The following is a 144179-nucleotide window of genomic DNA, read 5'->3' on the forward strand; positions in this document are numbered from 1 at the left end:
CTCGTGCGAATAGTTATGGACATAAGAAGTTTATGTACTTTTACTATTATTTGCACTTACTTATCCATGCGGCGGGAAACCTAGTTTCCCACCCACCTGAGCAGTTGGAAATAGTCACAGCCCACCTGTATGAATCAACCTATGACCTTTTGTTATAATGCGAAGACGAATTCCTGTGTCCAATGAACAATGAGATTGTAGGGACCATTGAATTGTATTGTGTGTGGGGCATAAATAGACAAGCCGATCATATCCAGCTCTCACTCTTCAACGGTTCTCATTGCTGATAATCGGGAGCTGGATATCCAGAGGCGCATGCGATTGTTTCCCTTGAGCGTAAGTTTTCTCCGCAATCATATTGTCTTTATCGGTATTGTGGGCCATATCTCTCTCTCTCTCTCTCTTCTCCTCTTTCTCTCATTTTCCCTTAAACGTACTTGTATTGTATTGTATTTCCTGTGTAGTTATCTGGTTAGTTAGTCTATGTTATATTGGTAGTGTATGACTTGTATGGTATTATTCTTTTGCAAGTATAACATTCATATAAGGCGTTAGACCCTAAGCCCGGTATTTGTGTATTTCTTATAGTGTTAAGTATTCTTAGAGCGTCGGAGACGCTCGAACAGCTTTAAGTTAATAAGGTTACATTGTGTTGCATCTACACCCCACCATTACACTAAGGTTTTTCTGTATAATACATTGTTCATGGTTTACATGTAAAGGTTTAACGTTGTGAGCGTCTGCGCTGCTGGTGATCTCCTCGTGGTCCCGAGCGTCCGCTACGCTATAGCGAACCATAACATTAGTCGGCAGCCAATAGCGGGCCTGCCTGTGATCTCTTGGCCGTGAGCGAACGTAATGCGTGAGCGTCTCGACTACGGCTAAGCGATTGTTACGCAATGTGCGTACCCTTACGGTACTCCAGACGTCAATAGCGTACAGTGTTCTTAGGCCTCTTAAAGGGTTTTAAGTAAGATAAATATTTAGCTTTATCAATTGGCGGCTCGTCCGTCCTTCACATATCTATACTAGGTAATTTCAGCAGACATTATCCATCAGCAAAGGGCGGGAGATCATATCATATTCCTCGTAGTGCTGTCTGGATAAGCGTCTGCTTCGCTTAGTAAAGGGTGCTGAGGGAATCCGGAACAGGAGGTAAGAACAAAACGCTAGTGTCTTTTAAAACTTTATTTTCTGTCTTGCGTACGTACACACGCATATCTGCATTTCTTTTTATTCGTGTATTTTCATATATCACTCTCCTGTTTGCCATTTTATAATTGATAAACGTGCTAAGAGAGATTTGTCGCTATTTCATAGTTAAAGTATAAAAGTAATACATTAAGGGATAAATTGCAAAGCACGCACGCAGCTCTACCTAAAGATACAAGGAGAGATTGGTGTGGTGTTCGGTAGATGATCGAGGATCATCTACATTGATAAACGTGTAAAATTGTGTTACGGTGGATATTTGCTTTGTGTACACGTGTCTCTAACAAAGGGTGAGACTCGCGTACGCAACTCAAAGGCCGACGCACGCAGCGTATATTACGCAACGGAGCGTCCGGGTACGCCCACGTAACTCAAATCACACGCTAGTGTTATTGTAACAGGCGAAAAGGTGGCAACGCGATAAATAGCGCAAATCTATTTTAGTGTCCGAAATTTAGACTAACAGATCCTTCTCCAAATTTACAACACATCTGGTCTAAAGGAAAGAAAATTTCTGCGCAGAAATAGAAATAGAAATAGAAACAAAAGTGTACATGTGGTGAGTGAGTGTTTGCATATATAAGTTTATACAATTTTTTGAGGTTGAACCACAAGAAGTCGAGTTCTCGCAGGGTACATACATGTAAGTGACGTGCATGGTGGCTAGGGAGGCATCCCTTGTTAAATATAAAATCTGAGCATTAGAGTATAGCAGACCAGGAGGTCATACTGTAGCACAGACCAGGAGGTCCAGAACAGACCAGGAGGTCCAGGTACAGCAGACAAGGAAGTCCGCTATAAATAGAGAAAAGAGCACAACCCAGGGGGTTGGTGCAGAACCCATATAGGCCAATAAAGCTCATGCTGAAGGAATTCGCAGCCGTAATTTTCGATTCCACTGGTCGCTCTGCACATAAGATTAGTTGCTTATGTGCAGACTGATTGTACCGCACGTAATTGTGTGCATTAGTTAATCTGACCAGTACCATTTGTGTACGAAACGGGTCATAAACACTATTTGTACATTCTGACATTCTCACATGTTCCAGTAAACAAAGGTTCATAGGGGCCCTGGGTCGAGTACGCCAGCACTAGGGCAGTGTGTAGGTCGTATTGGTCGGCGTGGGCGAGTGAGTGGGGTACTCGGTAAACCGCCACCGTCAGCCTATCTTGAACATTTTGGTTTTTGTAAGGGTTCGCTGAAGACCCTGATTGAAGGTCAGAGGTGGTGAAAGCAACACCTACAGGTATGGGGGCCAATTGTTCAGGTAGGGGGCGATCAACCTCGGTTCGGGTTGATTCAGTAAACCGACCAATCGGGTCGGCAAGGTACGTAATGTGTGAAAAATACGGTTCACACACAGAGGTTTTATGTGATGAATGGGAGAGAATGACGGTACATGACGGGGAGAAGTTCCCAAGAGTAGGCAGCTTTAGCCCAGAAGTGTTACAAAATCTGAGGAGGAGGATATGTCTCATTAAATCAACAAAGAGACGAATCAAACATTATGATTATTTGCAGTTATGGCAACAGGAGGGTGAAATACAGAGAGGATTGGCTCAGGCGGCGGGATCTAATCCTATCAGGAAACTGATAGCCACGGCCCCGCCGCCACCATACATATCAGGAGAGAAATTGGGTGCGGAGAATGACGCATTAGGGTGTAACAAACAAACACTTAGCAACTGTGTAAATGTTAATAAGTTAACCAATGCAAGTATTAACCCGTGCAAGTTGTACCCTGTTTTGAACTTTCCCCAGGAGTGTGATCAAGAGGACGAATCGGCAACAATATCGGCGCTCTCTCTAGCAGCCACCATATCAGAAACAACAGTAGGCACGGCCCAACCCTTAAGATTAGTAACAAAGGCCCCTAGCGGAGGGACAGGTGAGGTCGTATCTACGGGTAAGTACGGCACCATACACTATGCTGAAACCATTTCACCACAGGCTGTAGAATCTACACAGAATGATGTTGCTATACTAAATCCTGTTAGGGTAATAGCAGTGCCAAATGGGAAAACTGACACGTCAGGAGTCACTCCTGTTAGGAACATTGCCATGTACAGCCCATTTTCCCGAATGGAATTAAGAACCATAGTGTCTGAATTCCCTGACCCTAGGAAAGACTTAGTTGCTAGCCAGAAATACATCAGAGACCTAGGGAACACTTTAGAGCCCAATAACAAAGACTGGCAGGTCTTGCTGTGGGCTTGTTTACCCTCCAATGTCGACTCGGCTCAATTTTTAGCTGACTGTGGATTGGATCAGGATGTACCTCTTACAGATGTGTACAACAAAGACAATGTAAAAAGGATAAGTTTACAGTTAAAGGAGTATTTTCCAGCTGTAGTTAAATGGAACAAGATTTTCTCCATTAAACAAAAAGAGTCAGAAACTGCTGCAGAATATTTTCACAGGGCATTACTAGATATGGCAAAATACACAGGCATAGAGGACATTAAAACAAACATAAACCATCGAGAAGTAGCAGTATCTGTACTAATGGATGGTTTAAAAGAGGCATTAAAGACAAGGGTACAGACCTAGCAACCATGTTGGCGAGGTCTGTCGGTGGCTACTTTGAGAGAGGCAGCTGTGGATCACGATCGGAATATCACCAGACACAGGGAATTACAAGGTGATAAGTTAATGGCCGTAAGTATACAGGCCCTGACCACAAGGCAGCCTTTGTATAAATCACCAAACCCTGTGGGTAAGTCGAATGTGGTAACCTGTTATTCCTGTCATAGAGAGGGACACTTTGCACGAGACTGTAAATCGAGAAACATACAAAAGTCTTATCAACCCCCTAGACAACGACACGACACACGACATTGGGAGCAGGGTCCGCAGAAACGGAGTTATGAGCCACATGCAGGGGAAACAAAAAGATACCCCCCGAACAGAGACTGGCAAGCCTCTGGTAGTTCCCATTTTAGCCCTTCACAAGTAGTTGCTGCCAGCGGGATTCAGGGAGGTCACCATACCCAATAGGGGTGTGGCCATACCTGTAATCTGCAGCCAGTAAAATTGATTGCAAGTCTTGGAAGTGAACCCGAAATTGCAATTAATGTAGCTGGTAAATCATTAAACTTTCTTGTAGATACGGGGGCGGCCAAATCAGTGATAAATTCGACAGTGGGCATGAGAACCACTGGTAAGACAATTCCAGCCATGGGAGTAACGGGAGTAGTCCAGCACTACCCTGTTAGCAAACCAGCCGAGATTACAATAGGGCCTTTACATACCAAGCATTCCTTTTTGCTGGCTGCATCGGCACCGACAAATCTCCTGGGAAGAGACTTATTGTGTAAAATGGGGTGCGTCATTTATTGTACTCCTGAAGGTGTATTCTTGGACATACCTGAGAATCACGCTCAGGAAGTGCGAGACATGTTAGACTCCCCATCAAAATTAATGTCACATACCATTATGACAAATAGGACTCCATCCCAAGTAGAAGAAATGACATCCCAGATACCAGAGTCACTGTGGACTAAAGACGGACAAGACACTGGATTGATGGCAAACGTAGCTCCAGTAGTTGTGCAAGTAAAAGATGGTAGGATAGCTCCAAAAATCCCACAATACCCTCTGAAGCCAGAGGTGGAGTTAGGAGTATACCCAGTAATAGAGCGCTTGCTACAACAGGGCATTCTGGTAAGAACATCCAGCACAGCCAATAGTCCCATCTTCCCTGTTAAAAAGAGTGGGGGGAGGGGTTATAGGCTAGTGCAGGATCTAAGGGGGATTAACAAAATAGTTGAGAGTCAGTTCCCCGTAGTGCCAAATCCAGCTGTCATCCTTATGCAAATCCCTCCCACTGCTAAATTTTTCACTGTTATTGACCTCTGCTCCGCTTTCTTTTCGGTACCTCTGCACCCTGACAGCCAATATTTGTTTGCATTTACATACAGAGGAGTCCAATACACATGGACTCGATTACCACAAGGTTTCATAGACAGTCCAAGTATATTTTCCCAGGCTTTGCATGATTGTTTACAGTCTTTTCAACCAGAGAGTGGATCAGTATTGATACAGTATGTGGATGATTTACTACTGTGTTCAGATTCATTGGAAGCGTCCCTGAAAGATACGAAACAGCTCCTGTTTCATCTTTCAGACACAGGACACAAGGTTTCCAAAGACAAGTTGCAATTATGCCAAACTAAAGTAAAATATTTGGGACACTGTCTAACACAAGGACTGAGACACCTGACCGCTGATAGAATTCAAGCAATTAGAGACATGACTCTGCCACAAACCCAGCAACAGATCAGAACGTTTTTAGGAATGTGTGGGTATTGCCGTAACTGGATCCCAGGATTTTCCATTCTAGCATTACCTTTGCAGGAGATGGTTTCCTCAAACAAGCCTGATCGGATTTCGCACACAGACGAGTCCGAGATGGCATTTGAGAGACTTAAACAGTGCCTAACGCAGGCACCAGCATTAGGTATGCCAGACTATGGGAAACCCTTTGAGCTGTACGGAACAGAAAGTGCTGGTTGCGCAGCAGGCGTCCTAACCCAAAAGCACGGTGATGCCAGCAGGCCGGTAGCATACTACAGCGCTCAGCTAGATACGGTAGCGCGATCCCTCCCCACATGCTTGTGAAGCGTTGCTGCAATAGCATTGCTAGTAACGAAAAGCGAAGATGTAGTGCTAGGTCACAACCTCACAATTCATACACCACATGCAGTGTCAGCCTTGCTAAATTCTGCCCAAACCAGACACGTCTCATCAGCGCGGTTTACAAGATGGGAATTGGCACTAATGGCCCCCGTAAACATCACCATAAGGAGATGCAGTGCATTAAATCCTGCAACATATCTCCCAGGTGTGCCTGGACAGGCACAAAGGGTGGAGGATGAGAGTGGTGGGGAAGGAGAATTTAATACAAAGGAGGACACACATGATTGTATGGAATATTTGACCCAAAATTTTACCGCAAGGCCTGACATCAGTGACAACCCACTGGAAGATGTAGATCTTACCTTCTACACGGATGGTAGTTGTCACAGACAGTCGGACTCGGGAGACTTGTGTACTGGATACGCAGTCGTAGATGACCAAGGCACCATAGAAGCAGAACCGCTAGGCCCACCTCACTCAGCCCAGGTTGCTGAACTGGTCGCCCTAACCAGAGCATGTGAATTGGCTAAGGGCAAATCAGCCAATATCTACACCGACTCTAGATACGCATTCGGGGTAGTCCATGATTTCGGAGCCCTATGGCGCCTCAGAAATTTCATGACGGCAGCTGGTACACCGGTAGCGCATGCAGCTCACATAAAAAGGCTTCTAACAGCGATACAGGAACCCGACAGAGTGGCTGTTATCAAGTGTAAAGCACACACATATAGCCAGGACCCAGTATCACTTGGTAACAGCCGAGCAGACGAAGCTGCTAAGTTAGCAGCTGGTACCCCCAGACAGACAGACACCACACAACTGATGGTATTTAATACCATCAACACACAGAAGCTGTGTGAAATGCAAAATTTGTGTTCCACACAGGAAAAGGCAGTCTGGAAGGCAAAGGGATATGGCCAGGAGTCCTCAGGACTCTGGACGGATGGACAAAGTAAACCAGTGGCCCCCAGAGCATATCTTCCATGTTTAGCTGAGGCAGCACACGGGCTGACTCATCTGGGCAAGGAGGGAATGTGCAAGTTGGTAAGAGCATATTGGTGCTCCCCAGGATTTTCATCTCATGCAGGTAAGAGAGCAATGTCATGGCTTACCTGCTTGAGAAAGAATATCGGAAAGGCAATACCAACAGAACCATCTCATATCCCACCTACAGGCGGCCCTTTCCAGGTAATACAGATTGACTTTATACAATTACCCCCTTGTCGAAATTTGAAATATGTACTTGTTTGTATAGATGTATTCTCAAATTGGGTCGAAGCATTTCCGGCGGCCACAAATACCGCTATGTTCACTGCTAAGAAAATTGTGCAGGAATTTGTATGTAGATATGGTATCCCTAGAATTATCGAAAGTGATAGGGGTACCCATTTTACAGGTGATGTCTTTCAAGGAATGTGTAAGTTGATGGGAATTGATAGCAAGCTGCACACTCCATACCGTCCACAGGCGAGTGCGAAGGTGGAAAGAGTGAACAGCACTATTAAAAATAAACTGAGCAAAGTTATGGCAGAAACAGGATTGACATGGCCAGAAGCTTTACCCATTGTACTATACAGCATCAGAACCACTCCCAGGTCCCCTCTTAATCTGTCTCCCTTTGAAATCTTGTTTGGTCGACAACCGCATGTTATTATTAACCCTCAGGATGATTTGAAGTGTAACAATGAAGTGACTGTAAAGTACCTGATTAACATGAGTAAACAGCTAAGGAATCAAAATGATAATTTGAAGTTAGTGATTCCTGATTTACCAGATAGTAATTGTCATGACATTGAACCTGGGGATTATGTAATGATACGGAATTTTCTACGCTCAGGTTGCCTTATTGACAGATGGGAAGGACCATACCAAGTCTTATTGACTAGCACTACAGCATTGAAGGTTGCCGAGAGAGAGACTTGGGTTCATTCGTCCCATTGTAAGAAGGTTGCTGATCCAGAGAGGTCCCGTGATAAGGAACAGACGGTAGAGGAAGTTGTATCACTGGAGTGTCTGTTCCAGGAGGACTGAGGCGGCACCTGAGCATTGAAAATCACAAGATCAAAAGCAGTTGTCGATTCCCTGTTCCCTTTTATTGTTTTTCTCCACTTCCCATCCCCTCTCCCTCAAATTATTTTTTCCCCCTTCTCATTCTTCTTCGTTTCCTCCTATAAGATGGACTTGCCCCAAGAGACTGTGATCCGGATTTTCCTGTTGACCATGATGTTGACCAGAGCAGTCTGTTCCGTCGAGAGTACCATGGAGGTCGAGAAAGGTTCTGGAATGGGTTCTGATGACAAAGATGGAGGCGTAGTTTTCCAAGAACAACTTAACCAACAAGTAAAGGCGAGTATCAGAAAACGATCCGATAGCATTGACAATAGAAGGAATTGTGAAGGATTGTTAGCTGAAGAAAACTGTATCTGTAGGCTCTGTGACAATGTAGTTGAGGATGGGTGCATCAAGAAATGCCAATCCAGTTTTAATATCCACATGGACCGGCACCCCTTGAGTTACTATCACTCCTTAGTGGGTAGTGTGTTAAATCAAACAGATTGTTGGGTATGCTCTCAAGTACCTCAAGGTCATAGCAAATCAGGACTAGTACCATTTCCTTTAACGGTAGGGGAGGTACTTGAGCTAAAGGGTGGGAGACCGGTGGACAGGAGGTTTAATATCTCCAGTCCTCCTAGTTTGAAGCTCCACCAATATCATGTGGATAGATCCCTAATATGTTTTAACATTTCCAATCCCCGAAAGCCGGGAAATTGGGAAGTGTCATGGAGTAACCAAACCATGACCTTTTCATATAGAGCAGATAGAATGCCGACAGATACAGAGCTTATACGCCACATAGCCAGTAGAGAAAAATCTTTCCGATATAGGTATACCCTAGGAAGTAGGATTACGAGAGTTGGAGAGGTATCACCAGGATACTGTGCACATATCGTACAAACTGATACGTGTACCAGACAGATGGGAGAATTAGGGTTAGGAGATTTCACATGGAAGATGTGTAATATGGTTATGTCCTACTCCGTCCCATATGTTCTCCCCGATGATGCATATTTCATATGCGGGAGGAAGGCGTATAAGTGGCTTGCCCCAAACTCTGAAGGATTGTGTTATATTGGAAAAGTACTGCCTGAAGTAATGACTGTATCACATGCCAAAATGAAAGATATACACCGTGGTGCCCAAGCTCCTTATACTCACACCCACTACGAGCACGTAGTTAAAAGGCAACTGACAGAAAGGACAGATCATTTGGCCTCTGACATGATCCATGAATCCACCGGGATTCAGGTCCTACTTGCGTTAGATTTCACTCGCACCGCTAGAGGAGTGCTGAACTATAGATATATCTCTGCGCTTGCAAATTTGTTAGACAATATCACAGAAATGTATGATGACACGTTTAGGTATACTGGAAGAGAACTTCAAGCTTATTAAATAGAACTGGTTCAGCATAGAATGGTTCTTAATTATCTCACAGCAGTAACAGGTGGATATTGTGTCACACTGGCAACGCAGTACGGCGTGAAATGCTGCACATATATAACGAATAGTACCGAGGATCCGGTCGAGGTCATAGACCAAAAGATGGACGATATTCTCCAATTAAAGTGGGAATTTCGCAGGAGACACAATCTCACCCTTGCTGCTGTGGGTAATGAGCTGACTGGTTGGGTGTCATGGTTGAACCCGCGAAATTGGTTCTCTGGTTTAGGAGAATGGGCTCAAAGAGTCATAATGGATGTAGGGAAGTTTCTCCTATGTATCTTAGGTGTTGTCATAACGATTGGCTTGATATTTAGATGCGGTCAGGCTTTAATGAAGTGCAAACGTAGTACCAGGGTAATGAGTCTAAGGAGTGAGGAAATTGTAATTCCAATGGATTTGATTTATGACCCAACTGTAGAAACAATGATGTGATGAAAATGCGATTATACGGTCCGTTTCTTTCACCTGTTTTTCCGGTTTTTCCAAGGTAAAAAGACCCACTTTTGACGAGGAATTTGATGACCCTGTATACAGACAACTGATGGATTAAAGAAGAAGTTTTGACAACCTTATACACAGATATTTGATGAACTATGCCATAGACCCCCAGTTTCCCTAGAAATTTTAAAATTACGCTAGCCCAACACTTTTGTAAGTCTATGGACATTGACAAAGCTTTTTGCCCACACCTTTTGGCAAAAGCCCAAAGAAGACTGCATTCAACAGACACCGAACAAGACTTCAACCGACAAATGTTCATTAACCTGACATAGAATACCACTGCATTTACCATAATTGTGTCTTATCTTCATCTCTACAACCTTCAGGTAATTACACACATAGTCGATAGGGAATACCCGCACAGATATCAGCAATCACATATTCCCCCATTCATGTATCATCAACTAAAATGTGCTCCCCCATTTTGTTACAACCACAGCCGAAAAGAGCTCGGTAAAGTTTGACAGCCCATCCACAGACCCGTACCACGGGATAAGAAGGAATTCGAATGTATACTTCGCAATACCTCGAAGCTTGATTTAAAACACGTACGGCACGATGATACATGACCCCCCCCCCAAACATGGATTCATACACACATGCTTCTGCTATCTCAATAGGTCATACCCTTTTCCTACCTTCTCCTCTCCTCCCCTACCCAATCATAGAAATGTATTTACACTTGACATATATTTTTCTCTTTGAAATGTTTTAGGAAGTGGCAGTTATTGTTGACTGCCAAAGGGTGGACTGTCAAAGTCAGAAAAATATCACGCTACACACTGCCATATTTGCACCTCATGCGAGTGCCTGTTGCACGTTCATGAGCCCTGCCGTGCGTGCGCATACTCGCTGTTGTGTGCACCCGCGGGCGCACAGTGTGCGCATTTACGGTAAAGTTTATGTGCGTCTGGCGGGCGACTCGTTCGTAACATATTTTAACTATATAATGTATTTTGTAGATTATGGTCCCTTTGATAGAATCTGAAAGTTTAGTTAAGGTAGCATGTTCATAGACAGAGAGATCCCTCTTTGTTTGATACGAAGGGTCAGACAAGGGTTATACAGTGGTGTTTAGTATCCATCGGAAGAGTATTTAATTAGCAATATTCCGGTGTTGGTTTGAAGCAGATTAATCGCTCGTGCGAATAGTTATGGACATAAGAAGTTTATGTACTTTTACTATTATTTGCACTTACTTATCCATGCGGCGGGAAACCTAGTTTCCCACCCACCTAAGCAGTTGGAAATAGTCACAGCCCACCTGTATGAATCAACCTATGACCTTTTGTTATAATGCGAAGACGAATTCCTGTGTCCAATGAACAATGAGATTGTAGGGACCATTGAATTGTATTGTGTGTGGGGCATAAATAGACAAGCCGATCATATCCAGCTCTCACTCTTCAACGGTTCTCATTGCTGATAATCGGGAGCTGGATATCCAGAGGCGCATGCGATTGTTTCCCTTGAGCGTAAGTTTTCTCCGCAATCATATTGTCTTTATCGGTATTGTGGGCCATATCTCTCTCTCTCTCTCTTCTCTTTCTCTCATTTTCCCTTAAACGTACTTGTATTGTATTGTATTTCCTGTGTAGTTATCTGGTTAGTTAGTCTATGTTATATTGGTAGTGTATGACTTGTATGGTATTATTCTTTTGCAAGTATAACATTCATATAAGGCGTTAGACCCTAAGCCCGGTATTTGTGTATTTCTTATAGTGTTAAGTATTCTCAGAGCGTCGGAGACGCTCGAACAGCTTTAAGTTAATAAGGTTACATTGTGTTGCATCTACACCCCACCATTACACTAAGGTTTTTCTGTATAATACATTGTTCATGGTTTACATGTAAAGGTTTAACGTTGTGAGCGTCTGCGCCGCTGGTGATCTCCTCGTGGTCCCGAGCGTCCGCTACGCTATAGCGAACCATAACGTTAGTCGGCAGCCAATAGCGGGCCTGCCTGTGATCTCTTGGCCGTGAGCGAACGTAACGCGTGAGCGTCTCGACTACGGCTAAGCGATTGTTACGCAATGTGCGTACCCTTACGGTACTCCAGACGTCAATAGCGTACAGTGTTCTTAGGCCTCTTAAAGGGTTTTAAGTAAGATAAATATTTAGCTTTATCAGGGTTATGAGAGGGCATTCCCACCATATGTGCCTAAAGCTCCCTGGGGCGCCTTTACATCTCCAACAAAGGTTTGAGAGAGAGGGAAACATCTTATTAAGGACAAGGGGAGTCCTATACCACCTATAAATGAGTTTGTAAAGAGTCTCCATTGTCGATAGACATAAGGAGCTCGCCTGGGTGTTACGAAATATGGATTCCCAATTGGCCTGTGGAACTAGCCCTGGCAAATCTCTCTCCCAGGAAGACATAAAGGCAGGGGGTTGCGGAAACAGGTCTTCAATAATAAGCGCATACATTTGAGAGATAGTATGTGTAGGAGATTTAGGAGAGACACACAGTTTTTCGAAAGTGGTGAGATCTCTAGTTATATCAAAGAAGTTCCTAGAAGAAGTTATGAAATGATGAGCTTGAAGGAACTTCCAAAAATCAGAGCTGGATATATTCCAGAGAGATTGAATATCTGAAAATGATCGCACCCTGCCCGAACTCACCAGCTGACCGACCCTGAAAAACCCAGCCTGCGCACACTGAGCAAAGGATGTCCCATAGAGACCTGGAGCAAATTCAGGATTATGAAGAAAGGAAGTTAAGGGAGACCATTTAGAGGATATATGGCTCTTAGCCCTCAGCTTGGACCACAATTTAAGCGTGGGGGAGACCATGGGGTGAGTTACCTTTGGAAGGATAGGTAGCCATGGCACACTTTCAATATAATGTGGGAGACAACCCTCCTCCAGCAAAACCCCCTGTTTGCAATCTTTGGCCCGTGACCATTCCAAAATCCTATTCAAATGAACTGCATGGTAATAGCTAGAAATATGTGGGAGCTGTTGTCAACCTTGATGTTTTCTCCTAAATAGAATGTCATGTTTGAATCTAGGTGTGTTGCAACCCCAAACAAATGCACAGATAAGATTCTGGACATCTCGGAACCAAAGTAGAGGGATGTGTATAGGGAGGGTTTGGAGGAAGAATAATATCCTAGGGAGGGCATTCATTTTGACTACATTGATTCTGCCAAACCACGATAATCATAGTTTCTTCCACCTCTGGAAGTCCAGGCGGAGTCTCGTCAATAAGGGGATAAAGTTTAAGGAGAATAGTTTGGATAAATCATTGGAGAATAGTATCCCCAAATATTTTAATTTGTGGTCGTGCCAAGCAAAGGGGAAGGAGCTTTTCAAACCTTCTATCACAGCAGGAGAAGTAGTCAGGTTCATTGCAATAGATTTAGAGTAATTTATCTTAAAATTAGAGAGGGCTCCGAACCTATTGAATTCTGCCATCAGATTTGGTAGCGACCGGGTTTGAGATTAAAGTGAGTAAATCGTCGGCATATAGAGCCAATTTGTATTCAGTCCCCTTCAACACCAAACCCGAAATATTAGGATTAGCCCTGATGCCTTGGGCCAAAGCTTCCATGCATAAAACAAAGCGTAGTGGGGATAGTGGGCATCCCTGTCTTGTGCCGTTGGATATTAAAAAGGAATCAGAAAGGGAGCCATTAATTCTAATTTGGTGGATGGAGAAGTATAAAGAGATAAGATTCTATGGAGACAGGCATTGCCAAGCCCTAGATGTTTCAGAATGCCAGATAAGAAGCCCCAGTCCACCCTGTCGAACGCTTTTTCAGCATCGGTCGACAATATGATTGAGGGGGACGTAACCTGGCCAGCATAATGAATCATATTAAGCGCTTTAGTGGTGTTATCCCTGGCCTCTCGGCCTAAGACAAATCCGGCCTGGTCTCCATGAATCAAACCGGGCAATAATAGTTCAAGGCGATTCGCAATAAGTTTGGCAAAAAGTTTTATATCTATGTTTAATAGTGAGATTGGTCTATAGCTAGAGCAGAGACTGGGGTCTTTGCCCTCCTTAGGTATAACCGTAATGTGGGCTTCAAGGGACTGAGGGGAGAAATGTGAGTTTTCTGATATAGTGTTAAAGGCTCTCGTAAGAAGAGGGGTCAATTTCTCCTTAAAAGCTTTATAGTAGGCAATCGTGTATCCATCAGGGCCCGGACTTTTGCCATTGGGAGAGGAATCAATAACTTTCATAACCTCCTCAGTAGAGAAGGGGGCGTCCAGACCTTCCGCCTCTGTTGTGGACAGACTAGGGAAGTCTAGGGACTTTAAGTAATCTGATATAGCCGCGCGGTGGGATAGCTCATCTGCCCTTCCTGATGGACCAGAAAAGTTGTATAACGTGGAATAATATGTCTGAAAGGCCTTAGCAATTTGAAGTGTCTCGTGTTGGGGTTGATCATGACCATCTTTAATTGAATGGATAAAAGTGAGTGCACGTTGTTCTCTGAGAGCTTTGGCCAACAATTTCCCTGGTTTGTTGCCCCATTGATAATATCTGCTACGGCATTTCCGATATGAAAATTTAACTCTATCAGAGAGTAGTTTATTCAGATCAGCCCTAGCGATCTCAAGATCAGAATAATGTTGAGGGGTTTGGTATTTCTTATGTAAGAGTTCGAGGGTTTTTATCTTAGATAATAGATCATCTCTAATTTTCCCCCTGTTTTTTTAAGAAAAGAGCCTAATTGAATACATACCCCCTTATAACACATTTATGTGCTTCCCAGACCGAGACCTTAGAAATATCGTCTGAGTCATTAGTACAGATGTAAGCGTCTAAGGCGGAGTCAATTCGAGATCGGCACTCCGTGTCTTGTAATAAGGTGTCGTTAAAACACCAAGACCATTGGCGACGTGTACATGATGGCAGGCGTATTGTAAGGTTAACAGGAGCATGTTCTGACCATACAATTTGTCCTATAGATGTCTCGGCTAAAAGATGTAGGTGTTGGTGGCTCAGAAATAGATAATCAATCCTGGAGTATGTCTGACGTGGGTGCGAAAAAAAATTATCTAATGAAACATTTAATGACATTATTTATTGAATTTGAAGATTGCAGGTTCATTTCTGTGGGACATAGAGGAACTAAATGCATACCTGTACCTCCCAACATTTAGAAGTTCGAACTCAGGACTCCTTGCGTGCATGCCCAAAAAGGAGGCGTGACCTAGAGGAAAGGGGTGCAGCTTCATGGGATGGCGTCAACCGCGAGCCATGCCCACGTTTTTATCGCTGTGGGGGCATGCCCAGCGCTCTGTGAGCAGCCGGCCATGCCCCCAACCTCCCTGTCTCCCGTGAACAGATACAATGTGTATACATCTATTCATCGCAGAGCAGCAAATGACAGGGAGCCTCCCAACTGCCCCCCCACCACCATCATGGGACACTGCGGCCCTCGGATGGGACAGCGGAACAGTCCCAGAAAATGGGACTGTCCTGCTAAATGTACTGTATGTCCTGCTAATTGTACTGTATACCACTAATTTTTAAGGCTTTGATTGTGAAGCTCATTGCTTGCTAATTGCTATCTCTGTACACGTATAATGGGGGGGCATTCCGAGTTGATCAACTTTTTGCTGCTCGTGCGGTCATCTTGACGCCGCCTATGGGGGAGTGTATTTTAGCATAGCAGGGCTGCGATCGCTTGTGCAGACCTGCTATGCTAAAAAAGTTTCCTGCAGAACAAGACCAGGGTAAGAGTTACTTACCCTGTGTGATGGATCCAGTGACGAAGGTCCCGGGATTTACGTCAGACGCCTGGGTCCGCCTGCGTTCGACTCACCACGCCTTGGAAATGGTCAGTTGACTCCCTGGAACTCCTTCCGCCTGTCAGTCTTCATGCGTTCGCCGCTGCGATCACTTTCTGTGCTGGTGGCGTCGCTGCCCGGCTGTCCTGACCCGTTTGCACCGCAGCGAAGAGCCCCTGCGTGCGAACGGGTCGGAATGACCCCCAATGCCATTTCCTGCTTGTATTTGCACATTTGCAAACAAAATAAAGTTATTAAAAAGAATGAAACAAAAATTATTATTTTTTTGTCAAATGATTTATTTATATTATTCTCTCTAATGGCTACTTAGGTGTTGGGATATAAAGTTAGGTATTTTCTTTAGGCCTAGGGGTGCTGCGAAAAAACTGATGAGACACTAAGGGTTCCATGAAGTGAAAAGGTATGGGAACCACAGTATTACTATGTATTGTCTGGTTGATTAACCTCTGCTATATGTGTGAGAGAGGAGTGTACTCCAGCTCCATCTCCTACTCTTTACAGTGGAGCCAGGCAGCCATCTTTACCAAGATGACCACCGCAACCTTAGAGCGCACGGGCATCCCTGCGCCATCTGAGGATGATGTGTATCCATGTACGTCAACAGTGTACAGCACATGTTCCTCTGGGAAAGTCATACTACAGATATACATCTGCATTACTGCTAGTGCTGTGTCTGGTAACATAACCGCTTACTCTGTACTATACTGCTGTTACCACTGAGAATCTCCAAACCTGCTTAAGGATGAACTGTTTTGCCTCTACCTCATCTCCCATTCCGCTGATAGTGGTGTCGAGAGAGGGGAAAAGAGGGTACAGTTTACCTGGTGGAGGGGCCCAGTGAGGGTCCAGGCCCCCTCCCCCTTACCTGGCAGCAGCAGCTGCAGCTCTTCTCAGCCCAGCACACGCTGCAGTGTGGCCATGGAGGTGCTTAAAATACTATTTTATCAGTATTTTTTTCTAAGGGTACATGACCACACCTCCTGTGATTAGGCCACGCCCCTTGAAAAGTACCTGGGCCCAGCCCGGCTCTCGACTGTCCTGTCCTCTGGTGACTATTGTTCGACACCCATTGGACATATGAACAGTATGATGATGACATTGGTTATCTACCTACGCAAACAGGTGTCTTCCAGACCATGTGGCCTCCTACGTGACCAGTGAATATGATTGAGGACACTGCCCAGGAAGGAGCAAATTCTTCAGAGGTTGCCAGTTGCAGAGAAACCACCATATAGTTGTATTTTTATTTAGTACATATAAAAATCAGCAATTTTGTTATTTTTGTTGATAGTAGTTGTAAATAAAATTTGATTTTGTTTTATATGCAACAGACTTTCGTATAAATATTTTGAATCAAGATTTTTTTTAAAGCGACTTAAGCTCTTTTTTTTTGGTAAAACTGTTTTTATTTTCTTATTTTCAGAAAGTAAAGCGTTACATACAGTGGTGAGCCAAAAGAAAAAATTACAGGAAGGGCAAGAAATACATACATCCCCCCAATCCAAGAATTGCTGGTATCACAGTGCCATGCAACTCGTTCCATATAATTCCGCATATCCTGTACTCATACACTTTAATCTAGTATCAACCACTAATAGACATCAGAAAATAATAAAGGAAAATACAAGAAGGGAAGGGGGAGGGGGGGGGGAGACAAGACAAGACAATTCACTCCGTAGTCGCGTGGAGTACATACAGTACATACAATCTATGAACTCATTAACCTCAAAACATCAAGGTGCATACGTATATCAATTAGCATCTACACGTTTATAAAGAATACAAGAGGTATTTTCAAAGAGCCTTTCAATATGGTCCTGCGTAGCAATGTCTAGACTGTCAATGTAAAGCACCCATTTCGAATTAAAGCGAGCAACCCCCCTCTCAATGTCCAGCAAGGTGGCTTGGCGTTCAAAATAGAGAACCCGTAAAAGCACATTTTTTAATTCCCCTAAAGAGGGAGACGACTTTTTTGTCCAATGATTCAAGATTACTTTATTAGCCACCGTGAGAATGACCGTGAGAATGGGCGTGACTCGCCTCCTATCAGGGCCAAGAGGCCAACCTTCAAAACAATTACATAAACAGGCTATCCCCAAATACTTAAGAGCCCTCCAGGTCCTAGGAAACTGGGATAAAACCGGATGCCCATTAAAAGAAGACGCATCTCCCGATAGAGGCATTAGTTCCGATTTGGAAAGATTAACTTTGTAACCCGCAAAAGATCCAAAGCTGTCAATGATGGAAACTATAGGTCCTATTGACCTGCTGGGGTCAGCGATAAATAGCAACATATCATAAGCAAAAAGTGCTATCTTAACCTCCAGTCTGCCAACAAAAATGCCTCTAAAGGAAGACGCGTCACGGAGGGCTATCGCCAGTGGCTCCAGGACCAGAGCGAAAAGTAGTGGAGATAGGGGGCACCCCTGACGGGTGCCTCTCTGAATGTAAAAGGGGGAAGAAATATAACCATTTCCTAATACCTGTGTGGCAGGGTCCTTGTATAAGCGGGCCAACACATCTACAAAGGCAGCCGGGGCACCAAACTTATGTAGGGTGTCGAATAAATGGTCCCAAGTCACCATATCAAATGCCTTTTCGGCATCAAGTGATAGGATAACATTGGTGTCCGTATCTGAGGAAGACTGTAACCCCTGCATTACTGTTAAAACTTTTCTGATATTGACAACCACCTGACGGCCCCAAATGAATCCGGACTGATCTGGGTGGACAATAGAGGGCAATATAAGTTTCATCCTGTCAGCTAATATCTTTGTAAATAACTTATAGTCCGTATTTAGCAGGGAAATGGGCCTATAAGATTCCGGGAGTTCCGGATACCTACCCGGCTTTGGCAACACCCTAAGGAACGCTGAGTTAAAGAAACTAGGCCTGAAAGCAATTCATTAAAAAATACCTGCAATGTGTCCCGGATATGGGGTAATAGGATTTTGTAATAATCATTGGAGAGGCCGTCCGGTCCCGGCGCCTTTCCAGTTTTCAGTGCCTTAATCACCCTCTCCACCTCCTCCCCCGAGATGGGTGTCATAAGGGATGAGGCCTGGCTGTCAGACATCTGAGGTAAACTCATATTAGCCCAAAAGGCCTCTTTATTGGGCAAATTACTAGGAGGCTGAGAATACAGTTGGGAATAAAAAGAACTCAGCACTTCCGTTATCTTGGCATTAGTCCGGACCCTAGTGCCGTCACTAGTGAGGAGGGATTTAATTACCGAAGAAGAGTGACACCATTTCAATAAGAAGGACATTAATTTACCCGGTTTATTACCATATCTATAAAAGGAGGCATTCCTATAAAAAGTGTGCTTGGCTTCCAAGTGGTTCAGAATATTATCAAAAACTGCCTTTTTATTATTATAATCAGCCCTATTAGTTGGGGTTGAGGATTGCTTAAACCTATGAAAGGAAGTCGTCAAGTTAGCCTGGGCTTCCAAATATGAGCCATCTAACTGCCTATCCCTGTGTGCACAATAAGACATAATAACCCCTCTCATGACGGGCTTAGATGCCTGCCAGAACGTCAAAGGCTTCTCAAACTCACAACTAGCATTATTACTCTTGTAATCTAGCCATGCTGCTTCCAACATGTTACGAAATTTCAGTGAATTAGCCAGATGTGCTGGGAACCGCCATTGCCTCACCGGGCCCTTATCCACGTGCACCGACAGTTTAATCCAACACAAGGCATGGTCTGAGATGCTAACAGCTTCTATCCTAGCATCCATGACTTTAGGGAACATATGTTCCGACAACAGCAGATAGTCAATGCGGGAGAGCGTACCATATGCAGCTGATAAGCAAGTATAATCCCGTTCTAGCGGATAGCACACCCTCCACACATCCACCACCAGCAGTCGGCGTGTTAAATACTGGATACCCACTTTCGGGGTGCTATTCCCCGCCCCGAAGCCACATTCCTATCCAAAACATGAGACTAAACCACATTGAAATCCCCCCCTAACACAATGTTAGAATCTGTATGACCATACAATTTGTTCAGCATATCTAGGAAAAACGCTTTGGGACGGTTATTTGGAGCATATATGTTACATAGCAATACGCGTGTTCAATCTACTGTAACGTCTACAATAACATACCGACCCTGCAGGTCAACCTGTACAGAATGAACAGCATGAGATAATGACTGTCTAATTAATATGGCCACCCCCCGTGCCTTAGAGGAGTATGAGGCCGAGGCCATCACTGACCACCGAAGTGTGTTAAGTTTGGCCATCTCTAAAGGAAGGAGGTGCGTTTCCTGCAAGAAGGCTATATCCATGCGGAGCTTGTTCAGATACATAAGGATTTTTTTCCTCTTAGCCGGGGAGTTAATAACCCCCACATTCCATGTGCTAATTGTTAGAGAAGACATGCAGCTAATCTAAACAAACCCATTGAAGTAATGACGAGTACATAAAGGAAGGAGTGGTCCAGCCACCGCTGCTCATTCCATCGCGACACTTGAGCAAACATACAGGGGGGACAAGACAAGACACAGATAGCGTAACAACACATAGAAAAAAAGAGACATAACAGGACAAGAGGCAGCAACTCACCTCCACCGTCCAAGAAATAAGAACTTTCGGCCATATAGAAACCCGTAAGGCTAACTTCAAACATGGCGTGCTTACCCCTAGCATACCACAGCCAGTAGCGACATTCAAGGAGATAAATGAGGATCCCAGCTTCCACCCAGCCCAACTGAACAGATTAAACTGAGGCTAAGAAAAAGAGGGTGTCTGATACGTATAAACTAGATGAGAATCATTTAGGCAGTTATTCCCCGTTCCTGGGTACCATACAAATAGCAGGCATATGAGCAGTCCCGGCCGGAACCCCCAGGCCATCCATCAAGATCGCTTGCAACTCCCGGCTCAGGGTCTATGATGTGGAACGTGGAGAAGTAGGAGAAGACGAATGTCCCGATTTCCGTCCTTCAGACAGATACCCAGCTGCGTCAGCTACATTCAAAAAAAGTCCCGAAAGGAGTCCCCCTCAAAGAGCCGTAAACATGCAGGGTACAGCAGTGCAAACTTCCTGCCCTCCTGGACCAGGCGAGAGTAAATCTGGGAGAAGTCTCTGCAAGCTCAGGATACTTCTGCAGAGTAATCCTGAAAGAGACGAATGTCCCCACCATCCCATGATAGAGCCCTGTGTCTCCTGGAAGCAGACCAAATAGCTTTTTTGTGAAGAAAGTTTAAACAGCAAAAAATCACCACATGTGGCCTCGCATTCTGACCCGTCCTGGGCGGTTCTAAGCGGTGGGCCCTCTCCACTACCATGTCTGCACACGTATCTTGGATTTCCAATAACTCCGGGAGGGACACTTGTAAAAAATGATACAGGTCTGGCCCTTTAAGAGATTCTGCTAGGCCCATGGGGGTCATTCCGAGTTGTTCGCTCGCTAGCAGATTTTAGCAGCATTGCACATGCTAGGCCGCCGCCCTCTGGGAGTGTATCTTAGCTTAGCAGAATAGTGAACGAAAGATTATCAGAATTGCGAATAGAAATTTTTTAGCAGTTTCTGAGTAGCTCCAGACCTACTCACAGATTGCGATCAGTTCAGGCCGTTTCGTTCCTGGTTTGACGTCACAAACACGCCCTGCGTTCGGCCAGCCACTCCCCCGTGTCTCCAGACACTCCCGCGTTTTATCCTGGCACGCCTGCGTTTTTCCGCACACTCCCAGAAAACGGTCAGTTTCCGCCCAGAAACACCCACTTCCTGTCAATCACCCTCCGATCACTTCAACAATGAAAATTCTTTGTTCGGACGTGAGTAAATCTACTAAGTTTTGTGCTAAAATACTAACCGCATGCGCACTGCATACCATGCGCATGCGCATTTTTGCCTTAATCGCTCCGTTGCGAAAATCGGCAACGAGCGAACAACTCGGAATGACCCCCCATGATCCTGAGGTTATTCCTCCTCGACCTGTTTTCCAGGTCGTCTAATTTATTCATAACTTGGTAATAAGATTTTTGCATTCGTTTTTAATTCTGCCACCTCTTGGAATACTTCCCCCAATCTTTGCTCAGTGGATAGAACTCTCTGGGACAGCTGTTTCATCTGAGACTTAATGTCCTGTGCCACCTGCGTCAGCTTAGCAGAGTGCGCGTCCATGAGGGGCCCCATCGTTACCTGGATTGCTTTCACTACATCCTCATATGAAACTGGAGCTGCAGGGTCAGGAGAGGCAGGCTGAGATCTGTCATCCAGCGGCTGTGTGCCCTCCAGTGTGTCCGGTGCGGTGGAGCGGGATCTCTGCTGCTTTGCCGGCATGGGAGAGGTGAGAAACTTCTCCATAAGATGGAGGAGACCTTCCCCTCACCGAGGCTGCGGGAACCGCTGGGATTCAAGCCGCTAACGCGGTGCTGCGTGCTGTGCTGGCCGGGGTAGCAGCGGAGCTCTCACACCAGGCACCAGATCACATGGGAGCCGGAACCGGAAGTCCAGATGTTTCTTAAGCTCTTTTTTTAAAATAGTGATTAAACTATTACATTTGCCTGACTACTCAAAGTTGGGAAATCAATTAAACACACGATTGAATAATGCTGAGAATGAGTGCCTGAAGCTATTCAATTAGCCATGCTGTAAACTCATCACTAGAGGATTTCTGCTTGCAGACTCTTGAGGTGCAAGCAGAAATCTGACAAGACTAGGGCCACAATGTGAGTTGCGGGTTTGCCACCCGCGCTAACAACAGCACACCCGACACTTAAGTTTGAGAATGGCTTTTACCACAACTAAATGGCATTCTTTAAGTGCGGTAACCTGCATTTCCTGACATAAGTGCTGGGCATGATGCCGCTAATTGAATAGCTCCAGGCACTCATCCCAGTGCAATTTAATATCACATTTAATTGAATCCCCCCCCCACCCAATGAGGGATACTGAAAAGCTGTAATACCTTATCTTGAGATACATAAAAATGTTTTAACTTGTTTTTGTGCCAGTCGGATTAGCAGACAGCCAGCAGTGGGAGCAGTCAACCAGCCGGGGGGCAGACAGCCAGTAGGGGGAGCAGACAGCCAGCAAGGGAGCAGACAGACAGCAGTGGGAGCAGTCAGCCAGCTGTGGGGGCAAACAGCCAGCTAGGGGAGCAGCCAGCCAGGGGAGCAGCCAGCCAGCAGGGGGAGTAGACAGCCAGTAGGGGAAGTAGACAGCCAGCCAGAGGAGCTGACAACCAGCCTGAGGAGCAGCCAGCCAGCAAGGGGAGCAGCCTGAATGAGGAGCAGACAGCCAGTAGGGGGAGAAGACAGACAGCCCAGGAAGTGAACAGCCAGCCTCAGGAGCAGACCATCAACTCAAGTAGTGGACAGCCAGCAGGGGGAGCAGACAGCCACCCGGGGGAGCAGTCATCCAGCCCGGGGAGCTGACAACCAGCCTGAGAGCAGGCAGCCAGCCTGAGGAGCAGACTGCTAGCAGGGGGAGCAGCCAGCATGAGGAGCAGACAGGCACCCTGAGGAGCAGACAGTCAGCTTGGATAGTGGACAGCCAGCAGGAGGAGCAGACAGACAGACTGAGGAGCAGAGAGCCAGCAGGGGCAGCAGCCAGCCAGGAGGAGCAGACAGGCAGCAGGGGGAGTGGGCAGCCAGCCTGGGGAGCTCACAGCCAGCAGAGGGAACAGATAGATAGCATGGGGAGTGGACAGCCAGCCAGAGGAGCAGAGGGAGCAGACTGCCAGCCTGAAAAGTAGTCAGGGTACTGGGGAAAAGCAAGAAGGGAACATCTCTTTGCTGCTTTTCTCCACTTCATCAGATAAAAAAGACACATAATGCTAGCCAGAGATGGTGCTATAATTGTCAAATAAAAATAAAGATGTATATTTCCCAGCACAGCCTCCATTATATTAAATCCAGTTGGGTCTGCATTAATAGAGAAACGAAATAGCAGAGAAATAGATGCTTAATGTGCACGTTTCAATTTTCTAAATACAGAGAAAAGTATAGTTTTCTCCAGCTGAAATGCTGAAGAAAAGCTGTTTTTAGGTTTAATAAATAGATCCCTAAGTCCTGATGCCAGCTAATGACCCTTCTGCTGTCAATCAGAGAGAGGAGGCGCTATATTATTTAGGGACCTCTCAGTTTTCATTTTATTTTTATTTTTTTAATATATACTGTATTTGAGTTATTACAATAGGATATGTAGTTGTTACATAATGAAGAAACTATATCTACTATCGCCTTATCACCAAAGTCAGCGCAATGGGCAGAGACAAAAATGCTTAGCAACGTTTGTCAGTTTTACAACATTTCCACTGATTTCCGCTGTGTCTTCACTGTGGTACACGTACACTTAAAGCAGGTGCACAAGCAGTACATTTACTGTAGGAAATCTAGCTACACTTACAAGCAGCGGCAGCTCGTACTTACTAAACATAGGGGCGGTGTTGCTACCCCTGTGCCTGAAGCGGAGAGTCAACAGCCAGCCCCGACACCTGTGCAATGGATCCAGATGGTGCCGAGACCGGCGCAAGCACAGCCGCTGGGTTGCGACTGCGCATGCACAAACCCCTGGCTTCTATGGACTGCACCGACTACGACGCATAGAAGCCAAATTTGGCTGCATGAAAGGTAGGGAGTAGCTTTCCACAGGAAGCCAGCTCACTGCTTATCGCAGCCTGGTCTGGCAGTCCCAGAGGGAGGAAACACCTGCCAATTGGACTGCCTTGTGTGTTTGTGACTGACAAGTAGCACTTCCAATAGGAAGTCTCTGCCAGTCACAGTGAAGCCTGTGCAGTCATGGACTGCATCTGGCCTCACTGACACTGAGCTGGGTGGTGGATTTTACTTGGGTGGGCTGCAGTCCTGCTGCCCATGGGTAAAATCCACCACTGCTTACAAGTAGCTAGTGTAACATGCTAAGTATGTACATATGATATGGCATGATGAGATTACTAAGTCAGGATAAGTTGTTCAGGACCAAACCTTGGAAAGCGATAAAGTGGAGAGAGATAGAAAGACCTCTGGGGGACATGTACTAAGCAGTGATAAGCATGGAGAAGTTGGTCATGGCAACCAATCAGTATTGACGTAACATTCATAATTTGCAAACTATAAACATATACAGAGCAGCTGATTGGTTGCCATGGGCAACTTTTCCACTGGCTCACTTCTCCACTTTTATCACTGCTTAGTACATGTCCCCTAAAGTACCAGCCAATTATTGTCTGTCATATTACAGGCTGTATTTGAAAAATGACAGGAGCTGGTTGGTTGGTACTGTAACTCTCCCCAAGGTTTGCTACACCTCACCCTTAGTGAGTTATGATGAGTTATTTGGAAACGTGCGGCATGCGTAATGGAGAGCAAAGACTCTAGCACACTTCCAGAGTCTTGCTAGCTCCTGTGCAAGTGCCATCTTTTATGAAAGATGGCACTGCCAGTACAGAAATAATACAGATAACCACCGCGCAGGCACAGTAACGTACCATTCCTGGGCACTGGATGTCTGGCGCACACTAGTCCATTAGTCCAGGGAACCCCTTGTCTCACACCCTGCATCTATTATAGACACCCCACTGTCTTTTGGATAAAGTTATCATAAAGATGACCCCTTTGGAGCTGTTATTTCCATGACAGTGGCATGTACTGTACACCCAGACCTGCTAATCCATGTACAGTGGTCTGGGAGAATTATAAACTACCTTATTCATAATACAAAGCTGTGAGTTATGACATATAAATTCTGCATTCATCAGCCTTTCTAATGCTCAGTTTATCTAATAAACAAGAGTGGGAAACTGCAGACTAAGAGATTTTCTGTGCTGAGGGCGCATTAATCAGGCAGGGCGGCTTGTTTATTTTATCAATGTGCCAGACGACAGCAGAAATAGTCACACTGTCAGGTGACAACGAATACAGCTAAACAAAATGGACACAATCTGTAGCAAAAGAGAGGGGCACTGATGGGAAAAATCTTGTAAGTGCTGGCAGGGCCGGTGCTAGGGTGTTCGGTGCCCCCCCGCAAACTATAAATTTGCGCCCTCCCATACTTTACAAAGCGTCAGTGCGCGCCTTTGGTGCGCACCGAAAAAGGGGTACGGTCTTATAAGGAAGTGGCGTGGCCACACAATAGTACCCCAATTTCAAATTACGCCACACAGTAGCACAATCTTATTCACATAACATCGCATGTAGTAGTGCCGCTTATACTCATAATGTCCCCTGTAGTAGTGCTGCTTACACAAAATGTCCCCAGTGGTAGTGACACTTACACAAAATGCCCTCTGTAGTATTGCCGCTTACACAAAATGTCCCCTGTGGTAGTGCAGCTTATACAAAATGCCCCCTGTGGTAGTGCCGCTCACACAAAATGCCGCCAGTGGTAGTCCCGCTTACACAATACCCCCTGTGGTGCTGCCGCTTACACAATGCCCCCTGTGGTAGGTCTGCTTACACAGTGCCCCCTGTGGTAGTGCCGCTTACACAATGCCCCCTGTGGTAGTGCCGCTTACAGAATGCCCCCTGTAGTAGGTCCGCTTACACAACGCCCCCTGTGGTAGTGCCGCTTACACAATGCCCCCTGTGGTAGTGCCGCTTACACAATGCCCCCTGTGGTAGGTCCGCTTACACAACGCCCCCTGTGGTAGTGCCGCTTACACAATGCCCCCTGTGGTAGTGCCGCTTACACAATGCCCCCTGTGGTAGGTCCGCTTACACAACGCCCCCTGTAGTAGTGCCGCTTACACAATGCTCCCTGTGATAATTTCGCTTACACATTCCTCCCTGTGGTAGTGCCGCTTACACAATGCCCCCTGTGGCAGTGCCGCTTACACAATGCCCCCTGTTGCAGTGCCATTTACAAAGTGCCCCCTGTGCTAGTGCTGCTTACTCAATGCTCCCTGTGGTAGTGCAGCTTACACAATGCCCCCTGTGGTAGTGCCGCTTACACAATGCCCCCTGTGGTAGTGCCGCTTACACAGTGCCCCCTGTGGTAGTGCCGCTTACACAATGCCCCCTGTGGTAGTGCCGCTTACACAGTGTCCCCTGCGGTAGTGCCGCTTACACAATGCCCCTTGTGGTAGTGCCGCTTACACAATGCCCCCTGCGGTAGTGCCGCTTACACAATGCCCCCTGTGGTAGTGCCGCTTACAGAATGCCCCCTGTGGTAGTGCCACTTACACAATGCCCCCTGTGGTAGTGCCGCTTACACAATGCCCCCTGTGGTAGTGCCGCTTACACAGTGCCCCCTGTGGTAGTGCCGCTTACACAGTGCCCCCTGTGGTAGTGTTGCTTACACAATGCCCCCTGTGGCAGTGCCGCTTACACAATGCCCCCTGTGGTAGTGCCGCTTACTCAATGCCCCCTGTGGCAGTGCCGCTTACACATTGCCCCCTGTGGTAGTGCCGCTTAAACAAAGCCCCCTGTGATAGTGATGCTTACACAATGATCCCTGTGGTAGTGCCACTTACACAATGCTCCCTATGATAATGACGCTTACACAAAATTCCACCTGTGGTAGTGCCGCTTACACAATGCCCCCTGTGGTAGGTCCGCTTACACAATGCCCCCTGTGGTAGTGCCGCTTACACAATGCCCCCTGTGGTAGGACCGCTTACACAACGCCCCCTGTGGTAGTGCCGCTTACACAATGCCCCCTGTGATAGTGCCGCTTACACAATGTCCCCTGTAGTAGTGCCGCTTACACAATGCTCCCTGTGGAAGTTTCGCTTACACATTGCTCCCTGTGGTAGTGCCGCTTACACAATGTCCCCTGTGATAATGACGCTTACACCAAATTCCACCTGTGGTAGTTCCGCTTACACAATGCCCCCTGTGGTAGGTCCGCTTACACAATGCCCCCTATGGTAGTGCCTTTTACACAATGCCCCCTGTGGTAGTGCCGCTTACACAATGCCCTCTGTGGTAGTGTCGCTTACACAGTGCCCCCTGCGGTAGTGCCGCTTACACAATGCCCCCTGTGGTAGTGCCGCTTACACAATGCCCCCAGCGGTAGTGCCGCTTATACAATGCCCCCTGTGATAGTGTCGCTTACCGAATGCCCCCTGTGGCAGTGCCGCTTACACAATGCCCCCTGTAGCAGTGCCGCTTACACAATGCCCCCTGTGGTAGTGCCGCTTACACAGTGCCCCCTGTGGCAGTGCCGCTTACACAGTGCCCCCTGTGGCAGTGCCTCTTACACAGTGCCCCCTGTGGTAGTGCCGCTAACACAATGCCCCCTGTGGTAGTGCTGCTTACACAATGCCCCCTGTGATAGTGATGCTTACACAATACCCCCGTGGTAGTGCTGCTTACACAATGCCCCCTGTGGTAGTGCCGCTTAGACAATGCCCTCTGTGGTAGTGCCGCTTACACAATGCCCCCTGTGGTAGTGCTGCTTACACAATGCCCCCTGTGGCAGTGCCACTTACACAATGCCCCCTGTGGTAGTGCTGCTTACACAATGCCCCCTGTGGCAGTGCCACTTACACAATGCCCCCTGTGGTAGTGCCGCTTACACATTGCCCCCTGTGGTAGTGCCGCTTAAACAAAGCCCCCTGTGATAGTGATGCTTACACAATGATCCCTGTGGTAGTGCCACTTACACAATGCTCCCTATGATAATGACGCTTACACAAAATTCCACTTGTGGTAGTGCCGCTTACACAATGCCCCCTGTGGCAGTGCCGCTTACACAATGCCCCCTGTAGCGGTGCCGCTTACACAATGCCCCCTGTGGTAGTTCCGCTTACACAGTGCCCACTGTGGTAGCGCCGCTTACACAGTGCCCCCTGTGGCAGTGCCGCTTACACAGTGCCCCCTGTGGTAGCGCCGCTTACACAGTGCCCCCTGTGGTAGTGCCGCTAACACAATGCTCCCTGCGGTAGTGCCGCTTACGCAATGCCCCCTGTGGTAGTGCTGCTTACGCAATGCCCCCTGTGATAGTGATGCTTACACAATGCCCCCTGTGGTAGTGCTGCTTACACAATGCCCCCTGTGGTAGTGCCACTTACACTATGTCCTCTGTGGTAGTGCCGCTTACTCAATGCCCCCTGTGGCAGTGCCGCTTACACAATGCCCCCTGTGATAGTGCCGCTTACACAATGTCCCCTGTGAAAGTGCTGCTTACACAATGTCCCCTGTGGTAGTGCCGCTTACACAATGCCCCCTGTGGCAGTGCCGCTTACACAATGCCCCCTGTTGCAGTGCCATTTACACAATGCCCCCTGTGATAGTGCCGCTTACACAATGTCCCCTGTAGTAGTGCCGCTTACACAATGCTCCCTGTGGAAGTTTCGCTTACACATTGCTCCCTGTGGTAGTGCCGCTTACACAATGTCCCCTGTGATAATGACGCTTACACCAAATTCTACCTGTGGTAGTTCCGCTTACACAATGCCCCCTGTGGTAGGTCCGCTTACACAATGCCCCCTATGGTAGTGCCTTTTACACAATGCCCCCTGTGGTAGTGCCGCTTACACATTGCCCCCTGTGGTAGTGCCGCTTAAACAAAGCCCCCTGTGATAGTGATGCTTACACAATGCCCCCTGTGGTAGTGCCACTTACACAATGCTACCTATGATAATGACGCTTACACAAAATTCCACCTGTGGTAGTGCCGCTTACACAACGCCCCCTGTGGTAGTGCCGCTTACACAATGCCCCCTGTGATAGTGCCGCTTACACAATGTCCCCTGTAGTAGTGCCGCTTACACAATGCCCCCTGTGATAGTGCCGCTTACACAATGTCCCCTGTGAAAGTGCTGCTTACACAATGTCCCCTGTGGTAGTGCCGCTTACACAATGCCCCCTGTGGCAGTGCCGCTTACACAATGCCCCCTGTTGCAGTGCCATTTACACAATGCCCCCTATGCTACTGCTGCTTACTCAATGCTCCCTGTGGCAGTGCCGCTTACACAATGCCCCCTGTGGTAGTGCAGCTTACACAAAGCCCCCTGTGGTAGTGCCGCTTACACAATGCCCCCTGTGGTAGTGCCGCTTACACAATGCCCCATGTGGTAATGCCGCTTACACAATGCTCCCTGTGATAGTAATGCTTACACAATGCCCCCTGTGGTAGTGCCGCTTACACAATGCCCCCTGTGGTAGTGTCACTTACACAATGTCCCCTGTGGTAGTGCCGCTTACACAATGCCCCCTGTGGTAGTGCCACTTACACAATGCTCCCTGTGATAGTGCCGCTTACACAATGCTCCCTGTGGTAGTGCCGCTTACACAATGTCCCCTGTGGTAATGCTGCTTACACAATGTCCCCTGTGGTAGTGCCGCTTACACAATGCTCCCTGTGATAGTGCCGCTTACACAATGCCCCCTGTGGTAGTGTCACTTACACAATGTCCCCTGTGGTAGTGCCGCTTACACAATGCCCCCTGTGGTAGTGCCACTTACACAATGCTCCCTGTGATAGTGCCGCTTACACAATGCCCCCTGTGGTAGTGTCACTTACACAATGTCCCCTGTGGTAGTGCCGCTTACACAATGCCCCCTGTGGTAGTGCCACTTACACAATGCCCCCTGTGATAGTGCCGCTTACACAATGTCCCCTGTGAAAGTGCCGCTTACACAATGTCCCCTGTGGTAATGCTGCTTACACAATGCTCCCTGTGGTAGTGCCGCTTACACAATGTCCCCTGTGGTAATGCTGCTTACACAAAGCCCCCTGTGGTAGTGCTGCTTACACAATGTCCCCTGTGAAAGTGCCGCTTACACAATGTCCCCTGTGGTAATGCTGCTTACACAATGCTCCCTGTGGTAGTGCCGCTTACACAATGTCCCCTGTGGTAGTGCCGCTAACACAATGCTCCCTGTGATAGTGACGCTTACACAATGCTCCCTGTGGTAGTGCTGCTTACACAACGCCCCCTGTGGTAATGCTGCTTACACAAAGCCCCCTGTGGTAGTGCTGCTTACACAATGCCCCCTGTGGTAGTGCCGCTAACACAATGCTCCCTGTGATAGTGACGCTTACACAATGCTCCCTGTGGTAGTGCTGCTTACACAATGTCCCCTGTGGTAATGCTGCTTACACAACGCCCCCTGTGGTAGTGCTGCTTACACAATGCCCCCTGTGGTAGTGCCGCTAACACAATGCTCCCTGTGATAGTGACGCTTACACAATGCCCCCCCGGATAGTGACGCTTACACAAAAGGCTTCATAAATGTGGGTCTTGGTAGAACAACCTGCTGCCACTGGGCATGTGCAGCAGCTCCATTCCGTACTTTATACTGCATGTAGTGGCCACTGACCTGGCTGTGGGAAAGAGAGTTTCACAGCAACTGTAACACCCCCTCACCCCCCACCCTCACGTTTGCCTATGGGAATATTTAGGAATATATCAGTATGTTTATCATGGAGCAGGTCAGTGGCGTAACTACTGCCCCCGCAGTCCTCGCGGTGGCTTGGGGGCGAGGGGCTGCGGGGGCGCCACTGACTTAGAACAGATTGACATGCGGACGAGCGTCCGCATGTCAATCTGCGGTCTCCTTCCCTCCCTGCTGTGTTGGAGGGACACGGAGCGCACATCGCGCGTCTCTCCTGTGTCCCTCCCTGGCTCTCCCCCGGCCGCCCGGTCTAAGGAAGTGCCGTTCGTGAGCTCTGATTGGCTCACGAACCGGCACTTCCTTTATTAGACCAGCGCGGGAGAGCCAGGAGGGACACTGGAGAGACGCGCGATGCGCTCCGTGTCCCTCCAACACATGGGGGGGGGCGGGGGAGCAGGCACTGGGGGCATATACCTGGCACTGTGGGGGGCAGATCTGGCACTGGGGGCATATACCTGGCACTGTGGGGGGCAGATCTGGCACTGGGGGCATATACCTGGCACTGTGGGGGGCAGATCTGGCACTGGGGGCATATACCTGGCAGTGTGGGGGGAAGATCTGGCACTGGGGGCATATACCTGGCACTGTGGGGGCAGATCTGGCACTGGGGGCAGATCTGGCACTGGGGGCATATACCTGGCACTGTGGGGGCAGATCTGGCGATCTGGCACTGGGGGCATATACCTGGCACTGTGGGGGGAAGATCTGGCACTGGGGGCATATACCTGGCACTGTGGGGGCAGATCTGGCACTGGGGGCATATACCTGGCACTGTGGGGGCAGATCTGGCACTGGGGGCATATACCTGGCACTGTGGGGGCAGATCTGGCACTGGGGGCATATACCTGGCACTGTGGGGGGAAGATCTGGCACTGGGGGCATATACCTGGCACTGTGGGGGCAGATCTGGCACTGGAGGCATATACCTGGCACTGTGGGGGGAATATCTGGCACTGGGGGCATATACCTGGCACTGTGGGGGGGGAGATCTGGCCCTGGGGGCATATACCTGGCACTGTGGGGGGAAGATCTGGCACTGGGGGCATATACCTGGCACTGTGGGGGCAGATCTGGCACTGGGGGCATATACCTGGCACTGTGGGGGCAGATCTGGCACTGGGGGCAGATCTGGCACTGGGGGCATATACCTGGCACTGTGGGGGGAAGATCTGGCACTGGGGGCATATACCTGGCACTGTGGGGGCAGATCTGGCACTGGAGGCATATACCTGGCACTGTGGGGGGAATATCTGGCACTGGGGGCATATACCTGGCACTGTGGGGGCAGATCTGGCACTGGGGGCAGATCTGGCACTGGGGGCATATACCTGGCACTGTGGGGGGAAGATCTGGCACTGGGGGCATATACCTGGCACTGTGGGGGCAGATCTGGCACTGGGGGCATATACCTGGCACTGTGGGGGGAATATCTGGCACTGGGGGCATATACCTGGCACTGTGGGGGGGGAGATCTGGCACTGGGGGCATATACCTGGCACTGTGGGGGGAAGATCTGGCACTGGGGGCATATACCTGGCACTGTGGGGGCAGATCTGGCACTGGGGGCATATACCTGGCACTGTGGGGGCAGATCTGGCACTGGGGGCATATACCTGGCACTGTGGGGGCAGATCTGGCACTGGGGGCATATACCTGGCACTGTGGGGGCAGATCTGGCACTGGGGGCATATACCTGGCACTGTGGGGGCAGATCTGGCACTGGGGGCATATACCTGGCACTGTGGGGGGAAGATCTGGCACTGGAGGCATATACCTGGCACTGTGGGGGAATATCTGGCACTGGGGGCATATACCTGGCACTGTGGGGGAATATTTGGCACTGGGGGGAGCAGGCACTGAGGGGGCATATGTGGCACTGTGGGGGAATATTTGGCACTGGGGGGAGCAGGCACTGAGGGGGCATATGTGGCACTGGGGGGGGGGTATATGTGGCACTGGGGGCATGTACCTGGCACTGTGGGGGAATATCTGGCACTAGGGGCATATACCTGGCACTGTGGGGGAATATCTGGCACTGGGGGCATATGTGGCACTGGGAGCATGGCCCTAGCAACAAGCACTACCCCCTAGCAACGAGCATGACACCCAGTGCATGAAACCCCTGGCAACGAGCATGACACCCTGAGCATGAAAACCCCTGGCACCGTGCATGGAACCAAGAGCATGAAACCCCTGGCAATGAGCAGGTAATTTAAAAGTAATTAGAAGCCTTACTGTAGAACTTAATGTGTAATGGGCATTACGGTGTGTGGCATAATGTATCACGGACATTGCGGTGTGTGTCATAATGTATCAGGCATTACGGTGTGTTGTATACTATATCACGGGCATTGTGGTATGTGGTATAATGTCTCAGGATCATTGTGGTGTGTGTCATACTGTGTCACAGACATTGTATGTGCTATAATGTATCAGGGGCATTGCAGTGTGTAGCATAATGTATAACGGGCATTGCGATTCCTGTCATAATGTGTCACAGGCATTACGGTGTGTGGCATAATGTGTCTGGGGCATTACAGTGTGTGCATATTGTGTCATGTGCATTATTGTGTGTGGAATAATGTCTAAGGGCCATTGCAGTATGTGGAATAATGTATACTGGGCATTACTATAAGGAGGAAAAATGACAAATAATGTAAGGGGCATGAATCAGGATTATTTTTCTTTCCTGTGGTGGCCAACGTCTGGGCGTGCAGGTTGCAAAACTGGGGTATAAGGTAGTCTTTTCCTGCAATGCCACGCCCTCCACGCAAAGCCACACCCCTTTTTGCCGGCGCGCGCCTGCGGCGCGCGCATTTTTCTACCTTTGCTAGTACCAATTACGGGGGGTATGGGGGGGGCGCCGAAGGATTTTTTGGCTTGGGGGAGAAAAATTTCTAGTTACGCCACTGGAGCAGGTTATACAGATTCATCTGCAGGGAGCTACCATGGGATGACTTTGGAAATGTCACAATTCCCAAAATGCCCTGCCAGTCATGTCTATGGCATGCAGGGAACTGTAGTGATACACAGATTTAAGTTACTGCCACCTTCCAACTGAAGTTCAACTTTTTGGCATCAGGTCACAAGTTCTTCTCAAACATTGCCTAGTATATTGTGGAACTTAAGATTGATTCAATGGATAAATCAGCTGTAATCAGCAATGACCCCACCACTAGGCCATACGGTAGGCGTGAGGTTCTTCTATTCAAAGGCAGCTTTGGGAGCACAGCAAAATTTATGTCTGTCATTGCTGCCAAATAACTTCACCTTTCCATTGTCTCTGCAGAGCAGGTTGTACCTGGAGTCCTTATGGACTGTACGCACAGGTGCTCTCTAGTTAACCTACATGAATTCCATGTTCTTTCAGAACAATGGAGTGTTCCTTCTGACCTCCCACGTAGACCAAGTTTATTAATGTTTCATCTTGACTCATGGACTTGGCTTATGGGTAAACTGGTCTTAGTACACGACCAGTGATTTGTAATGTGCATTGAAATATGGGTCTGAGAACCTTACTGTATCCAGTCCCCATCTCTGACTGGTACAGGCAGGACTTAAAGTGGTCCTGGAAAGGTGGTGGAACTCATACCTCGCCACCTACCCTCCACCCCCCTCACATTAAGCGGAGCCAGGGCCAGTGCTAGTGTTTTTGGCACCCCCTTGCAAACTATAAAAAAGTGCACTGCTTCCCATAATTTATACAGGGACATTGATCTCACAAAGAAGCAGCATGGTCACACAATAGTACCCTCAATTCAAATGACACCACACAGTAGCACAATCTTATTCACATTACACTACTTGTAGTGCTCCTGATTTATATTACACCACATAGTAATGCCCCTTATTATGTTTACGTCACTCAGTAGTGCCCTTTATTCACGTTGCGCTACACAATGGTACTCTTTATATAGTTATACCACACAGTAGTGCGCCTTATATTCAATGCCCACAGTAGTGCCCTTTATACACAATTCCTACAGTATTAGTGCCCCTTACACATAATGACCACAGAAGTGCCGCTTATACACAAAATGCCCATATTAGTAGTGCCACTTCTGTACAGAATGCTCACAGTAGTAATGCCCCTTACACATAATGCTTACAATAGTAGTGCCCCTTACACATAATGACCATAGTAGTGCTGCTTATACACATAATGCCCACAGCAGTGCCCCTTATGCACATCTCTGCCTCTGTCACTCTAGCAGCTCACCACCTGTGTCCCTCCAGCAGCTCCATGCCCTGTATCCCTCCAGCGGCCTCCCCACCTATCTTGTCCCTCCAGTCCCCTCTCATCTTGTCTTCAAGATGCACAGAGCCTGCTCCTCTTCATGGCTCTTTTTCACTTCAGCAGCTGTGACAGAATGGCATGCCGGAAAAGGAAGCCAGTGACGTAATAGTAGGTAAGGTACAATTTATTCAACTTTTCATTAATCCGTCCTACTGTGGAATGATTGATTTGAAAATCTTATTAAGCGCAACAGAAATGAACAACTCTCCCTGATTATATAAGACCTGGGTGAAACGGGCAAAGGAAAGCAAGAAGTAAAAGTGGGCAGTGTCCATGAACAAGATAATAAAGAAAATACATATGGAGGCAGAAAACAAATGTAAGTATTTTAAATGTAAATGTCTTAACTATTACGTATAACCAGGTGTGAACAAGCTCTCTGTAGCTTTGCCCTCTTTGCATTGGAGAAGCAGCGATTGGCTCAATCTGATGACACGGGGAGGGGGAGGAGGAGGGGGGGTTTGGTGGTCAGTGCCTCTAAAAGGAAAGCTTCAGGCCCTGTCCACTGTAGTAGTTCCCCTCTCTCCCCTCGTTTGGTTGAAGATATGTGTGTACATGTATGGTTTGCCAGAATAGTGTATACACCATCGGAATGTATTTAACCCAATTACTAGTCCAGTGATGTAAGCAGTAGTATGGCCCACGGAGATATGAAGGTTCAGCAGTTCTCACTGTTACACTGGTTGCAGCATGAAGCAGAGCTTGTAGTGAAGAGGGGTTGTGGAACCTCACCAGATGCGGGTAGCGGTGTATGGTGCTGGAACAGCAGTAGCGCAGGGTAAAACAGCAGGTCTCTTGGAGCTGAGGGGGAGATGTCCATCTTCTACTGTATCACTCTACACAGTAACAAGATGGCGCAGAGCTTGTGAAGTAGTAACTTTGGCGGACCTTTTGGTTAGGTAATGAGGCATCCCTGAAGGAACACTTTTAAGGGCGTTACTTAGAGTACTAACATTTATTTGCAATCACAGTTGTAAATATTACATCATATACTGTACGGTACACCCAGCAACACTGTGCATTATTATGCATCATCTTTATAACATGCTCATAGCTTTCTCACTTTGTAAGTCATAACAATAAATGTCTTTGATTGGGGGGGGGGGGCACAAGATTATGGAGATGTTACGTTAAAAATGCTTTATCTTTGGCCTTAGCTTCCTTACGTATTACTAAATAAACGTTCCGATCTGTCCTGCCATGAGGCAAAGTCTGCAAAGCCTTGATTACACTGAACTTAGAAACACCTCACAATTCCGCAGCTTAAAGTGATTGTACTCTGAGTATCATACAGGTGGGAGGGCACAGGTCTGCTTTCTTGGCAGCCAAAGATTATTGACTCCGGAATTATTGAGATAACGTTGCAGTGAAGTGATTGGCGGAGGCAGAGCAACATTGCATTTTTATTACATTTCGTTAGTGAATGTAAAGTCTTGTGGGGATGTCCTGAGTCAGTCTACCTCTCCGACTCCTCATTGGAAGTCAAGCTCTTCTGGTGCACAGATTGATAGCAGTAACAAGTGAGTAATAAAAGGCATCTCTCTCAGAACTGTCCAGCACTCTCTGCTGATTGTGGAAAAGGTTATTAAAGATCTATTTTCAAACAGATTGAAGTAATTTATAGGCATAAAATAGTTGCTTATCGTATCTACACTTAGCAACTTTTCCTTGAAAACAGAAGTTATCTTTCCATCCTTGGAAGAGCAGATTTACAGTCACAGATAGAAGCATAGAATAATAAATGTTCTGTAACGTACGCTCAGTAATAACTAGCTATAGGATGTAAAGTTGTAGATTATTTATTATATACTTTGCCTTATTGGACATGTTGCGTTACACTTTTTAATAGACAATGGTTGATGTAAATTCTACCATATGTTTGCAGCTGTCAGTAAATTTTGTTAGTAAATAGTGGTACTGTTTCCTGTGGTTTTGACATGACTACGGTTGCCGACTCTTTTTCTTTATATTGCTTGTCTCGTGTCAGTAACAGTTGACAGGTGCCAATATTGCCATTTTTTTTAAACTTGTCAGTAAAAATATGTTTGCGCCTTAAAGCGTGCTGAGCGTGGGTACTGGAAGATTTTCTGCCTGTGTGTATGGACAAGGGAGGATGTTAGAAGGTTAAAGGGGGAACGCAAGGGTTGAATACTACGTTTTATTTATTTTCAGTTTATTTCTGCTATATCAGAGTGAAATGCAGATTTCTGTAATAAAAAGCCAAACGTTCCGGTAATTCCTCAATTGATGCAAACATCCATGGGAGGAACCGTTTCGTACTGTAAGCCAATGACTGTGTGTACGGTCACCTCCAGAGCTATATACACAATGATATTCACTATTATTTTGATACCCATATATAAGAGGAGCTGATATAAGCGCTTTATTACAGACATTTTAAGATCCCCTCCCCGCTAGAAGAAGGAGAATAAAACACATTCTATACTGTACAGAACATAATGGATAGCTTTGTGCTTCCCATTAGTAATTGTGATTAGAAAGGAGAGACTAAATAGATGGGGAAAATTGTGGTTATTTGGAAAGTATAGCAGGGCATAAGAGACATGAATTAATGTAATATAGATAATTACCACCATCCCTATATTAAAAGGTGGGGAGAGAGCAAGGGGAGGGAAGAAGGGGGGTGAGGGGGTGGGGGGTTCCAGGTACACATATGTGACTATTGGACTTTGTTAAACTAACTCCCGGTTCCAAGTCATGAGTTGCCAGGTTCTGTGACTTGCACTTAATATGCGCTATAAAGATGCTATCATGGGCAAATAAATTATTATTAGTAGTAGTATTAATAATAATGATAATAATTTTATTTATATAGCACGCTTTCTCCAATAGGACGCAGAATAAGATATGGTTATCCTACACAGTAGGGACATTTGTACTCTGATTAAGAGTGTCTACAAAATAAGACAAGTACTGAGATGAGCATATAGCACATAGAGGGGAATTGAAATCGTTATCCTGGCATGATATGCTGTTCCGGAACTGCACATAGCATCCCCCAGCATTGCATGTTTTCCTTTGCGCTCCATAGAGGTGAACAGGAAAACTTGCAATGTCAGCACTACTGTAACTGGAATATATGTGCGCAGCCTGGCATCTCCAGTAATTAAATTCCCCCTTAGAAGCCAGCATAGAGTGACATGACGGACACTGAAATGTGTGTCATACAAAATAATACAAGCTGTACTGCATGGGTCTTCAACCTGCGGCTCTCCAGCTGCTATGGAACTACACATCCCAGCATGCTCTGCCTCAGTTTTAGCATGCCTTAATAGCAAATCTGTGACAGGGTATGCTGCGATGTGTAGTTCCACAGCAGCTGGAGGGGCCAAAGGTTGAAGACCCATGTTGTACTGTGTAGCTGCCCATGCATAGAGTAACAGAACGGATACTGGGAATTGTGCTAAACATACAGAATAAAAGGTGCATCGCTGACTATACACACATGAAAATAACAGATACTGAGAAATGTGCTAAACATACAGCATGTGAAGTAGTACTGTGTAGCTGTGCATGCATTAAGTAAACTAACGGGTACTGTGAATTGTGCCAACGCTCCAGAATAAGAGATAAAGTATTGTACAGCTGCCCAGGCATAGAGTAATATAACAGATACTGAGAATTGAGCTTCAGAGAAGTTGTACTGTGTAGCTATGAATAGAGGAATACAAAAAAGACAGTGAGAATTGTGCTAAACATAACACATAAAAACTGAGGTTGTACTGTGTAGCTGTTCATACATACAGTACTATAACAGGTACTGAGAATTGCGCAAAATAAACAGTAACAGAAGTTGTACTGTGTACTAGTCCATATTTACAGTAATATACATTAATAACATATACTGAGAACTGTGCAAAACACACACAGTAAGAGAAGTTGTAATGAGTAGCTACCCGTGCACAGAGTAATAGAAGAGACACTAAGGATTCTGCTATACTACAGAATAAGTAAAGTGGTACTGTGCAACTGCCTATACATACAGTAAAATGACAGATACTGAAAATTGTGGCAAACACACAGTATAAGAGAAGAGGTACTGTGAAGCTGTCAGTGTATAAATGATATGTAGTGAGCTTTACAAGCCAAATTGGTAATGCTGTAGGATTATATGCTTATCTAGCTGTGCTTCTACCTGAATCCCTGCACAGCCTGTGGATTTGGAGGTAGTGAGAACATTGTAGGAAGTGATGATTGTAATAGGAAAAATATATTGCATTTATGGGGGATTCAATTAGCTGCAAAGTACCATTTTGACATAAAAACAGATTTTATCACGACCCACAGCAATCCCCTATTCAATTGTCTGCAAAAATGATGAGCGATAATTCTCCATAGGTTTACCGCACATTTCACTTCCCCACCTCTGAACAGGTGCTAAGCTTGGGAAAAAAATCCCTATTTTTAAGTAAAAAATGTTGGGAATTGGTTCAGAACCCCTGGGACACCCCCCTGAATGACAAATTAGGCACTTGGAAGCTTTTCATTATTTTTAATTAGCCACTAATGACATGTCCTTTTTGGTGACAAAAAGTGCAAAGTGATAGAAATTGGGGTACATAGTATGGAATAGGTATATAAGGGTGCTTAATGAGTGGGACAAGTATTTTTAGGCTTGCAGGTAGGAGTCATCTTTTTTATTTTATTTTTTTTATTAATGTGGCTTTAAAAATGACCCAAATATATACTTATATCCATTTTTATGTACTCCAAATTTAATTTGAGCACTTATTTTGCTTAAAAGCATTTTCTTTCTATCCTGTCTTTTAATACATATTATATATAACAGCCATTTGACCTAATTCTTTTTATTCTGATCACTAATAGACTGCTATACCATTTTCCTATCTTTCCCCATTTTCTCCTATACTTTTCTCTGGTTTTGATGGCAAGAATTATCGCAAGAATCCCGTCTTTGCGAATTAGCGATAGGTTGAATTACGGGAGCGTGTAAACCTGCGATAAGCTGCTTTCTGCTGTCATTTTTTGGCGATGTCCGTGAAAAGTCAGATCGACATAATTTACACAGTTATCACGGCTAATTGATTTCCCCCCTATGTTGTAAGCTATAGATGGAGCCATGCTCATTGAGCGTGGCTACATCGTAGGCGGGGGCGAGTGGCATGCTTAGGCGCACCTGCGCCTCGGCCCACCGCCGAGTGTACAAAGATGCTCCCATTCACTTTGAATGGGGTACGTGCGCATCTACGACGCACATGCGCCCAGTTCGCTCCCGACGGTTCGCCTTGCCGGGTGCGACTAGGCACAGACGTGGCTCCCTCTGTAAGACTATAGACTGTCACTTTTACAGGCTGTAAACACTTACTGTACATGTATATCACTTACATGGATATAAATCGCCCAGGGAAGTTATTGAGTTACATGCTGAATAGAAAGAAATGGGGAACAGGAAAAGTGAATAGGAGAAATGTAGATAAGGGAACTGGAGTCTTAAGAGGCCAAAAGACAAATATATTAATCTTTGAACTATGGTGTTGTGCTTGGCAGCAGCCGTGACCCTGGATAATACTGGATTATCACTAGATCATTAGGTGATCCTTATAAGCCACTCTTGTTCAGGAATATGGCACTCTACTGTATTTGGAAAGCAAGTTTCTGTGGAGAAGTAATTGTGTATTTTCTCCGTTAAGCCTTTACTAAATAGCTGGGATACTTAAATTATGCGGAAATGCTCCCACCACACACACTCCTCTGTGGAAACTCCACTAAGGCACTATGGGACATAACAGCATGTTCTGCCGGTTGTCGAGATCCTGGCGCCCAGCATACCGGTGCCGGGATCCCGATCGCTGGTATGCCGGCAGCGGGGCGAGCGCTAAAGAGCCCCTTGCGGGCTCTCTGCGCTCGCACACGGTGCGCTCGCCATAATGCGGGCATGTCGGCGCGCTACGCATGCCACACTATCTGGGGTATTCAATTTGGCCCGGGGTGCCGGGTGAAAAGTATCGGCCGGCGGGGGCTATTTAATTGGCCCCGATAAGCCGGCGCGTGCCGTGGCTGATCGGGGGTTTTGCTTCGCCTGCAGCCCCGTTTTCAACCGAAAACGGGGCTATTTCACCTGAAAACACACAGGTTTCACTGAACCTGTGTGTTTTCGGGTGTAAGAAGACTTGTTACCTGCCGAGCAAATTAAATAGCCCGACCGCAGCACCCGAAGAAACATCGGGGTTTTTTACTCCCGATGTCTCTTCGAGCCAAACTGAATATCCCCCTATTTATTCTCCCTCTAGGGGGGTCGTGGATAACCCCAGAGGAAGAATAGTTGTTGGTATGCCAGCTGTCGGGATTCCGGCACCGGTATACTGAGCGCCAGGATCCCAACAGCCGGCATATTAAATGCCACCCGCCCCTGGGCATGGTAATATGTTTGCTAATCCTATCGACACAGGATACATCTTATGTGGAAAGTAACTCAACCTATGAATCCTACATTAAGATGCACCAGTCTTTAGCCAGGTTGACCATGGGTAATCTTGCCTGCCGAGAGCAAGCCATGTCTGGAAAAGGGTATTTTGTGGCTGGAAAGTTGAAAATGTTTTTATTATGTCAATAATGTCTTTGGTGTATATATATATATATATATATATATATATGATATATAACATTCTATATACGCGTGGTGACAGAAGATTGTTTCCTATTCTTGTAACAGTCACAGCCATGATGGACACCGAAATGGGGCAGATAAACTTCAAAGACATTGAAGAAGAAAAACAGTCTGCAAAGGAGCAAATGCCTCACTGGTTTCAGGAGTATGTCCAGCCATGCTTGGCAGAGCTGCTGGGTACATCCCTCTTCGTGTTTGTGGGGTGCCTTTCTGTCATTGAAAATACACCAGAAACCGGCAGACTACTACCAGCCCTGGCCCACGGTCTTGGACTTGGACTGACTATTGCCATCCTGGGAGGAATCAGGTAAAGATACAACACTCACTGCCTAGTACCTAACACCCCAGTGTCCACATTCGCTTATCGATGCCGTTTGGCAAAGTGAAGCTGGTGCGTTAGAGTTGCCAAAAAACCTTTCTGCAAATGAGTATGACCATTGACCATTAACAAAATCTGTTTCCTTTCCTTGAGCCAATTTTGTAGCCCCATAGAATGATAATTCCGGTTAGACCTACGCATTCGCAATAGAATGGAAATAAACCAAGCAGCCAGGTAATCTCTGTCCTGATAGGGTATTTATAAATATGCAATAAATAAAGTCAGTCTCCTCTCTTTAGCATAGTTATTAAATAGAATACACGTCAATGACCGGGGTGCAATCTCAAAGAACTGGAGAATACTTCAATTATACAATAATCATCCACAATCACATTTAGTCCTGGCTTGAACTGTTATTGTACCCAGGGCCGGCCCGAGGCCAAATTATTTGGTAAGCGAATCAATACTTTGGCGCCCACCTAAGCACTTTTGCGCATAAAAAAAATTAAGGAGGCGTGATCTCATTGTAAAAGCCCAGTTGTAGTGCCCCTTACACATTTGCCCACTGTATAAGTGCCCCTTACACATATGCCCACTGTATAAGCACTCCTTACACATTTGCCCACTATATAAATGCCCCTTACACATTTGCACACTATATAAGTGCCCCTTACACATTTGCACACTATATAAGTGCCCCTTACACATTTGCCCACTATATAAGTGCCCCTGACACATTTGCCCACTGTTAAAGTTCCCCTTACATATTTTGCCCCCTTTAATACTTCACCTTACATATTAATCTAATCAAAGTAGTGTATTACCTGATATGCCCCCTGTGCCCGGAGACTCGTAAATGAGTCAGTGGTGTTGGCGCCTCCGCCATGCCCGGCACCGCACTATAGTACTAGAAGAAGAAGAATCTCAAAATAAACTACCGCTCCTATTAGCCAGATAGCAAGGGCTTCTGGGAGTAGTAGTTTATTTTGCATGAACAGTAATGTGAAGAAGCTTAAAATAAACTACCGCTCCCAGCAGCCCTTGCTGTCTGGAAGCAAGGGATTCTGGGAGCAGTAGTTTATTTTATTTTTCTTCACATTACTGTAGTGGGGTGCGCTGCCGAACTTCACTGCCTGCTCGGTGAGTCTCCGGGCAGGCACTACATAACAGGGCGTATCAGGAAAGGCCAGTGTTACACATATCGCTGGTGCAGCTGAGTAGGGCGCCTTCCTCTATGTTGCGCCTTACTCAGCTGTGTAACAAGCATACAGTATGCGTAAAACCGGCCCTGATTGTACAATGTAAATGGACAGATATATCAAGCCAAGGAAGACATATGGGGCAGGATATAAAGAACTCCGAGTTGGTGCGGGATTCCGACCAAACTCAGACATTTTCTTAAGGGGCAATCATTTACAAGGCATGGTTTAGGCTTGTAAATGATTGCCCCTTTAAAAAATAAGATTTTAAACCTACCGGTAAATCTTTTTCTCCTAGTCCGTAGAGGATGCTGGGGACTCCGTAAGGACCATGGGGTATAGACGGGCTCCGCAGGAGATATGGGCACTATAAAGAACTTTAGAATGGGTGTGCACTGGCTCCTCCCTCTAAGCCCCTCCTCCAGACCTCAGTTAGAGGAACTGTGCCCAGAGGAGATGGACAATACGAGGAAAGGATTTTGTTAATCTAAGGGCAAGATTCATACCAGCCCACACCATCCACACCGTATAACCTGGAATATACGCAACCAGTTAACAGTATGAACAAAAAACAGTATCAGCTAAAGACTGATCTCAACTGTAACATAACCCTTATGGAAGCAACAACTATATACAAGCCTTGCAGATTTTATCCGCACTGGGACGGGTGCCCAGCATCCTCTACGGACTAGGAGAAAAAGATTTACCGGTAGGTTTAAAATCTTATTTTCTCTTACGTCCTAGAGGATGCTGGGGACTCCGTAAGGACCATGGGGTTTATACCAAAGCTCCAGACTGGGCGGGAGAGTGCGGACGACTCTGCAGCACCGACTGAGCAAACGCAAGGTCCTCATCAGCCAGGGTATCAAACTTATAGAACTTTGCAAAAGTGTTTGAACCTGACCAGGTAGCTGCTCGGCAAAGCTGTAAAGCCGAGACGCCTCGGGCAGCCGCCCAAGAAGAAGCCACCTTCCTAGTGGAATGGGCCTTTACTGAATTTGTTAACGGCAAACCCGCCGTAGAATGAGCCTGCTGAATCGTGTTACAGATCCAGCGAGCAATAGTCTGCTTCGAAGCAGGAGCGCCAACTTTGTTGGCTGCATACAGGACAAACAGTGCTTTTGTTTTCCTAACCCGAGCCGTCCTGGCTACATAGATTTTTAAGGCCCTGACTACATCCAGGGACTTGGAATCCTCCAAGTCACCCGTAGCCACAGGCACCACAATAAGTTGGTTCATATGAAATGAAGAAACCACCTTAGGCAAAAATTGAGGACGAGTACTCAACTCTGCTCTATCCACATGGAAGGTCAAATAGGGGCTCTTGTGAGACAAGACCGCCAATTCGGACACCCGCCTTGCAGATGCCAAGGCCAACAACATGACCACCTTCCAAGTGAGAAATTTAAATTCAACCGTTTGAAGAGGTTCAAACCAGTGAGACTTCAGGAACCGCAACACCACGTTAAGGTCCCAAGGTGCCACTGGGGGCACAAAAGGAGGCTGGATGTGCAGCACTCCCTTTACAAAAGTCTGGACTTCTGGGAGAGAAGCCAATTCCTTCTGAAACAAAATAGACAGGGCCGAAATCTGTACCTTAATGGAGCCTAATTTTAGGCCCATATCCACTCCTGTCTGTAGAAGGTGGAGAAAACGGCCCAGATGGAAATCTTCCGTAGGAGCATTCTTGGCTTCACACCAAGAAACATATTTCCTCCAGATACGGTGATAATGTTTTTCCGTCACCTCCTTCCTAGCCTTTATCAGAGTAGGGATGACTTCCTCCGGAATACCTTTCCCAGCTAGGATTCGGTGTTCAACCGCCATGCCGTCAAACGTAACCGCGGTAAGTCTTGGAACACACAGGGCCCCTGTTGTAACAGGTCCTCCCTGAGAGGAAGAGGCCATGGATCTTCTGTGAGCATCTCCTGAAGATCTGAATACCAGGCCCTTCGAGGCCAATCTGGAACAATGAGGATTGTTTTCACTCTTTTTTGCCTTATGATTCTCAATATTTTTGAGATGAGAGGAAGAGGGGGGAACACATAGACCGACTGAAACACCCAAGGTATCACCAGGGCGTCTACCGCTACTGCCTGAGGGTCCCTTGACCTGGCACAATACCTCCGGAGCTTCTTGTTGAGGCGTGACGCCATCATGTCTATGAGAGGAATTCCCCAAAGACTTGTTATCTCTGTGAAAACGTCTTGATGAAGTCCCCACTCTCCTGGATGGAGATCGTGTCTGCTGAGGAAGTCTGCTTCCCAGTTGTCCACTCCCAGAATGAAGACCGCTGACAGAGCGCTTACGTGATTTTCCGCCCAGCGAAGAATCCTGGTGGCTTCCGCCATTGCTACTCTGCTCCTTGTCCCGCCTTGGCGGTTTACATGAGCCACGGCTGTGACGTTGTCTGATTGAATCAGAACCGGTAGGTCGCGAAGAAGATTCTCCGCTTGTCGTTGTATATGGCCCTCAATTCCAGTACATTGATGTGTAGACAAGCCTCCTGGCTTGACCATAGCCCCTGAAAATTTCTTCCTTGTGTGACTGCTCCCCATCCTCGGAGGCTCGCGTCCGTGGTCACCAGAACCCAGTCTTGAATGCCGAACCTGCGACCTTCTAGAAGGTGAGCACTTTGCAGGCACCACAGGAGAGACACCCTGGCCCGGGGGGACAGGCTTATCTTCTGATGTATTAGTAGATGGGACCCTGACCACTTGTCCAGGAGGTCCCACTGAAACGTCCTTGCATGAAACCTGCCGAAGGGGATGGCCTCGTAGGCTGCCACCATTTTCCCAGGAACTCGAGTGCATTGATGAACAGATACTCTTTTTGGTTTTAGCAAGTCTCTGACCATGTTCTGGAGGTCCTGGGCTTTTTCCATCGGGAGAAAAACCCTCTTCTGTTCCGTGTCCTGAATCATGCCTAGGAATGATAGTTGAGTCGTTGGAATCAATTGTGACTTTGGCAGATTGAGAATCCAACCGTGTTGTTGTAACACTCTCAGGGAGAGCGACACGCTCTTCTGCAATTGATCTCTCGATCTTGCTTTTATCAGGAGATCGTCCAAGTATGGGATAATTGTGACTCCCTGCCTGCGCAGGAGCACCATCATCTCCGCCATCACTTTGGTGAAAATCCTCGGGGCAGTGGAAAGCCCAAACGGCAAAGTCTGAAACTGGTAATGACAGTCCCGTACAGCGAATCTCAGGTACGCCTGATGAGGAGGATATATGGGGACATGAAGGTATGCATCCTTTAAGTCTAGTGACACCATAAAATCCCCCCCTTCCAGACTGGAGATCACCGCCCGGAGCGATTCCATCTTGAATTTGAACTTTTTCAAGTACAGGTTTAGGGATTTTAGATTTAAAATGGGTCTGACCGAACCATCCGGCTTCGGGACCACGAACAGGGACGAATTGTACCCTTTCCCCTGTTGGACTAAGGCAACCTTGACAATCACTTGCTGTTGACACAGCTTTTGGATTGCAGCTAACACTACTTCCCGCTCTGGGGAAGAAGCTGGCAAGGCCGACTTGAAAAATCGGCGAGGGGGCACCTCTTCGAATTCCAGTTTGTAGCCTTGGGATACAATATCCATCGCCCAAGGATCCACGTCTGACAGAACCCAGACCTGGCTGAAGAGTCGAAGACGTGCCCCCACCGGTGCGGACTCCCTCAGTGGAGACCCAGCGTCATGCGGTGGATTTAGTAGAAGCCGGGGAGGACTTCTGCTCATGGGAACTAGCTGGAGCAGGTGCTCTCTTTCTTCTACCCTTACCTCTGGCGAGGAAAGATGAGCCCCGACCTCTTCTGGACTTATGCGACCGAAAGGACTGCATCTGATATTGTGGAGTTTTCTTTTGCTGTGGTGGAACAAAAGGCAAAAAGGTAGATTTACCCGCGGTAGCTGTGGCAACCAGGTCCGCGAGACCTTCCCCAAATAAAACTTCACCTTTGTATGGCAAAACCTCCATATGCTTCTTTGAGTCGGCATCACCCGTTCATTGGCGGGTCCACAGGGCTCGCCTAGCAGAAATCGCCATAGCGTTGGCTCTCGAACCCAGCAGTCCAACGTCTCTTTGAGCGTCCCTCATATATAAGACTGCGTCTTTAATGTGGCCTAAGGTCAAAAAAATGGTTTCCCTGTCTAGGGAATCAAGGTCGGCTGACAAGGTATCTGTCCAAGCTGCAACTGCACTACACACCGATGCTATTGCCGGTCTGAGTAAAGCACCTGTATGCGCATAAATAGACTTTAAAGTAGTTTCCTGTCTGGATCCTTGAGGGCTGCCGTGTCCAGAGACGGTAGCGCCACCTTCTTGGACAGGCGTGTTAAAGCCTTGTCCACCCTGGGCGAGGATTCCCACCGTACCCTGTCCTGTGCAAGGAAAGGATACGCCATAAGAATCCTTTTGGGAATCTGCAGTTTTTTATCAGGAGTTTCCCAAGCTTTTTCAAATAACTCATTAAGCTCATGGGATGGGGGAAAGGTTACCTCAGGTTTCTTTTCCTTATAAATGCGCACCCTCGCATCAGGGACCGAGGGGTCATCTGTGATATGCAAAACATCTTTTATTGCAATAATCATATAATGAATACTTTTGGCCACCCTTTAGTGTAACCTCGCATCATCGTAGTCGACACTGGAGTCATAATCCGTGTCGGTATCAGTGTCTGCTATTTGGGATAGGGGACATTTTTGAGACCCAGAAGGGCCCGGTGACCCAGTCGAAGCGGTGGATTGACTCCCAGCTTTCTCTCTGGACTCTGCTTTGTCCATCTCTTATGTAATAAGGTCACATTTGCATTTAAAACATTCCACATGTCCATCCAATCATGAGTCGGCGTTGCCGACGGAGACACCACAATCATCTGCTCCACTTCCTCCTTAGCTGAGTCTTCCGCATCAGACATGCCGACACACTCGTACCGACACCCCCCCACACACAGGGATATAGTTATAAGGAGACAGTTCCCCAATAAGGCCCTTTGGAGAGACAGAGAGAGAGTATGCCAGCACACACCCAGCGCCAACTGACACTGGAAAATAATCTCCCAGATAATATCGCTTTTATCTTAATCACTGTGTTAATACACTCACTGCGCCTTACAAGTGCCCCCCTCCTCTTTTCAGCCCTGTGTCACCGTGTTCAGCAGGGGAGAGACCGGGGAGCCAGCTTCTCTGCAGATCTCTGTGGAGAAAATGGCGCTGGTTAGTGCTGAGGGACCAAGCTCCGCCCCCTCCAGTGGCGGGCTTCTGTCCCGCTCAAAATATCACAAAACTGGCGGGGGATTTATAGAATTATTGCCTCCGCAGTGTCTAACCTTATAATGCCAGAATCAGAGGTTTTTATTGCTGCCCAGGGCGCCCCCCTTGCACCCTGCACCCATCAGTGCCCGCTAGTGTGTGTAGTGTGTGGGAGCAATGGCTTACCTCAGTGAAGATCTGAAGTCTTCTGCCGCCTTGAAGTCTTCTTTTCTTATTATACTCACCCGGCTTCTATCTTCCGGCTCTGCGAGGAGGACGGCGGCGCGGCTCTGGGACAAACAGCGAGGGGAGACCTGCGTTCTGACTCCCACTGGAGCTAATGGTGTCCAGTAGCCTAAGAAGCAGAGCCTATCACTTAAGTAGGGCTGCTTCTCTCCCCTCAGTCCCACGATGCAGGGAGCCTGTTGCCAGCAGTGCTCCCTGAAAATAAAAAAACTAACAAAATTCTTTATCAGAGAAACTCAGGAGAGCTCCCTGTAATGCACCCAGTCTCCTCTGGGCACAGGATCTAACTGAGGTCTGGAGGAGGGGCATAGAGGGAGGAGCCAGTGCACACCCATCTAAAGTTCTTTATAGTGCCCACGTCTCCTGCGGAGCCAGTCTATACCCCATGGTCCTTACGGAGTCCCCAGCATCCTCTAGGACGTAAGAGAAAAATGTTTGAGTTAGGCCGGCATCCCACACGGCCAATGAACTTGGACTTTATTACATCCCGCCCTTGTAGGGAGATCACGAGGGCCTTGGTATATAGTAGTGACCCCTTTTTGCGTACAGCTGAGGTTCTATATGATCGGGTGTGGCTGTGCACAGAACAGGTTACAGCTGTGTAACCATTAACAGGTTCTTAAGGGCAGAAAAGCAAATTGTTATGGCGGTGTGTCCACTCAGAGATAAGAAGCAACAATATTTCCTTTACATTAACAACAACCTTGTATCTTGTCAGTTACTTTGTACCTGCAAAATATATACCTGGTTAACCCTGCCTGAGCTGCAGCTGTACCAGGCAAAGGATGTTACTGTACGCGGTGTGACTATGGCAAATTCCAGGGACACTCATTGCAATGCAACCGCCTCTGTTCAGTTAATTTCCAGGAATAAAAGACATTACAGCATATTACAGATGCTAGCCAGGATAAGGGCATTAAGCCATATTATCAGAATGATCATCAGCCCAGGTCATGAAAACATGGGATGCAGGGCAATTCACATCAAATACAGTAACCCCCAAAGGCGAAAGAAAAGTGTGAACAACTACCTAACAGCCCCACATGTCCCATCCAGAAAAGCGTTACACAGGTGGGCACAAATAACCTGCTGTACCTAGAGCCTGGTTTAGAGTTGTATTCTAATGCATTTGCGGGCGCGTCTTGCATTGTATGCAGCAACTGTGCGAAAATATTCAAATGTCGCAGGCTGAGACACGCTCCCCTCCTGATAACACTGCGCCTTGTTACCTGCCCCAGGCGGCCCCTGATTGACAATCACTTGTGAATAAATCCTGAGAGCAACGTCGCTAAGAAACCTGGCGTGTGCGCAGCACAGTTTACCGATAATCACTCAATTCCATAAATATCACAATAGCATAATACCCTGAATCAGGCCCATAAATAACTATCACCATCCAAACGGAGTATGTGGAAACATGTTAACAAGTTTGTTACACAACACAAAGCAGCCATATTTATTATTATCATCATCATCACTACTACTACTAGTATAATTATGTACTTTACAGATACATTTTAAAGGCTAAATAATTCTGCAGTCGACCAGGCACTGCCGCCATGTGGGAGCGGGTACTAATTGCCTGGGCCTGATGGAGGGGCTTGGTGGGCTGCCCTGTCCCCTGTCGCCCCCTCTAAATTTGCCCCTGGCTGAGGGGCACGATAGCATCCCCACCCACCCCCGAATCTGCAGTGCTGAAAAGATTCCCTGTGGTTAGAACACGCCCCTTGAACCGGTACCTGGGTCCGCCACAGCTTTCTACACCCTTGTGTTCAGGACACAGATTACAACCCCTGCAATAAAATACTCTGTAATCTCATATTGAAGTAAAACTGAATATATTGGGGGTAATTCCAAGTTGATCGCAGGAAATTTTTAGCAGTTGGGCAAAACCATGGGAGTAATTCTGAGTTGATCGCAGCAGGAAAGTTTTTAGCAGTTGGGCAAAACCATGTGCACTGCAGGGGAGGCAGATATAACATGTGCAGAGAGAGTTAGATTTGGGTGGGGTGTGTTCAATCTGCAATCTAAATTGCAGTGTAAAAACAAGCAGCCAGTATTTACCATGCGCAGAAACGAAATAACCCACCCAAATCTAACTCTCTCTGCAAATGTTATATCTGCCCCCCCCCTGCAGTGCACATGGTTTTGCCCAATTGCTAACAAACTTGCTGCTGCGATCAACTTGGAATTACCCCCCATGTGCACTGCAGGTGTGGCAGATATAACATTTGCAGAGAGAGTTAGATTTGGGTGGGTTATTTTGTTTCTGTGCAGAGTAAGTATTGTCTGCTTTATTTTTACATTGCAATTTAGATTTCAGTTTGAATACACCCCACACATATCTAACTCTCTGCACATGTTATATCTGTCCTCACTGCAGTGCACATGGGCCCTCATTCCGAGTTGTTCGCTCGCAAGCTGCTTTTAGCAGCATTGCACACGCTAAGCCGCCGCCTACTGGGAGTGAATCTTAGCATAGTAAAATTGCGAACGAAAGATTAGCAGAATTGCGAATAGACACTTCTTAGCAGTTTCTGAGTAGCTCCAGACTTACTCGGCAGCTGCGATCAGTTCAGTCAGTTTCGTTCCTGGTTTGACGTCACAAACACTCCCAGCGTTCACCCAGACACTCCTCCGTTTCTTCAGACACTCCCGCGTTTCCCCCAGAAACGGCAGCGTTTTTTCACACACACACATAAAACAGCCAGTTTCCGCCCAGAAACACGCACTTCCTGTCAATCACATTACGATCACCAGAACGAAGAAAAAACCTTGTAATGCCGTGAGTAAAATACCTAACTGCATAGCAAATTTAGTTGGAGCAGTCGCACTGCGAACATTGCGCATGCGCAATTAGCAGAAAATCGCTGCGATGCGAAGAAAATTACTGAGCGAACAACTCGGAATGAGGGCCATGGTTTTGTCCAACTGCTAACAAATTTGCTGCTGCGATCAACTCAGAATTAGGCCCATTGTTGTGAATTTTACAATCTTGACTTTTATGCAGAATAATCTTGTACTACAAATATACGTTTGCTCTAAGAGCCTAATTCAGACCTGATTGTAGCAGCAAATTTGTTAGCTAATGGGCAAAACCATGTGCACTGCAGGTGGGGCAGATGTAACATGTGCAGAGAGAGCTAGATTTGGGTGGGTTATTTTGTTTCTGTGCAGGGTAAATACTGGATGCTTTATTTTCACACTGCAATTTATATTTCAGTTTGAACACACCCCACCCAAATCTAACTCTCTCTGCACGTTACATCTGCCCCACCTGTAGTGCACATGGTTTTGCTCATTAGCTAACAAATTTGCTGCTACGATCAGGTCTGAATTAGGCCCTAAATTATCCCTACAATACCTGAAATGAACCTATTATTCTGTTTTATCGTTGTAGCGGTGGACACTTTAACCCTGCCGTGTCTCTTGGAGCCGTTATAATTGGAGGACTGGACATTATCCTGGTAGTGCCATACTGGATCTGCCAGCTATGCGGGGGCATGATTGGTGCAGCATTGGCTAAGGTAACCCGCGCTCATGTGGACTAAGAGCTCAACACTGGGTGCTAGGACTAAGAAATACAGAGTATTGAGTTATACTGTGGTTGATGTATCCCTTACTGTAGATTATAAGGTTGAGTTCTGTGATCATATATATAAAGTCTTCTGTAACGTACAGATGGAAGGGGTAATGTGGTGACCAGAAAGAGACCTTACTCCTCAATAACCCCAGTGGAGATAAAGGCCCCTCCTTACTAAGCTGGTGAGGGAGCTATAAAAGGCTCAATACTCAGGGCTGTAACTAGGATTGTGCAATCTGTGTCACTTCCCAGGGCTTGCAGGGTGCTTGGTACAGCCAGTGGAGCTGCAGCACAGCGGTCCTTCATCTCCAGGCAGTGCTATCACATTTTTGAGACACAGGGCATAAAATCGCCCTATCACAGTGCTGCAGAAACAGTACTTGTCCTTCACAGCGTGAGCATACAGAATCCCTGCAGGGGATTATGGGCAGGACTAAAGTAATTTAGGGCGGGGGCGGGGGGAGGGCTCCAGCAGGGGCACTGAGAGGGAGGAAGGCACCTCCAGTATACTACGGCATACAGCCTAGATTATCCAGGCCTTGTAGTCTGGACTATGAATGCCTGTTGTGTCAGAGAGGCAGCACAAGGACTTTTACAATGGGCGTGCTCACCACCTCCTGCAAATGAACTCTTGATGGGGTCACCTTGGAGGAGACTTTGCCTTGGGCCGCTGTCAATGAACTTCTGCCACTGGCCAAGAGTGCGGGGTGTTGCCACACACCATTGTGAACGTCAGGGCATCCTTTATATGCCGCACTGCACTCTGAAAAGGGTGTTGTCACGATTTATTTGAGGTGTGGCTGCGCTTTTTTGTCAGCCACCCCGTCTCGGCACCCTTTTAGAAATAACCTGAGTATCAATCTACAGTGTGGTTTGAAACTAGGTTACTTCTCCAAGATGACCCAATATTATTTTCTTGATCTTATGAACTCCCCTTTTTTGGGTGGATAGCCCATACACTACTATTTGCTCTTTTTGTTTAGTCATTATTCTTGCCAGTTGTACTAATACGTTGTACTGCTTTGGCTCCAGGCTTGGTGCTTCTCTGCAACCCCTGCTGTAGCATTACTGTAGGTAGGCCTCAAATACCACCTGGACTAGTTGGCAACTCAGTCACAGTGTCACAGGTGAAAGACAGATACAAGCCTTGCAGGTAGGGGCAGTTTTTCTGATACAATCACTGCACACTGAACTGTGATATTTCTGCGCAAAACAATAAATAAAAATACATTGGAGTACTTACCCATGCTTTTTGTTTTTAGGCTCTGACATTGGAGCATGAATTTCAGTCGGCAGGTGGAGCTGCTTTCGAAACTGTGACCACCGATGCTGAAGTCCCACGAGCCATTGGGGCTGAAATAATCTTGACATTCTTCTTGGTGCTTGCTGTCTGCATGGGGGCCATCAACCAGCAGACCAGTACTCCACTGGCCCCTTTCTGCATAGGCTTCACAGTGGCAGTGGACATCTTAGTAGGGTAAGGAGGAGGAGAGCTAAATATTCTCAGTCACATTTGACATTTCCAGTGTTCCTGTTTTTGGCTAAACACACAGTGGAGGCTGCCATTTTGTGGGATGAAGCAATACTTACCCAACACCTCCCAGAATCTGCATATTGTTGTTTTTTTGTAGTGATTGCTGATGTTTGGGGGCCTTTAGTCTGAGAACCAGTGATATAGCCTGTAGTTTTATCATATCCACTTATTTAAATGTGTAGACTGCAATAAAATGCTCTCCACTGACCACAACTCATCAACCAATAAGATTAAAACAGTGGGGTATATTTACTAAGGTCCCGATTTTGACCGAGATGCCGTTTTTTCATCAAAGTGTCATCTCGGTAATTTACTAAGCAAAATCACGGCAGTGATGAGGGCATTCGTAATATTTTGGAAGTCCTAGGAAAAAATCACGAATCAATACACCATCGGTCAAATACGCCTGCAATTTGCTAGAAATCGGGAATTTACTAAAAAGTGCAAAACACAAACACTGCCGACAATAGCCAAACACTGCCGTGATAAAATACAAATCGTGAAAAAGTGCTAAAAAAAAACAGACCTGCTTTTTTATCCCGTGTTTGTATAGGCATGCACGGATCCATGAGATCCGTGCATGTTTTTCAGTGGGAACGGGGGGGAAATGTTATAAATTTTCTGAAAAAAAATTGCGTGGGGTCCCCCCTCCTAAGGCAAACCAGCCTCGGGCTCTTTGAGCCGATCCTGGTTGCAGAAATATGGGAAAAAAATGGACAGGGGTTCCCCCATATTTAAGCAACCAGCATCGGGCTCTGCGCCTGGTCCTGGTTCCAAAAATACGGGGGACAAAAAGAGTAGGGGTCCCCCGTATTTTTGAAACCAGCACCGGGCTCCACTAGCTGGACAGATAATGCCACAGCCGGGGGTCACTTTTATACAGTGCCTTGCGGCCGTGGCATCAAATATCCAACTAGTCACCCCTGGCCGGGGTACCCTGGGGGAGTGGGGACCCCTTTAATCAAGGGGTCCCCCCCCCAGCCACCCAAGGGCCAGGGGTGAAGCCCGAGGCTGTCCCCCCCATCCAATAGGCTGCGGATGGGGGGCTGATAGCCTTTGTGAAAAGTGATTGATATTGTTTTTAGTAGCAGTACTACAAGGCCCAGCAAGCCTCCCCCGCAAGCTGGTAATTGGAGAACCACAAGTACCAGCATGCGGCGGAAAAATGGGCCCGCCGGTACCTGTAGTACTACTACAAAAAAAATACCCCAATAAAGACAACACACACACACCTTGAAAGTATAACTTTAATACATCCATCCATCCACACCTCCATATACACATACTTACCTTATGTTCCCACGCAGGTCGGTCCTCTTCTCCAGTAGAATCCATTGTGTACCTGTAGAAAAAATTATACTCACATAATCCAGTGTTTTCGGCTCCTCTGTAAATCCTTTTGTAATCCACGTACTTGAAAAAATAAAAAAACGGATACCCGACCACGAACTGAAAGGGGACCCATGTTTTCACATGGGCCCCCTTTCCCCGAATGCCAGAAACCCACTCTGACTGATGTCTAAGTGGGTTTCTTCAGCCAATCAGGGAGCGCTACGTTGTGACACCCTCCTGATCGGCTGTGTGCTCCTGTACTGTATGACAGGCGGCACACGGCAGTGTTACAATGTAGCGCCTATGCGCTCCATTGTAACCAATGGTGGGAAATTTGAGGTCAGCGGTGAGGTCACTTTCGGTCAACCGCTGACCTGAAAGTTCCCACCATTGGTTACAATGGAGCGCATAGGCGCTACATTGTAACACTGCCGTGTGCCGCCTGTCAGACAGTACAGGAGCACACAGACGATCAGGAGGGTGCCACAACGTAGCGCTCCCTGATTGGCTGAAGAAACCCACTTAGACATCAGTCAGAGTGGGTTTCTGGCATTCGGGGAAAGGGGACCCATGTGAAAACATGGGTCCCCTTTCAGTTCGTGGTCGGGTATCCGTTTTTTTATTTTTTCAAGTACGTGGATTACAAAAGGATTTACAGAGGAGCCGAAAACACTGGATTATGTGAGTATAATTTTTTCTACAGGTACACCATGGATTCTACAGGAGAAGAGGACCGACCTGCGTGGGAACATAAGGTAAGTTTGTGTATATGGAGGTGTGGATGGATGTATTAAAGTTATACTTTCAAGGTGTGTGTGTGTTGTCTTTATTGGGGTATTTTTTTAGTAGTAGTACTACAGGTACCAGCGGGCCCGTTTTTCCGCCGCATGCTGGTACTTGTGGTTCTCCAAGTACCAGCTTGCGGGGGAGGCTTGCTGGGCCTTGTAGTACTGCTACTAAAAACAATATCAATCACTTTTCACAAAGGCTATCAGCCCCCCATCCGCAGCCTATTGGATGGGGGGGACAGCCTCGGGCTTCACTCCTGGCCCTTGGGTGGCTGGGGGGGGACCCCTTGATTGAAGGGGTCCCCACTCTCCCAGGGTACCCCGGCCAGGGGTGACTAGTTGGATATTTGATGCCACGGCCGCAAGGCGCTGTATAAAAGTGACCCCCGGCTGTGGCATTATCTGTCCAGCTAGTGGAGCCCGGTGCTGGTTTAAAAAATACGGGGGACCCCTACTCTTTTTGTCCCCCGTATTTTTGGAACCACGACCAGGCGCAGAGCCCGATGCTGGTTGCTTAAATATGGGGGAACCCCTGTCCATTTTTTTCCCATATTTCTGCAACCAGGATCGGCTCAAAGAGCCCGAGGCTGGTTTGCCTTAGGAGGGGGGACCCCACGCAATTTTTTTTTTACATTTAAACTTTATTTTTTTGTTAAACAAAGTGCACAATGAAGCCCAGCACGGATCTCTCAGATCCGGCCGAGATTCATTGTATTAAAGTCGGCAGTGTTTTACAAGTCACTCACGTAAAACACTGCCAAAAAAAAACAATGACATCGACATCGGAAAACCCGAAAATGCAGAATACGGCAGCTTAGTAAATTAGTCGTAATCAATTCAAAAAGTTGCATATTTACACTTTCGATGTCATTCGTGATTGAACTTTGACCTCAAACGGGAAAACACGAATCTTAGTAAATTTACCCCAGTATTTTTGTTTTCTGGTAGAATAAATGGCAAAGTTCAAATATACATAGGCTCACCATACTATCCATTTAAACCGGGACACTCATGGATTACACAGGTTCTGTGGCTGATGAAAACCAGGTGACATGCAGGCTTGAAGTCAGCCAGCCACAGAACCTGTGTAATTCATGAACATCCTAGTTTAAAGGGATAGTACAGTAAGCATACATATATACTAGTGATGAGCACCGGAAATTTTTCGGGTTTTGTGTTTTGGTTTTGGGTTCGGTTCTGCGGCCGTGTTTTGGGTTCGAACGCGTTTTGGCAAAACCTCACCGAATTTTTTTTGTCGGATTCGGGTGTGTTTTGGATTCGGGTGTTTTTTTCAAAAAACCCTAAAAAACAGCTTAAATCATAGAATTTGGGGGTCATTTTGATCCCAAAGTATTATTAACCTCAATAACCATAATTTCCACTCATTTACAGTCTATTCTGAACACCTCACACCTCACAATATTATTTTTAGTCCTAAAATTTGCACCGAGGTCGCTGGATGGCTAAGCTAAGCGACCCAAGTGGCCGACACAAACACCTGGCCCATCTAGGAGTGGCACTGCAGTGTCACGCAGGATGGCCCTTCCAAAAAACACTCCCCAAACAGCACATGACGCAAAGAAAAAAAGAGGCGCAATGAGGTAGCTGTGTGAGTAAGCTAAGCGACCCTAGTGGCCGACACAAACACCTGGCCCATCTAGGAGTGTCACTGCAGTGTCACGCAGGATGGCCCTTCCAAAAAACACTCCCCAAACAGCACATGACGCAAAGAAAAAAAGAGGCGCAATGAGGTAGCTGTGTGAGTAAGCTAAGCGACCCTAGTGGCCGACACAAACACCTGGCCCATCTAGGAGTGGCACTGCAGTGTCACGCAGGATGGCCCTTCCAAAAAACACTCCCCAAACAGCACATGACGCAAAGAAAAAAAGAGGCGCAATGAGGTAGCTGTGTGAGTAAGCTAAGCGACCCTAGTGGCCGACACAAACACCTGGCCCATCTAGGAGTGGCACTGCAGTGTCACGCAGGATGGCCCTTCCAAAAAACACCCCCCAAACAGCACATGACGCAAAGAAAAATGAAAGAAAAAAGAGGTGCAAGATGGAATTGTCCTTGGGCCCTCCCACCCACCCTTATGTTGTATAAACAGGACATGCACACTTTAACCAACCCATCATTTCAGTGACAGGGTCTGCCACACGACTGTGACTGAAATGACGGGTTGGTTTGGACCCCCACCAAAAAAGAAGCAATTAATCTCTCCTTGCACAAACTGGCTCTACAGAGGCAAGATGTCCACCTCATCATCATCCTCCGATATATCACCGTGTACATCCCCCTCCTCACAGATTATCAATTCGTCCCCACTGGAATCCACCATCTCAGCTCCCTGTGTACTTTGTGGAGGCAATTGCTGCTGGTCAATGTCTCCACGGAGGAATTGATTATAATTCATTTTAATGAACATCATCTTCTCCACATTTTCTGGATGTAACCTCGTACGCCGATTGCTGACAAGGTGAGCGGCGGCACTAAACACTCTTTCGGAGTACACACTTGTGGGAGGGCAACTTAGGTAGAATAAAGCCAGTTTGTGCAAGGGCCTCCAAATTGCCTCTTTTTCCTGCCAGTATAAGTACGGACTGTCTGACGTGCCTACTTGGATGCGGTCACTCATATAATCCTCCACCATTCTTTCAATGGGGAGAGAATCATATGCAGTGACAGTAGACGACATGTCCGTAATCGTTGTCAGGTCCTTCAGTCCGGACCAGATGTCAGCATCAGCAGTCGCTCCAGACTGCCCTGCATCACCGCCAGCGGGTGGGCTCGGAATTCTGAGCCTTTTCCTCGCACCCCCAGTTGCGGGAGAATGTGAAGGAGGAGATGTTGACAGGTCGCGTTCCGCTTAACTTGACAATTTTGTTACCAGCAGTTCTTTGAACCCCAGCAGACTTGTGTCTGCCGGAAAGAGAGATCCAAGGTAGGTTTTAAATCTAGGATCGAGCACGGTGGCCAAAATGTAGTGCTCTGATTTCAACAGATTGACCACCCGTGAATCCTTGTTAAGCGAATTAAGGGCTCCATCCACAAGTCCCACATGCCTAGCGGAATCGCTCTGTGTTAGCTCCTCCTTCAATGTCTCCAGCTTCTTCTGCAAAAGCCTGATGAGGGGAATGACCTGACTCAGGCTGGCATTGTCTGAACTGACTTCACGTGTGGCAAGTTCAAAAGGTTGCAGAACCTTGCACAACGTTGAAATCATTCTCCACTGCGCTTGAGACAGGTGCATTCCACCTCCTATATCGTGCTCAGTTGTATAGGCTTGAATGGCCTTTTGCTGCTCCTCCAACCTCTGAAGCATATAGAGGGTTGAATTCCACCTCGTTACCACTTCTTGCTTCAGATGATGGTAGGGCAGGTTCAGGCGTTTTTGGTGGTGCTCCAGTCTTCTGTACGTGGTGCCTGTACGCCGAAAGTGTCCCGCAATTCTTCTGGCCACCGACAGCATCTCTTGCACGCCCCTCTCGTTTTTTAAATAATTCTGCACCACCAAATTCAAGGTATGTGCAAAACATGGGACGTGCTGGAATTTGCCCATATTTAATGCACACACAATATTGCTGGCGTTGTCCGATGCCACAAATCCACAGGAGAGTCCAATTGGGGTAAGCCATTCTGCGATGATCTTCCTCAGTTGCCGTAAGAGGTTTTTAGCTGTGTGCGTATTCTGGAAAGCGGTGATACAAAGCGTAGCCTGCCTAGGAAAGAGTTGGCGTTTGCGAGATGCTGCTACTGGTGCTGCCGCTGCTGTTCTTGCGGCGGGAGTCCATACATCTACCCAGTGGGCTGTCACAGTCATATAGTCCTGAGCCTTCCCTGCTCCACTTGTCCACATGTCCGTGGTTAAGTGGACATTGGGTACAACTGCATTTTTTAGGACACTGGTGAGTCTTTTTCTGAGGTCTGTGTACATTTTCGGTATCGCCTGCCTAGAGAAATGGAACCTAGATGGTATTTGGTACCGGGGACACAGTACCTCCAACAAGTCTCTAGTTGCCTCTGCAGTAATGATGGATACCGGAACCACGTTTCTCACCGCCCAGGATGCCAAGGCCTCAGTTATCCGCTTTGCAGCAGGATGACTGCTGTGATATTTCATCTTCCTCGCAAAGGACTGTTGGACAGTCAATTGCTTGGTGGAAGTAGTAAAAGTGGTCTTACGAGTACGACTTCCCCTCTGGGATGACCATCGACTCCCAGCAGCAACAACAGCAGCGCCAGCAGCAGTAGGCGTTACACGCAAGGATGCATCGGAGGAATCCCAGGCAGGAGAGGACTCGTCAGAATTGCCAGTGACATGGCCTGCAGGACTATTGGCATTCCTGGGGAAGGAGGAAATTGACACTGAGGGAGTTGGTGGGGTGGTTTGCGTGAGCTTGGTTACAAGAGGAAGGGATTTACTGGTCAGTGGACTGCTTCCGCTGTCGCCCAAAGTTTTTGAACTTGTCACTGACTTATGATGAATGCGCTGCAGGTGACGTATAAGGGAGGATGTTCCGAGGTGGTTAACGTCCTTACCCCTACTTATTACAGCTTGACAAAGGCAACACACGGCTTGACAAATGTTGTCCGCATTTCTGTTGAAATACTTCCACATCGAAGAGCTGATTTTTTTGGTATTTTCACCAGGCATGTCAATGGCCCTATTCCTCCCACGGACAACAGGTGTCTCCCCGGGTGCCTGACTTAAACAAACCACCTCACCATCAGAATCCTCCTGGTCAATTTCCTCCCCAGCGCCAGCAACACCCATATCCTCCTCATCCTGGTGTACTTCAACACTGACATCTTCAATCTGACTATCAGGAACTGGACTGCGGGTGCTCCTTCCAGCACTTGCAGGGGGCGTGCAAATGGTGGAAGGCGCATGCTCTTCACGTCCAGTGTTGGGAAGGTCAGGCATCGCAAACGACACAATTGGACTCTCCTTGTGGATTTGTGATTTCGAAGAACGCACAGTTCTTTGCTGTGCTTTTGCCAGCTTGAGTCTTTTCATTTTTCTAGCGAGAGGCTGAGTGCTTCCATCCTCATGTGAAGCTGAACCACTAGCCATGAACATAGGCCAGGGCCTCAGCCGTTCCTTGCCACTCCGTGTGGTAAATGGCATATTGGCAAGTTTACGCTTCTCCTCCGACAATTTTATTTTAGATTTTTGAGTCCTTTTTTTACTGATATTTGGTGTTTTGGATTTTACATGCTCTGTACTATGACATTGGGCATCGGCCTTGGCAGACGACGTTGCTGGCATTTCATCGTCTCGGCCATGACTAGTGGCAGCAGCTTCAGCACGAGGTGGAAGTCGATCTTGATCTTTCCCTATTTTTGGAACCTCAACATTTTTGTTCTCCATATTTTAATAGCCACAACTAAAAGGCACCTCAGGTAAACAATGGAGATGGATGGATACTAGTATACTTATGGATTGACGAGCGACTGCCGACACAGAGGTAGCTACAGCCGTGGACTACCGTACTGCGTCTGCTGCTAATATAGACTGGATGATAATGATATAAAAAATATATATATATATATCACTACTGCAGCCGGACAGGTATATATTATATAATGACGGACCTGCTGGACACTGTCAGCTCAGCACTGCAGACTCCTAAAGTAAGCTACTAGTAGTATCAAGAAGATAGAAAAAAAAAAAAAACACCACGGGTAGGTGGTATACAATTATGGATGGACTAGCGACTGCCGACACAGAGGTAGCTACAGCCGTGGACTACCGTACTGCGTCTGCTGCTAATATAGACTGGATGATAATGATATAAAAAATATATATATATATCACTACTGCAGCCGGACAGGTATATATTATATAATGACGGACCTGCTGGACACTGTCAGCAGAATGCGTTTATAGAATAAAAACACCACACGACGAGTGTTTAACTTTTTCAGGCAGACAATCACAATATACTGGTGGTCAGTGGTCACTGGTCAGTCACACTGGCACTGGCAGTGGCACTCTGGCAGCAAAAGTGTGCACTGTTAAAATATGTACTCCTGCTATAACTGCTCCCCAGTCTCCCCCACAATTAAGCTGTGTGAGCAGTGAGCACTCAGCACAGTCAGATATACAGTATTACATAGATGATGCGGCACACTGAGGCTGAGCACAGATATGGTATGTGACTGTGTCACACTGTGTATCGTTTTTTTTCAGGCAGAGAACGGATTAATTAAACTGGTGGTCACTGGTCACACTATCAGCAAGTAGTAGTGGTCACTGGTCAGTCACACTGGCACTGGCAGTGGCACTCTGGCAGCAAAAGTGTGCACTGTTAAAATATGTACTCCTGCTATAACTGCTCCCCAGTCTCCCCCACAATTAAGCTGTGTGAGCACTGAGCACTCAGCACAGTCAGATATACAGTATTACATAGATGATGCAGCACACTGAGGGCACACTGAGGCTGAGCACAGATATGGTATGTGACTGTGTCACACTGTGTATCGTTTTTTTTCAGGCAGAGAACGGATTAATTAAACTGGTGGTCACTGGTCACACTATCAGCAAGTAGTACTCCGTTCTAATATGTTCCCCAAAATTAGTAAATCAAGTGTCTCTACTCTCTACTCTCTAGTCTACTCTAAACGGAGAGGACGCCAGCCACGTCCTCTCCCTATCAATCTCAATGCACGTGTGAAAATGGCGGCGACGCGCGGCTCCTTATATAGAATCCGAGTCTCGCGATAGAATACAAGCCTCGCGAGAATCCGACAGCGGGATGATGACGTTCGGGCGCGCTCGGGTTAGCCGAGCAAGGCGGGAAGATCCGAGTCTGCCTCGGACCCGTGTAAAAAGGCTGAAGTTCGGGTGGGGTTCGGTTTCCGAGAAACTCATCTCTAATATATACATTATGTCAGTAGGGCCGAAATTAGGATTTTTCTCACCCAGGGCAACCCCTCCCCCTTTCCGGATCACCACTTATACAGCCTCATTGACCAATACACTACAGGAGTTGGGAGCTGTCTTGGAGCGCACCTCCCCCAAACATCTGTTCTGGGTCTCAGAACCTGTGTAAACTTAAGGCCCCCATACACACACAAGTCACACTCATACACACACATACATGTCATACACACACGTCACAATCATACACACACATACATGTCATACATACACACACACACTTCACACTCATACACACTCAAGCAATCACACACCCCATCTCCAGCCACCAGACCTCACAACAGCAGACAGTATCTCTATTGATAGGGTGTGCCGGCTGCTTGTACACCCCACAGAACGGACTGCAGCAGGCAGCCCCGTTCCCTCCAGGCAGCCCCAAAACTTCCTATCATAGGTTTCTAGGTGCGATGCAGGAGTAAAATCCTGGGTTGCACCATTCAGACCAGGACAATGCTTGTGAATAGCAGGGGCGCCACCCCGGGACTGTAATCCTGGTTTGTTGCCTTTCAGACATAAGCGAGTCATGGGTAGGTTGGCCAAACTCATACTTGCCTACCTGACCCTCTCCATGAGGGAGAACATGCTCTGTTCCTGGACTTTCCTGGTAATGTATGATTGCCATCAACTGTGGTGAAACACCTTTCTTATCAGTTAACTAGCTCACCACAGGTGATGGCAATCATACACTATCAGGAAAGTCCAGGAACAGAGCATTTTCTCCCTCATGGAGAGGGTCAGGTAGGCAAGTATGGCCAAACTCCTGCAAAAACCCGGGATCATTATGTCTGAAAGGGGCTTAAGACTCCTTTCCTCTATGTCCTCCTTTCCTTTAAGATCTCCTTTCCAATTAGTCTTTCCTCTAAGAGTGTTATATCTAAGGCCTCCTTTTTTCCAAGAGTGCTTTTCCACTAAATGTCTAGATGTCATTTCCTTTAAGACTTCTTTATTGTTATGCCTCCTTTCCTCTAATAACTTTATTACTCTGAGACCTAATTTCCTCCAAGAACTCTTTTCAGCTTTTAGCTCAGTGTCCTGTTTCTGTATTACAGAGGACCCATTTCCGGAGCTTGCATGAATCCGGCCCGGGCATTCGGCCCAGCAGTGGTGACAAATTACTGGGCTTATCACTGGATATATTGGGTTGGACCCATGGTCGGCGGTCTGTTAGTTGGTGGCATTATAAGGTAATACTACAATTGTAAATGCATTCTGTAAGAACAAACGTTATCATATTACAGCCTTTGCAGAGTTATGTGAATCTTGTCCACCCATAAATAGGTGCTATTAGTGAGTCACGTGGTAACTGTCACTCTTATCTCTACTGCAGGCTGCTGCTTGGAGACCCCAAAATACGTCTGTTTTTGAAATGACGCCATACACAGAGTCTTCCCTCTGGCTTCTGGGCTGATTCTGGGTCTTCTGCAGGGAGCCCTAAATCTCCAGTAACTTCAGCAGAACCTAAGACCTACACCCCAACTCATGAACTTTCCCAGTTGGCACCTAGGACCTGGAGAGTGGATTATGAAGACTGCCCTTAAGAGGAGTAGGGAAGGCTCTTAGCTACAATGTCCGGTTTTAGGACCCTGATATCACTTTGCTTTAGTCTGTAAGGATTCTAAGTTTGCCTTACTCACTGAGCCAAGCAGAGCACTCCGCAGCAATACACTGCCCACCACTCGGCACTTCAGGCTAATGCTTACAGTGGTATCAGTATCACGGCTTTTCCAAGTCAGTCAACCACTGTGTGGTTCTATTTTTTCATTACCCTCAGATGACTCAGGATTTTATGCACCTTTTTAACTCTTTATGGCCTCAGCGCTCAGCGACTCTTGCAGAAGTCATAATAGTGAAAAGGCTATCTTATTTTACAACAAGTCTTTCCCACCATAGCACAGATTTATTTTTCACACAGACAGACTTGAGTAACTCACTTCTTCCTCCTATCTCACATCGGATCCGACCACGGTGCAGTGCAATAGATGGCGACTTAGGAAGTTGTGTATTTATCATGAGCATACTATGGGGCTTAATATATAACAGAGTGGGAATGTTGCCTCAACTTGTCACAAGGAGCTCATTCTCTGTACTCCATTCACTATACCCAAAACCACCTGTTCCCTACTCTCTGCATCTCTTCTTGCTAATGAGTGGAATGTAGGGATGGTTTAGTTAACATGTCCAATAAAATGCCACTTTTATTAAATATACATTATATAGTTGTACATATAGTATAGCACAGCTGCATCTGACCATTACGGAATCCAGAGACTATTCTAGTATCCTATATACTGTACAATATAAACCTAGTACCTGTATACAAATATAAAGAGCACTCTAGTAACCTGTATACAAATATAAAGCGCACTCTAGTAACCTGTATACAAATATAAAGTGCATTCTAGTAACCTGTATACAAATATAAAGTGCACTCTATTAACCTGTATACAAATATAAAGAGCACTCTAGTGACCTGTATACAAATATAAAAAGCACTTTAGTAACCTGTATACAAATATAAAGAGCACTCTAGTAACCTGTATACAATATAGAGAGCACACTAGTAACCTGTATACAAATATAAAGAGCACTCTAGTAACCTGTATACAAATATAAAGAGCACTCTAGTAACCTGTATACAATATAGAGAGCACACTAGTAACCTGTATACAAATATAAAGAGCACTCTAGTAACCTGTATACATATATAACGAGCACTCTAGTAACCTGTACACAATATAGAGAGCACACTAGTAACCTGTATACAAATATAAAGAGAACTCTAGTAACCTGTATACAAATATAAAGAGCACTCTAGTAACCTGTATACAAATATAAAGAGCACTCTAGTAAACACTCCTGTATACAAAATAGAGAGCCTTTTGAATGGCCAATACGTGATACATAGATTATTTTAATTAAAATATATAGTTATAAAATTAATTATTAATATACAACACAAAGAACATTCTAATGATCGCTACAGAACACGCAAGGAATACTAGTGTCTACTATTCAATGCCAAACCTTTTCCGGAGGCCGCTGATCTCTGGTGGTTTTACAATGCAGGCATCCTAAATCTCTGGTGTTGTTACATTGCACACCACTTAAATGGCTGACTGCTTTACAATGCAGTCACTACCAAATCTCCGGTGGCTTTGTTATGCATACCCAAAATGTTTAGTGTTATATTCAGACCACAAGTCAGTGGTGACTTTACTATGCAGACACTAGACCTATGGTTGCGATCCAAATGACTTATCCTTTCAGCAAAGCACTCTGGAGAAGTTTGGCGGCCCTTGGATGCTGTCCATAACCAGTACGCACCTACTAACCCCTCTGATTGGTGGAACATTTCAGCCACTCATCACTGAGGAACCTTCTGACACCATGATTAGTGAAAGACCGGTGCTATCCACCAATCATGTGGTGACCCAGTGACTTCACTGTCACACAGTAACTGGTTAATGGTTGAGAATCACCTAGATGCTGCTCCCCATCCGGTCTGATTGTTTTTAGAATAAACCACATTTGGAACAGCCAGGGAACATCTTCCATTGACTTTCACCTGCCAGGTATGGCTAATAACTGTATTGGAAGTTGGGCACAAAAATTCTCAAGTGGACTGGCCCAAATTTGAGTTGCACTGGTCAAGAAATTAAATTGGGATCCGTAGTATAACAACTCCATAGGTTCAATAGCGACAAGCAAAGGTGACTGTCTTTCAAACATTTGCCAGCAGAGGGTGCCGTAGCAAAACCAAATAATCCAGGATTTAATCTGCAGCGACTGAGAATATCTGCCTACAGTACAATGAGACCTCAAACAGATTTTGTAAATTTTACAAATTGCACAAACCTGAGAATAAATTATACTTTAACTTTTTTCAATAAATTAATCTTTGTCTTTTTTTCTAGCTTTTTTCGTGCTACTGCTACAAAACCTCATCATCACAATGTATTTATTAGTTTACAATACACCATATGCTGCAGCTCTAAACTTGAGTCTCATATCAGATCAAAAAATTTCTTTCAGCCCTAATGAAACAAGACAGGACTAGGGCCACTTCTACCACAGGGATGACCATCAAATAATACTAAGATATCTATGCAGCCCGCAAAGTGGCCACATTCTTCCTGACTTCCTGATTATAGTCGTTCACTCACTCTACCCCTCTGCCTGGTGCGTACTTACACTACTGTTCAGTGATTTGCAGGGGATCAGTAGGATTTACCAACGATCGGGATGCTGGCCTTCAGTATACCTACAACAGCATCCCGATTGTCAGTATGCCGGCAGCGGGGCAAGCGCAAAGAGTCCCCTTGCGGGCTCGCTGTGCTCGCCACGCTGCGGGCTCAGTGGCTCTAGCCACTGTTAGCCTGGATTCCGGCTGTTGGCATTGTAGTATAGAAACTAAAGAGCTTGTTATATATAATCCCATCAGCGGCCGGCTACGCATCTGCTCTTCCCAGCTCATTACCTTGATGGCGAAATTGGAAAGGGGGTTAAACCGAAAATCTCTCTCATTTGGCAGTGTGAACAGCTAATGCTCTGACCTGGCTGGCAGCTGCCTGAGAATGCCACCCGCCGCTTCTAATGCCCTGTCTACCCAACAGGTCATGTCAGTGCACTGAGAAGATGAACACACACAGAGAGACACTCATAGGGCCACACACACACAGTCACAGTGTAATAGACACAAACACACACACACACACACACACACACACACACACACACACACACACACACACACACACACACACACCATACACCTACTTTCCTGGAACAGCTGGGAGGCTCCCAAAAATTAGGTGGTGCTCCTGCCCCACGGGGAAAGTAGGCAAGTCTCCATGATCCGCACGCACCCCGCCACCCACTTCCCAAGTAAAGTGGGTGGACCTAGTGGCATTTGAGCCCCCTCTGTACAATGCCAGTAATCTCGGCATTGCATAGTGGGGGCGTGGCTACGATGACGCTCCCACTCCTATCCTCCCACTATGCCTAGCCCTGCCTCCCACATCTCTCGTTGCTGTGCTGACCTGGAAAGTTGGCAACTATGAGATGAATTTACAGAAACACAAACACACACACACATTCCCAAACATGATCCTCAAGGCACCCTTTCTGTCCAGGTTTGAAAGGTATCCATGCTAAAGCATAGGTGACTTAATTAGTGCCGCAGTCAGTTTGATTATACCATATGTGCCCAAATATGGCTATCCTTAAAACCTGGTCTGTTTAGGGATGGCCATCGGTAAACTATCCATTGATGGTAGGAGCTTAGGAGTCAAAATTCCAGAGCTAATTGCAATAATGACAAGGGATAACCTGGATTTTGTGGCAATTACAGAGTCATGGTGCAATGAGAATCATGACTGGGCCATAGCTATACCAGGATACAATTTATTTAGGAAGGATAGAATAGGAAGAATAGGAGTAGGGGTAGCAATATATGTGAAAAAAAGCATAAATGCTACTTTAATACAAAATATTGAAGACAAAACTGAGGCTATTTGGGTCACCATCGAAACCGGGGAGAAGGACATTATTCGCATTGGGGTGATCTATAGACCACCAGGCCAGGGGCAGGATTTGGACAGGAACCTTTTGTTGGACATCACTAAAATGACTTTAAAGGGAGAAGTCATAATCATGGGAGACTTTAATTTACCTGATGTAAATTGAGAGGGGTCTTTTGCAAGTTCAGCTACAAGTGGCAAATTTCTACATTCCTTACAGGGAGCATCTTTCAAGCAATTGGTGAGGGAGCCCACTCGCAAAGACTCAATATTAGATTTAATTCTTACAAATGGTGATAGGGTATCCGACATATATGTGGGTGAGCACCTGGGATCCAGTGATCATCAAGCAGTGTGGTTTAGTATAAAGACAGGATCCAACTCCTGTCACACAAAAACAAAGGTGTTGGATTTTAGAAATGCTGACTCTGCAAAAATGGGGAGATGTTTAAGTAATTCATTGGTGGACTGGAGGAACTTGGAAGGAGTGCAGGAGAGGTGGGAAAAACTGAAAAGTGCAATACTAAGTGCAACAGACCTTTGTATCAAAGGGGTTAGGAAAAGCACCAGGAAAAGGAAGCCAGTGTGGTTCACAAAAGAAGTATCAACTAGTGTGAAAGCAAAAAAGATGGCTTTTAGGAAATACAAACAGACTCAAAATAATAACGACAAAGAGGTGTATCTTGACAGACGGAAGGATGCTAAGAAAGTGATCAGACGTGCAAAGGCAGAAGCTGAGGATAAAATGGCCCAGTCAGTAGATAAAGGAGGCAAAACTTTTTTTTAAGTATATAAGTGAAAGGAGAAAATCAAATGGAGGATTAATAAGACTTAAGACAGAGAGTGAGCATTTGGTGGAGGGAGACAAGGCAATAGCAGATCACCTAAATAATTATTTTTGCTCAGTATTTACTACAGAAGAAGGGATGGGGCCACAGTTAAGTTGCAAGGACATTCATAAAAATAAGGCAGATGAAAGTACATTTACAGAGGAGAAGGTCCTAACAGAACTTTCACAACTAAAAGTGGATAAATCAATGGGACCAGATGGGATACACCCAAGGATACTCAAAGAGCTAAAAGATGTGCTGGTTAAACCTTTAACAGAATTATTTAACCAGTCACTAAATACAGGTGCTATTCCAGAGGACTGGAAAAGAGCAAATGTAGTTCCACTGCACAAAAGTGGAAGCAAGGAAGAAGCAAGTAACTATAGACAAGTAAGCCTTATATCAGTAGTAGGGAAAGTAATGGAAAAACTATTAAAAGAAAGAGTTGTGGAATATCTTAAATCAAACAACTTACAGGATTCAAAACAGCATGGATTTACTGGTGGGAGATCATGCCAAACAAATCTTATTGGCTTTTTTGACTCTGTGATGAAAGTAATAGATCAAGGGGGAGCTGTAGATGTAGCATATCTAGACTTTAGTAAGGCATTTGACACTGTCCCACATCGCAGACTGCTAAATAAACTTGAAAATGTGGGGGTGGATTATAAAACCGTTAAATGGATAAGAACCTGGTTGCAGGATAGGAAACAGACAGTTGTAGTTAATGGAGTGCAATCTATGGAGGGAAATGTTACCAGTGGGGTACCCCAGGGATCTGTACTTGGTCCAGTTCTCTTTAATATCTTTGTTGGTGACATTGCAGATGGTATTGAAGGGAAGGTATGCCTTTTTGCAGAGATACAAAGATATGCAACAGGGTAGACACACCGGGAGGGGTAAAACAAATGATTGATGACCTAGGTAGACTTGAGAAATGGTCAAGAACGTGGCAACTACAGTTTAATGCTAAAAAATGCAAAATCATGCACTTGGGCCTCAAAAACCCAAAGGCTAAATATAGTATCAAGGGTACTATAATGGAAACTACTGAGGAGGAAAGGGATTTAGGAGTCACGATTTCAAGTGACTTGAAGACAGGAAAGCAATGCAACAAAGCAATGAGAAAGGCAAGTCAGATGCTTGGTTGCATAGGGAGAGGAATCAGTAGCAGGAAAAAAGAAGTGATAATGCCACTAGGTCATTGTTTCGGCCCCATCTGGAATACTGTGTCCAGTTCTGGAGACCATATCTCCAGAAGGATATAAATACATTAGAGAGTGTACAAAGAAGGGCAACTAAAATGGTGCATGGCCTACATCACAAACTTACCCGGAAAGGCTAAAAGTCTTAACATGTATAGTATGGAAGAGAGAAGGGAAAGGGGGGACATGATAGAAACTTTCAAATATATCAAGGTTCTTAACAAAGTTCAGGAGGGAAACATTCTTCAAAGGAAGAGAAGTATTAGAACTCGAGGACATACACTGAGACTTGAGGGGGAAGGGGGGGGTTTCAGGGGAAATTTAAGGAAAAATTACTTCACAGAAAGGGTAGTGGATAAGTGGAATAGCCTCCCATCAGAGGTAGTAGAGGCTAAGACTGTAGAGCAATTTAAACATGCTTGGGATAGACATATGAATATCCTTACAAAGAATTAAGGTTCAAAAAGGGTTGAGATTACCTAAAGGATAAAAAAAAGGGGCAGACTAGATGGGCCAAGTGGTTCTTATCTGCCATCAAATTCTATGTTTCTATGGTACCATTGATGGATAACCAGGGGCGCCAGAATGATTTCACGCTGGGGGGGGGTTTAATTTAATTTTGGCGCCCCTGCTGTGGTGTCGGTCCCCTCACCTTCAAACCCCCTCTCCCACTGCTGTGGTGCCGATCTCCTCTCCTTCAACCCCCCCCATATCAGTGTGGGGGAGCGCTTACCTCTGCATCCCCGTGGGCGGCTTCCAAAGTAGTGTGCTGCCACAGGCAAGGTGCGGTGTCTCCTCTTCTGTACTACCCGGCTGTCTCTTCACTGGTGATGCATTACTGGGAGAAGGCGTGGCATTCCGGGGCCACAGCCACGCCTCCTCCCAGTAATACATCACCAGTTAAGAGACAACCAGCTAGTACAGAAGGGGCACCACACCCTGCCTGCGGCAGCACACTACTTTTTACAGTTGAAGCCGCTTACAGGGATTCAGAAGTAAGCGCCCCCTGCACCAGCGCCTGCGCCTCCATCATGTTTGGTGAGGTCAAGCTGCCCCCCCCCCCCCCCCCCCCGTTCCAACGTCTATGTGGATAACCTTGATGGTGTAAAACCATCTGTAATGGAGCCATCAATGGTTTTACCCATCAATGGTCACCCCCTGCATTACTGTTAACTGTAATGCGGGCTAATCAGAGCCCAGGGGCGTGGCTTTGTTGGTGTCCGGGGGCGAGGCTAAGCTCTGTGCCCTGACACTATGAGGCGGAAAAAAATAATCAGTAGCACTAAACCATTGATGGTGGGAAACCATCTGGTTCTCCCCCATCGATGGTAAAAGTATTCAACATCTGTCATATATCATTGATGAATTTGAATCATCGATGGTCGATGGCTATCCTTAGGTCTGCTAGGGTGCTTTGAGGGCTGCGTTTGGGAATCACTACACAGACAGACAGACCTGCACAGGGTCACACAGGCAGACAATACTTGTGCTGTTGTGCAGTGCAGTTAACTTGTCTTCCTCCCCTGCCTTTGCCTCTGGCTGACTGCAGCCTTCCTTCCATAATGCAGCCGGCACATTACTCTAAGTGCCATATACAGCCGGAGTACATTTTCTGAATACAGACACTCATAAAAAAATCCAATTCTATCAAATATGAGAAGGAAAGCAATCCGGCTAATGTGTTTTCTGAACGGTGAGTAAAGTGTTGACAAGATGCTCTGCAGATAGAGGAGTGACTGGTGCACAGCATGGAATATGAGGGATGCTGGATTAATATACAGTACCCAGGAGAGGTCCTACACTATCACTATTCTAATCAGCTCACATATTTTAAATAAATGAGAGAAACTCATCATTGAAGGGATGACTCCTATTTCTTCCCATACCCCCATACCCAGCTGGGTATCCGTTCAGATGGTCGACAATGTTAAGGTCGACACTCATTGATATGATCGACATGGACAAATTGTCGACACATGAAAGGTCGACACATGAAAAGGTCGCCATGGCTTTTTCTTTTTTTTTTACTTTTTCATACTTTACCATCCACGTGGACTACGATTGGGACTAGTCATCAGTGCCGAGCGCAGCGGCAGCAGAGCGAAGCACCTTGCCCGCAGCATGACGAGCGAAGCGAGCCATGCAAGGGGCGCGGTGCACTAATTGGGGTTCCTGGTCATGTTACGTAAAAAATGACACCAAAAACAGTTTGAAAAACCATGTCGACCTTTTCATGTGTCGACCATTTGTCAATGTCAATGTCGACCAATAGTGGCTGACCTAATGACTGTCGACCATTCATAACGGAACCACCCAGCTGCCAGATCCTGCTGGTCTCATACCTCCTGGAGAACTATGAATGGTTACAGACAAGAGTATCAAGAAAGCTGAATGGCCTATCGTTAACGTGGAGTGAATTAAGTAATGACATTAGGAAAACACCTTTAAGCCGTGTACTTATGGCACTGTAGTGCTTATGTTATTACTTACGGCACCGCCTGTGGTAAGCGGAGTATAAGCTTTCATTGCTGAATGTAGTTCTGACCGGATGTTAATTAGGACTAATTGTCCTCTATTAAGAGTATACACAGAACACTGTAATTGATGTTAACCACAAGAAAATGTTCTAAAGATGACTGAAAGTCAGATTTTCCGGTTATTTATTGAAAGCTAATTCCATTTCCGACCAAATATTCCCCTCATCCCTCAGGAATGGGTGGGAACTGTGTATGGCTCGAATGTTGATTTTATAATAATATATGTATTTCCCAGCTCTATGTAAATAATATAGATTTACTATATAACGTAGGAGACAGCAAGATACATAAATGATAACAGACAAGGAATAGCAGTGACTGAAAGGGGTAACTTGAGAGAAAGTGGCAGTTCTACAGGTGTAACTGGTGGGGTGATGTAGCCTGGTAGCTGAGGGGTGCACAAGGACCAGTCCTCTGCGAGGCACTATGTAGCAATCACCTTTGCTTCTGCAGGGCCCTCGTGCCTCCACAAATGGATGTGCTGCATCTTCGGGACGCTGTGTGTGCAAGATGATTTTGTGTGGTGGCTCTAATATTAACAGAACTCTGGTGTGGAGGAAGGTGGCTCTTCTGGCCTGGCAAGGATCCGGTATGATATTTCGGCGTCGGTCTCCTGAACTCCGGGATCCTGACAGCCGGCATTTTAACTGCATCCCCCTCCTAGAACCATCTGCGGGCCCCTGGAAAGCCTAGTTATGGCGACCAGAAGTATCTAGTTATTATTACTAAAACTAATAGGAGGAAAGCTACAAACACCCTAGGGCCACAGCCCTTGAGTTAGTGCCACAGCTCTTGGGTTAGTGCCAAATGGAAGCCATAGTAAGCTGAGTTTTAAAATTGGGGAACCACTGGCATTGTACGCAAGTTGCAACTGATTTTACTCAAGATTTATCCCTCCATATATATTGAGCCATACACTGATCGATAATTGTTCCAAACCCGCTGATTTGCAACCATTCTGAATAATTATCATCAAGTGAATGCACATCAAAAGTAAAAAAATGTGATGTTTGATTGTTCAGACCATCGTTCTGCTGTTTTCATTCTATGCGCTCACCTTTGTGCAGATGCATCGCTCAGTATATGGAGCCATTGCAAAAGTGTTAAAATCGGACCCTTGTTTTGACCACCTGTTAAATCTTTCAGCGCATGCCAGCTTTAGGTGAGTGCAAAAAATCAGTTTGTATTTCTGACATGTGGTTACGCCCTTATTGCATTCCACTTTTAATTTATTAGTTGTGGAGAGCATATTATGTAACTATCTACTGTCAGTGGCGTAACTCCCCCAAGCCAAAACATTCTCTGGCGCCCCCCACCCATAATTGCCACTAGTAAAGTGACAAATCTGCGTGCGCCTTCAGCGTGCGCTGCAAAAAAGGGGATGTAGCCTTGCTGAAATGGGTGTGGTTTGCATAAAGGGGCGTGGCATTGCAGGAAAAGGCTAGCTTATACCCCAGTTTTGCAACCTGCACGCCCAGACATTGGCCACCACAGGAAAAAAATAATCCTGATTCATGCCCCTTACATTATTTGTCATTTTTCCTCCTTATAGTAATGCCCAGTATACATTATGCCACATACTGCAATGGTCCTTAGACATTATACCACACAATAATGCCCATTACACAATATGACACACACCGTAATAGCCCTGACACATTATGCCACACACCGTAATGCCTGTGACACATTATGCCATGCATCGCAATGCCCGTTATACATTATGCTACCCACTGCAATACCCCTGATACATTATAGCACATATAATACCTGTGATACAGTACACCACACACTGTCATGCCTGTGACACATTATGACACACACCGCAATGCCCATTATACATTATGCCACACACTGCAATACCCCTGAGACATTATACCACGTACCACAATGCCTGTGATATAGTATACCACACACCGTAATGTCTGTGAGTCCGGGAAGGAGCAGGAAGGCACAATGCGCGCCTCTCTTGTGTCCGTCCTGTGTCTCCGGCGGCGTGTCTGTCAAATGAAGTGCTGGTTCGTAAGCCAGTCAGAGCTCGCAGACCAGCAGCTGCGGCTCCTGATTGGCTGCCGGTCAGCGAGCTCTGACTGGCTCACGAACCGGCACTTCATTCGACAGACACGCCCCCGCCGTAGACCCAGGAGGGTCACAGGAGAGGCGCGCGCTGTACCCTCCGGCTCCTTCCTGAACTCACAGCAGCAATCAGTGGCGGCACCCCCACAGCCCTGCGCCTCCAAGCCTCTGCAGTGGCTGTGGGGGTGGTAGTTACGCCACTGTCTACTGTAGCCATTAGCTGGCAATAATGAGCCTGATGAATTGAGTCTCTGTGAGTAAGCAACCATATACTAAAATGGAATTCTGCCCCCTAGTGGCCAAAAATATATATGAGAGAAAACCTGCTATAGTAAGGGCGTACTACATAAAAAAATACTAAAGAAACTTTTAACACTCCTTTAGGCTACAGTATTATATACTATTTTCATTGGACTTTGCCATAAAAATGGGTAGAGACTGCGTTAACTCAGGGGTTTCCTAAAGGGTAAGGGTCTTCCTATCCCCTTCGCCATACCGTCCAACATGACCCTCTCCAGGAAGGACAGAACACTCTGTTCCTGGACTTCCATCTTCCTTTAGAGACCTAAATGTGATCATGCAACATTTCAGCTTAGTTGTTTTCTGAACGTTAAAAAAAACAACCCTTTCATTATTCTCAGTTTCAAATTAGTTCTTTTTTCCTGTCCAGAAATAACTTGTATTCCTTGGGATCAGCAATTTAATTGGCAGTCCCGTTAAAACCGCAGGCAAGACTAATTGTCCCCACCTAAACTTGTATAATGCTATTAAATGGCAACACTGGGCAAAAGAAACTGATCAACAAAACAAATATGTGTAGAACAGTTCACCGGAAACAGTTTGCAAACAAACGATGGCTGTTATGAGATTACAATTAAGGATGGATCTGAAGCCAACAGCATTTGCATAATTTGTTTTACACTCTTTCATGCTCCAGTACTTCCTGTCTCAATGCGGATGTAGCCTTCGAATCTCCTGACTGACCAGGGGGGTCATTCCGACCTGATTGCATGCTACTGTTGTTCGCTGCGCAGTGATCAGGTCACTACTGCGCATGCGTATGCACCGCAATGCACAGGCGCGTCGTACGGGTATAAAGTTGATCGTTGCTGTGTGATGGATTTAACGAAGAATCCATTCGCACAGCCGATCGCAAGGAGATTGACAGGAAGAGGCCGTTTGTGGGTGTCAACTAACCGTTTTCTGGGAGTGTTTGGAAAAACGCAGGAGTGTCCAAGCATTTGCAGGGAGGGTGTCTGACGTCAATTCCGGGACCGGACAGGCTGAAGTGATTGCAAGGGCCGAGTAAGTTCTGAGCTACTCAGAAACTGCACAAACTATTTTTGTACCGCTCGGCTGCACATGTGATCGCACACTTGCACAGCAAATATACACTCCCCAGTGGGCGGCGACTATGCGTTTGCACGGCTGCAAAAAGTAGCTAGCGAGCGATCAACTCGGAATGACTCCCCAGGTCTGTGCTGTGAATGTGGCCACCGCCTTGTAGAATACTGCCCTCTACTGGCATCTCCGTATTCTCTAGCACCTGCACACAAGAAATATTTGGAGGCCAGTGTCAGACTGGGGATGAAGGGACCACCGGGGAAATACAGTGGTTTGGGTACCTGCTTACGGGTGTGATCAACCTCCAGAGAGGCATTAACCATTAAAGAGTGCATTGTCTGGGCCCCTTACTTCATATATAAAATGTATACTGCTAGTCCATGCATGATAATATACCAGAGCAATAACAGAAAAATTCTAGCAAATACACCATAGTCCTCTGCAGTATAATGTAACATACTGTGTGCATATCTATCTATCTATCTATCTATCTATCTATCTATGTCACGTGCGGTGAGGTCAGAGGCTGGGGAGGCACACATGGGGGTGGGTCTGGGTGCTGGGAGTTTGTGACCCAGGGCCGTCTTTTCATATGGGCTCAATGGGCACTTGCCCAAGGGCCCCAGGAGTATAAGGGCCGATAGCTGAGGGTCTCCTCTTTCCAGGGGTACCAGATTTTTGAAAATCGGGCCAGGGGAACCAGAGATATCCAACTTCAAAGAAGTGGTCACCATCCAAAGAAGTGGTCTGAAGATCGACAGTGTCTAGGTCGACAATGTTTAGGTCGACCACTATAGGTCGACAGTCACTAGGTCGACATGGATGGAAGGTCGACAGGGTTTCTAGGTCGACATGTGCTAGGTCGACAGGTCTAAAGGTCGACATTAGTTTTTCACATTTTTTTATTTTTTTTATTTTTTCATACTTAACGATCCATGTGGACTACAATTGGAACGGTAAAGTGTGCCGAGCAAAGCGGTAGCGGAGCGAAGGCACCATGCCCGAAGCATGGCGAGCGAAGCGAGCCATGCGAGGGGACGCGGTGCACTAATTTGGGGTCCCGGTCACTTTACGAAGAAAACAACACACACAAAAAAAAAATCCTCATGTCGACCTTTAGACTTGTCGACCTAGCACATGTCGACCTAGAAACCCTGTCGACCTTCCATCCATGTCGACCTAGTGACTGTCGACCTATAGTGGTCGACCTAAACATTGTCGACCTAGACACTGTCGATAAAACGAACCACACCCGTTTGACTTATAGTTTTTATGAAGGTATAATCCAAAAAACTGGGACTCTCCCCTTTTGGTGAACACTGGCAGTTTGTTTCTACTATGCCGAGAACCAGAGATATCAGCCTTCTAGCAGCTGGTCCCTGCTCTATCTCTGCACGCCTAATATGCAGTTTTATATTTTCGTTGGTGGATTTTGCTGGCTCCCGAACTCTGATCCCCAAGTCCCTGGTACCTCCTGATAGGTGGGACTTTCTGGTGTTTTTGTCCCATTCAAAGCTAAGAAATCTCTTTCCAGGAACTGGAGATATCTGCAGTCAAGCAAGCTGCCCTCCCACCGGAAAATGGTGAATATTAAGCCCACTCCACTATCCACCCCTCCCCTGCGTATTAAAAAACCCCTACCACCCTGGTAGTCATGTACCAGGGCCCCCTTCATTCAGCCCAATGCCTCCTTATACAGTTTAGTGTTCCCTTCACTGCATCTGTGCAGTAAAGGATTAATTAGCAGAAATTACTGCTCCAGGTCCTACATGCTGAGCTGAAGATAGAACACCCCCTACCGCCCATGGGACATCAAAGCTGCTGCTAACAGCACGCCCAACCCCTACTGCTAAAGGATAGGTAGGGGCCCCAGTGCATTGCTGTGCCCAGGGGCCCACACTGCTGTTAAGACGGCCCTGCTGTGACCCCCTATTCAACATAACACACATAGTCCTGTCCCCACACTCACTACAGATGCCAAGATCCCCCTCTCCCTCCTCCCCTGCCACGCTGCTCAGCTCCAGTGTCTATTATGTTCCTGCACTTCTTGGATTGGTCACATGACCAATCCGAGCGGCTCATCAGAGCTCACACACGCCCCCACACTGAGGCAAGCCTTCCATTTCTCGTTTCTAAGCAGCATGATTGGCTGCTGTGTAGCCCCGCCCTGCTGTACAGGCAGGCTCTGACAGTGTGTGAGATGAGGCTCATCTCTGTCTCTCCCTGCAATCACGGAGCCCTGCAGCTGTGGACAGTTTTATCTATAAAATGCTGCAATAATACAAAGAATGTGCTTAAGAAGTTATACGCATCTTCTTTGTGTTATTCCAATAATTTTTATAGTCAAAACTGTAAAATATGACAGGGAGCATGACAGGTGAGGCTCTGCCTCCCCTGACTGCACTTTCCTTATATATATATAATTCAAGTGCACAGTCTGGAACCTGCATCCTAGCGGAGAGTGATGGGCTTTCAGCAAGTGGAGCCCACTGGGGGTTTCAACTGTACCCCTGTGGATCAGTCCGACCCTGCTGGAGACTTTGGGGCCTATTTATTATTAAGATTTTACGCCAATAAATTACAATTCATATTGTTTTATTCATCTCTGATTTACTGGAGATTTAAGAATGCTTGCTTTCAGAGACGGGATTCCCAAAAGAGGAAGCTTTCTAGAGCTTAGTCCTGATAGGATCACTATCTCTGGATGGCATTACCCTTTATTAGCCTAGGGGCTACTATTTTGCAGACGCCGCCGAGAGAAGGTTCATCTGCAACTTTCCTGAGCGATGGTCACTCTACATGGGTGGTCAGCAAACCGTGCATGCACAGAATGGCCCCAGCTCCCCATATACTGTAGAAGGGAACTGAAACCTAATAATAAAAAAGAAAGAAAGAAATAATAATAATAGAGGTTTAATAGATCCAAAGATATCTCCCTAGCAATTCTGTAGCCCATATGCTACAATGGTGAACACCATCTGATGATGATGTTAGCTAACGGGGCAGCTAACGGGGCGAAGCACCTGAAAACTAAGAACTTGGAGCTTGATAAACTGGGTGAGACTGCAGACCCATACCATCCAACATTACAGGTCTACAAACCAGGACAGGGCACAAATGTCCATATTTATGCTACATACCCTGTAGATACCGACCTCCACAGAGTGCGGAACTTCAGACAATTGCAACCCTCTGTAGCTCCAGATGGGTGCGGAATGCCGGGACAGTCCTCCAACATCGTGACTGTACTGTATAAAATGGGACATTGAGCGGCATGAAGTCCTCATTGACATAAATGGTGCCCATAGCAACCAATAAGATTTCAGCTACTATCTTCCAAGGTGCAAGATAAATAATAAGTAATAATTAGAGATGAGCGGGTTCGGTTCCTCGGGATCCGAACCCCCCCGAACTTTACCCATTTTACACGGTTCCGAGGCAGACTCGGATCCTCCCGCCTTGCTCGGTTAACCCGAGCGCGCCCGAACGTCATCATCCCGCTGTCGTATTCTCCCGAGATTCGTATTCTATATAAGGAGCCGCGCGTCGCCGCCATTTTCTCTCATGCATTGGAGATGATAGGGAGAGGACGTGTGCAGCGTTCTCTCAGTTGTGTTCAGTGTGCTGCAAATATCTGTGTTCACTGTGCTGCAAATATCTGTGCTCAGTGTGCTTGCAAATATCTGTGCTCAGTGTGCTGAAAATATCTACGTTCTCTGCCTGAAAAATGCTCCATATCTGTGCTCAGTGTGCTGCAAATATTTGTGCTCAGTGTGCTTTATTGTGGGTACTGGGGACCACCAGTATTATATAGTAGGAGGACAGTGCAGAGTTTTGCTGACCAGTGACCACCAGTATTATACGTTCTCTGCCTGAAAAACGCTCCATATCTGTGCTGCATTGTAGTATATAGTAGGAGGACAGTGCAGAATTTTGCTGACCACCAGTATATAATATATAGCAGTACGGTACAGTAGGCCACTGCTCTACCTACCTCTGTGTCGTCAAGTATACTATCCATCCATACCTGTGGTGCATTTTAGTTGTTGTGCGCAGTATATATAGTAGGAGGACAGTGCATAATTTTGCTGACCACCAGTATATAATATATAGCAGTACGGTACAGTAGGCCACTGCTCTACCTACCTCTGTGTCGTCAAGTATACTATCCATCCATACCTTTGGTGCATTTTAGTTGTTGTGCTCAGTATATATAGTAGGAGGACAGTGCATAATTTTGCTGATAACCAGTATATAATATATAGCAGTACGGTACAGTAGGCCACTGCTCTACCTACCTCTGTGTCGTCAAGTATACTATCCATACATACCTGTGGTGCATTTTCGTTGTTGTGCGCAGTATATATAGTAGGAGGACAGTGCTTAATTTTGCTGACCACCAGTATATAATATATAGCAGTACAGTACAGTAGGCCACTGCTCTACCTACCTCTGTGTCGTCAAGTATACTATCCATCCATACCTGTGGTGCATTGTAGTTGTTGTGCGCAGTACATATAGTAGGAGGACAGTGCATAATTTTGCTGACCACCAGTATATAATATATAGCAGTACGGTACAGTAGGTCACTGCTCTACCTACCTCTGTGTCGTCAAGTATACTATCCATCCATACCTGTGGTGCATTTTAGTTGTTGTGCGCAGTATATATAGTAGGAGGACAGTGCATAATTTTGCTGATCACCAGTATATATATATATATAGCAGTACGGTACAGTAGGCCACTACTCTACCTACCTCTGTGTCGTCAAGTATACTATCCATCCATACCTGTGGTGCATTTTAGTTGTTGTGCACAGTATATATAGTAGGAGGACAGTGCATCATTTTGCTGACCACCAGTATATAATATATAGCAGTACGGTACAGTAGGCCACTGCTCTATCTACCTCTGTGTCGTCGAGTATACTATCCATCCATACCTGTGGTGCATTTTAGTTGTTGTGCGCAGTATATATAGTAGGAGGACAGTGCATAATTTTGCTGACCCCCAGTATATAATATATAGCAGTACGGTACAGAAGGCCACTGCTCTACCTACCTCTGTGTCGTCAAGTATACTATCCATCCATACCTGTGGTGCATTTTAGTTGTTGTGCGCAGTATATATAGTAGGAGGACAGTGCATAATTTTGCTGACCACCAGTATATAATATATAGCAGTACGGTACAGTAGGCCATTGCTATTGATATATTACAGGTTGAGTATCCCATATCCAAAACGCTTGGGACCAGAGGTATTTTGGATATCAGATTTTTCCGTATTTTGGAATAATTGCATACCATAATGAGATATCATGGCGATGGGACCCAAGTCTAAGCACAGATGCATTTATGTTTCATATACAACTTATACACACAACCTGAAGATAATTTTAGCCAATATTTTTAATAACTTTGTGCATTAAACAAAGTGTGTGTACATTCACACAATTCATTTATGTTTCATACACACCTTATACACACAGCCTGAAGGTCATTTAATACAATATTTTAAATTATATTGTGTATTAAACAAAGTTTGAGTACATTGAGCCACAGAAAACAAAGATTTCACTATCTCGCTCTCAATCAAAAAAGTCCGTATTTCGGAATATTCCGTATTTCGGAATATTTGGATATGGGATACTCAACCTGTACTGACATATAATTCCACACATTAAAAAATGGAGAACAAATATGTGGAGGGTAAAATAGGGAAAGATCAAGATCCACTTCCACCTCGTGCTGAAGCTGCTGCCACTAGTCATGCCCGAGACGATGCAATGCCATCAACGTTTTCTGCCAAGGCCGATGCCCAATGTCATAGTAGAGAGCATGTAAAATCCAAAAAACAAAAGTTCATTAAAATGACCCAAAAATCTAAATTAAAAGCGTCTGAGGAGAAGCGTAAACTTGCCAATATGCCATTTCTGACACGGAGTGGCAAGCTACGGCTGAGGCCCTCTCCTATGTTCCTCATGACTAGTGGTTCAGCTTCACATGACGATGGAAGCACTCATCCTCCCACTAGAAAAATGAAAAGACTTAAGCTGGCTAAAGCACAGCAAAGAACTGTGCGTTCTTCTAAATCACAAATCCCCAAGGAGAGTCCAATTGTGTCGGTTGCGATGCCTGACCTTCCCAACACTGGACGGGAAGAGGTGGCACCTTCCACCATTTGCACGCCCCCTGCAAGTGCTGGAAGGAGCACCCGCAGTCCAGTTCCTGATAGTCAAATTGACGATGTCACTGTTGAAGTACACCAGGATGAGGATATGGGTGTTGCTAGCGCTGAGGAGGAAATTGACAAGGAGGATTCTGATGGTGAGGTGGTTTGTTTAAGTCAGGCACCCGGGGAGACACCTGTTGTTCGTGGGACGAATATGGCCATTGACATGCCTGGTCAAATTATATAAAAAATCACCTCGTCGGTGTGGAATTATTTTAACAGAAATGCGGACAACATTTGTCAAGCCGTGTGTTGCCTTTGTCAATCTGTAATAAGTAGGGGTAAGGACGTTAACCACCTAGGAACATCCTCCCTTATACGTCACCTGGAGCGCATTCATCAGAAGTCATTGACAAGTTCAAAAACTTTGGGTGACAGCGGAAGCAGTCCACTGACAACTAAATCCCTTCCTCTTGTAACCAAGCTCCTGCAAACCACACCACCAACTCCCTCAGTGTCAATTTCCTCCTTAAACAGGAACGCCAATAGTCCTGCAGGCCATGTCACTGTCAAGTCTGACGAGTCCTCTCCTGCCTGGGATTCCTCCGATGCATCCTTGAGTGTAACGCCTACTGCTGCTGGCGCTGCTGTTGTTGCAGCTGGGAGTCGATCGTCATCCCAGAGGGGAAGTCGGAAGACCACTTGTACTACTTCCAGTAAGCAATTGACTGTCCAACAGTCCTTTGCGAGGAAGATGAAATATCACAGCAGTCATCCTGCTGCAAAGCGGATTACTGAGGCCTTGGCAGCCTGGGCGGTGTTAAACGTGTTTCCGGTATCCACCGTTAATTCACAGGGAACTAGAGTATTGCTTGAGGTACTGTGTCCCTGGTACCAAATACCATCTAGGTTCCACTTCTCTAGGCAGGCGATATCAAGAATGTACACAGACGTCAGAAAAAGAGTCACCAGTGTCCTAAAAAATGCAGTTGTACCCAATGTCCACTTAACCACGGACATGTGGACAAGTGGACCAGGGCAGACTCAGGACTATATGACTGTGACAGCCCACTGGGTAGATGTATTGCCTCCTGCAGCAAGAACAGTAGCGGCGGCACCAGTAGCAGCATCTCGCAAATGCCAACTCATTCCTAGGCAGGCTACGCTTTGTATCAGCGCTTTTCAGAAGAGGCACACAGCTGACAACCTCTTACGGAAACTTAGGAACATCATTGCAGAATGGCTTACCCCAATTGGACTCTCCTGGGTATTTGTGACATCGGACAACGCCACCAATATTGTGCGTGCATTACATGTGGGCAAATTCCAGCACGTCCCATGTTTTGCACATACATTGAATTTGGTGGTGCAGTATTATTTAAAAAAACGACAGGGGCAGGCAAGAGATGCTGTCGGTGGCCCGAAGAATTGCGGGCTACTTTCGGCATTCAGCCACCGCGTGCCGAAGAATAGAGCACCAGCAAACACTCCTGAACCTGCCCCGCCATCAACTGAACCAAGAGGTGGTAACGAGGTGGAATTCAACCCTCTATATGCTTCAGAGGATGGAGGAGCAGCAAAAGGCCATTCAAGCCTATACAGCTAACTACGATATAGGCAAAGGAGGGGGAATGGACCTGACTCAAGCGCAGTGGAGAATGATTTCAACGTTGTCCAAGGTTCTGCAACCCTTTGAACTTGCCACACGTGAAGTCAGTTCAGACACTGCCAGCCTGAGTCAGGTCATTCCCCTCATCAGGCTTTTGCAGAAGAAGCTGGAGGGATTGAAGGAGGAGCTAAAATGGAGCGATTCCGCTAGGCATGTGGGACTTGTGGATGGAGCCCTTAATTCGCTTAATCAGGATTCACGGGTGGTCAATCTGTTGAAATCAGAGCACTACATTTTGGCCACCGTGCTCGATCCTAGGTTTAAAGCCTACGTTGGATCTCTCTTTCCAGCAGACACAAGTCTGCAGAGGTTCAAAGACCTGCTGGTGAGACACTTGTCAAGTCAAGCGGAACGTGACCCGTCAACAGCTCCTCCTTCACATTCTCCCGCAACTGGGGCTGCGAGGAAAAGGCTAAGAATTCCGAGCCCATCCGCTGGCGGTGATGCAGGGCAGTCTGGAGCGAGTGCTGACATCTGGTCCGGACTGAAGGACCTGCCAATGATTACTGACATGTCGTCTACTGTCACTACATATGATTCTGTCACCATTGAAAGAATGGTGGAGGATTATATGAGTGACCGCATCCAAGTAGGCACGTCAGACAGTCTGTACGTATACTGGCAGGAAAAAGAGGCAATTTGGAGGCCCTTGCACAAACTGGCTTTATTCTACCAAAGTTGCCCCCCCTCCAGTGTGTACTCCGAAAGAGTATTTAGTGCAGCCGCTCACCTTGTCCGCAATCGGCGTACGAGGTTACTTCCAGAAAATGTGGAGAAGATGATGTTCATCAAAATTAATTATAATCAATTCCTCCGTGGAGACATTCACCAGCAATTGCCTCCAGAAAGTACACAGGGACCTGAGATGGTGGATTCCAGTGGGGACGAATTAATAATCTGTGAGGAGGGGGATGTACACAGTGAAAGGGGTGAGGAATCGGACGATGAGGAGGAGGTGGACATCTTGCCTCTGTAGAGCCAGTTTGTGCAAGGAGAGATTGATTGCTTCTTTTTTGGTGGGGGTCCAAACCAACAAGTCATTTCAGTCACAGTCGTGTGGCAAACCCTGTCGCTGAAATGATGGGTTTGTTAAAGTGTGCATGTCCTGTTTATACAACATAAGGGTGGGTGGGAGGGCCCAAGGACAATTCCATCTTGCACCTCTTTTTTCTTTAATTTTTCTTTGCATCATGTGCTGTTTGGGGACTATTTTTTGAAGTGCCATCCTGTCTGACACTGCAGTGCCACTCCTAGATGGGCCAGGTGTTTGTATCGGCCACTTGGGTCGCTTAGCTTAGCCATCCAGCGACCTTGGTGCACCTCTTTTTTTCTTTGCATCATGTGCTGTTTGGGGACAATTTTTTGAAGTGCCATCCTGTCTGACACTGCAGTGCCACTCCTAGATGGGCCAGGTGTTTGTGTCGGCCACTTGGGTCGCTTAGCTTAGCCATCCAGCGACCTTGGTGCACCTCTTTTTTTCTTTGCATCATGTGCTGTTTGGGGACTATTTTTTAAATCTGCCATCCTGTCTGACACTGCAGTGCCACTCCTAGATGGGCCAGGTGTTTGTGTCGGCCACTTGGGTCGCTTAGCTTAGTCATCCAACGACCTCGGTGCAAATTTTAGGACTAAAAATAATATTGTGAGGTGTGAGGTGTTCAGAATAGACTGGAAATTAGAAGAAATTATGGTTATTGAGGTTAATAATACTATGGGATCAAAATGACCCCCAAATTCTATGATTTAAGCTGTTTTTGAGGAGTTTTTGTAAAAAAACACCCGAATCCAAAACACACCCGAATCCGACAAAAAAATTTCAGGGAGGTTTTGCCAAAACGTGTCCCAATCCAAAACACGGCCACGGAACCGAATCCAAAACCAAAACACAAAACCCGAAAAATGTCCGGTGCACATCACTAGTAATAATAAGTAGAAACTGATTGGTTGCTATGGGTAACATCTCCACTCCTATAAACCCGCACTTTAGTAAATATGCCCATTGGAGTTGGGAAGCCCAGATAGGATGGTCCCTTTCAGGGGCTGAACATCAAAGCTGCTACAAACCTGTACTTTAGTATACCCCTATGCTTGCAGTGAAATCACATCCTTCAACCGTCCTGCTTGTGGTGGGACAGTCCCACCATTGGACCTGGGCTACAGTCAGAGCCGGATTAAGGCGATGGGGGGCCCGGAGCACTACAGACAGTGGGGCCCCTAATAAAGAGGCAGGCAGATAAATTATATAATCACAGGTATATATACACATATATACAGAGAGAAAGCAGGCCGGCACTCCAATTGTACATTTAATACTTGCCAAGGTGCTCTCCTGAGTGACGAACACCCATAGTACAGCAGTGACTTAATACAGAAAGAATCACACGACTAACAAGTCCTTCTTAGTCCAACGTTTCGGTGTTGCCACTTAAAAGTGGCTACACTGAAATGTGCGACTAAGAAGGACTTGTTAGTCGTGTGTGATTCTTTCTGTATTAAGGTGGTCATTCCGAGTTGATCGCAGCCAGCAACTTTTTGCTGCTTGTGCGATCAACTAATCCACGCCTATGGGGGAGTGTATTTTAGCTTAGCAGGGCTGCGTTCACTTGTGCAGCCCTGCTGAGCTAAAAAAGGTTTGTGCTGCTGAGAAGTAAGGCTGGTTATACTTACCCTGTGCGACGGATCCAGCGACGTTCCTCCCAGCTTTGACGTCAGACATCCGCCCTCCATTTGCCTGGACATGCCTGCGTTCGGATGACCACTCCTCGAAAACGGCATCCAATGGTGAGTATCCGCCCCGGAAAGCCTCTCCGATGTCAATCTTCTTGCGTTCGGCGCTGCGTCTTCTTTGTTCGCTGTGTGCGCCTCTGTCGCCGGGCAACGACGCGCGTGCGCAATGCGCACGCCACGCATGGGCAGTTCCGACCCATTCGCAACGCAGCAAAGAACCCACTAAGTCCAAAGAGTGCCGCCATCAGTCACTGCTATATATATATATACACATACACACTATATAGTATATATACACACACATACACACACACTATATAATGTATATATATATATTTATATATATACGTATATATATATATATAAATACATATGTATATATATATATATACATATGTATATATATATATATATATGTGTGTGTATATATATATATATATATATATATATATATAAAATATGGCAAAGTGACAGCACTCTATGTCTAAAGTCAAAAATTAATTGGTGCAAGGTCCTAATGATTGATATACACACTCACTTTTCCCATGGCTGAAAAAAGAATTAGACCAGCACTCACGTTTTAGTTGAAGAAAAAAAAGGGTTTTTTTATTCCTGATAAGACATCAAGGATACGTCAAGGATACACCCCACTGTTTACAGTACGCCCAACAGCCGTTTCAACACTTGGTGGTCTTCGCTGCCCCTGATGAATAAAAAACCCCTTTTTTTTCTTCAACTAAAACGTGAGTGCTGGTCTAATTCTTTTTTCAGCCATGGGAAAAGTGAGTGTGTATATATATATATATATATATATGTGTGTGTGTGTGTGTGTGTGTGTGTGTGTGTGACCCACAGCCTAAGATTTAAATTTTAATGTTAGCAGCAGGGGGAAGAAAAATCTTATAAAAAGCCAGCCTTACTGTTTGCAGACAGGCTGCTGTGACACAGGGCTCCACATGCCGCCCGGGATCAGCCCTCCTCCTTCTCTCTGCTGTGCAGCCTGCGCGTCCAGCCAATGACTGAGCGCAGGCTGCTGTTTCACACGCTATTGGACAGCTGAGCCGTCGCTCAGCTGTCCTGTAGTGCTATGCGGCGCCGGCTCTGTACGTACAGCGGAGAGCAGGGACCGCAGCACCGTAGATCAGATCGGATCTGCGGTGGGCGGCAGGGGGCCCTTTCGGAAAGGGGGCCTGGGGTACTTACCCCCTGGGCCCCCGCCTTAATCCGGCTCTGGCTACAGTGTCCTGCAGGAGAAAGGTTGGGGGTGCGCAATGTCAGAGCAGCACTAGATTAAGGTAATAGGTTGGTCCTTTATGGTTCTTGCATTGTGTATAGAAGCCCATTTCCCCCTGTCTCAGCTGTGGATATCCCCTAACAAGGGTGTATAATTAATGTTATGAGGCTGCTGTGGTGCCCAGCAGTAAGGGGGGAGGTGACCTTCAATGCGGCAATAATCACCATTCGGATGACCCTGCTCGGTCCTCCTGAGCTTGCATAGGGGATAGCGCCCAATGGAACCATGTTTTCGTTTTCAATTCCACGTTAATTTTTATCACAGTGGAACTAAAATATACCCCATGGTGCATCACTGTGCCTGCAAACCACCCCCCATCTCCCCTAACCACCGTTCAAAGTAATGTGGTATCAAATTTCTGCTCTATAAAACACATATAAGCTTAGTGATTAGCGATTGCTGACACACAGAGGATTTATTTGCAAACTGAGTACAAGTAGTCAGCATTTTGGGGGAGATAGTGGGGGGGGGGGGGGGGGGGGAAGCTGAGGCTAAAAATTCCAGTCATTGAGGGGCTGTTTTCTGGCTGTTCCCTAGACAGCCACAGCAAATTCATGTGCAGCTGGAGAGGCCCCGGTGTCCAGTTCCTGATTAAGCGTTCCAGCCACCCAAGGATAATATAGAAGTGGCCGCTCCCCCACCACCAATTTTTACGTTCACATTCAGCTGAAAATCTGTAACAGGCTCGGGTCTCAGCTCCATTCATATTGCCACTTACCGCCCTAGAAGTGCTGGCAATGGCGGCAGTAGCAACAATCACAGCCTCAGCAGCGGAGCCAGCCGCAGCTCTCACAGGATCTCCTCTTCCCGGCTTCCCTGCCTCTGTGACGCCGGCAATCCCAGCAGGCACCGCTGCTCCTACAGTATCACAGCCTCGGCAGCTGAGCCAGCCGCGGCTCCCACAAGATCTCCACTTCCCGGCATCCTTGCCTCGGTGATGCCGGCAATCCCAGCAGGCACCGCTGCTCCTACCGTATCACAGCCACAGCAGCGGAGCCAGCTGGGGCTCTCACAGGATCTCCTCTTTCCGGCGTCCCTGCCTCGGAGACGCCGGCAATCCCAGCAGGCACCGCTGCTCCCACAGTATCACAGCCTCGGCAGCGGAGCCAGCCGCGGCTCTCACAGGATCTCCTCTTCCCGGCTTCCCTGCCTCGGTGACGTCGGCAATCCCATCAGGCACCGCTGCTCCCACAGTCCTGGGGGGTGATCTCACAAGACTTTGCTCTATCCCAACTCCAGCGGCACTATGAAGTGCTCCCATCCCAGCGCAATCTATTGCGCCAGTGCTGCGCCTCCCCAGGACCCAGCTCTCCAGGCTGCAGCCTTATCAGCCTATTGGTTAACCAGGCCTCTCTGCCTGAGATAGCATACTGTTGCTTGGAGGTCCATTGCTGCCACCGATGTCCGTACTTATGTGCACAAGCGGCGTAAGTGAGGCGCTGTCAGCGGGCGTCTCTGTGCGTGAGACAGTGGCTGAACCAATACCCACTGCAAAATAAATCGCAGCTGCGCACGCAGCTCTGAATGAGAACCACTGGCCCCAGGCCTAGAATGATCTTCTTAAATGGGCCGTCAGTAAGGCGTTTTGCTGACCTATTAAGAAGGAATAGGGTTAAGTTTCTCTCCTACTGTGTCTGTAAAGTGGATTATCTCCAGTTTTCTTTCTCCCCTTAGAAAATGTGAGAAGAAGCAGCAGGATCTATTTTTAAGAATAATTAGCATGTTGTGAGCCCCGGTACTTGATTACTAAGAAATCTGGGCGGTATCTGCAGTAGAAAGTGAGACAATGAATCTCTCACTAGAAGCGACAGCCGAATTTAGCAATTACAGGACGAGTAGTGAGCTGCCTGATTTAACCCACGATTTCCCATTAGTTACTCATTTACTAACTGCGACACTTTCAAATGAATTCAAGCATTTGGAGAATTAGTCTTAGGTGTGGTGTCGCTCTTACACCTAGGTGGTTTGTGTGTATTTGCAGTAGAGATGTGCAGCGGGCATTTTTTGTGTTTTGGTTTTGGATTCGGTTCCGTGGTCGTGTTTTAGATTCGGACGCATTTTGGCAAAACCACCCTTTCGGATTTTTGTCGGATTCGGATACGTTTTGGATTCGGGTGTTTTTAAAAAAACAAAAACCGCTTAAATCATAGAATTTGGGGGTAATTTTGATCCTATAGTATTATTAACCTCAATAACCATAATTTCCACTCATTTCCAGTCTATTCTGAACAGCTCACACCTCACAATATTATTTTTAGTCCTACAATTTGCACCGAGGTCACTGGATGGCTAAGCTAAGCGACCCAAGTGGCCGGCACAAACACCTGGCACATCTAGGAGTGGCACTGCAGTGTCAGACAGGATGGCACTTCAAAAAATAGTCCCCAAACAGCACATGATGCAAAGATAAATAAATAAAAGGTGCAAGATGGAATTGTCCTTGGGCCCTCCCACCCACCCTTATGTTGTATAAACAGGACATGCGAACTTTAACAAATCAATCATTTCAGCGATAGGGTCTGCCACACAACTATGGCTGAAATGACTGGTTGGTTTGGGCCCCCACCAAAAAAGAAGCAATCAATCTCTCCTTGCACAAACTGGCTCTACAGAGGTAAGATGTCCACCTCATCCTCCGATTCCTCACCCCTTTCACCGTGTACATCCTCCTCACTGAGTATTAATTCGTCCCCACTGGAATCCACCATCACAGGTCCCTGTGTACTTTCTGGAGGCAATTGCTGGTAAATGTCTCCACAGAGAAATTTATTATAATTAATTTTGATGAACATCATCTTCTCCACATTTTCTGGAAGTAACCTCGTACGCCGATTGCGGACAAGGTGAGCGGCTGCACTAAACACTCTTTCGGAGTACACACTGGAGGGGGGGCAACTTAGGTAGAATAAAGCCAGTTTCTGCAAGGGCCTCCAAATCGCCTCTTTTTCCTGCCAGTATACGTACGGACTGTCTGACATGCCTACTTGGTTGCTGTCACTGATATAATCCTCCACCATTCTTTCAATGGTGACAGAATCATATGCAGTGACAGTAGACATGTCAGTAATCGTTGGCAGGTCCTTCAGTCTGGACCAGATGTCAGCACTTGCTCCTGACTGCCCTGCATCACCGCCAGTGGGTGGTTTTGGAAATTTTATCCTTTTCCTGGCAGCTCCAGTGGCGGTAGAAAATGAAGGAGGAGCTGTTGGCGGGTTACGTTCCGCTAGACTTGACAATTGTCTCAACAGTAGGTCTTTGAACATCTGCAGGAAAGAGAGATACAACATAGGCTTTAAACCTAGGATCGAGCACGGTGGCCAAAATGTAGTGCTCTGATTTCAACAGATTGACCACCCGTGAATCCTGGTTAAGCGAATTAAGGGCTCCATCCACAAGTCCCACATGCCTAGCGGAATCGCTCCGTTTTAGCTCTTCCTTCAATCTCTCCAGCTGCGTCTGCAAAAGCCTGATGAGGGTAATGACCTGACTTAGGTTGGCAGTGTCTGAACTGACTTCACGTGTGGCAAGTTCAAAGGGTTGGAGAACCTTGCACAACATGGAAATCATTCTCCACTGCGCTTGAGTCAGGTGCATTCCCCCTCCTTTGCCTATATCGTAGGCAGATGTATAGGCTTGAATGGCCTTTTGCTGCTCCTCCATCCTCTGAAGCATATAGAGGGTTGAATTCCACCTCGTTACCACCTCTTGCTTCAGCTGATGGCAGGGCATGTTCAGGAGTGTTTGCTGGCGCTCCAGTCTTCGGCACGCGGTGGCTGAATGCCGAAAGTGGCCCGCAATTTTTCTGGCCACTGACAGCATCTCCTGCACGCCCCTGTTGATTTTCAAAAAATTATGCACCACCAAATTAATTGTATGTGCAAAACATGGGACGTGCTGGAATTTGCCCACATGTAATGTACGCACAATATTGGTGGCAATGTCCGATATCACAAATCCCCAGGAGAGTCCAATTGGGGTAAGCCAATCTGCGATGATGTTCCCCAGTTTCCGTAAGAGGTTGTCAACTGAGTGCCTCTTATGGACAGCGGTGATACAAAGCATAGCCTGCCTAGGAACGACTTGGCGTTTGCGAGATGCTGCTACTGGTGCCGCCGCTGTTGTTGCTGCGGGAGGCAATACATCTACCCAGTGGGCTGTCACAGTCATATAGTCCTTAGTCTGCCCTGGTCCACTTGTCCACATGTCTGTGGTTAAGTGGACAGGAGGTACAACTGCATTTTTTAGGACGCTGAGGACACTTTTTCTGACGTCTGTGTACATTCTCGGTATCGCCTGCCTAGAGAAGGGGAACCTAGATGGGATTTTGTACTGGGGACACACTACCTCAAGCAATTCTCTAAGTCACTGTGAACTAACAGTGGATACCGGACGCACGTCTAACACCAACATAGTTTTTGCAACAGGATGACAGCTGTGATATTTCATCTTCCTCGCAAAGGACTGTTGGACAGTCAATTGCTTACTGGAAGTAGTACAAGCGGTCTTCCGACTTCCCCTCTGGGATGACGATCAACTCCCAGCAGCAAGAACAGCAGCACCGCCAGCAGCAACAGCAGCAGTAAGCGTTCCACTCAAGGATCCATCGGAGGAATCCCAGTTAGGAGAGGACTCATCAGACTTGCCAGTGACATGGCCTGCAGGACTATTGGCGTTCCTGTCTAAGGAGGAAATTGACATTGAGGGAGTTGGTGGTGTGGTTTGCAGGAGCTTGGGTACAAGAGGAAGAAGGGATTTAGTTGTCAGTGGACTGCTGTTAGGATCTCCTGCTCTGTGCTGCCACGTCGCCATAGCAACCGGGAGGCAAGTGTTAGCGAAGTAACCTGAGCGCAGCTGATACTCCGGTCCGGGTTTTTACTGTGTAGTGGTTACAGGCTCTGTGCACGGCAGGGAATCCGGCGCTGGTTTTGTGCTCACAGTCTGTGAGGTCTGAGTGGGGCGTGGACAGCACCTGCTATATAAACCATCCTCTCAGGCTAGGCAAATGCTGCTGAATCTTTGTTTGTTAGTCAGTTCCAGAGAGTTAGCTAGTACTGTGTGACTTTGTATTTACTTGTTGCTTACTGCGAATAGGCCTTGGGATTCGGTACTTCATTCTGCCAATCCGGACCTAGCAGCAAGACTGGAGTCAGTTGTTTGACCTGCTGGGGTTCTTTTGCTATTCTGTGAACCCAGCAGGTTCTCGGCTGTACTCTCAGACCTGCTTGCTTAATCCTCCCTCACTGTGCAGGGCGTCCAGGTGTCAGTTTAGTGGCAGTAGGCTGAACCTGTGCCCTGCAAGTGGGGGTTAGGATTGTGGATACTCTCCTTGTGTCTATATTTCTATCTCTGACCAAGGAGTTTATTCCCACACCCGTTGGTAACCCTTTGGGGTTTTTTCTGTTGCTCTTAGCAACATCATTTCAGGTGCTCCACATGTTAAATCACTACACCTCGCTTCATTGTCCGCTCTATTCCATCTGAGCATTCCTGACACTAGGGAGACACCCAATTCCTGAGCCTTTGGGCTTCTCCGTTCACTTTGTGTTTATTAGTTATTCCATCACCTCCTGTGTATGTTATGTTATACTGTCTGTGAGTTCGTTTGCTTCGCTTCCCTCTCTGTTCATACACCGATATACTCCTGTTAGCACTGGTGTGCGTAACAACTGCTTCCGCTGTCACCCAAAGTTTCTGAACTTGTCAATGACTTCTGATGAATGCGCTCCAGGTGACGTATAAGGGAGGATGTTCCCAGGTGGTTAACGTCCTTACCCCTACTTATTACAGCTTGACAAAGGCAACACATGGCTTGACACCTGTTGTCCGCATTTCTGTTGAAATAATTCCACACCGAAGAGGTGATTTTTTTTAGTATTTTGACCAGGCATGTCAATGGCCTTATTCATCCCACGGACAACAGGTGTCTCCCCGGGTGCCTGACTTAAACAAACCACTACACCATCAGAATCCTCCTCGTCAATTTCCTCCTCTCCGCCAGCAACACCCATATCCTCATCCTGGTGTACTTCAACAGTGACATCTTCAATTTGAATATCAGGAACTGGACTGTGGGTGTTCCTTCCAGCACTTGCAGAGGGCGTGCAAATGGTGGAAGGAGCCACCTCTTTCCGTCCAGTGTTGGGAAGGTCAGGCATTGCAACCGACACAATTGGACTCTCCTTGGGGATTTGTGATTTAGAAGAACGCACAGTTCTTTGCTGTGCTTTTGCCAGCTTAACTCTTTATAATTTTTCTAGCGGGAGGGTGAGTGCTTCCATCGTCATGTGAAGCTGAACCACTAGTCATGAGGAACGGGAGAGGGCCTCAGCCGTTCCTTGCCACTCCGTGTAGTAAATGGCATATTGGCAAGTTTACGCTTCTCCTCAGACTATTTTAATTTAGATTTTTGGGTCATTTTACTGAACTTTTGCTTTTTGGATTTTACATGCTCTCTACTATGGCATTGGGCATCAGCCTTGGCAGACGACGGGCACAGGCACTGTAGACGCAATCAGCACACTCTGTCTCTCTCCCCCGCTGCCGCCTCCCACATCAAGCGCAAAACGGCTATGGCGGCCGACACCCGCGACTGCCTCCCGCCACCGCCCACCCTTTTCCCGCAGCTGGCCTTTACCAATGTAACAGTTGTAACGTGCAAAGCTCCAGATCTCTGCCTTGCTCTCATCGGCGGCACCAGTGGCGCACCCGTGACTAGGAGCCTGAGTCCAGCCAGTGCAGGAGTGCACAGAGGCGGCGTGGGGTGAGTCACAGAGGCGGGGGGAGGTTACAACTGGCTGCGGGAAGTTGGGAACACACACTTGGCTCAGCGGCTCCCAGCGGTGCAAGTGGGCGGGCACGGGTGGGTACGTCGTACCCTTAAGAATTTAGCCGTGGTTAGTACGCCGTACCCACCACCGCTGGGCTGCTGCAACCTCCCTCCGCTGCTGCTCACCGCGCCACTGCTGCATGAGGGGAGGAGAGCGCAGCGTGCACCTCTCCTTCCCCTCAGTGTCTACCTTCAATTCGGCACCGGCCCGTGAGCCAATCAGAGCTTGCAGACCGGCAGCCATGGCTCCTGGTTGGCTGCCGGACAGCGAGCTTTGATTGGTTTACGGATCGCCGCCTAATTGAAGGTAGAGTGAAACCCGCACAGCCGCCGGAGACTGCGGGGCAGGAGAGGCGTACGCTGCGCTCTCCCCCTCTCACACACAGGAACAGGACAGCAGTAGCGTGGTAAGAGGCAGGGGAAGGGGGCATGTGTAGTGTACCTGGCACTGGGGGCATATCTGGCACTGCGGGGACAGGTGTATCTGGCACTGGGGGCATCTCTGTCTGGCACTGTGGGGGCATTTCTGTATCTGGCACTGGAGGGACATATGTATCTCGCATTGATCCCTACACCCACTCTCTCTGCTCCCCTCACTCACCCTTCACTGCTCCCTACACTCACCCTCACTGCTCCCTACACCCACTCTCTCTGCTCCCCTCACTCACCCTCGCTGCTCCCTACACCCACACTTTCTGCTCTCCTTACTCACCCACCCTTGCTGCTCCCTACACTTACCCACATTGCTCCCTACACCCACTCTCTCTGCTCCCCTCACTCACCCTCGCTGCTCCCTACACTCACCCTCACTGCTCCCTACACCCACTCTCTCTGCTCCCTACACTCACCCTCACTGCTCCCTACACCCACACTTTCTGCTCTCCTCACTCACCCACCCTTGCTGCTCCCTACACTTACCCACATTGCTCCCTACACCCACTCTCTCTGCTCCCCTCACTCACCCACCCTCACTGCTCCCTACACTCACCCTCACTGCTCCCTACACCCACTCTCTCTACTCCCCTCATTCACTCACCCTCAGTGATTCCTACACTCACCCTCGCTGCTCCTACACCCACTCTCTCTGCTCCCCTCACTAACCCACCCTATTTCATCCCTACACCCACTCTCTATGCTTCTCTCACTCACTGCTCCCTACACCCTTCCTCACTGCTCCCTACACCCACTCTCTGCTCCTCTCACTCACCCATTCTCACTGCGCCCTACACTCACCCTCACTGCTCCCTACACCCACTCTCTCTGCTTCCCTCACTCACTGCTCCCTACACCCTTCCTCACTGCTCCCTACACTTACCCACCATCCCTGCTCCCTACACCCACACTCACTGCTTGATAACCTCACCCTCACTGCTCCCTACACTCTTCCTCACTGTTCCCTACACTCAACCTTACTCACTGCTCTCTACAATGACCAGTGCCGTAACTAGGTGTGTGCATTTGCCCTGTGGGTGCGCCATCTTCAGACACCCCGACTGGCCACCTATTCTCTCATGTGGTCCGCTTACGGCCGCTCCTCCCGCTCCCCTGTGCGCTCTGTCTACAGCAGAGCGTCCACCGTCTAGCACCCTCAGCCCCAAGCTCTCACTCTCTGGGCGGGAGCAGCAGCAGCCTCCACCCAATCAGATTGCAGCATCAGCGAGAGTGACTGGCTGCAGCAATACCACGCTCTCCTTTTCTCCCTTTGCATGACGGACATCGGGGGGGAGTGTTTCAACTGCTACTGTTGCCGGCACCAATACCTCAGGATTCCTCTGCCCAGTATACTCCACCCGCTCCATCATCTGCAGTTTCTGAGGAGGGACTGGAGTACAGGAGCCATTCCTCAGCAGAAGAAATGTAAGTAGCAGCATAGCTGCCAACCACATTTCTCTTACGTTCTAGAGGATGCTGGGGACTCCGTGAGGACCATGGGGTATAGACAGGCTCCGCAGGAGACATGGGCACTATAAAGAACTTTAGAATGGGTGTGCACTGGCTCCTCCCTCTATGCCCCTCCTCCAGACCTCAGTTAGAGAAACTGTGCCCAGAGGAGACGGACAGTACGAGGAAAGGATTTTTGTTAATCTAAGGGCAAGATTCATACCAGCCCACAGTACCTGTGGCTACGGGGGACTTGGAGGATTCCAAGTCCCTTGATGTAGTCAGGGCCTTAAAAATGTATGTAGCCAGGACGGCTCGGGTTAGGAAAACAGAGGCTTTGTTTGTCCTGTATGCAACAAGGTTGGCGCTCCTGCTTCTAAGCAGACTATTGCTCGCTGGATCTGTAACACGATTCAGCAGGCTCATTCTACGGCTGGATTGCCGTTACCAAATTCGGTAAAGGCCCATTCCACTAGGAAGGTGGGCTCTTCTTTGGAGGCTGCCCGAGGCGTCTCGGCATTACAACTTTGCCGAGCGGCGACTTGGTCGGGTTCAAACACTTTTGCCAAATTCTACAAGTTTAATACCCTGGCTGATGAGGACCTTATGTTTGCTCAATCAGTGCTGTCATCCGCACTCTCCCGCCCGGTCTGGAGCTTTGGTATAATCCCCATGGTCCTTACGGAGTCCCCAGCATCCTCTAGGACGTAAGAGAAAATAAGATTTTAAACCTACCAGTAAATCTTTTTCTCCTAGTCCGTAGAGGATGCTGGGCGCCCGTCCCAGTGCGGACTAAATTCTGCAAGACTTGTATATAGTTTTTGCTTACATAAGGGTTATGTTACAGTTTTGATCAGTCTCGGGCTGATGCTGTTTTGTTTCACACTGTTAACTGGTTCGTATATTCCATGTTATACGGTGTGGATGGTGTGGGCTGGTATGAATCTTGCCCTTAGATTAACAAAAATCCTTTCCTCGTACTGTCCGTCTCCTCTGGGCACAGTTTCTCTAACTGAGGTCTGGAGGAGAGGCATAGAGGGAGGAGCCAATGCACACCCATTCTAAAGTTCTTTATAGTGCCCATGTCTCCTGCGGAGCCCGTCTATACCCCATGGTCCTTACGGAGTCCCCAGCATCCTCTACGGACTAGGAGAAAAAGATTTACCGGTAGGTTTAAAATCTTATTTTTACAGCATGACTTAAATGCCCACTGTACAGCCGAGATAGAAGTCATGAATTTCTTTTGAGCATTTGTTGAACATCAAACTTAGGGGGTCATTCCGAGTTGATCGCTAGCTGCCGTTGTTCGCTGTATAGCGATCAGTGAAAAAAATGGCTAATCTGCGCATGCGTATGCTCCGCAATGCGCACGCGCGTTGTACGGGTACGAAGTCCATTGTGGTTTTGCACTGGTTCTAGCGACGATTCCAATCGCACAGCCGAACGCAAGGAGATTGACAGAAAGAGGGCATTTATGGGTGTCAACTGACCGTTTTCTGGGAGTGTTTGGAAAAACTCAGGCGTGGCCGGGCGTTTACAGGGCGGGTATCTGACGTCATTACCGTGTCACTCGTCGCAGCAATCATCGCACAGGATATGTAACTACAGGGCTGGTCTTGTTTTGCACAAAATGTGTTTGCAGGCGCTCTGCTGCACAGGCGTTCGCACTCCTGTAAAGCGAAAATACACTCCCCGGTGAGCGGCGACAATGCGTTTTATCGGCTGCCAAAAACTGCTAGCGAGCGATCAACTCGGAATGACCCCCATAGTGTGTAACCATGCGTCTGACTGTTCTCTACTGTGGTATAAAATGTATAAAGTGTACTTCTGTGTGGTGTGGGCTTTACCTGGCGTAATGTGTAAAAGGGGCTCTACCTGGTGTAGTGGTGCTACTGGCTACTGTCGTGCTACTGTGCAGCGTCATTCAAATAATGGAGACTACTGTGCAGCGTCACATGAACTGGCATCATTTTGTGGCCACGCCCCTTTCCCATGAAACCACGCCCCTATATGTTTGGCCCATTTGGCCCAGTTTTGAATATTGGCGGGGGGGGGGGGGGGGGGGGGGGGGGTAGGGGGCGCCGATGCTGTTTCTTGCACACAGCGCTAAAATGTCTCGTTACAGCACTGGGTGGATCCACCCGCTTCCTAGTGAACAGGTCATGATAGAGGGATAATTGCAGGGAATCGTGGTGCCGTATTGAGGGGCGGGGCTAAATGGTGCAAATCAGTCTTTTTAGCTCCACCCCATGGACACACAAATTGCTGCATTTCTCCATGGTGGGGTGGGGCCTAATGACATGAGCATCTGGCTCCGCCCCCTGAAGTGCCCAATTGCATCTCCTCTACAGGGTTCTCCTGGAGAGGAGACGGAGAAGGTCTGCAAATATGGTACATAGGATAAATGTGAGCTGATAACTAAATCAAAGATTTGTTTAATGGAGAATAAAGCATAAAGACAATGGGGGTAATTCAGAGTTGATCGCAGCAGCAAATTTGTTAGCAATTAGGCAAAACCATGGGGGTCATTCCGACCTGTTCGTAGGCAGCGGTTCTTCGCTGCGGTGCGAATGGGTCGTGAATGCGCATGCACGACAGACGCATTGCGCATGCGCATCATTGCCTGGCAACGATCGTCGCCGGGCAACGACGCCACCTGTGACAAATGTGATTGCAGCGGCGATCGCAAGAAGATGGACAGGCGGGAGGCGCTCCGGGCGGATACTCACCATTTACAGACGTTTTCGGGGAGTGGTAAGAAAACGCAGGCGTGTCCAGGCGAACGGAGGGCGGATGTCTGACATCAAAATCGTGACCATCATCGCTGAACCCGTCGCACAGGGTAAGTATGTCCAGGGCTGGTCTTGTTTTGTGTAAAACTTTTTTAGCATAGCAGACCTGCACAAGCGATCACTGCCCTCCTATGCTAAAATACACTCCCCCATAGGCAGAGATTAGTTGATCGCACCAGCAGCAAAAAGTTGCTTGGTGCAATCAACTCGGAATGAGGGCCCATGGGGTCATTCCGAGTTGATCGCTAGCTGCATTTGTTCGCAGCACAGCGATCAGGCAAAAAAAATGGCAGGTCTGCGCATGCGTATGTGGCGCAATGCGCACGCGCGACGTACGGGCGCAATGAACGTTGTAGTTTTGCACAGGGTCTAGCAGTTGCACTGCTTGCTACAGAGTGATTGACATGAAGTGGGCGTTTCTGGGTGGCAACTGACCGTTTTCAGGGAGTGTGCGGAAAAACGCAGGCGTGCCAGGAAAAACGCAGGCGTGGCTGGGCGAACGCTGCACGGTTTTGTGACGTCAAATCCGGAACTGAATATTTTGAAGCCCTGAGTAGGTTTTGAGCTACTCTGAAACTGCACAAAAATGTTTTGTAGCCGCTCTGCGATACAACCGTTCGCACTTCTGCTAAACTAAAATACACTCCCAGTGGGCGGCATCATAGCATTTGCATGGCTGCTAATAACTGCAAGCGAGCGATCAACTTGGAATGACCCCCTATGTGCATTGCAGGTGTGGCAGACATAACATGTGCAGAGAGAGTTAGATTTGGGTGGGTTATTTTGTTTCTGTGCAGGGTAAATACTGGCTGCTTTATTTTTACACCGCAATTTAGATTTCAGTTTGAGCACACCCCACCCAAATCTAACTCTCTCCGCACATGTTACATCTGCCCCCCCCCGCTCCCTGCAGTGCACATGGTTTTGCCCAACTGCTAACAAATTTGCTGCTGCGATCAACTCTGAATTAGGCCCAATGGGGGTCATTCCGACCCGTTCACAAGCTGCAGTTTGTCGAAGCGGTGCGAACGGGTCGGAACTGTGCATGAACAGCGGACGCATTGCGCACGCGCATCGTTGCCTGGTGACTGTTTTCCGCCAGTGGAAAAAGTGATCGCAGCGGCGATCACAAAAAGACTGACAGGCGGGAGGTGTTCCAGCGTGGTGAGGGGAACGCAGGCCTGTCCAGGCGTTTGGAGAGCGGATGTCTGACGTCAATCCTGGGACCTTCGTCGCTGGATCCATCGCACAGGGTAAGTAATTCTGGTCTTGTTTTGCAGGAAACTTTTTTAGCATAGCAGGGCTGCACAAGCGATCTCAGCCCTGCCATGCTAAAATACACTCCCCCATAGGCGGCGTCAAGTTGATCGCATGAGCAGCAAAACGTTGGTACGTGCGATCAACTCGGAATGAGGGCCAATGTGTGTACAAAATAGTAAAAAATACAGTTTATAAATAAATAATAAGGGGTAAATTCATGAAGCAGTGAAAAGAGTGGAGATACCTCTATTCATATATACTGAATAGAGGTATCTAATTTGCGCCTGTATAGATATATTATTTAATTTTTTCTTAGATTTAGGGAATTATGTAAAAAAAAATATATATATTTTTTCAATAATTCAGGGTAGAGTGATCCTTTTATCGGTACACAAGTGAGAGGCCCACTGAAAATTAGGAGAAAGCAGCCTATTAGTTCAGTAGGACCTCGAGACATCACTGAGGCATAAGGCCCTTCACACTACACTGTAACTTGATACCTCGTGTCTCAGGGATCTCATACGCTCATAGGCAGAGGCGGATTGGCCATAGGGCTCACAGGGAAGATTCCCGGTGGGCCGACGCACCCGCGGGGGCCTGTTTTGTTTGAGGACATGTGGTCCTTTTTATAGACATAATGAATAAGATGCAAAATTATTTGCATATATGAAAATGACTTTGCCACTTAGCCTGTGATTGCAGATGATCTAGTGTATGCTCTGTCTGCCTGCTTGGCTGACATAATATTGAGTGAATAGTGATTGGGATACGGTTGGTGTAATAAGTAAGAAAATATATCTTTCTAAAGAATTATATAGTTTCCTAAATTCTGAAGGTGTATCATATAATGTGCTCATAATATTTAATTTAATTTTATTTATTTTTAACTTCCCCCTTGATGCTGGACATGCCCACTATCTGGAAAGTCTTGGGGGGAGGGTGCTACTGCCATGGCCCATGGCTAGACCTTACACCTCTGGTGCTGCCCATGTGGGGCCACTAGTACAAATTTTTCCAGGGCCGCTTTTTGTTCCCAATCCGCCACTGCTCCTAGGGAACTGATAAGCTGAGTAATTGTTCAGTTGTACAGTGGGTGGAGCATGCAGACATCACACCGAGTTCCGCCCACCAATATTCTATCTGGCCCGGCTTCAGGGAGATTGCAAGAGTCTGGTGAGTCTGGAAGATCTTCCACTATTGTTGGTACGTGTGGGAAATTAACATAAAATTTATAGTATAAAAAAACACACAGCTTCATATTTGCGCTAACAAAATAATTGTAAGATCATAAGTGCTTTGGGAACAGTATATTCTACTGGCAGGATCAACCAGGTAGACTAAACACTATGGGGGTCATTCCGAGTTGATCGCTCGCTAGCAGTTTTTAGCAGCCGTGCAAACGCTATGCCGCGGCCTACTGGGAGTGTATTTTAGCTTAGCAGAAGTGGGAACGAATGGATCGCAGAGCGGCTACAAAGTTTTTTTGTGCAGTTTCAGAGTAGCTCAATACCTACTCAGCACTTGCGATCACTTCAGACTGTTCAGTTCTTGTTTTTACGTCACAAACCCGCCCAGCGTTCACCCAGCCACGCCTGCGTTTTTCCTGGCACGGCTGCGTTTTTTTGAACACTCCCTGAAAACGGTCAGTTGACACCCAGAAACACCCACTTCATGTCAATCACTCTGCGATCACCAGTGCAACTGAAATGCTTCGCTAGACCCTGTGCAAAACTACATCGTTTGTTGTGCTCGTACGACGCGCGTGCACATTGCGCTGCATACGCATGCGCAGAACAGCCGTTTTTTAGCCTGATCGCTGCGCTGCAAACAACTGCAGTTAGCGATCAACTCGGAATGACCACCTATGTACTAATGAGGGGAACAGTCAATCCAATGGACATTATGTTCTTATGTTTACAAGAATGTTTGTGGCTGGATTGGATTATGGAGGGTGAGGATGTTGTTAGTGGGAATCTGTCAACTGCACCAGATTTTTTTGTTGCCTACAGTACATCGTATAATAGGGTTCTTTCAGTACCAGGGGTGTAAGTTTAAGTTACTGGGTCACACTGCAAGCCACTGATCCCATCCTGACTTTCCAATTACGCCCCCTCGCCCCAACTTTCCAATGCCACCCCCCTATTCTGGCTTTTAAATGCCGCCAGCCCCCGTGCTGACTTTTCAATGCCACCAGAACCACCCCCCTCCATCCCGAATTGTCAATGCTGCACCCCCCTAACCTTGCATGGGACATTACACTGTTGGTCCATCCTAGCAGGAATGCTTACCTAAATCACGTGGGAACTGCTGTTTCTGCATTCGTTTTTTGGGAAATTAAGTTAGCATATAAGGCGCTATATTAAAAGGCCACAGCAGTGAATGGGTTAAATGTCAGCACAAAGTACCAGTATGTTAAGAAAGAGATTGTGGCAGAGTCCCTGGCTTTGTAAAATCCATCGCCCAGCACCGATCCTCTTTGTACCCGTATGACGTGCCTGCGTGTTGCGGTGCATACGCATGCAGTTTTGCCGAGTTTTAACCAGATCGCAGTGCTGCAAAAACTTGCTAGCGAGCAATCAACTCAGAATGACCCCCTGTATGTCTGCCATTGTATGGATGTACTGTCATTATGTGGGACCACTGGATCCAGCAAAACCAGGTATGTACTATTCAGTCAGTGCTGTGATATTTATGTTTAAGAATGTGCTGTATATAGTGGAAGTTCACAAATGTATTTCTAATAAAACCGTTAAGAGCATTGTGCAGGTGGAGTAAAGAGATTGCCATATTTAATGCCTATGAAAGTAATATGCAGGTGGAGTGAGGAGTATGCCATATTTAATGCCTATGAAAGTCATATGCAGGTGGAGTGAGGAGAATGCCATATTTAATGCCTATGAAAGTAATATGCAGGTGGAGTGAGGAGTATGCCATATTTAATGCCTATGAAAGTAATATGCAGGTGGAGTGAGGAGAATGCCATATTTAATGCCTATGAAAGTCATATGCAGGTGGAGTGAGGAGAATGCCATATTTAATGCCTATGAAAGTAATATGCAGGTGGAGTGAGGAGAATGCCATATTTAATGCCTATGAAAGTAATATGCAGGTGGAGTGAGGAGTATGCCATATTTAATGCCTATGAAAGTAATATGCAGGTGGAGTGAGGAGAATGCCATATTTAATGCCTATGAAAGTAATATGCAGGTGGAGTGAGGAGAATGCCATATTTAATGCCTATGAAAGTAATATGCAGGTGGAGTGAGGAGTATGCCATATTTAATGCCTATGAAAGTAATATGCAGGTGGAGTGAGGAGTATGCCATATTTAATGCCTATGAAAGTACTGTGCAGGTGGAGTGAGGAGTATGCCATATTTAATGCCTATGAAAGTACTGTGCAGGTGGAGTGAGGAGTATGCCATATTTAATGCCTATGAAAGTAATATGCAGGTGGAGTGAGGAGTATGCCATATTTAATGCCTATGAAAGTACTGTGCAGGTGGAGTGAGGAGTAGGCCATATTTAATGCCTATGAAAGTAATATGCAGGTGGAGTGAGGAGTATGCCATATTTAATGCCTATGAAAGTACTGTGCAGGTGGAGTGAGGAGTATGCCATATTTAATGCCTATGAAAGTAATATGCAGGTGGAGTGAGGAGTATGCCATATTTAATGCCTATGAAAGTACTGTGCAGGTGGAGTGAGGAGTATGCCATATTTAATGTCTATTGAAAGTAATATGCAGGTGGAAATCAGTAAAGTAAGGTTTAAAACCATTACAAATACTGTGCTGGAGAGAGAAGTGTAAATAACGCTTTGTTATTTACACTACGAGATGGTCTGCGCCCAACATTTTGGAATTTGCAAAACATGTGTTGCAGGCGTATCAACTCTACCAAATCTTATGTGCTAAGCTCCCTTCTGATTACCCACGCCATAGACAGATAGGACTACAGCACCAGGCCTCAACATAAATATAGTCCCATCATCATCATCATCATCATCATCATCATCATGACAATATATTGATGAGCAACCAATTTATTTACTTATACGTATTTAGGGAGACTTTGGGGCTGATTGTGTAGAGGATGTACATGCCCAGATGGTACTGGCCACACCCACACAGCATTAGCCACACCTCCTCCACTTTTCGCAATAGGCCCTTGATCATTTTCAGTCCCAGGTCCATGTGGCTTTTAATCTGGCCTTTAAGATCACTGGTCAGTGATATGCCTGTTTAGGGATTTAATCGTAGTTGAATGCAAACCCAATGGTGGATGGGATGGGTGGTGGCACTGTCCAGCATTCACGAAACCAGAGACACGTCATCCCTATTTTCTGGGATTGCCAAGGCCAGGGTCTGCGTCGCCCATTCTTAGTAAGCATACACTTAGCTGGGTGATGATTGTGACCATCGCAAATGATGGTGATCCGTTACTGCGTCTTCAGATCTGCAATGCTGCCACAAGGCATCTTTTTTCCTCAGGCGCCTCTGGTGGCATTACCATATTTCTGTTTCACAAATAGCATCCACCACTGAATCACGCCCTTCGGTGCTATTCACTGTGCACTAGGTAGTCGTAACTGGTTAAAATATGTATTATTAAAGTGAAGAAGCATAGTGTAATCTGGTGCTTTATCTTTTGCATATAAGTTTATAGTGGACAAATAGCTTCATCTATACACAAAAAAATGCATTGTGCTTAAAATAGTGTTTTGTTAAAAAAGAGAACTACAAGACCGGGCCTGATTCAGAGGAGCACACCAACCGCACGCAAGGAAGATGTTCACGTACAGTAGTTGAGCGATTATTTGCAACTGTACGCCACAAAATCCAGAAAACCCCTAAGGCCAGGGCTGGATTAAGGGTTGTAAATAGCAAATTGTTTCCTTACAAATATTTAAAATGCCCGCTCTAATATATATTGTAAACGCCTGCACCTCTTATTACCATGTGCCATGAATGTGCGCTATACATCGCAAAACACTGCATCCCATAAGAGAAAACAATACACCCACACATTATCTGAGTTCCAAAGCTCATTGATGTATATATTTGTTATTAAAAGGATATGGATTCAATATATTACAATGTACAGTATACCAATAGTTACATGGTTACAACTCATACAGTAAGCAGTTAATACATACAGGTACAGGCCAGCAATACAATTACCATATCTTTCTCATATAAATTTGTCCCTCCATATCACTCTCTCTATCTGTAAAATCATGCAGGAACTGGGCAGACAGCCTCTCCATCATCTCCTGAGACAAAACAGCAACTGAGAACTGTGTGTCTCTGCAATGTGTTATCCAGTTTTTTGGGGGGAGGGAACTTTCTCATTCATGATGAGTCACTAGTCTATTTGTATATGATAAACAGGTTCAGCATTGAAGACATCCAAAGGGCTGGTCTGAGTTTCCTGTCCACTACCTAATAAGAGTGATTTTAGCTTTCATACATTTAATCATAACTCCTTGTTGCAATGTCCTACAACTTAATAACAAGTATCAAATGAATCTACACATTAATCTGGTTGCTTTAATAGTACATATGACAGGTGTATCTTTCTTCGTTCAAATAATACACATACATGACATTACTTCATTATATAATTTTAAATCATCATGATGTCTGGCGCTTGATATTATTATAATTATGTATTGTATGAAATAAGTATCGAATCCATCTCTTTGGCATGTCCGTGTAAATGCGTGTGTTACCATATATTGCTGTGCTCGCTGCGCGTATTTGCAAGTATAGCAACTTATATGTGTGTAGAGTTTGTATGTTCTTTATATGTAATATTTTTTTGACTTCGACAGGGTGGTGGGGGCTCAGGGCAGCGTAGATTGTGGGGGCCCCAGCTATGATTTCTGTCAAAGTCCTCGCCCCCCCCTTCCGGGGCTGTGGTCGTGTACGTACACACACACGCGCGCGCGCACACACACATACACCTTCACTTGCATGGCAACAGGGAGCACAGGCTGTCCGGTGGCTTGCAGTCACTGTCTCGCGGGATTTCCCTGTCCCATGAGACTGACTGTGCAGGAGCTCCTCGGCGGCCGCTGTTACTGAACAGCTGAGCTGCCGAAAGAAGACTCCTAAAAACGTAGGGTGTGTAGGCCTCTAATCAGAGGTGTAGCAAGGTGTCATGGTGTCTGGAGCAAGGTATGTTTCGGCGCCCCCCTCCCCTGTACTGAATTGGGGGCGTGGCCACCAGGGCCGGTTCTAGACCTTGTGACATCCAGGGTGAAAGTTTCTTTTGGTGCCCCCCACCCACCCATAGGGTAAGCATAGTGCGCGCCGAAGGCATGCGGCAAAAAATAGGAGCGTGGCTTCATAGGGAAGGGGCGTGGCCACAGTTATGCCCCCTGTAGATTTTCCCCCAGTAGTTGTGCCCCCTGTAGATTTGCCCCCAGTAAATGTGCCCCCTGTAGCTGTGCCTGGAGTAGTTGTGCCCCCTGTAGCTGTGCCCCCAGTAGGTGTGCCCAGAGTAATTGTGCCCCCTAGTTTGTGCCCCCTGTAGATTTGCCCCCAGTAATTGTGCCCCCTGTAGATTTGCCCCCAGTAGATGTGCCCCCTGTAGCTGTGCCTGGAGTAGTTGTGCCCCCTGTAGATTTGCCCCCAGTAGATGTGCCCCCTGTATCTGTGCCTGGAGTAGTTGTGCCCCCTGTAGATTTGCCCCCAGTAGATGTGCCCCCTGTATCTGTGCCTGGAGTAGTTGTGCCCCCTGTAGCTGTGGCCCCTGGTGGCCCCAGTAGCTGTGCCCCCTGGTAGCGCTGCAAACACAAAATAAAAACAAAACAAAACAAACAAAAAAATACTCACCTGCCCGCTCCTGCTTCCCGACTGCTGCTGGCCGTGTCTCCGCCGTCCGTGCGTGTGACGCGTGACGTCACACGCAAGTCACGGACCGGAGGGGAGGAGGGAGGGGAGAGGAGGGACGGGAGAGGAGGGAGGGGATGGGAGGGGAGGGAGAGATTTGAAGCAGCTCTGGCTTTCAGCTGTCAGCTGCGAGCTGCTTGCGGACAGGCAGAGGTTCCGGCGGAGTCGAGCTGCAGCGCCCTGTACTGTCTTGGGCGCCTGGAGCTCGAGCTCCACCGGAACTGCCCTCACTACGCCCCTGGCTCTAATGTGTGGGGGCACCGGGACGGCCGCCCCAGCCTTAATCCAGCTCTGCTTACGGCGCATACATTACACAGAGTGTACGCACAGAGGAGCTGGGACAGAGTGTCACAGAAATGGGGCAAAGTGATGGGAGTTCCTGGGTGGTACTAGGAGGCGGCATTCAACTAAATAGACTTTTTCCTGTGCCTAAAATTGGGGATTACCGCGCAGAAACCCACTGCGCATAAACTGCAGAATCAATAGGTTTTTTCCACGCGTGAACCCCTAATTTTGCCATTTTCTCGTGGACTTTTCCTTGCAGCTCTTGAAGCTATGAGGTTCAGTCCACCATTCGGGATTCACATGTGGAGTAATCCCCACTGATTGAATACGTCCAGCCAGGGGCAACCCCGCAGCTAATTGAATATGCCCGCATATGTTCATGTTCAAGCCCCAGGAAACACATCTACTATGGATTTCTGTACTAGACACATTAATTTGGCCAATGCATTCCATAGGTTTGTTTGAAATAAGACAGGCATACAAATATGGAAAAAATGGTGGAAAACTCTGTTTATTTGCTTCAAAGTCTAAAATAGGGCTTTCTTCCTTGCTGGTATGGCAATTATTGATTAAAATTACTATACTTTTGTAAATATTGACAACACGGTTTGCAATAGATCTTCATTTTTCAAAAGTCAACATTTCACCTGATAACACAGGCATCAGAGTATTTGGCCATACAGTATTCCCAGTGTACCTCTATGAGGCTTATGTACTACTACATATGAGTGTAGCGGGGTCACACCGGAGCCCCAATCAAGACAAGGGTCACAGATCTGGATGGATCCTGGCCACCGATGCGGCGGGACCCAGCGCGGCCCTTGGGCATGGAGGCAAGCTTTAATCCAGAGAGATCTAGTCCATATGTTGTGAGGGGCCAGGTCGTTGTAGGTGGCACACGCTATGGAAAAAAGTGCATTAGAGCGGTGTAGGTGGTCTGTTTGTCTTATGTTTATTTGCAGGTACCAAGATCAGGGACCATTCGACCATCAAAGGGACAAGCGTTCACTCAGTGAGTATAATCTGTCTTTTGTGTGTGATCTCCATTCCCCTTCCCGTTGTGTGGCGCCAAGGGATAACAAGTCTGAGGCCAAAACTACCAATGATGAGCTGACCATATACTGAGCCCAGTGGAGATCATCCCCGCATAGCACTTCCGGAGTTCTTTGTAGGGTCCAATAGAGAGTGTCCCCCCCCCCAACCATCCTGTGTGCCAGGACCATCAACCAGAATCTCATCAACGGTCTGAAGATGAGAGCGAGTGGCGTGAGGTAAGTGCCCGACTGCAACTGTTACCGCAACAAGATTTTTCCCCTCCCCCCCAGCCACCCCTGCACGTGAGCATTAACCCATAGCAAGAAATTGGTTGCTAAAGTCATGGTGGTTTGTTGCTATGGGTTATTGTACATATGCACTTTGAGCCTGAGTCAGGGATTTCCGTAAATACGATATTTATGTAGATCTCCAGTGTTTAATGATCTGCACATGCGCAAGAGGCGCACTGCACACATGCAGATCTGTTTCTGCAACATTCGTCGCAGTGCACTAAAAGCCCAGGTTGCCTGAAATGCAGCTGGTGTTTGAGGGCGGCAACCGGAAGCGTTCCAGAGAACAGGGACGTCATCCCCGTTTTCTGGGCATGGCCACGCAGTTGATCCAATGCTGCATCTCGGATGCAGCATCAGATCACAGACGTCTGCAGTCGGTGTCTCTTTACTTAAGATGCCTCCCGCAGCTTTTACATAATTTCGCGCAGTCGCTGCATACAAAGACGGAGCGTCTGTGCCATTATTATCCACCTTTGAATCAGCACCTTTGATAAAAAACGACCCTCTGGTTATATCTCCATCAAATCGGCATAGGCTCCATGCTGTCCCCACTTCACATATCAGTACTGCAGTAAATAAATGGGTATATAGGGGGTCATTCCGAGTTGATCGCTAGCTGCCGTTGTTCGCAGCACAGCAATCTGGCAAAATATCATCATTTCTGCGCATGCGTATGCTCCGCAATGTGCACGTGCGTCGTACAGGTACAAAGCCCTATGTGGTTGTGCACAGGTTGTAGCAAAGTTTTCAGTCGGACTGACGGCCGCAAGAAGATTGACAGGAAGGGGGAGTTTCTGGGTGTCAACTGACCGTTTTCAGGGAGTGTTTTGAAAAACGCAGGCGTTGCTGGGCGTTCGCTGGGCGAGTGTATGACGTCAAATCCGGACACGAATAGGCTGCAGTGATCGAAAGCGCTGAGTCGGTTCAGAGCTACTCTGAAACTGCACAAACTGTTTTTGCAGAGCTCGGCTGCACAAGCATGTGCACTTCTGCTAAGCTAAAATACACTCCCAGTGGGCGGCGGCAGAGCGTTTGCACGGCTGCTAAAACTGCTAGCGAGCGAACAACTCGGAATGACCCCCATTGTGACATAGTGCCTTCTTAGTATGGGAAGCATTTGATATCCCGGCTGTCGGGATCCCGGCGCTCAGCATCCGACCGCCGGGATCCCGACAACTATTCTCCCTCTTGGGGTGTCCACGACACCCCTGGAGGGAGAATAAATAGCTGGTGGGCTTAGCTTCCGACCTCCGAGATATCGTAGTAGACCCCTTAGTATATATGGGAAGTTAAACAATATATGAAAGCTATTACATAGCAGCGCTGTTTGTGAAATACTGTTTGTGGTCTCAGGGGGACATTCTGAGTTGATCGCTCACAGCCATTTTTTGCAGCGCAGCGATCAGGTTACTACTGCAAAGCGCAGCACTGCAAAGCGCACGCACGTCGTACGGGTACAAAGCGGATCATAGCTGGGCAATGGATTCAACGAAGAATCCATTCGCACAGCCGATCGCAAGGAGATTGACAAGAAGAGGGCATTTGTGAGTGGCAACTGACCGTTTTCTGGGTGTGTTTGGAAAAACGCAGGCGTGACCAGGCGTTTGCAGGGCGGGTATCTGACGTCAATTCCGGGACCAAAAAGACTGAAGTGATCGCAAGGGCTGAGTAAGTCCAGAGCTACTCAGAAACTGAAAAAAACTTTTTCGTCCCGCTCGGCTGCACACGTGTTCTCACACTTGCAAAGCGAAAATACACTCCCCTGTGGACGGCGACTATACATTTGCACGTCTGCAAAAAGTAGCTAGCGAGCGATCAACTCGGAATGAGGGCCTAAGGGGGTCATTCCGAGTTGATCGCTAGCTGAATTTGTTTGCAGCGATCAGGCTAAAAATCGCAGTTCTGCGCATGCATATGTGGCGCAATGCGCACGCGCGACGTACGGGCACAACGAATGATGTAGTTTCACACAGGGTCTAGCGAAGCTTTTCAGTCGCACTGCTGGCCGCAGAGTAATTGACATGAAGTGGGCATTTCTGGGTGTCAACTGACCGTTTTCAGGGAGTGTTAGGGAAAACGCAGGCGTGCCAGGAAAAACGCAGGCGTAGCTGGGCGAACGCGGGGCGGGTGTGTGACATCAAATCTGGAACTGAATAGTCTGAAGTGACCGCAAGCGCTGAGTAGGTTTTGAGCTACTCTGAAACTACACAAAAATTTTTTGTAGCCGTTCTACGATACAACCGTTCGCACTTCTGCTAAGCTAAAATCCACTACCAGTGGGCGGCGGCATAGCGTTTGCACGGCTGCTAAAAACTGCTAGCGAGCGAACAACTCGGAATGACCCCCAAAGTACGATACCCTAGTAAAGTGTGAGCTCTTAGGCAATACATATAAACAAGAAAGAGGTATCGCTACAAGTAACATAAATTAAAACATGCACTATTGCAATGCCAAATAAATTGAAATGACAATTAATTCTGCGTTAAAATAAAAAATGTTGAAGATTAAAATCAGCAAAGAGCTGATAAACACCCACTAGATTTCATTCACAAAACCATGGCCCTCATTCCGAGTTGATCGCTCGCAAGGCGATTTTAGCAGAGTTACACACGCTAAGCCGCCGCCTACTGGGAGTGAATCTTAGCTTCTTAAAATTGCGACCGATGTATTCGCAATATTGCGATTACAAACTACTTAGCAGTTTCAGAGTAGCTTCAGACTTACTCTGCATCTGCGATCAGTTCAGTGCTTGTCGTTCCTGGTTTGACGTCACAAACACTCCCAGCGTTCGCCCAGACACTCCCCCGTTTCTCCGGCCACTCCTGCGTTTTTTCCGGAAACGGTAGCGTTTTTATCCACACGCCCATAAAACGCCGTGTTTCCGCCCAGTAACACCCATTTCCTGTCAATCACACTACGATCGCCGGAGCGAAGAAAAAGCTGTGAGTAAAAATACTATCTTCATTGTTAAATTACTTGGCGCAGTCGCAGTGCGAATATTGCGCATGCGTACTAAGCGGAATTTCACTGCGATGCGATGAAAATTACCGAGCGAACGACTCGGAATGAGGGCCCATATTTGCAAGGTTCCAACATATAAAGAAAAGTGTCTGTTCCTAAGTGTAGCCCTTTAGATGGACTCTGCTCTGAGCGAAATCAGTTCCTTATGCAAGTCACGCTGTCCAGTGTGAGAACAGTGGGCCTCTGGGAGAAAGAATGGTTCCTGTTGGTTCAATCCTTTATTCGGACAGTTCTCCTCCAAAATCACAGCGTATATTCAGTGGTGTCCAGTGGTTTGTTGTGGATTCTCTCACTGATTAAGAGTAGTATTAGGAGTCCAGGGTTGGTCCAGGCACAAAGGTCACGATCCTGGCAATGCCGGTGATTAGATGGGGTGATACCGGTGATTAGATGGGGTGATACATCATACGCGGTTCGCTACGTCCTCACTGCAGCTGTGCCATCCCATAAAGGATTGACCCAACAGGGACCATTCTTTTCCCCAGCGTCCAATGGGTAACTATACTCACACTGGACAGTGAGACTTGTATAAGGAACTGATTTCGCTCAGAGCGGAGACCCTCTGAAGGGGTACACATTTCTTTATGTGCTGAAACCTTGCAAATATGCTTTTGTGAATGAAATCTACTGGGTGTTTATCAGCTCACAGCGGGGTGAGTGCTAAGAGTACCCTTACGGGATCGCTGACTCGCTGCACTTGCCACAGGATCTATTCCCACTCTATGGATGTTATGGATACGTATCAGTATGCTGAATGCCGGGATCCCGACAGCCGGCATTTTAACTGCAACCCATTGATAAATTGGCATAATAAATTGCACTTCCATCTATTTGGCATTTATGTAGGCCAATCTCGGACCGTTTTTTCAATCCTGGGATTTGGGATTGAAAAACAGTCAATCCCGGGATTCCCGGGATTGGCTAGGGTAAAAAAAATAAAAACAAAATACTCACCCTCCTCAGGTCTTGCTGTCGGCGGGTCCGGGCGTCAGGTGGCAGTGTTGTCTGCGGGTCCGGGCAGCAGGCAGCAAGTCCGGCAGGTAGTGAGTATGGCCAGCAGGCAGTGGGTGTGGGCATTCCAGGCCGGCGGGGAGGCTTGCGCTGTGCAGCGTGACCTCTAATACCATGTCACGTTGCGCAGTGCGCACAGCCAGGGGCAGGGGGAGCCGGGCTGTGTCTGAGTCGTATGCTGAACCGGCTCAGATGCTGCCTGGCATTAAAAATAGCATTGGCCGAATCCCGGGATTGGAAGCTCCAATTCTGGGATTTAATCCCGGACAAATTTAGGCCAAAATCCCAGGATCCCCCCGATCCCGGGATTGGCCACCATATTGGCAATGCAATAGTGCATGTTTTAATTTATGTTATTTATGTTTTCTTGTTTATATTTGACCTTTAGATGGGAGTAACTCTCCCCTACTTTTGGTAGCTGCTTGGTGCGACATTTCATATTAAGCGCCCAGTAAAATACCCTGGTATTCTTGGGAAATACATGCCGGCAAACAGGCATATGAGCCTCAGTCTGAATCTGTTCTATCAATTCTTACAACATTGAACTTGTTAGTTTCCAGAAATGTCTGCACCAGCAATGATCTGTGCAGCCCCTTTCTAATCCACGTTCTGCGGTCAGTATTCACCTGCGTTCTACTCCACTTGTACTACTTATGTAGCTCTTCTCTGTAGATGCAGAAGCTTGGCACACATAATAAGTTTTGGCTGTGTGTCAATATTAGGGTAAGCTTATGACCATGCGAGAAAAACTATTATTTCACCCTATGACTGCATTTTATGGTCTGCTCAACCTTAATTGGGTCCAACCATTCACATAGGGCCAGAACAGTGGCACATGTATATGCACTTATGTATATTTGCTTAACTGATGGATGAGTGTGAGGCCCTGATACTGGGAGTGGGACGTGGCCAAATGGAGGATGATCACACCTCGTAGGGTGATCTGTAACGAAACTATGGGCCCGATTCATAGAAGTACACAAATGGTGCTACATCTGCGATCCCGTGTGCAGCGGCTGTGCCAAAATATGCAAATGACGCAGCCGCCGCTTGTGCAGGAAGTTGCAACCATAGAACGCACTCGGGTCGACCATCGACCTTCTGGCCAGCAGAACTGATACGCGGGTATCATTATGACCGCTCATGGGATTGCAGTCGCAGGCAATGACAAAAATCAGGCGCAACATGCCTGCGTTTCAGTATTATCTGCAATCGCATAACTCTGTTTTAGGATTGCCAGTAGGCTACAGCGGCTAACACCGTGAATGACAGCATAGCAGCCTTCATGGAGGGGCTATTCAATTCAGCACAATGTTGAATAGCGCTGGGAATGAGTGCCCAGAGCTATTCAATTGTCTGCATCGCACACGGCACATAAGTCGGTAGATGCAGTTTTCTGCACCTAATGCCAGGGGTTTAGGGTCTAATTCAGCTTCAGTTGCAGATTTGCAAAAAAATCGCATTACTACAACTCTTTTCTTTAACATGCGGGGGGGGAGGGGCGCCCAGCACAGGGCAAGGCCCCCCACTAACATGCGAGTGCATCGCTGTCGCATGATTAAGGTAGCTGCATAGGCAGTCGGAGGGCCACCATTTGTTTGGTCGCAGCGGCTGCGTGTGATGTCACGCAGCCGCCGTGACACACCCCTCTAACGGTCCAGACACGCCACTGCTGTCCGGACCGCGCCCCTGAAATTGAGTGTAGACGCCCACAAAATGCAGCATCGATGCCCCCCCCCCCCCCCCCCCTCCAGGTCTTACACATGCGTTCACCGGCGTGCACACATGCGCAGAAGGGCAGAAATTGGCAAATAGCTATTTCAGCACTTTTGTGTGTGAACCTGAATTGGGCTTAAATTGGACTTAAATGGCATTCTCCGACTTAAGTGCCTGGCGCGATGCTGTTAGCGCATGCGGTAAGCCCGCAGCTAGCAACAGGGCACTCATCCCAGCCAGAGCCGGCCCTAACCAATATGATGCCCTAGGCAAGATTTTGGCTGGTGCCCCCTAGAACCACCGCTAGTTCCGAATCTGACCCCACGCCCCTTTCCCCTCACCCATAGCAGTCCTCATTTTGGTATTCCTACCCCCTATATTTTAAAAAGGAACAGTGCGCATATTCGGCTCACAGCTCAAAAAGGGGTGTGTTCTTGCTGGGAAGGGGCATGGCCACACAATAGAACCCCCAATTCAAATTATGCCACACAGTAGTGCAACTTTATTCACATTTTATAATGCGATAAGTGACCCTTATTCACGTTACATCCCACGGTAGTACCACTTTACCTTATATATGTTACTCCTCACATTAGTGCCCCTTATTCACATTACATCTCACTGAATTGCTCAGTAGTGCCCTTTCTATATGTTATGCCACACAGTAGAGCACCTTATACACATAATGCCACACATTAGTAATGCCTTTATACACATAATACTACACAGTAATGCCCCTTACACATATGACACACATTATTATGTCCTTACAAACATAATGCACCTTACATATTATGCCTTACATATAATGCCCTTATACACATAATGTCCCTTACACATATGCCGCACATTAATGCCCTTATACACATAATGACACACATAAGTCCCTTTCACATATGCCACACATTATTAATGCATTTCTACACATGACATACATAATGCCTCTTATACATATGCCGAACACTACTGCACAACCAACACACACACACACACACACACACACACACACACACACACTCATCACTCACATGGCCGCTAACACTGTGACCTCTGCCTCTGCTTGGATACAGATGTGTCCCCATACATCTTGCCTCAATACGCCATGCAGCAGGAGATGCCTGGCGTGAGTCAGCTGGCAGCTCTGCTAACATTGGGCGCCTTTTTTGATGAAAATGCATGTTATTTGCATTACTATGTGGCTAGGATGCACAAGCAGCTTCTGATTAAAATGATATGCAGCATGCATATATTGCGTGTGCAACTGTGGCTGTATCTGCATATGAAATATACAGCCGCAGTCACACACAGAATATAGGCATGCCGCATATCATTGTAATCAGCAGAAGCTGATTTTGCCCCATGGCATACCAAATGCTGGGTTGGCGGAATACTCCCGGCAGGCTGTCAGTGACTAAATAGCTGCCAGGTGCCAGTGACCTGCACCTGCCTGTGTGCACCGCCTACAGTGTGATCTTATGAGCAGCACGGTCGGTGTAATGGTTAGCATTACTGCCTCATAGCACTCTGGCCATGGGTTCAATTCCCACCATGGCCTTAACTGTGTGGAGTTTGTATATTCTCCCCGTACTTGCATGGAATTCTTCCGGGTACTCCGGTTTCCACCCACAATCCAAAAATATACTGGTAGGTTAACTGACTCCCAACAAAATTAACCCTAGCGTGAATGTGTACATGTCGTAGAGAATATAGATTGTAAGCTCCACTGGGGCAGGGATGGATGTAAATGGGCTTCTTTTCGCCACCCACCGCAACACGCCGCCTCCACCATCCCCCCGCCGCAGATGCCTCCCCCCTCCCCCCCGGCATACCTTCCTCCAGGCTGCCCTGGACCCGGAAGGTAATCTCTTCCTCCCCCTAGCAACGCAGCCGGAGGTCCTTCCGGCTGCAGGGTGGAGAAGGAGGCATCGGGGACAGCCTGCTGCTGCTTCCCAGCGTGCGGGCAGTGTGGAGACCCCTGGGAGGTGACGGAGACCCCCACGACACACCACCTCACAGGTATCGCGGGGGCCTCCGTCACCACATTCCGATGTTGATCGCATATGCGATCAACATTGCTGCGATGTGTGGCGAGGGACGGCGATGTATGTTAATACATCCCGCCCTGAATATATTGTACAGACTTTAGAACAAGAGATTTTTATGCCCTACTTATAAAGATATGTAACAGACCAGCTTCAGTCTCTCTCAGCTTCTCCTTTGAGAATGAGAAGTGTTTAGTGTTTGACAGCCGCTAACGCTGCACATCTGGTGTGTGCTCTGGGGACAGCATGCAAATATCGGGGTATTCTGAATACACCTAGTTATCATCAGCCGTTGAAAAACAAAGGCCAGCTCTGACATAAAGTGAATTTAAAGTGTAGTCTGACAATTTATGGCCGATGTAGTTGTCAACTTTCCCTAATATGGTAAATATTACATTTGGGGTTAGCTATAGCTGTTACCATGTCATTAGCTTATTAAATACAGTGACATTTTCTAAATAAATTCCATATTTTCATTTAAAAAATCTCTGTAATCACTGGAAAGTCCAATACTGTTAGACAGTTTAATACAACCACTTTTTTATGTGGATGGATGCTGTATGTGGATAGCGAAAGTTGCATAATTGCCATCCATTTTGTCATACATGAAGTGCTTCTAATACAGGAAGCGCCTCTGCAGCAGTTAATCAGCATGATTACAGGTAGTAAAGATACACTTCTGCAGCTCTCCAGAGTCCTGTGGTGATTTGCATACAGATAACTTTACATTTTGTGTATCTAAAAACTGCAATCTCCTAATCATTCTTGCCTACTTTCCTGAAGCAGAGTGCTGTAATAAGGACTCTGTGATGGTAATCTTATTATTACGGAGGCTGGTGATATATTCCATTTTAGAGATTAGAGATGTGGATCTGTATCTCCTTCTTGTTTTGGATTTGTATCTGGTTTTGACAAACCACCCTTATGTGTTTTGGTTTTGGATCTGAATTTATTTTCTTAAATCATGAAAAACAGCTAAAATCATATCATTTGGACCTGTTTTTCTTCCTACAGTATTAGTAACCTCAATAACAGTCATTTGCAGTCAGTTTTGACCACCTCGCAACCCACAATGGCCCACATTCCGAGTTGATCGCTTGCTAGCTGCTTTTAGCAGCAGTGCAAACGCTAAGCCGCCGCTCTCTGGGAGTGTATCTTAGCTTAGCAGAAGTGCGAACGAAAGGATCGCAGCGCTGCTACAAAAAAAGATTGTGCAGTTTCTGAGTAGCTCGAGACTTGCTCCTAGCTTGCGATCACTTCGGTCTGTTTAGTTCCTGTTTTGACGTCACAAACACGCCCTCTGTTCGGCCAGCCACGCCTACGTTTCCCCAGCCACGCCTGCGTTTGTATCTGACACGCCTGCGTTTTTACACACACTCCCCAAAAACGGTCAGTTGACACCCAGAAACTCCCACTTCCTGTCAATCACTCTGCGGCCAGCAGTGCGACTGAAAAGCGTCGCTAGAGCTTGTGTAAAACTGCATCGGCTTTTGTGATAGTACGTTGCGCATGCGCAGTGCGCCCCATACGCATGCGCAGAGGTGCCGATTTTTAGCCTGATCGCTGCGCTGCAAACAACGGCAGCTAGCGATCAACTCGGAATGAGGGCCTCTATTGTTCACCAACACAGGCCAAAGGCTGGCTGGCTAAACTAAGCAGCCGAGCAGCGGCACAAACACACGGCAGTTATTTCATTTAAAAAATGTTTTGCAAATTAGTAATGTATTAGCAATAGCCAATCAAACCAACTTGCAACTGCTTTCAATAGAAAACAAGACGACATAGAAATTAACTAAGAATCGTATGTAGAATATCATTGCTCTAAAGTAGTACTAGTAGTATTTAACAAACAGCAAATGCAAAACCCCTAAATCATGTGTAAAATAGCAACAGCAGATATGGATGTCCCCAGCACATGCCTATTCTCAGTGCCCAATCTGTACAGTACCTCCCTCCCAGGGGCCCTGGGCCACTGATCACTGGCACTCTGTGCCCATGTAAAGCCCTGATCAATCAGCCTTTTTGTTGACCAGTTCCCCAAAATCTCCCCAACCAGAAAAACAGTGTTCCATACCTGCAGGTCGGATACAGAGTAGGTTACAGTGCTGGTCAGATTCATTGCGGGTTGGATACGTACAATATGGAGAAACAGCGGAAAGACAAAGGGGGTGATTCAGAGTTGATCATACGATCAGGCACACTGGCATGCGGGGGGACGCCCAGCACAGGGCTAGCCCACCCCGCATGTCAGTCCCTGCCCCGTCGCAGAAGTACAAAAGCATCGCACAGCGGCGATGCTTTTGCACTTCAGGAGTAGCTCCCAGCCATCACTGCTATTGCGCGCTGGCTGGGAGCTACTCATTGCTGCCCGGGTCGCAGCGGCTGCGTGTGACATCACGCAGCCGATTCGGCCCGCCACCCGCACAGTCCGCCACGCCTGCATTGGCTGTATTGCGCCCACAAAATGGCGGCCAAACGCCGCTGTGCCATCCCCTCCCACCCAGCGAACGCCTCTGCCTGTAAATCAGGCAGAGGCGATCACTAGGCAATGACAGCCGTCAGCTGTCAGCCATGCGCCGGCGCACTGCGGCCCTGGCGCATGCGCACGTCTAACCTGATCGCTATGCTTTGATGACCGTCAGCGTGCGATCAGGTCAGAATGACCCCCACTGGTGTCTGATTCTGGAGCACTAAGTAGAAAGGTCTATTAAAATTTACCTTTTATTAATTCAATGTTAAAATTATTAAATTATATTCATGTATCAGAAATTCAGAACAGCAAAATATTGTTTATAAGATAAAGTGAATGAAAAGAAAAATTATTATTATTCAGAGTTGTTAGCAAACCAAAAAGGTAAGCAATTGGGCAAAACCATGTGCACTGCAGGGGGGCAGATATAACATGTGCAGAGAGAGTTAGATTTGGGTGGGGTGTGTTCAAACTAAATTCTAAATTGCAGTGTAAAAATAAAGCAGCCAGTATTTACCCTGCACAGATACAAAATAACCCACCCAAATCTAACTCTCTCTGCACATGTTACATACCCTCCAACTGTACCTTTTTAATAGGTACTGTACCTTTTTTTGATGGTCTGTACCGATTTTTAGCTCTTCAAGCTTCCATTGAAAGTATAGGAAAAGGGGCGTGACCACGCCCCTTTACCCGTGGCCACGCCCCTTTTACTACTTTGTACCGATTTTTATGTGTAAAATGTTGGAGGGTATGATGTTACATCTGCCCCACCTGCAGTGCACATGGTTTTGCCCATAAGTGTGCTTTTTAGGCTTGCTAACAACTCTGAATAACCCCCACAGTGTGGGTCGTATACAGTGTGGGTTTGATACAGTGTAGCTCTGATACAGTGCAGGTTGCAGACAGTGTAGTTGGATACAGCAGAGCCGGATTAAGGGGGAGGCCCGGGGGATACGTACCCCGGGCCCCCCTTTCCAAAAGGGCCCCCTGCTACACCGCAGATCGGATCTCTCTTCCGATCCGATCTGCGGTGCTGTGCTCCGCTCCCCGGCTCCCTTAGAACAGATTGCGATCTCCTCTCCCTCCCTTCGGTGTTGGAGGGACACTGAGCGCATCGCGCGTCTCTCCTGTGTCCCTCCCTGGCTCTCCCCCGGCCGGTCTAAGGAAGTGCCGTTCGTGAGCTCTGATTGGCTCACGAACCGGCACTTCCTGCATTAGACCAGCCGGGGGAGAGCCAGGAGGGACATAGGAGAGACACGCGATGCGCTCCGTGTCCCTCCAACACATGGGGGGGGGGGGAGCAGGCACTGGGGGCATATACCTGGCACTGTGGGGGGCAGATCTGGCACTGGGGGGCATATACCTGGCACTGTGGGGGGCAGATCTGGCACTGGGGGGCATATACCTGGCACTGTGGGGGGGGAAGATCTGGCACTGGGGGCATATACCTGGCACTGGGGGCATATACCTGGCACTGTGGGGGGCAGATCTGGCACTGGGGGCATATACCTGGCACTGTGGGGGGCAGATCTGGCACTTGGGGCATATACCTGGCACTGTGGGGGGCAGATCTGGCACTGGGGGCATATACCTGGCACTGTGGGGGGGGAGATCTGGCATTGGGGGCATATACCTGGCACTGTGGGGGGCAGATCTGGCACTGGAGGGCATATACCTGGCACTGTGGGGGGGGGGGGAGATCTGGCACTGGGGGCATATACCTGTCACTGTGGGGGAATATCTGGCACTGGGGGCATATACCTGGCACTGTGGGGGAATATTTGGCACTGGGGGGAGCAGGCACTGAGGGGGCATATGTGGCACTGGGGGGGGAGTATATGTGGCACTGGGGGCATGTACCTGGCACTGTGGGGGAATATCTGGCACTAGGGGCATATACATGGCACTGTGGGGGAATATCTGGCACTGGGGGCATATGTGGCACTGGGAGCATGGCCCTAGCAACAAGCACTACCCCCTAGCAACGAGCATGACACCCAGTGCATGAAACCCCTGGCAACGAGCATGACACCCTGAGCGTGAAAACCCCTGGCACCGTGCATGGAACCAAGAGCATGAAACCCCTGGCAACGAGCAGGTAATTTAAAAGTAATTAGAAGCCTTACTGTAGAACTTAATGTGTAATGGGCATTACGGTGTGTGGCATAATGTATCACGGACATTGCGGTGTGTGTCATAATGTATCAGGCATTACGGTGTGTTGTATACTATATCACGGGCATTGTGGTATGTGGTATAATGTCTCAGGATCATTGTGGTGTGTGTCATACTGTGTCACAGACATTGTATGTGCTATAATGTATCAGGGGCATTGCAGTGTGTAGCATAATGTATAACGGGCATTGCGATTCCTGTCATAATGTGTCTGGGGCATTACGGTGTGTGGCATAATGTGTCTGGGGCATTACAGTGTGTGCATATTGTGTCATGTGCATTATTGTGTGTGGCATAATGTGTAAGGGCCATTGCAGTATGTGGAATAATGTATACTGGGCATTACTATAAGGAGGAAAAATGACAAATAATGTAAGGGGCATGAATCAGGATTATTTTTCTTTCCTGTGGTGGCCAACGTCTGGGCGTTCAGGTTGCAAAACTGGGGTATAAGGTAGTCTTTTCCTGCAATGCCACGCCCTCCACGCAAAGCCATGCCCATTTCGATAAAGCCACACACCCTTTTTGCCGGCGCGCGCCTGCGGCGTGCACATTTTTCTACCTTTGCTAGTGCCAATTACGGGGGGTATGGGGGGGGGGGGGGGCGCCAAAGGATTTTTTGGCTTGGGGGAGAAAAATTTCTAGTTACGCCACTGGGCTCAGCTGTCCAATAATGTATCAATGAAACAGCCTGCGTGCCCAGCCAATGACTGAGCGGCAGGCTGCTTTATTCATACTTTATTGGACAGCTGAGCCGTCGCTCAGCTCAGCTGTCCTGTCTGTGCGCCCGCTGCTGCAGTGAGGACGGGATCCGGGGAGCACAGCACCGCAGATCGGATCGGAAGAGAGATCCGATCTGCGGTGTGGCAGGGGGTGTGCTGCTTGGGGAGGCAAATATATATATATATATATATATATATATAAATATATATATGTGTGTGTATATATATATGTATATGTGTGTGTATATGTATATGTATATATATATATATATATATATTTTCTGCCTTCTCTATTAGGGGCCCCACTCTCTTAAGTGCCCCGGGCCCCCCATGGTCTTAATCCGGCTCTGGGATACAGTGTGGGTTAGATACAGTGTGGGTTGTATACAGTGCGGGTTTGATACAGTGCAGGTCAGATACAGGGCCTTATTCAACAAGCGCCACTAATGCGATGTGACATGCGGCCGCTGTGACAGAGAAAATGCCGGCAGCGTGTCTGCCTTCTCAGCCAGGCTAAGGAGGCAGGGGGCTTCCCTTAATTAGCGATGTGCGTGCAACTAAATTGCGAACGCATTGTTGGCAGCTATTAGCATGCTGGGCGGCCTTGCCCTGTGCTGGGCGGCCCCCAGCATGCGATTGCAAGCAGTTGCAGTTTTGTTTATTTAGCAAAACTGCAACTGATGCTGAATAAGGCCTTCAGTGCAGATTGTAAGCAGTGTTGGTTGGATACAGTGTGGGCCGGATACAGCACGGGTTGGATACAGTGCAGGTTACTGACAGTGTGGATCGGATACAATGTGGGTCAGAACCAGAGTGAGTTAGATACTGTTTGGGTTCAATACAGTGCAGGTTGGATATCTGCAGTTTGGGGGTGCCGGCAGTGTCCTCTGTGTGGATACAGTGCAGTTTAAAGACTGTGTGGGTCAGATGCAGTGTGGGTCGGATGCATTGCGGGTTGGATATAGTGCAGGTCGGATACAGTGCAGGTCGGATACAGTGCAGGTTACAGACAGTATTGGTCGGATACAGTGCGGGTCGGATACAGTGTGGGTTGGATACAATGCAGATTGGATACAGTGTGTGTTTGATACAGTGAAGGTCGAATACAGTGCATGCTGGATACAGTATGGGTTGGATCAGTGTGGGTTGGATACAGTGCAGGTTATAGACAATGTAGGTCAGATACAGTACAGATCAGATACAGTGTGAGTTGTATATCAGCAGTGCGGGGGTGCCACCTGAGTCCTCTGTGTGGGGGGCCAGGGGTGTCGGCAGTGTGGGTTTACCGATGCTGTCTTCTGTGCGAGAGTGCCAGCGGTGTCGCCAGTGCGAGGGTGTTGGAGGTGTCATCGGTGCGGGGATGTTGGCTGTGTCGGCAGTGAGGGGGTGCAGGCTGTGTCCTCTGTGTGGAGGTGTCAGCAGTGTCGGCAGTGCAAAGGTGCCGGCGGTGTCCCCTGTGTGGTGGTGTGGACAGTGTGGGGGTGCTGGTAATGTCCTCTGTGCGGGGGGTGCCAGCTGTGTCAGCAGTGGGACTGCCAGCAGTATCCTCAGTGTGTGTGTGCGGGGGGGAGTGGGGGGGCGGCCGATATCTTTAATGTTGTGCCATATGGCAAGCGTTAATTGGATGAGAGCTGTGCCAATCAGCGGTCAGCCCATTGAATTCAATAAGACTGGCACCCTAGGCAAACTATAGCACCATCGACAGTTGCAGTTGACTCAGGGCTACTCAGAATAATGAGAATGTAGTCACACCGGGTGCCATGTTTTGAGTTGCAGCAATCGCAGCTGATGTCAGATGCACACCCCGAAAAATGGCCATGATACGCCTGCATTTTCTCAACCCCTCGCTGCAAAAGCGATGTTTACGACCACGAACACCCGCCGCCTGCCAATTAACCTGCGATCATATACCAGCAAGATGCGATTAAGGAAGAATGTCAAATAGCAGGCCGTGTACGCGCAATGCGTTCACAGCGCATGTGCAGACGGCCGATAATTGGCCGATCTGCAATTTTGCTAATTTACAACTGAACCTGTAATTCTCCAGCTTGTGACAGTGATGGCTTTTAATGCGTAGAATAGCAGTACTTGTACCGCCGTAAAATCTATTTTGTTTCACTTTCCTGAGCCATAATGAAATCCATTCAAAAATACTCTATTGTTTCAATTCTAGAAAAAAAATTGTGAAAAGGTTGTGAAACATCATTTAAAAAAAAAAAATTCTCACTATAATGACACTGTATTTTTGTATTTTTTTTTTTTAACAAGTGGAACTCCCACTTCATTCATGCATTCACATATGTGCAAAGTCTTATGCTGGCCATACATCAGGACCACCCGCATCCGATGCGAGTTGTATCATGATTTCCCTTTAACTTCCTGGCAGCTCCCTGGCAGTCCCGGACACACGAGTGACATACAATAAGCTAATAAACCGTTGTGAAGGGTGAAGGGTGTGGTTCATTAGGTCGACATGCATTAGGTCGACATACATTTGATCCACCACTGAAGGTCGACATGCATTAGGTCGACATACATTGAGTCCACCACTGAAGGTCGGCATGCATTAGGTCAACATGGTCATTAGGTCAACATGGTCATTAGATCGACATGTGCAAGGTTGACATGGAAAAAGGTCGACATGAGTTTTTTTTTACTATTTTTGGTGTCGTTTTCTTTGTAAAGTGACCGGGAACCCCAATTAGTGCACTGTGTCCCCTCGCAACGCTCGCCATGCTTCGGGCAAGGTGCCTCGCTCCGCTACCGCTGCAATCGGCACAGGTTACCGTTCCCAATTGTAGTCCACGTGGGTCGTTAAGTATGAAAAAGGTGAAAAAAGGAACAAAATGTGAAAAACTCATGTCAACCTTTTTGCATTTCGACCTAGTACATGTCGACCTAATGACCATGTCGACCTTCAGTGGTCAACCCAATGTATGTCGACCTAATGCTTGTCGACCTGACGACCGCCTCCCCCTGTGAAATGATCGATCGTGTGCCTCACAAAAGAGTCCAGGGAAATGCCACTGAAAATCGGACGATGCATCATATGTGCATAAAACACGGTACGATGTGCAAATGATTATGACAGATAATATAGGCTGCACGTATGATCTGAGGATGCGACATTCGACCCACGGGAACGCGCATGGCATTGTAATCGTACCCAGATAATGCACAATGTGCACAAGATGCATCGAATGAGGCGTCAAAATCGTGCATTCGTATGCGATATCGACCCAGCGTAAGACCAGCATTACTCGCTGAAGCTATACGTTAGCCCTTACTGAGTATTGCTCAGCTGCACCGCTGATATTGTTAAATAAAGGGAGTATCTGGCATATGTATCAAAATTATTTTTACTAAAATAATGTGGTAGAGTCTTTTGCGCATGATGTCTGAGCCATGATGTTCCCAGAGACATCTCTACTGGTAGAAGCGCATTTCCCAGTGATTTCTACAGTGTCGGTGATGTAAGTACACAGGTAGGGGTGGAGGGTGTGGTATAAAAGATCTACAATGTCTAGGTCGACAGTCATAAGGTCAACTCATGCATCAAGTCGACACTGACAAATGGTTGACACAGGAAAAGGTCAACGGCTTTTTTTAGTGTGTCGTTTTCACCATCAGAGCACAGGGAACTCCAATTAGTGCACCGCGTCCCCTCACATGGCTCACTTTGCTCGCCATGCTTCGGGCAAGGGGGCTCGCTCTGCTACTCGGCACAGGTTACTATTCCCAATAGTTGTACACTTGGATGGTAAAGTATGAAAAGGTGTCAAAAATGCAAAAAAAAAAAAACCCCTTAAAAAGTGATGTCGACATGTGTCGACTATTGCCATGTTGACCATTTGAACCTTTCGACGTTTTATACTTGTTGACTCTTTCCAGTGTTGACCTTTTGTCAGTGTCGACCTAATGCATTGGAACCCAGGGTGGAAGACATCCCTAAAGTAAGCTGCAGGATGGCGTGTAAGTTATGACTTTAGTAAAATATGCAGGAAGGTGTCTTGTAGGGCCCGATTCAGACCTGATGGCTGTTGTGCGTTTTCACACAGCAGGTGATTATCAAACTACTGTGCATGTGTATGCACCGCAATATACAGGTGTGTCGCCAAACAGTGACAGGATGGTGTGAAAATTTTGATCGCACGGGCGTTCACAAGGTGATTGACAGGAAGAGGATGTTTGTGGGTGGTAACTGGCCGTTTTCTGGGAGTGTCTGGAAAAACGCAGGCGTTCCCAAGCATTGTCAGGGCAGGTGTGTGATGTTAGCTCCGGCCCTGATCATCCTGATTTCTTTGCACTCTAGGAGTACATATTGAGCTACGCACAGACTGCACAGAATGGGAAAAACATTCGATGGTGAGTGTGATGTGAACGGTTTTGCAGATGTCCGCTGACTGAGGGGAATTTTCACACAGCGTACACATGCAATCGCACACTTGCACAGGGCGAATTCTCACTCCCCCTGGGCGGTGACTATCTGATCACAGGACTGTGTAATTTGCAGCACTGTGATCAGGTCTGAATAGGCCCATATAGTCACAAGCAGAGGTGCAAGGCATCCCTTTAGTAAAACCTGCAGGAAGGTACAGAATGCGTCATCCTTCTCTCTCCTTTGTGGCGCAGGTCATTTTTACATGACTGCTTATGGGGAAGATAGCTTACAGAAATACAACAGGTGGTGGAAGGTCCATAGAAAGAAGGGGTGGCACAGCTACAGGAACAGAATTATGGATATAAAGAAGAAATGAAGCAACGCTATAATAGGAACAGTCATTAGCATGTATACAAACACACTAATGTGTATTGCGTTATGTGCAGTCTGGTATTGTAGTTGACTTTGGCGGAGAGCTCACTTCTGATGATGCTATTACTGGCAGGGAGCCACACATCATTCCTCTGGTAATTGGCTGGGCCTGGCTTGGTGTCTTGTATTGTTTCCACAGCGCTGCTCAAGCTTTCAGCTCTTAATTCCCAGTGTTCTCTTATCAGAGCTGTATGTTGCAGACACAACACTTACTAAGAAAGCTCCCACTAGTGCAAATCTCTGAACAGAAACTAATCTTCCCTTCCCTGGCTGCAGATAACCGTGTTCCAATTCTTCTCCGTGCGATGATCCATCATTATTAGGGTGGGGAGGATGGCTCCATGGCCTCATAAGCCTGGAGATACAAATGAAGAAGAGTCTATTCAAAACTTGCCAACATTTCAGAACAGTGGGCCCTATTCAGCTTGGATCGCTATTGAAACAGAGATCGCCATTTTCTCAGAATTGCTTCAGCTAAACAACGCGCGTGAAGAGCCGCCCAGAAAGGGCAAAGACGCCCACGACGCATTTGCAAATTTGCATATGCATTCGCATAATTGTGATGCATACGCAGAATTCGTGTACCATCGCCAATTTTGGCTGACCCATGCATATGCAGGATATATGCGGCTGCAGTCGCAGCGGCGCAATGTTTTTAATCGCAGCAATCACAGCTGACATCAGATGCATGATAATAGCCCAATTGGCGATTTTGCAAAATTGCAACTGAAGCTGAATAAGGCTTTCCCACCGACAATCCACTATTTATAAGGAGACGCAAGTTCCAAACAAAAGCAAGTCTGCATTAGGGCCTAGAGTATGCAAGTGTCCTCGCTATTGCCCGTGCCATGTGAATGTCGCTATCTGTAGATTGCATGACAATAACATCATTCTTGCCTTCCTTTCTGGAATATCTGGGAAACAGACGAATTTTCGGGGAATCCCCACTGTCTCCAGCCCAGGGGAGCAGGTTACCCTCCCACACCCCGGAAGGGTAAGAAGCTGGATGGATGTATGATGGGGCAAAACACGGCCTCATGTAATTGGGTACAGGGGCGGATCCAGAAGAAAATGATAGGGGGGGCACCATGGAAGGGGCAAGTACATTTGCGTGCGGCTTCGGTGCATGTGAGGTGCAGGGGGCAGCGTTTGAGGGGCAGGGGGCAGCGTGTGAGGGTAGGGGTGCAGGGAGCAGTATGTGAGGTCCTGGGTACAGGGGGCAGTGTGTGAGGGGCAGGGGGCAGCGTGTGAGGGGCAAGGGGCAGCGTGTGAGGGGCAGCGTATAGGGGGCAGTGTGTGAGAGGCAGGGTGCAGGGGGCAGCGTGTGAGGAGCAGGGGGCAGGGTGTGAGGGGCAGGGGGCAGCGTGTAAGGTGCAGGAGGCAGCGTGTGAGGGGCAGTGGGCAGGAGGCAGCATGTGAGGGACAGGGTGTGAGAGGCAGGGTGCAGTGTGTGAGGGGCAGGGGGCAGCGTGTGAGGGGCAGCGTATAGGGGGCAGTGTGTGAGAGGCAGGGTGCAGGGGGCAGCATGTGAGGAGCAGGGGGCAGGGTGTGAGGGGCAGGGGGCAGCGTGTGAGGGTCAGGGTGCAGGGAGCAGTATGTGAGGTCCTGGGTACAGGGGGCAGTGTGTGAGGGGCAGGGGGCAGCGTGTGAGGGGCAGGGGGCAGCGTGTGAGGGGCAGCGTATAGGGGGCAGTGTGTGAGAGGCAGGGTGCAGGGGGCAGCATGTGAGGAGCAGGGGGCAGGGTGTGAGGGGCAGGGGGAAGCGTGTGAGGTGCAGGAGGCAGCGTGTGAGGGGCAGGGGGCAGGAGGCAGCGTGTGAGGCACAGGGTGTGAGAGGCAGGGTGCAGTGTGTGAGGGGCAGTTGGCCCCCAGTAATAATGTCCCCCAGTAGTTTGCCCCCAGTAGATGCCCCCCAGTAATTCTGTCCTCCAGTAGTTTGCCCCCAGTAGTAATGCCCCCCAGGAGTTTGCCCCCAATAGATGACCCCCTCAGTAGTAATGCCCCCTGTAGATGCCCCCCAGTAATAATGCTCTCAGTAGTAATGCCCCCAATAGATGCCACCAGTAATAATGTCCCCCAGTAGTTTGACCCCGGTAGATGCCCCCCAGTAAAAATGTCCCCCAGTAGCTGCCCCCAGTAGTAATGCCCCCCAGGAGTTTGCCCCCAATAGATGACCCCCCAGTAGTAATGCCCCAAGTAGATGCCCCCCAGTAATAATGCCCCCAGTAGTAAAACCCCCAGTAGATGCCACTAGTAATAATTAGAGATGAGCGGGTTCGGTTCCTCGAGATCCAAACCCCCCCCGAACTTTACCTATTTTACACGGTTCCGGGGCAGCCTCGGATCTTCCCGCCTTGCTCGGTTAACCCGAGCGCGCCCGAACGTCATCATCCCGCTATCGTATTCTCGCGAGATTCGTATTGCATATAAAGAGCCGCGCGTCGCCGCCATTTTCACTCGTGCATTGGAGATGATAGCGAGAGGACGTGGCTGCATTCTCTCAGTTTCTGTGTTCAGTGTGCTGCAAATATCTGTGCTCAGTGTGCTGCAAATGTCTGTGCTCAGTGTGCTGCAAATATCTGTGCTCAGTGTGCTGCAAATATCTACGTTCTCTACCTGAAAACGCTCCATATCTGTGCTGCATTGTAGTATATAGTAGGAGGACAGTGAGATGAAAGAAAAAGAAATACGCAAAGGTATTGCTACTCCCAGGCGCTAGATGAATGGTTCACCACAGCAGCTAAACAAGAAATGGGGTTGGTCAGACCCCCAAACGATATAAGCAAACAAAGAAGTACAGCGCCTATTGGTCACAAATGCAAGCTTGGTCACATGAAAACATTTATCATTTTATTAAAACATATAGTTTGAGAATATTAAAAAGTGATTGGATAAAGTGCACATAAGTGGCAACTGCCACATGAAATCAGATATAAATCAAAAATGGTGTTATTCCCAGTATTGTAAATCCTTATAGGAAGGAAGTTAGTAATGCATGGAGCCTGTTCCTATAAAAGTCCCCTTGGGTTTGAGGGCCCAATGTCCTATCCGTGAGTTATAGTTACCACCAGCATCCCTTGAGGTAATTAGGCGAATCTGCGTCCGCAAACGGCTGTTCCTCAGAGGGTGGTAGATGTAGATCCTCCACGGTGTAATAGGAAATTCTTTAAGGGTCCAAATGTTGCAAAACCACAGCGGTGAGAACGGCGTCCCGTCCGCGTCGCCCTCTCTATGTGCTCGGACTCCCCATTGGATATAGTTTAATTAATACCATTAGAATCAGCAGTGAGGGGATGTCCTTCACTACATTGTGATCTCTCCAAATATATGGAACTAGGTGCTTCATCGCGCCCTACGGGCGCTCTTCACACCGTCGCAAGGGGCTACACCCCCTTAACCCTTGCATGCCTTTCTGGGGTTCAATATTTGTATTATATGGAGTATTACCTGCATTCCTTTGTTAGTGGTTAAATATTGCACAATGAAACGGCATGCGATGTTGAAGGAGGCGCAGCCCCTTGCAACGGCGTGAACAGCACCTGCAGGGCACGATGTACAGAATGTAGCGGGTGCGGGGGGGACTGCGGATGGGGGAGGGTGTCTGTAGATGCTGCGGGTGGAGGGGGGGGCGGAAAGCGGGGGGGGCCCGGATGGGGAAGGGTCGGGAGGTGCTGCGGGTGGGGGAGGGGCAGAGGAGTGGGGGCTGCAGATGGGGGAGGGGTCCAGAGGCACTGTAGGTGGGGGAGTGGCAGGGGTGCCACGGGTGGGAGAGTGGCAGGTGCGGGGATGTTGCGGATGGGTGAAGGGTTCCGTAGGTGCTGTGGGATGGGAAGGGGCGGGGGTGCCGGGGGTGGGGTAGGGGGTCCGGAGGTGCCGTGGGTAGGGGAGGGGCAGGTACAGGTGGTGCGGCGGATGAGGAAGGGGGTCCGGAGGTGCTGCAGGTGGTGGAGGGGCAGGTGCGGGGGTGCCATGGGTGGGGGAGGGGTGGATGAGGGGGGGGACCGCAGATGGAGGAGGGTGTCTGCAGATGCTGCGGGTGGAGGGGGGCAGGTGTGGGGGGAGACATATATGGGGGGTGGATGGTGGAGGGGGTCTGGAGGTGCTGTGGGTGGTGGAGGGGCGGAGGAGTGGGAGCCACGGGTGGTGTAGGGGGTCTGGAGGCACAGCGTGTGGGGGAGGGGTGGAGTGCCGCATGTGGTGGAGGGGAAGGTGCGGAGGTGTGGTGCATTAAGGAGGGGTCTGGAGGCGCTGCGGGTACTGTACCTGCCAAAAAGGTAGTTGGAGGGCATGCAGTGACAGGGCCAGGACAGGAGTGACAGGGTCAGAACAGGGGTGACGGGGCCAGGACAGGGGTGACAGGGTCAGGACAGGGGTGACAGGGTCAGGACAGGGGTGTCGGGGGAAGGACAGGGGTGTCGGGGCAAGGACAGGGGTGACGGGGCAAGGACAGGGGTGACGGGGCAAGGACAGGGGTGACGGGGCAAGGACAGAAATTACAGGGACAGGATAGGGGTGACAGGGCCAGGGTAGGGGCGGCAGGACCAGGACAGGGGTCACAGGGCCAGTATAGGGTTGACAGGGCAAGCACAGGGGTGACAGGGCCAGGATAGGGGTAACAGGGCCAGCATAAGGGTGAAAGGGCCAGGATAAGGGTGAAAGGGCAAGGCCAGGGGTGACAGGGACATGACAGAATACAGGGCACGGGAGAGATTGGTATTAGGGACAAAACAGTGGTGACAGACAGATGTGTCTTACCGGAGTCACTGCTGCTGGCTGCTGCTGTTCCACTCCAACCTGTTGGGGTCTGCTGCTGGTGGAGACTTGGCATGGCTGACTCTCTCAGGCTGGAGTCCTGCTTCCTCTGCCCGTCAGCATCCCTCCCCCCCTCCTCAGTCACACACCGCAGACCTCGCGCAGCTGCCAGGCACTGTGGTAAGGGGAGACTGGGAGTGACTGGTTAGCCCCCAGGAGACGCTGCGACTGGTGGGAGGAGGGGGTCATAGCATGCACACGGCGCGGACCTCGTGGCTGCTGGGCACTGTGGTAAGGGAGACTGGGAGTGACTGGTTAGCTCTTAGGAGACGCTGCGGCTGGAGGGAGGAGGGGGTCGGAGCCTGCAAGCAGCTCGGACTTCTGCAGCGCTACCCGCTGGCTAAAGTGTGTGAAGGAGCTGGGCGCACCTCACTGCGGGCGGCAGCACTGCAGCTAGCGGTGGGGTTGCCGGGGCTGGAAATAACAGAGGCAGTACGGAACCTGCACAGCAGCAGGTGCCCCACAAAACTGCAGCTAAGAAGCGTGGAGTGTGCTAAAAAGTGACGCTCCTCCGCGCCAGAGAGACCCTGCTGAGTATGCTGATGTGGGGGGTCAAGCACACAGTGAGCCGATGCCCGTCTGTCTGTACGGCATACCCCCTCACACACCCCCATACCTCCCAACTGTCCCGGGGTTCCGGCAGCAAAGCCGAATTAAGGGGGTGCAAGGGGGTACGTACCGTGGGCCCCACAGTTTTAGGGGGCCCCCCGGCTGGAGTAGCTTTTTCCCAGCTCAGAAGCTCCCCCGTCCTGCCAGCAACAGCGGCAGCATTGTGCTACAGTCAGCACATGCTGCTGCGTGTTGGCAGGTCTGTGGTGTGCAGTGAGGCAGCAGTCTCCCTGCTTTCTTCTGCCTGTGCGGGTGTGTAGGGGGTAGCGACCACCTCCTCTGGATTTAGCCCTAGCTGAGGGGCCAAAATTCCATATATATAAAAAAAAATCCCGGAATTTGCACAAGAGGGCGTGGCCACGTGGCCCGCGATTAGGCCACGCCCCCATCCCCACAGCAGGCACAGCAATGAGATAGGGCTCCCCTGTCTCAAGTGCCCTGGGCCCCCCGGACTCATAATCCGCCCCTGGAGGCATGCCAGCAGCTCACAGAGCGCTGGGCATGCCCCCTCACTGACAAAAACGGGGGCCCTCCCGTGAAGCCACGCCCCCTTTTTGTTGGCCACGCCCCTTTTTCGCTGCATGTGTGTCCCTCATTCTGTCTGAAGAAAGCTGGGAGGTATGCACCCCTGTCTGCCCGAAGAAAGCTGGGAGGTATGCACCCCTGCCTGTGCCATGCCCATACTATCTGCTTCTGCTCCTAGTCTCCTATAGATTTGCCCAGATCTGTGACTCATTTGACTAACTCCGCCCAGTGTTGTGACTCCGCCCAGCGTTAGCAAATGAGTCACAAAGTCACAGATCTGGGCTATTATATAGGAGATAGACTTCTAATTCAACAGCTATGTGAGCAACCTTTTAGACATGGACTAACAATCCACTTTTTAATATGCTCAAACTATATGTTTTAATAAAATGATAAATGTTTTCATGTGACCAAGCTTGCATTTGTGACCAATAGGCGCTGTACTTCTTTGTTTGCTTATATAGTAGGAGGACAGTGCAGAATTTTGCTGACCACCAGTATATATATAGCAGTACGGTACAGTAGTCCATTGCTCTACATCTGTGTCGTCAAGTATACTATCCATCCATATCTGTGCTGCATTATAGTTGTGCGCAGTATATAGTAGGAGGACAGTGCAGAATTTTGCTGACCACCAGTATATATATAGCAGTACGGTACAGTAGTCCATTGCTCTACCTCTGTGTCGTCAAGTATACTATCCATATCTGTGCTGCATTGTAGTTGTGCGCAGTATATAATAGGAGGACAGTGCAGAATTTTGCTGACCACCAGTATATATATATATATAGCAGTACGGTACAGTAGTCCATTGCTCTACCTCTGTGTCGTCAAGTACAGTATACTATCCACATCTGTGCTGCATTGTAGTTGTGCGCAGTATATAGTAGGAGGACAGTGCAGAATTTTTGTGTTGTTTGGGGACTATTTTTTTAAGTGCCATCCTGTCTGACACTGCAGTGCCACTCCTAGATGGGCCAGGTGTTTGTGTCGGCCACTTGGGTCGCTTAGCTTAGCCATCCAGCGACCTTGGTGCACCTCTTTTTTTCATTGCATCATGTGCTGTTTGGGGACTATTTTTTTAAGTGCCATCCTGTCTGACACTGCAGTGCCACTCCTAGATGGGCCAGGTGTTTGTGTCGGCCACTTGGGTCGCTTAGCTTAGCCATCCAGCGACCTTGGTGCACCTCTTTTTTTCGTTGCATCATGTGCTGTTTGGGGACTATTTTTTGAAGTGCCATCCTGTCTGACACTGCAGTGCCACTCCTAGATGGGCCAGGTGTTTGTGTCGGCCACTTGTGTCGCTTAGCTTAGCCATCCAGCGACCTTGGTGCACCTCTTTTTTTCTTTGCATCATGTGCTGTTTGGGGACTATTTTTTTAAGTGCCATCCTGTCTGACACTGCAGTGCCACTCCTAGATGGGCCAGGTGTTTGTGCCGGCCACTTGGGTCGCTTATGTGGTACACAAAAGGGTGGTGTCTGTCTATGTACATAGACAGACACCACCCTTTTGTGTACCACATATCGTCTTTTGTAAAATCGGTGATTTTTACTTTGGTGTCCGTAGTGGACGGGCTGCATTGCGCCATACGGGCGAACAATTCAAAACAAAACCTTTCTTTGTACTTGGGTCGCTTAGCTTAGTCATCCAGCGACCTCGGTGCAAATTTTAGGACTAAAAATAATATTGTGAGGTGTTCAGAATAGACTGGAAATGAGTGGAAATTATGGTTATTGAGGTTAATAATACTATGGGATCAAAATTCCCCCCAAATTCTATGATTTAAGCTGTTTTTGAGGGGTTTTTGAAAAAACCCCACCCGAATCCAAAACACACCCAAATCCGACAAAAAATTTTCAGGGAGGTTTTGCCAAAACGCGTCCGAATACAAAATACAGCCGCGGAACCGAATACAAAACCAAAACACAAAACCCGAAAAATGTCCGGTGCACATCACTAGTAATAATAACGTCCCCCAGTAGTAATGCCCCCAATAGATGACCCCCCAGTAGATGCCCCCCAGTAATAATGCCCCCAGTAGTTTGACCCAGTAGTAATGCCCCCCACAGTAGTAAGGTCCCCAGGTAGTTTGCCCCCAGTAGATGCCCCCGCTGCACTAAGGAAAAAAAAACACATCATACTTACAGAGCCCCGTTCCCGCTTCCAGACCGCTGCAGTCCTCCTCCTCTCTGGGCGTCCGCTCCTAGTCAGCACTATGGGGGTCATTCCGAGTTGTTCGCTCGTTGCCAATTTTTGCTATACTGCGATCAGTCGCTTACTGCACATGCGCAAGGTTCGCAGATCGCATGCGCTTAGTTATTTTACACAAAAGTTAGGTATTTTACTCACGGCATAACAAAGCTTTTTCATCGCTGTGCTGATCGTAGTGTGATTGACAGGAAGTGGGTGTTTCTGGGCGGAAACTGGACGTTTTATGGGAGTGCGCGGAAAAACGCAGGCGTTCGAGTTGCAAAACGCAGGAGTGGCTGGAGAAACGGGGGAGTGGTTGGGCAAACGCTGGGTGTGTTTGTGACGTCAAACCAGGAACGAAAAGGACTGAGCTGGTCGCAATGGCTGAGTAAGTCTGGAGCTACTCAGAAACTGCTAAGAAATTTCTGTTCGCAATTCTGCTAATCTTTCGTTCGCAATTCTGCTAAGATACACTCCCAGAGGGCGGCGGCTTAGCGTGTGCAATGCTGCTAAAAGCAGCTAGCGAGCGAACAACTCGGAATCACCCCCTATGAGAGAGACGTCATGACTGACGTCTCTCCCATAGTGCACGCCGCACAGTGACAGCGCCGGAAGCCGGAGCTCAGTACTGAGCTCCTGCCTCCGGCTCACGGTGAGGAGAGACGGGCGCCTGCTGGTAACATAATCTCAGCGGGCGCCCGTCATCTCCCTGTGCGGCACTGGGGACACATAGGGTTGGGGCCACAAATGACAAGAGGGGCACGGGCCCGAGTGCCCCCCCCTGGATACGCCAATGATTTCGTAGTTGGGAGGGGGCAAAATGATGTGCCTGGCCCCCAGGGCCAGATTAACAATGGGGCAGATGGAGCTCCAGCTCCAGGCCTCCAAATAAAAATAGGCCCATCATCTTGGCAGCAGGATGATGTCCAGGTGCACAGCTGGCCAAACAATCATAAATTATATATATTAAAATCTTTTTTGTAGTTTTCTCACAAAATAATATATTTTTTTAATGTTTATGTATTTAGGGAGACATTGGGGCACATACTGTTTAGGGTGTACACGCCCATATGGCTCTGGCCACACCCGCACCGCACTGGTTACAGCTCCTCTTCTTGTCTGAATAGGCCCTTGAACATTTTCAGCTCCCGGCCCTGCTGGCCCCACCCCACCCAACCACAGTTCCTACCTGCATCTTCCCTCTGAGAACTCTCCCGAAGTAAGGAAATGTGATGTCATACAATAGATGTTTAGCTGCGTCTGTGTTGTATGTGTTTCAGTTTTGTTGTAAGCGCTCAATAAATATAACATATTGTAATATTGTTAGATCACTACCGTCTCCTAATCAGGATATGTAGCACCTATACTATAAATGTATGAAGTGTGACAGCCTGCAATAGGCCACTGTAGGCAGAAGTACAGTATAAGCATAGTGGTTGTGTGTTATGTATAGCAGTTTGCGGTTGACCTGGCCACATCCTGTAGTTTGTGCTCTTAGATCCTCATACACATGTCCTAAGCTTCCTGCTTGCAGAGCAGAAGTGAAACTGTAGACAAAGAGAGATCGCTAGAACACATTGTATAATGATGGCAACAAATACATAGCTGGGTGATTGTAATAGTTTTTCGGGATGCTTAGCCACCGAGCCGGCGCATCTACAGTGGTGATTCAGTGATCTGCAGGACTTACTGCAGGCTTTATTGCCCGGCGCTATTCAATTACTGCCCACGGTAACCCCGGAGGGTGCATTTTATGGGAATTCAACCCAGAATCCATAAGTGTGTTTATAATGGGTGTACATTGGCCCCTGGGTACAGGGGGTCCCACAATGCACACCCTGTACCCAGATTATTCTTACTTTGTGCGCTGGCAAGCGGGTCCCTTCTCCTCAGTGGCACCATCTCCGCAGTGACATTTTCAGGAAGATCTTACCACCAGATCCTTTGCTCTCCAAATTTTACTAGGAAGACGGCACCATGGAGGAGGAGGGACCCACTTGCCAACACACAAGGAAATATGTGCGGCTGAGTGGGGGAGGCCTGCTGCTCATAGGAGGGGGCCCACTGTACACGAGCCCCATCCAGCATTAATATGCCCCTGCCAGAATCTGTGCTTTTAGCCATGGCTTACTGCAGGATATAATTGTATAGCTCCGGGTACTTAACCCATGAGGTAAAAGCCTATGGTAAGTCCCATGGTTAATTAAATTGTCCCCTAAGTATTGAGGAGGCAGAGCTAACTTCTGCAAATCTGGACATTTAGCCCCACCCCTTGGTCGTGGACTTGCAAATCGCTGCATTCTAACTAGTGGTGGGGGCAGGGACTTATGACATCACATCCCAGCCCTGACCCTGAAGTAGGGATGGCCATCGGTGTGGTTGCCATTGATGGTTACTATAGATGGTGATATAGAAACTAACCATCGATGGCTGCCAACTGTGCAGTGGATAACCATTGATGGTTCCCACTATCGATGGTCATCCCTGTTTTTTTCAGTGACTGGCTCATGGGCCTATCAGAATACAGGGGCATGGCTTCGCATGTGTCGGGGCGGAGCTATGCTCCATGTCCCGACACCACATAAAAAAAAATGCAAAAAATATTTGGTTACACGTTTCCATCGATGGAGGGAAACCATCTGGTTCTCCCCCGTTGATGGTAAAAGTATTCTACATCAGCCATACACCATCAAGGATTTTGAATCATCGATGGTCGATGGCAATTCCTTCCCCAAAGTGGCCATCAGCGCTTCCTCTCCTTGATTCTCCTGGAAAGGAGACAGAAAGATTAGGTAAGTATGAATGCTATTGTGCAGTTTGTCAATATTGAAAAATAGGGAAGTTTCTAGGGACACATGTTTTTTAAATACGGGACTGTGTGAAAATTGTAAACTGTTAGCAGCTATGGCAAACCCAACAGGATACTTGCATTAATACATTTCAAATACAAAACAAATTTCATAGTAATGTACCTAAGCCGTGTAACACTAGATCACTTCAGCAAATGAAATGTGACCACTCGCTGGAGCTCTAAGTAACCACACCCAAATACTACAATTACCACAACTTCCCTGTGAGCGCATTATCTCCCAGCTAGCCTGTCACCTACTATTTGCAGACAGATCTAACATAGGGGGTCATTCCGAGTTGATCGCTAGCTGCTTTCAGACGCTGTGTAGCGATGAGGCAAAAAAGACACTTCTGCACATGCGTATGCGGCGCAATGCGCACGCGCAAAGTAATTTTACAACGACCGATGTAGTTTCACACAAGGTCTAGCGAAGCTTTTCAGTCGCACTGCTGGCCGCAGAGTGATTGACATGAAGTGGGCGTTTCTGGGTGTCAACTGACCGTTTTCAGGGAGTGTTCAAAAAAACGCAGGTGTGCCTGGAAAAATGCAGGCGTGGCTGACCGAACGCAGGGCGTGTTTGTGACGTCAAAACAGGAACTGAACAGTCTGAAGTCATCACAAGCGCTGAGTAGGTGTTGAGCTACTCTAAAACTGCACAAAAAACTTATGCCGCCGCACTGCGATCCTTTCGTTCGCACTTCTGCTAAGCTAAAATACACTCCCAGTGGGAGGCGGCATAGCGTTTGCACGGCTGCTAAAAACTGCTAGCGAGCGATCAACTCGGAATGACCCCCTTAGTTACTTTGAAAGAACTTAGGGGCCGATTTATCACCATCCACATCTGATGATGCGGATGACAGGTGATGAAATCGTCCAAACTCGCCAGCTCAGGGCACACTGTGTTAGGCGCCGAGGGTCCGCCCGTCAGTGCGGCCCGGCGCCTAGCAACTAGGGACGCCGCATGCGGACAGCCGCCGGCTCCCTAGCAACGCTAGACGCCGGGCGCACGGAGCCGCTCAGACCCTAGCAACGGGGACGCCACTGTCGGACCGCGTTCCCCGTTGCTGGGTCTAGATTAATCACCTCATTGGTATCCTGGCCGTGCAGCATGCAGCTGCACGGCATGATTGTTAATTACCCTGTCTGGCTCCTGATTGGAGAGCTCCCAGTTAAAAGCACTCTCTGGACTTCTCACAGACGCCGGTAATAGCTTCCTGTTTGCTGTGTCTGTTGCAGAGAGTTTTCCAGTCCTGTCTATCCGGTCGTTCCTGTCCTCAGTGGTCCAATACTCGGAAGTTTTCATCTTTTCCTGGAGTCCTGACCGAGCACCTTTAACATCCTGTGGTGTTTGTGAGTCGCGGCGTAGCCGTGTGTTGCGGCTTGACCGCTTACTATTTATTATTTGGTTACATTGTGTTTCGGAGCTTTTGCGGAGGATTCCGCTCCCACCAATCCACTCTGGTATCCAGCGGTGCTGGATAGGAGTAACGGATTCGTGGTTTTTTGGTTGTCCTTTTTCCTGGCGGTTTGTCCGCACATACTTCTGGTTTAAGTTAGTTAGCTTGTAGCCCCTGGCCTGGTTGCTTAGTCAGAGGGCCCCTTGTTATCACCCTGTCTCGGATTTCCCTTTGTCTCCCATTAAGACCTGAGGGGGCATCGGAGTTGGGCAGACATAATCCGCCCTTCAAACGCGGCTGCCATGGGCTCAAGCAACCATAGTCTCGCAGGGGATTTCTGATAACACGGGCGAGACAACGGAGTTAGGGCGCCAGGGGTTACTAGGCTTTCCTGCTCCCGTAACCAGCATTCCATTCCAGTACTCTGACCTCCGTCATAAGATCACCTCTGGTCAGACGTACTGGTATCATAACATTATTACCGGCCTGACTAAAATTTAAAATTAAACAGGGTTTGATTTTTTCCCTTATTTCAGTTTGGAAGATTTGTCGGCCTCATGAATCCCACTGGTGTAGGGCCAAATCCTGGCCAGCTTCTAGTTAGTCAGATTCAAGAACTTACTCAGATGGTTCAGGATCTGTCCCTTCGGGTGAGGTCACAGGAAGATCTGTTACGGACTTCCCCGAGGGTCGTTCCTGAACCAAAAATGCATTTGCCTGACCGTTTTTCTGGGGATAGAAAGCAGTTTTTTTAATTTTAAAGAGTCTTGTAAACTTTATTTTCGTTTAAGACCAGTCTCCTCAGGTACGGAATCTCAGCGGGTCGGAATTATTATTTCTTTACTTCAGGGGGATCCCCAGACCTGGGCTTTTGGTTTAAGAACTGACGATCCGGCATTGTTGTCTGTAGACGCCTTTCTGGGGTCTTTAGGGCTATTGTATGATGACCCTGATAGAGAGGCATCCGCCGAGAGTCATTTGCGTGCTCTCAGACAGGGTAAGAATCCCGCAGAGATTTATTGTACGGAGTTTCGCCGTTGGTCGAACGACTGTGGATGGAATGACCCAGCCCTGCGCAGTCAGTTTCGCCTCGGCTTATCTGAGTCTATAAAAGACAGTCTCCTTCAGTATCCCGCTCCTGAGACTCTTGATAAACTCATGGAGCTTTCTATTAAGATTGATCGTCGTCTCAGAGAGCGGAGGGCTGAAAAAGGAGCATCTGTCGGGTTCTACTCCTGGTGTTTTTCCATTCCTGTGGACATAGAGGAGCCCATGCAGATAGGTCTCTCCAAGCTGTCTCCTGAAGAAAGAACCAGAAGGCAAAATTCTGGTCTTTGTTTGTACTGTGGGAGTAAGGGACATTTTGCCCGTAATTGTCCGAACAAGTCGGGAAACGCCTCGACCAAGTGAATTGTGAGGGGGTTCACTTTGGTCTGCAGCTTATCTCCTCAAATAATTCACTGTTAGTCCCAGCTAAAGTTTCCTTTGGCAGCCTCTGTTCCTCGGTGTCGGCTTTTGTTGACAGTGGAGCTGCAGGGAACTTTATGGACTTAACGTGGGCCAAGGCCTTAGGTATTCCTCAGTTAGCCTTGGGTAGGTGTATCACCATGCATGGTTTAGATGGGAGTCCCTTGTCCAATGGGGTTATTTCTCTCTGTACACCTCCTGTACTATTTTCGGTAGGAGCTCTTCATTCCGAAAAAATTGAAGTTTTCCTTACCCATTGCCCAGCAGTTCCAGTGGTTCTGGGTCACCCTTGGCTGGCCTTTCATAATCCCATCATTGATTGGCAGTCGGGGGAGATCTCACAGTGGGGTACCATCTGTAATAAGGAATGTATTACGCTTCCCATCAGAATAGCTGCTGTCATTCCCGCACCCATTCCTGTGGAATACCAGGATTTTGTTTATGTATTTTCCAAGGGCAATGCGGACATTCTGCCTCCCCATCGGCCTTATGATTGTGCTATTGAGCTAATTCCTGGTGCCACTTTGCCTAAGGGAAGGTTATATGCATTGTCCGGACCAGAAACTGTGGCCATGAATGAATATGTTAAAGAAAGCCTAGGGAAAGGATTTATCAGGCCGTCTAAATCCCCTTTAAGTGCAGGCTTCTTCTTTGTGGAGAAGAAGGATGGATCACTCAGACCTTGCATTGACTTTAGAGCCTTGAATAAAATCTCAGTAAAAAAAATACTTACCCTTTGCCGCTGATTTCTGTCCTCTTTGATCAGCTACGTTCGGCTGTGATTTTTTCTAAGATTGACCTGAGAGGAGCATATAACCTCATCCGAATCAAGTCAGGGGATGAGTGGAAAACGGCATTCAGTACTCAGTCGGGTCACTATGAGTATCTGGTTATGCCATTCGGCCTGTCTAACGCTCCGGCAGTTTTCCAGGATCTCATTAACGATGTGCTCCGTGATTTTCTTGGAAGATTCGTAGTAGTCTATTTAGACGATATCTTGATATATTCTGACTCTATTGAACAACACGTTACCCAGGTGCGTCAGGTTCTAAAAAAATTACGTGAAAATCACCTATATGCCAAGCTGGAGAAGTGTGAATTTCATGTCACGGAGGTATCCTTTTTAGGGTACATTATTTCCCCTCGGGGATTCTGTATGGAACCGAAGAAGCTCCAAGCCATCCTTAGTTGGGCGCAACCCACCAACTTAAAAGCAATTCAGCGCTTTTTAGGGTTTGCAAATTATTATAGAAGATTTATTCACTCTTTCTCCGACCTAGTTGCTCCCATTGTGGCACTGACTAAGAAGGGAGCGGATCCAACCAACTGGTCACGTGAAGCTGAGTTATCTTTTCAGGCCTTGAAACAAGCCTTTGTCTCAGCCCCGGTCCTCAGACATCCCAACCCAGAATTGCCTTTCATTGTTGAGGTTGATGCCTCGGAGGTTGGAGTAGGGGCTATCCTATCTCAGAAGGATCCGGATTCTCTAGAATTACATCCTTGTGCCTTTATGTCCAGGAAATTCTCATCTGCTGAATCCAACTACGATGTTGGTAACCGGGAATTACTGGCTATTAAATGGGCTTTCGAGGAGTGGAGGCATTGGCTTGAGGGAGCAACACATACCATTTCAGTTTTGACTGATCACAAAAATCTTCAGTACATTGAATCAGCTAAACGGCTGAATGCCCGGCAAGCTCGTTCGGCTTTATTTTTTACTCATTTCAAGTTTATTATCACCTTCAGGCCAGGTTCCAAGAATGCCAAGGCGGATGCCCTGTCACGCAGTTTTCTTCCAGTTCATGATAACAGTCCTGTTACTCCCATACTTCCGTCTTCAGTCATTCGGGCAGGCCTCACACAAGATTTATTTACCCAGTTAAAGCAGCTTCAACATCAAGCTCCTGGAAATACTCCTGCTGGTCGTCTTTATGTCCCTGAGTTTTTGAGAGCAACCGTTTTGACGGAGTTTCATGATAGCAAAGTTGCCGGGCATCCGGGGATCGCTAAGACTTTGGAATTAGTCTCCCGCTCAGTATGGTGGCCTGGTCTTTCCAAAGACATTAAGGAGTTTGTTTTTTCGTGTCAGGTCTGTGCACAGCATAAAGTTCCCCGTTCCTTGCCTATCGGTCAACTTATGCCCTTGAATGTTCCTCTCAGGCCATGGTCTCATATTTCCATGGATTTTGTGGTGGACCTCCCTCTGTCAGCCGGATGCCGAGTCATATGGGTGGTAGTTGACCGTTTTAGCAAGATGGCCCATTTCATTGCTCTTCCCCGATTGCCATCTGCCCAGGGATTGGCAGTTTTGTTCCTCCGCCATGTTTTCAGACTCCATGGGTTACCCACTGATATTGTTTCTGATCGGGGTCCACAATTCATTGCACAATTTTGGAAGTCTTTTTGTGCCTCTTTAAAGATGAAATTGTCTTTAACGTCTGGCTACCATCCCCAATCCAACGGGCAGACTGAGCGAGTTAATCAATCATTAAAACAATATTTGCGTTTGTACTCGGCCAAACTCCAAAATGACTGGTCCGAGTTTCTTCCGTTGGCGGAGTTTGCTTACAACAATGCCTGTCATTCCTCCACCAATGTGTCTCCATTTTTTACAGTTTTTGGTTTTCACCCCAGAGCTAATT

At 47.6% G+C, this 144179-nt stretch overlaps 1 protein-coding gene across 1 annotated transcript; it reads left to right on the forward strand.

The window, feature by feature from the left end:
• Positions 1-41926: 41926 nt before the first annotated feature.
• On the forward strand, positions 41927-109509 carry AQP8 (aquaporin 8). Its single transcript, XM_063932815.1, has 5 exons — positions 41927-42180; positions 52292-52418; positions 53737-53951; positions 64121-64255; positions 109347-109509. The coding sequence occupies exons 1-5, from the start codon at positions 41927-41929 to the stop codon at positions 109507-109509; spliced, it is 894 nt and encodes a 297-aa protein (XP_063788885.1).
• Positions 109510-144179: the final 34670 nt, after the last annotated feature.

This window comes from Pseudophryne corroboree, chromosome 7 (genome assembly GCF_028390025.1).
Source record: "Pseudophryne corroboree isolate aPseCor3 chromosome 7, aPseCor3.hap2, whole genome shotgun sequence".
Taxonomy (NCBI): Eukaryota; Metazoa; Chordata; class Amphibia; order Anura; family Myobatrachidae; genus Pseudophryne; species Pseudophryne corroboree.

Bases quoted from the DNA above. Each gene is read 5' to 3' on its own strand.
- AQP8 (XM_063932815.1), top strand. From the start codon at position 41,927: ATGATGGACACCGAAATGGGGCAGATAAACTTCAAAGACATTGAAGAA. The intron at 42,181-52,291 runs GTAAAGATACAA...TTATCGTTGTAG, and splicing joins GCCATCCTGGGAGGAATCAG to CGGTGGACACTTTAACCCTG. The intron at 53,952-64,120 runs GTAAGGAGGAGG...TCTGTATTACAG, and splicing joins GCAGTGGACATCTTAGTAGG to AGGACCCATTTCCGGAGCTT.